This window comes from Rhinatrema bivittatum, chromosome 3 (genome assembly GCF_901001135.1).
Source record: "Rhinatrema bivittatum chromosome 3, aRhiBiv1.1, whole genome shotgun sequence".
Lineage (NCBI taxonomy): Eukaryota > Metazoa > Chordata > Amphibia > Gymnophiona > Rhinatrematidae > Rhinatrema > Rhinatrema bivittatum.
The window spans coordinates 275,694,034-275,801,492 of NC_042617.1; the positions used below are offsets into that span (position 1 = coordinate 275,694,034).

A 107,459-nucleotide genomic window follows, 5' to 3' on the forward strand; every position below is an offset into this window, starting at 1 on the left:
CAATAATTTCAATACATACATGTACATTTTTTTATATCATTATGTACCTTGTTGGCTATTGTAAAAAATAAACAATTACAAAAAAAAGAAGAGGGTGATAGTTCTTGTTAAATAGATCAGAAGGATTCTTAGATAAGTATATACCTGTTGCAACCGTCCCTTCCCGACGGCTTCACTCCGCCTACCTTTCTTTCCTGGCACCTCCTCTTGCTGTTGATGGACGCCTGGCTGCTGTGGTGTCTGCCTGCCGTCCCCTCCGGCGTCCCCGGACCGGCTTGGGCACTGCCTCCCTCCATGCTCCGTCTGTACCTTAGGGTGCACGCGCCGCGTGGCCCTCACTCTTATTTCCTACTTGGTGCGAACCTCAGGGGCGTCCCCCTGTGATGATGTCACGCTGCCCGGATATTTAAAGCCTACATTGTTTGCTAGCCTTTGAGTTAGCAAGGGGATACCTTACGGATGGGATTCGCTCTCCATACCCAGCAACTCTGTCTCCAATCTTCCATTGGACTCTTAACACTAACGGGGTACCCGCTCCTCGGAGGCCTCACTTGCTTTTCAGGTCGCTATCAGGAACCGGTACTCGCTCCTCGAGGGCCCATGTTCCCTGACTCGCTGCCTGTTCCTACCTTCTCTTCTGCCTGGAGGGATTTGCTATCTTCAACACCAGTGAGTACTACCATCTTCACCTCAGAGCTGTTTACTCGCTCCTCGAGGGCCTGCCTCCGTTCGAGCCCTGGGTCGTTCCTGGCGGGTTCCAGTGCTTTGTAGCATGTGTCGGCAAATTTTGCGAGTGATTTCGCTCCTTTTGTGATCTTTTTAAAAAATTTAGCTGCAGAGCTCGCAGCTCAGCCAGCCATTCAGCCTCGTGATGTCATTTCCTCCCATCCCATGCCCTTTTGAATTTTTGTTTACTGTTTTTGTCCTCATCTCCTCATCACTAACTATATGCCACACGTCTGGCAACTCTGGATCCTGCCTCCCCCCTTCACCAGCATTTCAAATCACCGAAGGCGCCAGACGCCAAGGGAATCCCACCCGCCTGTTGACCTGTATTGTGCCTTGGGAGGGTGGGCAAGAGTGCCTTCTCATCCCTTGCTTCAAGCAGCAGATTGCCCTGCGCTGCCCTTGGCTAACATTTGCCACAAGAGCGTCTTTTTCAAATTTTAATCAAGGAGACGTAAAGAATCAAGTCAAATTGCCCGACTCTGGCCGAGTTTCGCCACATGTGGTGGCTGCCTCAGGGGCTACAAACAAACATATAAAATGTTTAATAACATAAATAGCAAAAACATAAATAATTAAAATAATTAAAATCACATCTAAATCAAATCATCAGAAAACATAAAAACCAATACTTAAATAAATACATAAATAGATAAATTTATAATGACAATGGGACCAATGAATTCATTTCATTGGGATAATTTGAAAAAGTAACCAGACAAAGGAGACAAGATATGGTACTATATAAGTGTTTTATTCATGTCCAGGTTTGTTGACATATAAAGGATTAATTACTATTTTGGTTATGTTACTGATCTGTTATGTCATAACAGATTGTTGTATTGTATTCAATAATTTCAATACATACATGTACATTTTTTATATCATTATGTACCTTGTTGGCTATTGTAAAAAATAAACAATTACAAAAAAAAGAAGAGGGTGATAGTTCTTGTTAAATAGATCAGAAGGATTCTTAGATAAGTATATACCTGTTGCAACCGTCCCTTCCCGACGGCTTCACTCCGCCTACCTTTCTTTCCTGGCACCTCCTCTTGCTGTTGATGGACGCCTGGCTGCTGTGGTGTCTGCCTGCCGACCCCTCCGGCGTCCCCGGACCGGCTTGGGCACTGCCTCCCTCCATGCTCCGCTGGTACCTTAGGGTGCATGCGCCGCGTGGCCCTCACTCTTATTTCCTACTTGGTGCAAACCTCAGGGGCGTCCCCCTGTGATGATGTCACGCTGCCCGGATATTTAAAGCCTACATTGTTTGCTAGCCTTTGAGTTAGCAAGGGGATACCTTACGGATGGGATTCGCTCTCCGTACCCAGCAACTCTGTCTCCAATCTTCCATTGGACTCTTAACACTAACGGGGTACCCGCTCCTCGGAGGCCTCACTTGCTTTTCAGGTCGCTATCAGGAACCGGTACTCGCTCCTCGAGGGCCCATGTTCCCTGACTCGCTGCCTGCTCCTACCTTCTCTTCTGCCTGGAGGGATTTGCTATCTTCAACACCAGTGAGTACTACCATCTTCACCTCAGAGCTGTTTACTCGCTCCTCGAGGGCCTGCCTCCGTTCGAGCCCTGGGTCGTTCCTGGCTGGTTCCAGTGCTTTGTAGCATGTGTCGGCAAATTTTGCGAGTGATTTCGCTCCTTTTGTGATCTTTTTAAAAAATTTAGCTGCAGAGCTCGCCGCTCAGCCAGCCATTCAGCCTCGTGATGTCACTTCCTCCCATCCCATGCCCTTTTGAATTTTTGTTTACTGTTTTTGTCCTCATCTCCTCATCACTAACTATATGCCACACGTCTGGCAACTCTGGATCCTGCCTCCCCCCTTCACCAACATTTCAAATCACCGAAGGCGCCAGACTCCAAGGGAATCCCACCCGCCTGTTGACCTGTATTGTGCCTTGGGAGGGTGGGCAAGAGTGCCTTCTCATCCCTTGCTTCAAGCAGCAGATTGCCCTGCGCTGCCCTTGGCTAACATTTGCCACAAGAGCGTCTTTTTCAAATTTTAATCAAGGAGACGTAAAGAATCAAGTCAAATTGCCCGACTCTGGCCGAGTTTCGCCACATGTGGTCCAATGAATTTATTTCATTGGTCCCATTGTCATTATAAATTTATCTATTTATGTATTTATTTAAGTATTGGTTTTTATGTTTTCTGATGATTTGATTTAGATGTGATTTTAATTATTTTAATTATTTATGTTTTTGCTATTTATGTTATTAAACATTTTATATGTTTGTTTGTAGCCCCTGAGGCAGCCACCACATGTGGCGAAACTCGGCCAGAGTCGGGCAATTTGACTTGATTCTTTACGTCTCCTTGATTAAAATTTGAAAAAGACGCTCTTGTGGCATCCTTTCGTTTGTTGCTCACCTACGGTTTCACTGGATCGCCTACCCTGTTGTTTTTTGGGTCCTTGGCTAACATTTACCATGGTATGAACCAGAAGAACAAATTACCTTAAAATCTGCAATGGGGGTATATGTACTGGGTCTCTCTGGTAGGACAATGCAGAAAGATGTGTTCAGCCAAATGCTCCTGCACTTGAATGCACATTTTCTGTGCGCAAAACTTACTGGCAACATAGAAGGGAGTTCTGCATGTAGAAAATGTGAATTCCTAAACAGAAGTACTGCTTAGCGCCTTTCCATGGAAATCCCATGCAAATGAAAACATTAAGTAGTACTCCCTGATGCAGAAAGACTGCGTTTAGCCAGCGTATTTTTTTTTTTTTTTTTTAACGCTGGAAACTTAACTCCTGGATCAGAGCTGGAGTTAAATTTACAGCACAACTAAACAAAAAAAAAATTGAAAAAAAAGGAGGAAAAAATTCAGGAACATTCCACGTAAGTGCCAGCAGTCACCACCACTTATTCAGATACTGATTTTTCTGGCTATGTGACAGTGGGAAGCAGTTTCCGGATAGCCGGATAAGTCAGTACCATGCGCTGGAATCAAGCACACACAGGCCGATGCAATACTGATGCGCCTTAAACAGGTGCTCATGATTGAGCCCCAGCTCCCTTAATGCATGCCGATGCACCTCTCCCGGGTGCCCAATTTAATATTTAAACCGGGTGTCACGGTAAAAAGGAGGCACTAGGGGAAATTGTGCATCCCTAACGCCTCCTCGGCAGCAGGAGCCCAGGAGAGGTGGCTGTCTACTGTTTAGGAAAATGGATGCTCGTTAATTGAGCGTCCCTTTTCCTAACCTCACCTTTGGCACACTTTGTTGTATTTTATTATTATTATTATTTTTAATTTTCCTATTTCAGTTCCTCTGACTTGATATTGCAACGATATTAAGTCAGAGGAACCGAAAAAAGGATGAGCGCTATTGATTTCGCTCCGCGTCTGTTGTGCATTGTCGAGGCATTAATCCCCTTATTGCATAAGGGGATTATTTAGAGCCTCTACAGCCCTTGTCAATCTGAGCACATTGTATTGCATCGGCCCCAAAGGGATTAGGTTGTACCTACACAACCCGTTTCCAACTGCAGGTTAAACAGTGCATTCAGCTGAACGCTCTTTTTGCATGGGCCCCCAATGTTTTAACACTCAGCTACTTGCATCAGCCTCTGAAAAAATGCACCCAAGCTGAAACAAATTAACTAAATAAATATTTCTCTCGATAGAATGAAAAATACCGCAGACTTAGCAGTCAGCCCTGTGTTACCTTAGTACCTTCTATCACCAGAAGACTTACCAGATGGCTTCAGGTCGTCAGGGGCAGACGAGATGTACCTTGGAGTAAAACCAGCACTGGCTTACCTTTGGTCCTGATGCGGTGGAGCCATCTAGTAAGGAGGCCCGGCAGAAACCTACCCACTTACTATGCCCGGCCCCTTATCTCTATGGACCACTCCCTTCCTTGGCCGCAGTCACTTCCTGAATCCTGCCACACACAACATGGCCGCCTTCGCTGACTTGAGTCTTTTGAGGCCCCATGGTAACCTCCGTTCGTACGTCATCACTACGGCGACCAGCGCTTTGGTTACGTATGGCGTGGCCGGCTTGGATGGCAGGAAGCTTGGCTGCAGAAGGCTGGAGCTGTGCAACGCGGTGAGGAGCTTGTCAGGTTACTGGGTGAGGCGGCGAAGGACGAGGGTCCCGGCACGCTGGTAAAAAAAAACAAAAAAAAACTACAAAAATCCCGCTCACTGCTGAATGAGTCTCAGGGCAAAGCTCCCGAAGAGAATAATTCTTCCCTCTGCCTTTTGCTGAGCAGAGGCCCGGACTCGGCTCATGGTCCTGCAGGCGGTTAAACACTGTGCGTACTGGGACCTGTAGTTCTCACTGAGCTCTGTAAATAGGGCAGGATTACAAATCCCAAGACGCTCTCTGAACAGCGGGGCTCCCTGATTGATTGTAAACGCCATTAAGCAGGGATTGCTTCTTTTTGTGTGTGTTTTTACAGAGTTGCATATGGCGTGTAGCTCTATAGAAATATTAAGAAGTACGGTAGTAGTAGTGTTGAGACCGAGAGCCCCAAGGCAGGGCTGACCTTAAGAGCGTGCGGGGCCTGGGACAAATCAACTGCAGTGGGTCTCTGGAACGCTGGCGTGCATGTTTCCATCCCCAAGCTATCAAGAAATTAGTGTTGGGCAAGGGGCTATCATGCTGCAAGACCCAGGGCAGTCACCCCTTTTGCTCCTCATTCCTACACGGATGGCTGTGCCTCAAGTCGCTGGAATTGGGGTGAGTACGAGTCAAGTACAGAGTTAGGCAGAGGCAATTGCCTAGGGTGTCAGATTTTGAAGGTGTCAAGTGGGCTAAAGAGAAGCCTGCTCCTTTTGTCTTTGCTTCAAAGGGATGCCCCTCACCTCCATCCCACCAACAAAGATCAGGAGTTTGCCTTGATTTTTTGTATGCATATTTTGACTAGATTGTAAGCTCCAGTTACAAGAATTGTCCATTGTGTGTGCATCTGTATAGCACTGCATGCTTCTGGTATGTGCTATGCCAATGATGATGATAGTAGGTTAGTACATGTATGTCCTCAGATCAGAAAAAGGCTGACAAAATATTATTTGTGTAAATATGATTCCTAAAATTTTATTTTTTTGTCTAGGTAATTTTGTGTTCATATGAAATCTGAATGTGAAACATGAGTACACAGGTAAGTATTCTGGCTATTTTTAATCTAACTGAGTATGGCATGGTTTGGTTGGGATAGACTTGGACATGTTATGTATGGCATTTTTTTTTCTTTATTTCAGTATAGCATTCTCTTCAAACAAGAGCAAGGTAAGTCATTTTTGCAGATGCTATTCAACTAACTTACGAATCATAACTATAATTGGTGTCTCACTATAATTGAAGTTTATCATAATCCTTTGAAATACATAGTATTTTCACTGTCATGGCATATTTCAGGGGTGGCCAATTCCAGTCCTTGAGAACCACAAACAGGTCAGGTTTTCAGGATATCAAAATTTATCTCATACAAATGTATTGTGGATATATTGAAAATCAGGCTTGTTTGTGGCTCTCAAGGACCAGAGTTAGCCCACTTGGCAAGACCAAGTGAGGGACAAACCATAAATACATATATACTCATCCAAAATACAATATACGTAAATATTTCAGAGTAAAACTTAATGATGAGCCAAGAAATACATGATTAAATCCTAAATACAATAAAAACTGGATAATCCATTCTAGGATTCAAACAGCAATGGATAGATCATTCCTTTATTATATATTTTTAAAGTAAGAATGAATGGTGAGCCACAGTAAATCATATGGGATATGATGCTAAATCTGTTTGCTCTTCAACAACATTCTAAAAGTATGACCCAGGAAATAGAAACTGCAAAACTGATCTTTCCTTATCATCCACCTGACTGATTTTTTTTCCCCTATCAGCAAATGAAGACAGAATCAAAACTTCACTTTACCCTACTGTACTTAAGATATTGTGCCACCTGCAGTTCTCCACTGTTCTATTTCCAGCAGATGGTAGTGGGCAGGTCCCTTTGGAGGCTATCCTCCTGGTCAACTAAGGACGAGCAGGGGGTCAGTGGCCCTGGAAGTGCTCTTGTCCTTCCCTGGGGGGAAGCGGGTTTGAAAGCCAGTGGGGATGGTTTCCTCATTTCCTTTCCTCTCTTCTCTCTTTCTGTGCTGCCTACTGCCTGGATTCCTGTGCTGTGGATCAAGGAAGAGAATTTTTCTTTTGGGGTATTAAAGTTTAAAAAGAGAAAAAACCCCTCAGATTGTAGAAAATCTAAAACGGGCAATCAGCTTTTGAACTTCCAGTGAAGGTGGGATTGGCAGTTTTCCTGTGGTGCAGGGAATTTCGGGTGGCCCATTGCCAGCAGTGGAAGAGAGAGAATAAAAAAAAAAAAAGAGGATGGTGCATCCATTTTTACTGGAGCGGTTTACAGGCCTATGACTCAAACAGAAGAACTAGACAGAGATCTGGTTGAAGACATCTAAAAGGAGGGAAAGAAGGGAGAATTGTTGATTATTGGAGATTTTAATCTGCCGGATGTAGCCTGAAGAATCCCTTCTGTGGAATCTAACAGAAGTAGAGGGATGGTGGATGCCCTGCAAGGGGCTCTGTTCAAACAAACGAGGGAGGGAGTTATACTCGACTTAGTGCTCACTAACGGGCCGATGCAGTAAAGTGCGCTCAGCCTGAGCGCACCGTTAGCCCCCATTTGGATGCGCGTTTTTGACGCGCTATTTTTATCCCTTATACAGTAAGGGGTAATAGCATGTGGAAAACGCGCGTCCAACCCCCCCGAAACTAATAGCGCCCGCAACATTCAAATGCATGTTGGTGAGCCTATTAGACCCGCGCGATACAGAAAGTAAAATGTGCAGCCAAGCCGCACATTTTAATTTCGGCCAGCACCAGGAAAGTGTACAGAAAAGCAGAAAAAAATCCATGGCATCTGTTGTCGAACCTGCTGACAGCCACGGATTCGGAAAACGGACGCCAGTAAAATTGAGCGTTCGTTTTCCAACCCGTGGGCAGATTTTTTTTTTATCTCTGGGGCCTCCGACTTAATGTCACTATGCCGCACATTTTACTTTCAGAAATTAACGCCTGCCAAAGGCAGAAGTTAATTTCGGCCAGCACCGGGAAAGTGTACAGAAAAGCAGAAAACTGCTTTTCTGTACACCCTCCAACTTAATATCGCAGCACTGAGGAAAATGCAGCAATGGCAGTCATTTTGAGCTGTGTCAGTCTGGATAGAGATGGCCACCTCTGACCCCACCAATTCTGGTGTTAGTGCGCCAAGTCTTTTGACCTCAGTATTCCTGGATTGGATGAAGGAGGATTCTTAAGAGTATTTCTCTCCAGAGTGTGTAGTTTTAATACACAAGGCATTTTTATTTAAGAAAGACTTCAGTTCTGGTGTTTCTGAAGCTTTGGGGGCCCCTTATGGTGCTTCTACAATTTCCTCTCTCCCTAAGTAAGGTTGACTGTCACCAGATATGGACTTTCATCTGGATTCAGTGGCATTGGAAGATGATATTTTGGAACGACCTCCCAGGCGAGATCTAGATGGCTTGGAGGAAGGTGAAATCCCTGTCTGTAAAAGTGATGCTCCAAAAGTAGTCAGTCTCTCTTTAAAAAAAAAAAAAAGTTACCTGCTATGATTACCTGAGCCTTTGTGAAGCTGGATATCAAGGAAAAGAGAAAGGAGCTGGATCAGGAGGGAGAGCCTGTAATATCTTTCACAGGAGAGGAGTAATGGTCTGATGTGGGTTGGCTCCCACAGAGTGGCAGATGATGATACCGCTCTATTAGTGTAAGGAGTAACACTTAGAAGAAATAGTGAATCCCTGGGCCGATGGCAGATGACAGCGCCCTCCACCGGCTAGGCTGGAGTATTGAGACAAACACAGATAGTTCTTTATTAGACTGGAAGGAGAACCACCAGAGGTGGCAGTAGTGAGGTGATATGCCCAGCAGGGCTGAAGTCCCTCTGATACTGGAACTACAATCTCTGAGTTGCTGAGCTGTAAGGAGAGACTATAGGTAGTGAGTAGACAGGGTATTCTGGGCATAACCAGTGGCAGATGATACACTCACAATTGTAGATCTCTGTAGTGTCTTCTTTATGCAACAGAGAGTCTTCAGTATTCAGGAACAGGAGCCGCAGACGAATACTGGTTCCAATAGGCAGTCTGATATAGAACTCACAATAACTGTGTATGGGATGGCTTCTGGAATAGAAGAGAGGCTAGAAGAGATTTAGGAACGTAGGCCCTCGTGGAGCGAGAACCGGTTCCTATCTGTTAATCTGTAATAATAATCCATAAGATATAGGTATGCAATATCTTCTGAGGAAGAAGAGAGTATGAGAAAGGAATTAGGAAGATAGGCCCTCGTGGAGCGAGTACCGGTTCCTATCTGCAATGCTAACTCACGTTCCCTGTACGTATTAGACTGAAGGGAGCCTTAGAGATTAGGAACAAGGGCCCCCATGGAGCGAGTACTGGTTCCTGTCTGTAATAGGACTCACTGTATTCACGTCTGCGATTGCCTCCAGGCAATAGGAGTCTTCTGAGTCTTCGGGAACGTAGGCCCTTGAGGAGCGAGTACCGGATCTCGTCCAACAATCTGCGCCCTTGCTGGTACAATGTCTGGAACGCGCGTCATCAGGAACATGGCGGATCCGTAGCGTCAAGCCAGCCCGGGGATACCGGGACCAAGAGGGAGGGAGAAGCCGCGGCTGCATCTGTCCATCTGAGCCGAAGGGAGTCGCCACAAAGGTAGAGAGGGCGGAGGGAGGGCGAGAATAGGCACGAACGCAACAGCACTTGAGGTTGTGGCCTTAGCACTCCGTGCTACAGTGTTAGGGTATGGACATGTTTGTGCTAGGTCTAGCAGCTCCCAGTAGCCACCAGTGGCCATGGTATTTTGGAGCAGGAGGTAAAACAGCTGAAAGCTGGCGTTTCCTTTATTGCTGATGCCTTATTATTTGATTTGGACATCAATACGAAGCATGCTGTCTTTGGTTGCGGCCAGGCATTTGCTGTGGCTGCAAAATTGGGTCGTGGATGTTTGGTCTAAGGCTCAGCAGTTTTGCTATTTCAGGGAATACTCGTTTTTGATGAAGACCTAGAGAAACTAATCAAGCATCCGGGGGAGTCCAAGGCTCACAGGTTACCAGAGGCTAAACCAAAAAGTTCTCAAAAAGCTTTCCCAGTGTAACATGCCTTCAACCATGGGGTGCTGCACCACAGTTGGTATCCTGTACCTCATGATCCTGGGCTCAGTGCTGTGTTCTGCATCCTGCTGGGGCCTTCTAGCATGGCTCCTGGTGTCCTGCTCCTCTGCAGCTCTGAGTAAGGGCCTGCAGTAACTCACCAGGCTTATAGGGCCAGCGTCCAGGATTTCCTGTGATGCGGATTGATGACATCAGCACTGCTTTAACATAAAAGGAAACTCACTCCTCTGGGCTAGTGCCAGAGCAGCAGGTACTGTTTCTTTGTTCCTCTGTATTTGACTGTTCCTGATTCTGACTACCGATTGAGACCCAGGTTGGTTCCTGGCCTTGCTTCCATCTGCTGCCTGCCCTGATCCTTGCATGTATCCTGCTTCTGAATGGACTCCGCCTGCCTCAACCACGTCTCTGCCTTTTGATCTGCGTCTCTTAGCTCTGTGAGTCATTGATCTAAGGGTCCACTTTCCCAAGCCAGTCAGCATAAGTTTCAGGAGTCTGGATATTATTGTTCGGGAAAGTTTTCTACTCAGAGATAATTTACCGCAAAGGGCCAGTCCTTTCGCAGAGGTTGCAGAATTTAAAGAGATGCTGCCAACAGCCGCTCAGGAGCACTTAAAAGTTCTCCGTGAAGTCCAGAGGGTCCAATTTTTGGTCATGCAAATAGGGGGATGTTTAGTCCATGTTTTTCAAATGTAATAAAATAAAAATAATTTTAAAAGATAACAAACAGAAACAGAGAGATGTAGTTTTTCCATTATTTGCTATAAAATCTTGCATTTTACCCCACTTAAACCAATTTACAGCAAGAACTGGTCGTCCTCAATGTGTATGCCTTTTACTACGCTCTAGCAGTGCTTGTCGGAGGTGTAAAAAATGCAACCCCCCCCTTCCCCATTCTCATTATGAGTGATCCTGGGGTAATAAGATGTACACAAAAGGCCACATTTATACAATAGGTAAGTCACTGAGCAGCAGGCTTCGAGCCAAGGGAGAATGAGACTGGAGGTATATGTCCCAACGTTTGACAAAATCTTTTTTTTTTATACCATTCAATTTTGTCAACATATTTATCAAGAACACAGGTATGATGAATCAGGTTGCGAAATTGTGTTAGTGTGGGTGGGTCTGAGAGGATCCATTTTTGCAGAATACATTTCTTGGCAAGCAAGATCAACAATCTACAACACCATTGTTCATACTTACTGAAAAATGTGATGCCCCTAGTTCATCCCATAAAAAAAATTCACTGTAAACACAAAAGAAGTGGTGGTTATGGAGAGTAAGTGTTTATGTACCCGTTGCCAAAAAGAATAGATAACTGGACAAATCCAAAATTGGTGCCCAAGCATACTGTGTTCGTCCCCACATGTAGGGCAACTACTGCTGCCAAGGTTCCCGTAACTACCCGCTTGTGCAGAAGCTATATAGGATCTGTGCAGAAACCTGAACTGTAGTTCTTGAAGGGGAGTGTGTACTGCTAAGGACTGTGTACATCCAAAACAGCCCTTATAATAGGCTGAGGTCAATTTGGTGTCCAACTCTCTGTTCCAGTCAGCCACCAAGACATCCCAATTAGGAACAGGTTGATGCTTCATTAGTAACTTGTACCAGAAGGACACCCGATGGTGCATAGGATCGTCCATATCCAAAAAATACGAAAGTATTTCCCAAGCATAGTTATGGGGATCCAGCAAAGACAGGGACCTCACATAGTGACGTATTTGCAGATAAGCATAAAAATGCTGGTTTGGAAGGTCATAGTGTTCCCAAAGATTTTGAAAAGAGCATACAATATTGAATTCATCAACAGTATGGACAATTGCTCGCAGTCCTCTGTCCGCCAGATCTTAAAACACCCCACTCTGCATGCCAGGTAAAAAATCTCTGTTCCCTACTATCAGTAAAAAAATGAGTATAACGACTGGGGAATCCTAGGCGGTGACAAAACCAGCACCAGGCTGCCATAGTAGGCTTTATCAGCATGTTATGGCGAAGATGCGTGGGAAGTATCTGATGTGTGTTATATATAGTATGTATGAAAGATGGAGAAGTTTGACATAGAGCTGTTCAACTACCAAGGGTGTATATATACTTGTGCCCATGATCCAATCAGCTGCAATGTGCAGTTGGCATGCCACATTGTATGTTTTTATGTTTGCCAATCCCCATCCACCCGTTTTTCTTAAGTAGCGGAGTTTATCCAGAGCTATACGGGGCTTTTTCCATAAGAAGTGTCACACCTGGGTATAAATGCCCTGCAATTCCCGCTTTGTCCAGTATATTGGTAATAGTTGCATGGCATATAGCCAGTGAGGGAGAATCATCATTTGGTATAGGGCCATACGACCTGCAAGAGCGAGTAGCAGGTTATGCCAAAACTGAAGTTGAATATTAGTCTTCTGCCAAATTTTCTTATAATTCAGCAGCTGCACTAATGCCAGGATTCGAGGAATCAGCACACCAAGATAAATTATAGAGTCTGTAACCCGAGGTATGGGGAAATCAACTGGGATCCACTCATGAGCTTCAGGCATCGAAAGTAACGCAACCGATTTTCCCAAATTGAGTTTCAATCCCGCCACTCACTCATACCAAGTGAATTCTTACATTAACGGTTCCCAGGATTGCTGCGGGGAACTAACATGGACTAGGAGATTGTCAGCAAAAGCAACTAACTTATAAGAAGCCGGCTCTCCTGGACATGGGGGGACACCCCTAATATTCTTATTGATGTTATTTAAGAGGGTCTCTAAGGTGACAATGAACAGTAGTGGGGATAGTGGGCAGCCTTGTCGGGTTTCTCGATAGAGTTCAAATGGGGTAGAGAGGGCTCCATTGACAAGCACTGCCACTTTTGATTTGTGATAAAGGGCTTGCATCACATGATAAAAATATCCAGTGATACCCATAGGATTCAAAGTAGCAAACATATAAGACCAACTGACACTGTCAAATGCTTTTTCAGCATCAAAACGGATCAGCATAGAAGGTATATTTTGCCAATGACAGACTTCCAAGGAAGATAATATTTTTCGAACATTCATGGAGGAGTAACGATCCTTTACGAACACAACTTGATCTGTCTGAATGAGCAATGGCAATATGGTGGCTAACTGGTCTGCCGTGATCTTGGCTAACAATTTGGCATCAAAATTTAGGAGTGAAATCAGATGATATGATTCTGGCTGAGTCTGATCTTTATTGCCCTTGGGTATCACTGTGTTCCCTGTACGTACCAGGATCAGTCCAGATGGTGGGTTATGTCCCCCGTCCAGCAGATGGAGTCAGAACAGAGCTCGAGAGTGGCACCTCATATGCTAGCGCACCCTCTGCTGGAGCTCAGTATCTTTCTGACTCCAGCAGATGCGAGTTGGGGAAATCAGGATTTCCCAGGGGGACAGGTTTTCTTCTTTTCTTTGGCTCTCTTTTGAGTTCTTCCTGTCATCTTTGTTCCTCTTTGCAAGGTTGGATCAAGTTATTCTAAAAAAAAAAAAAAAGTAAATAAATTGCTGTTCACGTTGATTTTTGAGGAGGCGTTTCTTCGAGCTCTATTCTGCCTCCTCCTGCTATTCTGTACTTGCGCGTTGGGGTAAGTGGGTTTTTCCCTTTGTGTTTTGCTTGCTTTACAGCTGAGTTGGCCGGTGGCTCCGGCTCCTACGCGCGAGTGCTGACAGTCCCGCGGCCCGGCACGTTTTTTCCTCGGGCCTGGGCGCACCGGCGGGGGGTTTTCCCGCCGGTGCCTACGGACTTGTTGGGCGGGTTGTGAAGGCCACTCCGGCCCCCCCGCGGTGCGATTTCCTTTCGGCCCCCCCCGAGGCGGACTTTCGTCGCGGCATTCGATGCCGCGCTTCTCGAGGTGCGAGACCTGCGGAGAGCAGGGGTCTCGTTTCTCGAGGGAGGGGGTTTGCCCGCGCTGCCTTCCCGAGGAGGAAGGCGCCGCGCACGGCACGGGTGCGCTCCCGACCCCCCTCTCCCCGTTGCCCGGGAAGCGTGGGCCGGCCATTTCCTCGCCAAGGGCGGGAATGGCGGCCATTTTGGAGAGGGAGCTTGGCGCGGAAAACGGCCGGGAGGAGGATGCCGCGGCTCGGGGCGGCCCTCGCCTGCAGTGCAGCCCCGAGGAGGGCTTGCCGAATCGTCTGCCCCAGGAGCCCTCTACTTCTGGCGCGCCTCCCGGCATGCCATTTTTCTCCCCGGATTTTATTTTAAACTGCATAGGGCTTATTTACAAGGCCTAGCAGATCCGGGGGGCGCTATGGCTGGACCGCCCTCTCCCAAGATCCCTAAGCTAGCTTTGCCGCCCACCGGGCCTCCGGGCCCGGCTGGGGCAGTCCCAGGAACCCCTGCTCTGCCATCCCCGCCGCGCGCTGTGGGAGCGGCTTCCACCCCGGGATTCGATCCCTCTGACCCTCCGGAGGCGCACGCGGATGGACAGACGGAAGGAGACGATCCGCACGCCCTACGAATATTCCACAAGGAGGAGCTGCAGGATCTGCTGCAACAGACGCTGCAGGAGCTGGATTTGGATCCACCGCCGGATCCGCCGGCGCCAGTGGCTCCAGCGGTGGCGACGTGCTCTAAGAAAGGGGATCCAGTCCTGGCCGCGCTCAGGCCTCGGGCGAAGGCGTTTCCGGTTCATGAGTCTTTTCTGCAACTGCTTACTGGAGAATGGGACGCCCCGGAGGCGTCCCTGAGGGTCTCCCGAGCCATGGAAAAATTGTATCCGTTGCCGGAGGATTTCTTAGATCTCGTCCGGGTCCCTAAGGTGGATTCGGCGGTCTCTGCGGTGACGAAGAGGACGACGATCCCGGTCACGGGCGGTACGGCCCTACGGGACACGCAGGACCGCAAGCTGGAAACGTTCCTCAAAAGAGTGTTTGAAGTCTCGGCCTTAGGCATGCGTGCCGTCATGTGTACCTCGTTGACTCAGAGGGCGAGTCTCCTCTGGGTTCAGCAGCTCCTGACGTCCCAGCAGCTGCCTCCGGAGGAGGCCGCTCAGGCGGACAGCCTGGAATCTGCCATTGCATACGGGGCGGATGCTCTGTATGACCTCTTCCGTGTCCTGGCCCGGTCCATGGTCTCGGTGGTGGCAGCTCGTAGGCTCCTCTGGCTTCGGAATTGGTCGGCGGACGCTTCTTCGAAATCGAGCTTAGGATCCCTCCCGTTCCGGGGGAAGTTCCTCTTCGGCAATGAGCTGGATGAAATCATCAAATCATTGGGAGAAAACTCGGTGCATCGACTACCCGAAGACAGACAGCGGACTTACAGGCCGTTTGCTTCTTCCAGAACCAGAGCGAGGGCGCAGCGGCGTTTCAAGTCGTACCGACAGCCGGGACCTCGAGCCGCCCCCAACAGATCACAGCCGTGGTCGCGTTCCTTTCGCGGGCGGAGGCCCGCGAGAGACGGCTCGGGGCAGGGGAATCCCCCCGCCAAATCCACCCAATGATGCCAGGGTGGCCCACTCCTCCAGCCCGACCATCGGGGGCCGACTCACGGAATTCTTCGAGGAGTGGGCGAAGATCACCTCAGACCAGTGGGTCCTGGACGCCATCCGGCACGGTTACGCCTTGGAGTTTGTCCGCCCGCCACGGGACAAGTTCCTTTTCTCCCCGTGCGGCTCCAAGGCCAAACGAATGGCGGTTCAACAGACTCTGGACCGCCTTCAGGCCATAGAGGCAATTGTGCCCGTCCCCTTCGCCGAGGTGGGCTCGGGGCATTATTCCATCTACTTCGTAGTTCCCAAGAAGGACGGGTCGTTTCGCCCCATACTGGATTTAAAGGAGGTCAACCGGTCACTCCGGGTCAGCCGTTTTCGTATGGAGACACTGCGGTCGGTAATTGCCGCAGTGCACCGGGGGGAATTCCTGGCGTCCTTGGATCTGACGGAGGCGTATCTCCATATTCCCATACGTCCGGACCACCAGCGTTACCTTCGCTTCAAGATCCTCGGACAGCACTTTCAATTCCGGGCTCTGCCCTTCGGTTTGGCGACAGCCCCCCGGACCTTCACCAAGATTATGGTAGTGGTGGCGGCGGCCCTTCGCAAGGAGGGTATCTTAGTGCATCCCTACCTGGACGACTGGCTGGTACGGGCGAAGTCCTTCTCACTTGGTCAGGCCTCGGTTGCCAGGGTCTTGGCGGTCCTGCGCTCCCTGGGCTGGGTCGTGAACCTTCCCAAGAGCTCACTCGTGCCATCGCAACGCTTGGATTTCCTGGGCGCGACTTTCGACACTCAGCAGGGCATGGTGTTTCTGCGTTCCGACAAGGCCCTCTCGTTAAGGGAGCACATACGTCATTTCGCGGCCTTGCCGGAGCCCACCGCTTGGAATTACCTGCAGCTCCTGGGAGTGATGGGCTCCACGATCGACATGGTGCCCTGGGCCTTTGCACACCTGCGTCCCCTGCAGGCGTCCCTGCTTTCTCGTTGGAAACCGGTCTCGCAGGAGTATCAAGTGATCCTGCCTCTCCCTCAGGCGGCTCGGGACAGCCTAAAGTGGTGGTTGGTTCCGGCTCACCTGGCTCGCGGCGTTTCGCTCGAAGTCCCCACTTGGGTGGTGGTGACCACGGACGCCAGTCTAGTGGGCTGGGGCGCCGTCTGCGATCGCAGCGCCACGCAGGGGCTATGGGCGCCGGAGGAGGCTCGGTGGCCGATCAACCGACTGGAGACCAGGGCGGTACGGCTAGCGCTCCGGCACTTCCTCCCTCTGGTTCGGAACAGGGAGGTGCGGATCCTTTCCGACAATGCGACCACCGTGGCCTACATCAATCGCCAGGGCGGAACGAGAAGCGAACACGTCTCCGCCGAAACCACGCTACTGATGGCATGGGCGGAACTACATCTCGTGCGGCTCGCGGCCTCGCACATAGCCGGGGTGGACAACATCCAGGCGGATTATCTCAGTCGGCAGCGCCTGGACCCCGGCGAGTGGTCCCTATCCGACGCCGCGATGAAACTCCTAGTTCAACGCTGGGGGATGCCGCGGGTGGACCTGATGGCGACGGCGTCCAATACCAAGGCCCCGCGCTTCTTCAGTCGCAGAAGGGAGCGAGGCGCGGAGGGAGTGGATGCTCTGGCACTCCCGTGGCCAGAGGACCAATTGCTCTATGTCTTTCCTCCCTGGCCCCTTGTGGGCAAGGTCATTCGCAGGATAGAAAGTCACAGAGGCCTCGTGATTCTCGTGGCTCCAGAATGGGCCCGACGTCCCTGGTTCGCGGACCTACTCCTACTGGCGGTGGATGGACCGATCCGGCTGGGTCACCTTCCCCGGCTCCTGCACCAGGGTCCTGTATTTTTCGACCAGGCAGAACTCTTTTGTCTTGCGGCATGGCTTTTGAGCGGCGGCGTCTCCGCCGCAGAGGATACCCGGAGGCGGTGATCTCGACGATGCTTAAGGCCCGCAAGCCCTCCACGTCCGTGGCCTATGTTCGAGTGTGGAAGGTCTTCGAGGCCTGGTGTGCCGGTCGGGACGTCCGGCCCACGGAGGCGACGGTCGCACTAATCCTTCAGTTCTTGCAGGACGGACTGGACAAAGGTCTCGCTTTTAATTCTCTCCGCGTACAAGTGGCGGCTTTGAATATCTTAGTGCGGAACACGTCCTCGCTCCTGCTCCATCCGGACATCGCCCGGTTTCTGAAGGGGGTTCAACACGTCCGACCGCCGGTCAGGGACCCCTGCCCCTCGTGGAATCTTAATCTAGTACTTCGGGCACTGGCAGGTGCTCCATTCGAACCACTTCAAGGATCCACACTTAAAGACCTCACGATGAAGACAGTCTTTCTTCTAGCGATATGCTCCGCTCGGCGTATCTCGGAGCTTCAAGCGCTATCCTGCAGGGAGCCCTACCTGCGTATTTCGGATGCCGGGATTTCGCTTCGCACGGTGCCAGCTTTCCTGCCAAAGGTGGTGTCGTCCTTTCACTTGAACCAGACGGTTGAGATCTCGGCCTTTTCTCCAGAGGATTCTCGGACGCTTCGCCATCTGGATGTGAAGCGAGTGCTCCTCCACTACTTAGAGGTTACCAATGACTTCCGGGTATCCGATCATCTGTTTGTCCTCTGGTCGGGACCTAAGAAGGGTTCCGCCGCGTCGAAGACGACCATCGCCCGCTGGATTAAGGACGCCATCTCGGCGGCTTACATTGGTTCTGGACGAGACCCACCCAGGGGAGTTCGAGCCCACTCTACTCGCTCGCAAGCAGCATCCTGGGCTGAATCTCGTTCCGTGTCTCCGCAGGAGATCTGTCGGGCGGCGACTTGGAAGTCGCTGCATACCTTTGCCAGGCATTATCGGTTGCACCTGGCGCCTTCGGGATCCGGTCTCTTTGGGGATCAGGTCCTCCGAGCAGGGCTTTCAGGGGCCCACCCGGTTTAGGGAAGCTTGGGTACATCCCACCGTCTGGACTGATCCTGGTACGTACAGGGAAAAGAAAATTATTCCTTACCTGCTAATTTTCGTTCCTGTAGTACCATGGATCAGTCCAGACGCCCACCACGCTGGGATCTCAAGCTCCTGCTCGGGTTTTCGTCTGTATGGCTGTCTTGTTGGCTGCCTTTTCTTTCTTTCTTCCGCTAAGTTTCTTTCGAGGTTACAACTCCTCACAAGTTGACTGTTCCGACCTGAGTTGCAGGTCGTCTCGGTTATCGTTCTTGATGGTTTATTTACGTCAGGTTTCTTGATCCACCTTGTTCCTTACATTGCTATTTTCAGCTTTGTTATCCATGATACTGAGCTCCAGCAGAGGGTGCGCTAGCATATGAGGTGCCACTCTCGAGCTCTGTTCTGACTCCATCTGCTGGACGGGGGACATAACCCACCGTCTGGACTGATCCATGGTACTACAGGAACGAAAATTAGCAGGTAAGGAATAATTTTCTTATATGCACTATGTTCTGGTAAAGGGGAGAATCCCTATGTAGGATCAGGTCTTCAAACATATCACGCAACAGGTAGGAAATTTGATGTGCCAATATTTTATAGAATTCTACAGGATACCCATCAGGTCCAGGGGTCTTAAGTACTTCGGCTGCTTTAATTTTGTCATATATCTCCTGTGTCTTGATAGGTTGGTTCAATATGGTTACTTGAGATTCAGACAAACGACATAGGCCTGAATGGACTAAATAGTCTGTAATATGACGCTGGTCCACCGTTTCTGCTGTATATAAGTTCTGATATCGCGAATGATCTCACATTTCCCTTTATCTGAATTTACCAAGGAGCGCATTGCAGAGATATACCTATTGTTTCCCTAGCTTTTAGTCATGTTGGCTAGTAGTTTTCCATATTTGGCCTTAAAAAACATGGCAGATTTCTGCACCCTCTCATGCAGAATTAAGTTTAATTCACACTGGACTTTCGCGACCAAAGCCCTGGCAGCTGGGGTCGGGGTTTTCTCAAAGCAAGATTTAGCGTCTTTAAGGCGGGCCTCTAAGTGTCGAATTTGACATAATTGGGCTTTATTGCGAGATGCTACATAAGCTATTATATCGCCGTGCAGAACAGCCTTGGCAGTTTCCCAAAAAAGGAGGGGTTGGGTCTTGTGATTCTCATTAGTGAGTAGGTCTCCCATTTCTGAGCTAGGTAAGCACGAAATCTTGCATACCCATACAAATACCTTGGGAATCTCCACATGCAAGTTTCAGTAGACGAATTGCTGATTATGAAGTCTACTGATACTGGAGCATGATCAATTATCTCCAGGGATCCCAGCTCCGCCTGAAGCACCCATGCAAAGTCCACATTGCGAACAAATATATAATCTATTCGGGAACTTGTACCATGGGCCCACGAGATGAGAGTGTATTCTATGTCGGTTGGATGTAGTGTTCTCCAAGTGTCTAACATCCCCAGTGTTTGGCAAACCATCGATAACTCCTTGATAGTTGAGTCACCTGGTCCCGGTCTCTTTGCGGACCGGTCCTGTGTCAGGTCTAGTACACAATTAAAATTACCTCCTATAAGGAGATGTCCTTTGGCTTGGCCAGCTATTAGTGTTTGCAGCCTGGTGAAAAAAGCTTGGTGGTAGACATTGTGTGCATAAAAGTTGCAGATCATGAAGGGGCATCCTTGCAGAAGCCCAATTAGAATCAGATACCAACCTTCGTCATCTGAAATCACTTGCTCTAGCTGAAAAGGAACCTGTTTGCCTATTAAAATTGCTACTCCTGCTGTTTTGTCTGTGCCTAAGCCGAATAGACTTGACCCACACGTAGGACGGAGTTTTTGATGCTCTATTTTGTCAAGTTTTGTCTCCTGCAATAAGGCTATGTGTACATGATGTCTCTGTAAGGATTGCAAAAGCTTATACCTCTTAAAAACCGAGCCTATTCCTGGTACATTCCATGACCAAAATCGCAAAGACTTTTGTGGCATGATATTATCTCAAAATAATTTGGTTTGGGCTTCCCAGACTAAGCCCCAAACAATATGCATTTGTTTGGCCTATACTCATTCAGGATCACAAATATAACAAAATACCCTTGAAATTCCAGTTTCCCCATTTACCCCTCTTCCCCCCCCCCCCCCCCACACATTATCTCTTCCCATCTCTACACAGATTGAGACCATGGTCACCCTCCTGCTTGAAACATTCTCTCCCTCCAGAGAATAACTGAAAGCAAGAGAGAGCAAAAGAAAAAAAGAGGTGGAAAAGAACAAGAGAAGAGAAAGCAGAAAGAAAGAGAAAAAGAAAAAATAAAGAAAGACAATCCTCCAACAAACAAGTGATTATGTTTCAATAGTTTCCAAAAAGTTGGAGTCGACTACCCGACCTCAACCAAATCCAAAAGTACTTAAATGTCTCTAGAGGGGATCCTTGCGGGGTGGCTTTCATTCCAACTTAGCAGAGTGGCCATCTGGATGTAGTGAGTAGCACCATGTCGGCCTTGCTCATCAGTGTGAAGAGGGACTCACCAAAAAATTAAAGAAGCCGATCACTGGGTCCAGTGGCTCCCGCAGGAGTGGCCATGCACTAGGGTCCAAACGTTAGCCACAACACCACTCCCGTTGAGTAAACTGGAAAGGAATATCAGTGTCCCCTCTACTGTGGAGACCTTTCCACAGTAAAGGTAGTAATTCCAGGGTTGGAGCGCCGTGGTGAGGAGTAGCCTGGCAAGAAACCGTTCCCATTTCCTTCTTTCTAACAATAATGAGCCGGGCTAATGTAAGATGTAAAAAAGGATTTCTCTAAGTTAGGCACCGATCACTCCCCAGATTGTATCTCCAGGGTGGCACAAATTGCTGTGCTGCTTCGACGGACTCAAAAATGCAGTTCTCATTTTGCCATGTAATCCGAAGGCGCGCAGGAAACTGCAATACGAAGGTAATTTTGTTCTGTGTCGGCTTTGCGCAAACCAGAGTAAAGGCCTTTAGTTGCGCCGCTACCAAGGCCAAATAGTCTTGAAAGATTAAGATCGAGGAGCCTTCGTATTCCAGGGTGCGTCGTTTCCTGTGGGCTAGTAAAACATTCATTTTGTGCGTGGAGTTGAGGAATTTTGTGATAACTGGACGAGGCTTTGATGTGCTCGTTCTACTCATAGGTCTCCATGATTAGTGTGAAGTTCCAAAGCACGCGGTAGCCAAGATTCCAACAGTTTCGCTAAGTCCACTTAGCGAATTGATTCTGGGAATCCAATAAATCTTAGATTCCCTCTGCGAGACCTGTTTTCCAGGTCATCTAGTTTTTTCGCTTGCTTCTCTGATTCAGCTCGCACGTCGGTCAACTGTTGTTCAAGCTGCGTAACTTGTTCCCCCGCTGTTGTTATGCGCGTTTCAGCTTCCTGTAATCCTGTCTGTATCTGGTTCATCTGGTCAAATTTTTGGTAAAGTTTATCAAATTTAGAGTCCAAAGCTGTCACTACTGCTTCAACCAACTGTTACCTTCTTGTCTTGGGACTCCGGGGATGGCGGGGTATTGGCAGTCGTGGCCATTTTGTGATCAGTATGCCGGTATTTGTCAAGGTCGCGTCTTGCGGGTTTCGTTGCCATCCACTTTGAGTTAGGACTGGAAAGGTGAAAAAATGTTATGTTTGTTAAGACGAGGAGAGTTGTGTCCTTCTTTTGTAGGTAAGCTGGGCGCAAAAAAAGAATATGAAAATAGAGGCTCTCTGGAGGGAGGGAACATGGAGCTCAGCAGGAACACGTCCTACTCCTCCACTGTCACGAGAGGGGGGTAGTGTTACGACTATGGCTGCTGTGCAGCCTTCTTACCACCAGAGGTCCCTCACGAGCACGCAGGGGCTATATACTTTGTCAAAATAATCTCTACAAAATGCAAAGAACATTTAAGGTCCACATAGAAAATAATGAAAAAACTACATAAGAATGAAAATTGTATATCTGAATTATTTACTCACAGCGTCAGTATAGCCAATACATTCAATTCCTCAGTTAAAGCAAGTGTTTATGCAATTTAACATAGATGTTCTTAAATAATATCTACAAAAAGTAATGTTAAAACACGTCACAATGTTTACCTTGTTTAACAACAATAACAAAGGAAGAGATTGTTACCAGAACGGAGCTTACCGGAGCCTTCCTTCCATTGTCAAGGTATGCGGGAACCTAAACCGAAGCTAGCTAGGCTCGGATGGCTGGATCTTTAAATATCATGTGGAAGATACCTTCATTAAAAAGGGGATACAGTTGAATCACAGTCCAAATGAAAAGATACTCTTTGTAATTGTTTCACAGGACTGTTCCAATGTTTATTATTATTTTTATTATGTATGTATTTTTGTTCATCGCCTAGGCCTATTCTGTGTTAGGCGATCAATAAATTTTAATAAATGAAAAAAAGTCTCCCAGAAAATAAACATAATATATATTTACAGTATGAAACCAAATCTACTCATTTCCCTGAGATTGTCTCGTGAAGCTGTCATGGAACAGTCAATTTCAGAGACTCAGCAGGCTGGGCTTGGCGTAGGTCATTGAATGTCATCTGTTATCACCATTGCAAAAGCATTTCTCTTGTGAGATGGTTTATATAGAGTATCTTGTTCTTTGTCTGATTTTTTTTTTTTTTTTTTTTGTTCCTGCCAATATTCAGTTAAATCATGCTGTGTACAGGCTGGATAAACATGCGTGGAAATAGCTTGCTATGACTGCGGTTACTACCCCTAACCAATTAGCTAGATACTACACTTAGATGCACCTCCAGCACTGATATCCCTAACCATTTAGCTAGATACTTTACTTAGATGCATCTCCAGCACTACTGAAATAGATCGATGGCAGGGGTGGAAGGGAAATAGAACAAAAAAGTCACAAGAGTAACAGATAAGTATGGGGAAGAAAAAAGGTGAAAGCTTGCTGGGCAGACTGGATGGAACATTTGGTCGTCTTCTGCTGTCATTTCTATGTTTCCTTTCCCATGCATTCCAGTCCTAAGGCAGTGGGGCCCTGCTAGGTGCTAGCTCAAAAAAAAGGTCAGTGGAATGTGGGCTCCGGAGATTCAATAGCATACACAATTCAGTGATTTAGTTTTTTCCAGAGAAAACAGAGAAGAGAAGCCAAAAGGTTTAATAAACTATATATTCACTATTTATACAGCTTAGTCAGTGGTTCAATTTTTCAGGGGCCTAACTGGCCCTAGCCTTATGACACCAATATTTTTCACATTGTCTGTCCTTGTCTAATGCAGGTGTGTATTTTGCCAATGGCAATCCCTTAGAAAAGCACATGCTAGCATGATACCTCATTGGGGTATTTTGCTGCTCTGGCCACTTTGGCTAGATTAAAGACCAAACTGTTTACACTTTTTGCCCATTGCTCCATACTGTTGGCGAGTGTGGGGGGGGAAGAATTGTCTGTATACAAATGCTACATTGCTAATAATATTGTTACAACATAGGTTTTTATATATCATTTCATTTCTGCATAGCTCATGATGATGCCATCTGGTCTGTGGCCTGGAAAAGGAACGAGAGGGATGGCTCGGAGACCGTCATCACGGGTTCGTTAGACGATCTGGTCAAGGTCTGGAAATGGTGAGTCAGTAGTTCATTTGTTAATGACAATAATTACTTGCACACAAAGTCTCTCCCCATGCAATTATTATTATCATCGGATGCATGCATAGATGCTGTTCCGACAAAGCATGTCATGGAAACCTTCCTGTGTAGTCATGGTCTTGCCTAATTCTTGTGATGTCGCAGCCTGATTCCCAGCTGACTGGCGCATGCTCCTGACTCTTGTTATTCTTCCTGGAAGGACGGATGAGCGCTTAGATCTGCGCTGGACTCTAGAAGGTCATCAGCTGGGGGTGGTATGTGTAGATGTTAATCGCATGGGGAGCATTGCAGCCTCCAGCTCTCTTGATGCCCACATTCGCCTTTGGGATTTGGAAAACGGCAAGCAGATCAAATCCATCGATGCTGGCCCTGGTGAGACTTCTTTGTACCCTGCAGCCTTTCTTGCCTGTTCTCTGCATGGAATAAGCAGACCCTTTTTTTTTTGTACTGACGTCTACTCTTTGCTTTACAGTTGATGCCTGGTCACTGGCTTTTTCACCCGATTCTCAGTATTTGGCTACAGGAAGCCACGTGGGCAAAGTGAACATTTTTGGTGTTGAGACTGGGAAAAAAGAATATTCCTTGGACACTAGAGGGAAGTTTATCCTTAGCATTGCTTATGTAAGGACTTCTTCTTTTATCCAAGTACAGGATTCCACAGTGATGAACTCTTCTCCCTAGGGTTTGTAGGGAAGGCTAATTGGCAGATGTTTTATGTGTAATATTGCTTCTTCAGCAGTCAGGAGGGAAGACTGCTGATATCATGTAAAGCATTGTGCTATGTTATTGTTTTCTGTAAACCGAGGTGATGTAGACCTTTACGTACCGTGGTATATAAAAAATCTCCAATAAATAAATAAATAAATAAATAAATATAAAAGCAGATGTCATAAGTGGCATTGTATAGCATGCAGATGAGAGAGTACCAGAAATGCATTTAGGATTATAATTGTTAATGAAGTATAATTTTTAGTGCATAGATAAGGGTTTTCTGTGGGCCCTAGTTGTTTTATAGATTGAGTAATATACTTAATACTTCATGGGTAATTTATCTCTTTAAGTTATGTCATTGCAGAGCCCAGATGGAAAATATTTGGCCAGTGGTGCAATCGATGGAATTATCAATATTTTTGATATTGCAACCGGAAAACTTCTGCACACGCTGGAAGGTAGGCATAAGTGAACTGTTGATCCAGATGCAGTGAGTGAATCGGTGTTCTTTTTTGAGCTGATGTCTATAATTGGGTAGTTTTTAGATTGAGATTATGCTGATCTGATTATTCTGTTGCTAAGCATTGCAGTGACACGGTTGTGCACAGCTTGTCCATGTGTTACAGCCCTTCTGCCTTTTCTCCTCTGTGCCCCAGGACATGCAATGCCCATCAGGTCACTGACATTCTCCCCCGACTCTCAGTTGCTGGTCACTGCTTCTGATGATGGATACATCAAGATTTATGATGTGTAAGTTGTAGTTACTTTAGGCCAATTTCCCTAAATACTACTGACCTTTTCAGTAAAATCCAGGCATCTATGAAATGTGTAGGGTAAAGATACTGTGGTAGATAGTCAAAAGTCATTTGGACAGATAACTTTTCAGTTATCCAGCTATATATGGCTGCTTTTGGGAATTTCAACCACTTATCCAGTAAAAATATAGCTGGATATAAATGTGGCGTTACTGCAGTGTTCTAGGGAAGCGTTCATTTATCTGGCTAACTTAGCTAAATATTGGGTTTACCTGGCTAGGTTAGTTGGATAATTAGTTACTTACCTGGCTGTTTGGGAGGGAGGGGGGGCGGAAGGGGTAATTTGAAGATTTTTTTTTAGTGGAGGGGGAGGCCCGGGCTGGCAGCCATCCTTATTTGTAACTTTAAATGCTTGCCTTTTTTTTTTTTTTTTTTTTTAAGGTTGAGGTAGTTTGCTGGGTCAGCAAGGTGGTGGGGGGTGGAGGTGGGCATCAGACTGGGAGGCCCATGACAATATATATATTTTTTTTTAAGGTGCGCTATTTACCCGGATATCTTTGAAGATATCCAGATAAGTTGTTAGTTTATCCAGCCACATGAGGCTGGATCACTTTAGGGCCTAACAGGTCATATTCAACCGGTGGCCGGTTAGGGTTAAAGTTAGCCGGTTATATGTGGCCTCACCATTACTGTCATTATAGGACAGGAAAAAAAAGTTAACATTTTAATAGGTTTTTGGGCTGGATGTATTTATTAGCTTTTCTTTTCTTTATAAAATATGCTCTATCCACTGTTGTAGGGGAGGAAGTAACCTGTCTCAAATTTTAGAAATGAAAAATAAATCAGTGCAGAGAAGGCTGATCTGTCACTGTGTTGCCATATGTGATGATGGTCAGGGCTCAGGTTGCTGCTGAATTGGCATTACTGGGTCCAAGGACTGCTTTTTGTCCCCACCTATTAACCAGCTAGAAAAACGGTTTTGCTTTCTGACACAGGAGATCATTTCTTGGGTGGTGACTACCAGGGAACCATGCTCCTTGTTACAACAGTCATGAAATGATTAAAAAAATAATACATAAGTTTGCGGTTAACTCAAAGAATTTTTCACTAGGTATATATAGTTCATTGTGGCGGGAATACAAGTCTGTTTGTATAGCAGTGAACTGTAAATAATAATGTATTGTAAAGCCATGGCGAGAGAGATATTTGCAAAGCAGTTTTTGTGATTTGTTTCACCCTCCTTTAAACTTAATGTTGTCCTTTTTTTTTTTTTTTCTCATAGACAACATGCCAATCTAGCAGGCACATTAAGTGGCCATGCCTCCTGGGTATTAAACGTGGCTTTCTGCCCTGACAACATCCATTTTGTTTCCAGGTATTCTATTTTGTTTTGATTGTTGGAGAATTAAGGAGAAAATCTATAGCAGTTTTGACGGACTCTCAGTTGTCTGCTGCACTGTTGTGTAGCCTGATGGGAGAGACTAGTGGAACTTCCCCGGGAACACAGGGTTCCCTTCCACCCCTTTTTTTTTTTTTTTTTTTGCTCCTGTCACACTTTGTGCACATGAGGTTTGCACACTGGCACTGACCTGTAATCCAGTTCAACAGTATGAGGAGCAATGTTCCCTCTGATATTTTCTGGGTGTGCACTCTTGGGGACATAATTTCAGCTGTGAGCGGCAGGGGTAGGAAGCCACCCCCTCCAGTGTTCCGTGTAATATTTTAGGGGATGAGAGAGTGGGATGTACACTACTGTTGCACACACAACTTTGCAAGTGTGCTGGGGATGGGGACTTCGTATGTTGTTTCTTACCTTTCCAATCCCCATATGCACTTTCTACCACCTACCGACACCAGGAACCAGAGCTCTGTCTTTCTCTTCCTTTCTCCCTCATTTTCTTCATCTTTCTCATCAGCTTCCATCACCTCTCACATCTTTCAGCTCTTACCTACTTGTTCCACTCAGTTTTCCTCTCTTCTGCACTTTCATGCCTTTTCTTTGTCTCTCATTCCCTCCTCCACCAGCTTATATTCCTGTGTGTTCTCATCATCCTTCACCCCTATAATGCTTCTTTCCTTTATGTCCTGCAGACGACCAGTCCAGATCAACGGGTTTTCCCACCTACCAGCAGATGGAGGCAGAGGACCGGTTCCTTGCCTTCACACTGCCTCTCTATATAATGTGGTCTAGTCAGAGGAGGCGTTGGTAGCCCTCTGTCTCCAGCAGATAGTAGGTGGATGGTCTGGCAAAATAAAATAAGACGAGCAGGATGGGGCCTCGAAGTTTAAGTGCCCAGGAAGTGGGTAGCACTCCTCCCTAGTAGGCTGGGGCCGAGTCAGGGGATCGAGTGCAGGAATGGCCACCAGTTTCTTCTCTTCCCTGTCCCCAGGGCAAATGGGGATCGGCCTCTGTATTTCCCAGCCTGTGAAGTAGCAGTGGCAACAAAGCTGCATAAGTCTGCCGCAGATTCTTCCCATGCTTCCCCTCCCCCTTGGAGAGCAGGTATGAAGAAGGGGAGGAAGTGTGGGTGATGAGGGACTTGGTGCACACCAAGTATTGCTGGCTCCTTTTGCAGGACCTGTGACGGGGGAAAAAAGAGCAGTGCAGCCCGCAAGAGGAAAAGGAACATTTGGATCATAGCCTCGTGGTTCCCATCGCTATCCCTACCGCTGGCACAAGGGCTCCTGGGAGCATCAGGCCTACAAAGATCTTCCCCTATATGGGAGCCATTGCAGGAAGGCCAGAGGCCCCCAAGTTTGGAGGGGTTGCATAGCCCAGAGTTTTCAGTGCAATTTATCAAGAAGATGCACACGGCCTATTTATAGCTAAAGAGGCAGCAGTATCCTTGGCACCAGGGCCCTCTGGGCAGGAAGGAAAGTCCCTCCACAAAGAGAGCACACTGGGAATTGGGGAATATCTCCCTGGTGCCATTGCTCTAAGGGAAGAAGACATTCCCTTAGGAGAATCAGACTAGGAGGAAGAGCCAGAAGTGGGTGAACTGCATTCCCAGACCAAAGACTCAGCAGTTAGGCTGTTTACACAGTAGGAGATGAGTGCTTTTGGTTTTGTTTTTTTTTAACTTTTTATTTGTAGTTTTTTTAAACAGGCACCAACAACTACAGCGTACCTTAATCGATTGACACAGGTTGAATAACACTGCAGATAGATTGCATAAATGACACATATCAAAAAAACAACGGAGGGTCTCATTCAAATCGCCTCGCTCATCCTTCTGTCTATACAAACAATACTTTCTGACTTCAGGAATCAGTTACTTATTTCATTGCCATGCCAGGTCCAGTATGGGCCCCAAGTCTGTTTATATAATTCCATCTTATTCTGAAACATATGTCAGCTTTTCAAGCATGGCTATCTCAGCGAATTTCATATCTCAATGGGGCGTATTTACCTTGATGAGCCGCATGCAACAAATGCCCAGCCGGTTTCCTATTTCCCCTCATTTGCCATTTGTTTGCCCATTTTCCCAACAAATACAAAGTTACATTTACTGTTAGCTGTTGTTTACATATTCTGGAGATGCAGTTTGTAATTTCTAACCAAAACGTCTGCGTTTCAATACATTCCCACCACATATAGAGATTTGTTCCAATCATCCCACATCCCCTTCAGCATAATTGACTTACATTGTTAAATCTAGCAAAGAACACAGGTGTATGATATGTGCGATACAATCTACCTTATAAATGGGCTCTGACCGACGGCCCGCAAATGCGCAGTAGAGAGCAGCTCTACCACGCATGCGTGGGCGAGCACGTCAGTCAGAGCGGAGCGTGCCCGAAAAAAAAAAATGGCGCTGGGTCTTTAGGAGCAGGAGCGGCAGTGGCGAGGAGCGGGAGGAGCAGTAGCAGCGGCGACGATGACGAGCAGGAGCGAGAGAAGTGACGACGATGAGCAGGAGCGGCGGCAGCGACGACGACGCACGCGAAGGAGGGAGGGACAGACACCCTGCCGGTTGTGGAGGAGCTGAAAGGGGAGGGGATTGAGAGAGGGGGAGTGAGTGAGGGGAGGGGGGAGGGAGAGAGTGAGCTGAGGGGAGAGGGAGGGGGGAAGGTGAGAGGGAGGGAGAATAGAGGGGGGAGAGTGAGGTGAGGGGAGAGGGAGTGGGAAGGAAATGGACCAAAAATATTTTTTTAAATGTAGCCCGTTTTTACGGGCTTAACGGCTAGTACTTTATAAAGCAGTTCTTGACCCTTGTTACAAATAGAGATACTTCTTGCAGCTTTCCGTATGGATTTCCAATATTGTGCATCTACATTAGTATTTAGGTCAGTGTCCTGTTGCTGAATTAGTTTAGCCGCTGTTTCAGCCTCTCAAAGTTTAGATCTAATAGTAACATAAGTCAGATATGAAATGTCTCGCTCTTTTTTTGCATCATAGCACCCCTTCTAGTAGTGGTATTATTTCTAAAGTCTCTAATACTTTTTGCAGCTGAAGGAAAGACAGGTGAAGGAGGATATGACGAAAGGTAACCTGATCCTTACAGGCATGAAGAAGCCAGTGAAAGCATTTGTGCTGCATTGTGCCATTCAGAATACGATGGCAACAGCGAGGGAGACTCTAGAGCTGGCATTAAAACATTTCAGAACCATGGAAAAGTTGTATCCCCTGCAAAGAAGAGAGAAATTCTTTAGAACACTTCATGGTGATGTGTTAGCAGCATTGTCAAAGAGAACTACAATTTTTGTAGATGGGCAGGATAGTAAACTGGATAAGTCTATGAAAAGATCCTTTGACCTAGCTAGTGTAGCCTTGCAAGCAGCAATATGCGGGGGCTATGTGGCAATGGCAATGGCCTGTTGGTTACAGCAGAGACAGACAACAAAGGACTAGATGGGCCTGGACCAAGTACTCATGAATCTGGGTAGCCTTTCTGGCATTACCTTATATAACCTCATAAGGATCTCTTCTAAACAGGTGACTATGTTGGTCATCTCCAGGTGATTGCTGTGACTAAGAAACTGGTCAGCAGATTCAGCCTCCAAAGCAAAGTTGACCAGGCTACTATTTAAAGGGAACCTGTTATTTGGTGAAGATCTGTCCAAAATGGTAAAAGAGTTTGGAGAATCAAAGCTGCAGAAAATGCCGGAAGACTTGGCTCAAAACCTTGGCTAAATGATGTCAGACAGATATGGACGGGAAAATCAGGCATACAGAAGGCCAAGTCTTCCGGGAGGTCGCAGCACTTTCGAGACAGTAGGCAGGGTAAGTTCAGAGGAGCATCTTCAGGGAAAAGGACCTTCTGACAATTATGGAAGTCGCTCCTCGATCCCACTGGTGGGCTGTCGCCTGCAAAAGTTCTGTGAGGAGTGGATCCATATCATAAGAGGTGGTTCACCAAGGATACATATTAGAGCTGAAGGCTCCAATACATGAAAGTTATGTCAGATCGCCTTTCAGGGGCTCAAAGAAACGAGTTCTGGAAGATGGTATATAAGTTATTTCAGTTGAGTGCAATGTGCCTGTACTGAAGCAAGAGCAAGGAAGAGGAAGATACTTGATATATTTTATTGTACCAAACAAGGAAGGGATGTTTCGACCAGTACTAGACCTAAAAGGCATAAACAAGTATCTGAATATACCCCATTTTTGGATGGAGTCACTGACGATGGTTATTACATATCCTTGTTGGACCTCACAGAAGCATACCTGCATATAGTGATCAGGCAAAGCTATCAGCAGTTTGTGATATAAGGTTGCCATTTTCAGTTCAAGGTGCTACTGCTAGAGCTAGCAACAGCACAGAGAACCTTTACAAAGGTGATGGTGGTAATAGCGGCGTTCCTCTGCAAGGAGGGAATTTGCGTTCACCCATACTTGGATGATTGGCTGATAAGAGCCAGCTTGTTCCAGGATGGAGTGCAAGCAACTCAGAGGGTAGTTGGGTATTACAGGACCTTTGCTGGCTAGTGTACCAAGCCAGAAGCCACATGCAGCCATCACAAAAATTGATGCACCTTGGGACTCAATTCGATACAAGAATAGGCAAAGTGTTTCTACCACAGCAGAAGATTTATAAGCTGCAGCAGCAGATCATAGCAATCCTGAAGAACCAAAACAATACAGCCTGGGCATATTTACACCTTCTGGGCTCAATGGAAGCAACTATAGAGGTAGTCCCCTGGGGAGGGCTAATATGAGATTCCTACAAGAGAGTCTCCTGTCTAGATGGTCACCGCAGGAGGGAAACTTCAAGCGGCTCCTGTTTTCAGCAAAGGCAAGAGGCAGCCTGGACTGGTGGCAGTCCAGTAGCAACCTGGAGAAAGAGGTAGACCTAGATACTCCCCAGTGGATAACAGTAGCCACAGATGCCAGCAGAAAAGGATGGGGAGCGCATTGAGAAGCATATTTAGCGTAAGGTATATGGTCAGTAAATACCCTGGAAACAAGGGCAATCTGGCTGGCATTGGTGGAATTTCAGGGAATACTCCAAGGGAAAGCAGTAAGGATGTTTCAGACATTGCCAGAGCAATGGCATAGGTGAATAAGCAAGGAGAGATACAAGGTGCAAACAGGCCCAAAAAGATGCCCAGTTGAGGATGCAATGGGCAGATAAGCAGCTACAAGCATCTCCGCAACTCATATAGTAGAAACAGACAATGTTCAAGCAGATTTCTTAAGTCACCAAGAGCTGGACCCAGGGGAATGAGAGCTGGCGGAATTTGCCTTCGATCAGATGGGGATGACCCATTTGGGACTTGATGACAACCCACAAAAATACAAAGGTGGAGCAGTTTTTCAGCAGGTCAAGAAGCAGCCTTGCCAAGGAAATGGATTCATTGACACAGAGCTGGCCATAAGGGGTACTATTGTACATATTTCCGTCACGGACGATGGTGGCCAGGGTACTCAGAAAGATCGCGAGTCATCCAGGAATGGTAGTGATGGTGGCCCTGGACTGGCCGAGACGTCCTTGGTATGCAGATCATGTTAGGTGCAGCACAGAGGAACCAATAAAATTCAGCTTAGTTGTAGGTCTGCTTCATCAGGACTCAGTGTACATGGAGGACCCAAGTCCCTTATCACTTATGGCCTGGCTATTAAGAGACAGAGATTGTGGAAGAAAGGGTACTCAAGACAATTAATCTTAACCTTATTAGAAGCATAGAAAGCTTCCACCTCTTGTGCATATACAAGAATTTGGAAATGCTTTGAGAACAGGTGGAATTGCCAGTAATCTTGCAGTTCCTGCAGGTAGTGCTGGAGAAAAGCTTAGCGGTGAATTATTTAAAAGTGCAAGGAGCAGCAATTGCCTGCTTCAGAAGCCAAGTTAAGGGGGGTCCCTGTAGGCACACACAAGGACATAAGTAGGTTTTTAAAGGGAGCAAATTGAGTATGCTCTCCTAGGAGAAACCAGGTGCCATCATGGGATGAAAACCTGGTGCTGAGAGCACTGACACAGCCGTCCTTTGAGCCAGTCAAACAGGCATCAGTGAAAGATCTCACACTTGAAACGGTATTTCTGGTAGCAATCTGTTCAGCTAGAAGAATCTCAGAGCTACAAGCTCTGCAGCGACTCATATTTTATTGTTCTCCAGAGAAAAGGTCACAATCAGACCGGTTCCCTCATTCTTATACCAAGGTGATATCACAATTCCATATTAATGAGACAGTAGTGCTGCCAGGATTTAAGGAAGAAGCGGGAGTGAACAGGAAGACACCCACGAAAGGACTTGATGTAAGAAAGATCCTTCTTTGCTTCAGGAGGCCACTAATTACTTCATAAAGTTGGATAGGTTGTTTGAGCTGTATGCAGGGCCATGTAAAGGGAAGGCAGCATCAAAGACTTCTATTGCAAGATGGATTAAGGAAGCAATAGCTTTAGCTTAAATGCTTAAGGGGAAGAAAGTGCCAGAGGGGCTCAAAGCACACTCCTCCAGGGCCCAACCGGCAAAATGGGCAGAATCCGGGGCAGTTTCACCACTAGATATCTGAAAGCAGCTACTTGGTCCTGGCTGCATTCCTTCACTAAACACTATAGGTTAAACTTGCCAGGAACAGAAGGATGTGGCATTTGCCAATGGAGTGATGAAAGCAGCCCTGGGACACTCCTGCCCGGGAAGAGTGCTGCTCAAGTACATCCCTGTTGGTCTGGACTGGTCTGCAGGACGTGAAGGAAGGTGAAATTGATTCTTACCTGCTAAATTCCTTTCCTTTAGTCCTGACAGACCAGTCCAGAACCCACTCTAATAGGAATTTTCTTTTCTTTGCTTTATTTTATGTAATTGTAAAGTATGGGAAAGTATCAGAGTTTAGGGAGTATGAAAGATACTGTAGAAACCCAAGGAAGGGGAAGAGTGACATTGATGCTCAAATTCTTTTTGTTTTTTCTTAATACATTTCTTTTTGCCAGACCTTAAACACAATGAAAAGAAAGTGTTTAATTGTAACTATGGGGGAAAGAAAGGAAAACTTGATTCTTACCCGCTAATTTTTGTTCCTGGAATACCTCAGATCAGTCCAGACAAGTTAGTTTTGCATCTCTACCAGCAGATGGAGGCAGAGAATAAAAACTTTTCAGGCACTGCTACTTAACCGAGAGTGCCACCTGCAGTCCTTCAGTATTTTTCTGACTCCAGCAGATGGCAGAGGTGCAAACCTGCAGGCCAGAGATTAAAAAAAAAAAAAGAAAGGAAAATATAAGAAATTCAAGAAGTTAGTAAAGTCTTGTGCTCCCCGTGGTGTTAGGTTCCTTTGTGGGCCATCCCTCGAGTTGAGCAGAGCAAGCAGTGGGGATGGTAATCCCTGTTCTGGCTCGGCCCTCAATTTCCAGAGGGAGTGAAAGCCATGGTTCCTGGTTCCCTCTGAGGCCTTCTCACCCTCCTCCGACAGCCAGGAGCAGGAAAGTATATCTTTCTTTTTCTTGGGGCTGCTTGATTGCTGTTTCTTTAAAAAAAAAAAACAAAAACAAAGGAGCTTAGGAAAGCAGGGCTGTTTGCTCGACTGTATCTTGGCAGTGTAACCATTGCTGGCTGTGTCTCAGTGTTGAGACCATTGCCTAGGGTGAGAGGGGAAGCGCACAACTTGCCTTCAGCACCAGGGGCCCGGGCAGCATCGACAGCAGCGCTGCAGCTCTTGAGGGGGGGGGGGGGGTAGTTTTGCTACAGGCCTCAGAAGAAGCATGGCGCCTCCCAAGAGCATGGGAAAATGTTGGGCCTGTGGGGTGAGAAAATCGTGCCTCGATGGAGCTCTTTGTGCGCCAGCTGTGCCTCCAAAAGTGCAGGGACCTCCACAGAGATCTCGGGCAGTGGCCCCAGCACACATTCTTCAGGCCCTATTCTGCAGACCTGGGGGGCGGGGGGGTCAGAGGAGAGATGGTGGTTATGTTGTTTCCACATGGCAGGAGGCATGCTGTTGCTAGGGAATTTAGGGACTCCCCTCCCCCACTCTCTCCGTAAAAGATGGAGAAATGGGCAGGGGAGCCAGAGGCCACAGTGGAAAATAGCTCCAGTGGGTATGAGGAATTTTCCACGGATTTTGAACTGCTGCTTCATAAGGCCTATCTGGCAAAAAGGGAGGCAGCAAGTAAGCATCCGGTCACCCAGAAGTCCCAGCACTTGTCTGAGAAGCCTAGGGCAGGTGTGTAGCCTAGATCCAGGGGGGATTCTTCGGCTCCTAGGTCTGGGTCGTCCGTCGGGGGAAGATGGAGAGACCTCTGAGGACTTTGAGGATGAAGATCTCCAGGAGGGCCCGCAAGATGATCTGGGAGTTGATCCTGTGAGTGCTCCAGCGGATAGTGAACCTGATGTGGTGGAGGTTCCTGTTGCGGAAGGAGATGACCCAAGGGTTGTGAGATTATTCCGTATGGAGGAACTGTGGCCCCTCATTCCCCACGTGTTGGAGGACCCTAGGGATCAAGTTTACACAGGAGGATTCTGATAATGAGTAGGTGCACCCAGTGTTAGACAGCCTGTGTGGCCCACCATAGGTTTTTCCTTTGCCAAAGAAAATGAAGTTAGTGGACCCAGGAGTGGGAGTCTCCTGAGGCAGGGCTGAAAGTGGCCAGGGCTATGGCTAAGTTGTATCCCCAGCCGGAAGAGACCCTGGTGCTGTCTGGATGTGGCGGTGTCTGCAATAACCAAGACAACGACCTTTCCCGTGGCAGGGTTGGCAGCACTGAAGGATGTCCTGGATTGGAAGCTGGAAATCCTGCTGAAGAGATTGAGGTATCGGCATTGAGCCTTCAAGCCGCAGTTCTGTGCTAGTCTGATGCAGAGAGCTTGTTTGTTCTGGGTCCAGGAGGCACAGGAGCAGACATCAGTGGCTCCTGCTGAAGCCAACCATGCAGCTCAGTTGGAGGCAGGGGTGGCACAATAGGGCGGTGGATGTGAAGTGTAAAGCGCAGCTGTGTAATCCCCCCTTTAAAGGGAAGCTGTTGTTTGGAGAAGATCTGGAACAGCTGATGAAACATTTGGGAGGAATCGAAAGGGAACAAGTTGCCCGAGGATAAGAAGACCATCAAGAAGAGCTTTCCACCACGTTTCACTTTCAAGAGATGAGGATGTTTTGCTCCAATAGGAATTGTTCCGTCTCGATGCAGAAACAAGGTTCTGGAAGGCAGCAGTCCTTTCAGGGGTCATGTAGGCCTTCCAGAGATACCAGCCAGGGGGCCGCAGGACGTAAAACCTCCCAATAAAGGAGGACCAGTCCACTCTTCCCTGGAAGCCGTTGGAGGAGTGCCGAGTTTTCATATGGGGACACTGCGCATGGTTGTAGCAGCAGTCCACAAAGGAGAGCTCCTTGCGCCCCTGGACTTGTCGAAGGTGTATCTTTATATTCTGATTTGGATGGACCATCAGAAGTTTCTTCTTTTCATAGTGCTGGGTCAGCATTTTCTGTTTTGGGCCCTTCCTTTCAGACTGGCGACAGTGCCACGAACCTTCATCAAGATGATGGTGGTGGTGGCTGTGGCCCTACGCAAGGAAGGAGTTCTGGTTCATCGTTCCTGGACAATTGACTCATTCAAGTAAAGTCGGAGGAGGAGAGCGAGAGGTAGCTTCGGTGGGTGATGAACACCATGCAATTACTAGGTTGGGTCATAAATATGTCAAAGAGCTATCTGGTTCTGACCCAATTCTTGGAGTATCTGGGGGCTCTATTTGATACAAGGAAGGGCAGGGCATTCTTGTCGGAAGACAGAGTGAGGAGGTTACAGGCACAGGTGACATGCCTACTTCGTCTTATGTTGCCAACGGCTTGGGATTACTTTCAAGTGCTCGGTTCCATGGCATCTACGTTAGATTTGATTCCATGGGTGTTTGTGCACATGAATCTCTACAGCGCACTCTGTTGTCCAGGTGGGACCTGTTGTCGGGTAAATATCTTCTGCTGTTGCCCCTGGTTGCAAGAATCCAGGTCTAGTCTCTATTGGTGGCAGTCTCAGCGCAATCTGATGAAGGGAATGGACCTGAAACCCCGGGCCTGGGTGGTGGTCACCATGGATGCAGGTTTGCGTGTTTTTGGACAATGCGACAATGGTGGCGTACATCAACCATCAAGGCGGGATGAATAGTTGTATGGTAGCTCTGGAGGCACGGCATTTGTTCGTGTGGGCAGTGCACCATTTCGAGGGCATAGTGGCCTTGCATGTTGCAGGGGCAGGAAACTAACAGGCAGACTTGCTCAGCAGGCAGCAACTGGACCCAGGGGAAGGGGAGTTGTCCCACAAGGCTTGGAACCACATTTGTGCCTGGTGGGGTGTTCCCCAGCTGGGCCTCATGGCGACACGGTTCATTGCAAAGACAGAGAGGTTTCTCAATCCCAGAAGAGAGGTCAATTCGGTGGGCCTGGTTGCTGTAGTGTGCCCTTGGCCATTGCATGGGTCCTGTTGTATGTGTTTCCTTCTTGGCCTCTGGTCGGTCAAATTCTGAGGCGTATAGAGGCATATCCCAGTTCATGATGTTGGTAGCACCCGAGTGACCGCGGTGTCCATGGTTTGCAGATCTGGTGTAGCTGGCGGTGGTTGGATCCCTTCGGCTGTCTCGTCTACCAAAGTTGCTGCCTCGGGGGCCCATATTTTCAGATCAAGAGGATCACTTTTGTTTCGCGGCTTGGTTTTTGAGAGAAGGCGGCTGCGCCTGGAAGGTTATTCAGAGCAGATTATCTCCACGTTTCTCCAGGCTTGTCAACCTGTCATTTTGGCATATATTCAGGTCTGGAGGGCGTTTGAGTCTTCGTGATTTCAGAGACAGGTGCATCACCTGTTAGTGGAGGTTCCTCTCATCTTGGAATCTGTGCAACAGGGCTTGTCTAAGGGTCTCGCCTATAGTTCCATTCGCATTCAGGTGTCAGCTTTGGGCTCTTTTAGGGGCAAAGGGCGAGGTAGGTTTTTGGCCTTGCATCCGGATGTGGTTCGTTTCTTAAAAGAGATTAAGCATTTGCGACTTACAGTCCGTAGGTTATGCCCAGTTTGGAGCCTTAATTTGGTCCTGCAGTTTTGTGTGGGGCTACCAAATGATGGTATATAAAACTCATCAAATAAATAAATAAATTTGAGCCTTTGAGGAGAGCGACTCTGAAGGCAGTGTTCCTGGTGGCCTTCTGTTCGGCCAGACAGGTTTCGGAGATACAGGCTCTGTCTGTCTTGCAAGAATCCCTTTCTGTGGATTTCCCATGACTGGGTTTCCTTGCGGACGGTCCCCTCTTTTTGGTCTAATCAATCAATCAGTAGACCTTCTGGCTTTTCTGGAGTGGTCTAAGGATTCCCCTAGGGGCAGGGATCTGTATCTTTTGGATGTGAGGAGAACTCTGTTGCATTATCTGGAGCTGTCAAATAGTTCCGGTGCTCTGATAATCTTTTTGTCTTGTATGGGGGCAAGAAGAAAGGAGAGAAGGCCTCAAAGGTTAGCATTTCCCATTGGTTGAAAGCGGCTGTTTGCACGGCCTATGTTTGTAAGGGCCGTCAACTTCCAGCGGGGCTGAAGGCACACTCCACAAGATCGCTAGCCACTTCCTGGGCAGAATGTCAATTGCTGTCGCCTCAGGAGATTTATAACGCTGCGGTGTGGTTCTCGTTGCATTCTTTCGCCAGACATTACGGCATGGATGTGAGGGAGCAGGAAGAAGCGTTCTTTGATGAGTGTTCTGCATGTAGGTCTTTTGGGTTCCCGCCCAGTCTAGGGGTGCTTTGGTACATCCTACTTGTCTGGACTGATACGGGTATGTTCAGGAAAGGAAAATTTGTTCTTATCTGCTAATTTCGTTCCTGTAATACCACAGATCAGTCTGAGACCCATCCCGTCGCTGCCGAAAGACTGTTTTTTGCCAACTGGTGGTTCAAGTTGGTTTGCCTTTCAGGGTAATTGGGCAGTTGTTGATCATGGCTTGGGTTTTTCAGGTTTAGTTTTTGAGAATGTTTTGGGCTTCAGTTTTTGGGGTTTTACAACGCTATGGTTTTCCATGTTGGCCCGAGAAAGGGGTTTGGGGGGTTACACCTTGGCTTGGGTACAGGTCAGTACTGAGGGGACTGCAGGTGGCACTCTGTTATGTAGCAGTGCCTCAAAGTTTTGTTTCTCTGACTCTCTCTGCTGGTAGGGAGGCAAACCCCACTTGCCTGGACTGATATGTGGTATTACAGGAATGAAAATTATCAGGTAAGAACCAATTTTCCTATTCTAGCGATGTATATAATATTAAAATAAGCCTCCAGTGCAAATACTGTGAATAATAAAAAAGATGCATTCATACTCCCTCAGAACCCCCTACTAAAACAGCATAGGTGCATAGAGAACACTAGATTGTAATCAATCATGACACACCAAAAAACATTTATCGAAAACTTTGAGCAAATTAGTGTTAAAAAATGCAAACCAAAAAGTACTTTTCAACTTTCAAAAACAATTTTACTGTATATGCGTAATCATTCGTTCCACTTGATCATATATATCACAAATGTTATTCATGAATGTCAAGACGTTTCCTCCATAGGTACACCAGCATGTTACTTCCTCCCACACAGTGTGCCAGGAGCTGTATACACTAAATGCTTATGTTTTAAATAATTGAAAACTTTTTGAAAGCATTTTAAAGATTTTTCACTATATTATAGCGGCTTGCACAAAAACCTTATTGGGTGTAAGCAGGTACTGCCATTTTCAGTGAGTGCTTTGTGATCGATTTGATGTCCCTATAAAAAAGTGTTGATGTTAGTTATGGTTTGCGTTTGTAGGGTTGTCATGAAATATATTTTGAGATCATCATTCTATTGTTGCAACATAAGCCTTATGATCTTTTTTTTTTTGCTTCGAATTTATTGTGCTGGGTTACACGGTTGAGTCATGCAGTCATCTTCCTTCTTTTCCACAGTTCATCGGATAAAAGTGTAAAAGTTTGGGATGCCGCTTCTAGGACCTGCGTTCACACCTTCTTTGATCATCAAGATCAGGTAGATGAGAAAATGATAGGTGCCACTGCACAGATCTTGCTTTATACCACAGCCAAAGCCTGCTAGGTGGGATATTGTCATGGCAGAAGTCACTCCTGCATGCCTCTTAGCCAGAATCATCAGTGGCTGGATGTAATATAGTTTCCTCAGATATTTTATATGCTCATCCAAGACCCTTTTCAGAGACTTTGTATATTGCATGCTTGGTTTAATTCTAGATGATTCAGTCCAACCTTGAATTAAATAGGCTTGGTTCTTTGTTAAAAATGCAAAAAAACCAGAGACTGAATACTTTCTGTTAAGTCTTTTCAAGCCCCTTCAGGAAGAATTCACATGTTTTTCTTCAATGTTTCTAGCTATTTAACTTTTCATGCAGTTATACTATTTTCATTCCTCAGTGACCTGACCAAACCAGTGGTTTACTCTAAGCAGCTTCTATTCTTTTCTAAATGTTTGAGCAGCAGGGCACTTTCTTAGCGTCCAGTCAGATGAATCCAGAACAAGTGGGCCATGAACCTCTACCAGCAGATGGAGACTGAGCAAACTGACATCATAGTACATATACCCCTGTAGTGACGACAGCCTGCCAGTATTCTCTATCTCCAGCAGATGATGGACATGCATCTCCCTACTGGGGATTGCTTCATTTTAAAGAAAAGGAGAATTAAGGAAATTTGCTCCGCTCTCCTGCGGTGATACCAAGTTGGTCCCTCCCACAGTTGAGAATTTCTGAGGTGGTTTTTGTGGTCCCTCTGAGAAATGCCTTGGTCTGCTAGCTGGTTTTCAGCCAGCATGGACTTAGCTGCTTGAGCAGCTGAAAGGCAGCAGGTGCAGAAAGCCGAGCACGGCAGTGACGGCACATGCCCTCTTCCCCCCTACAGCCGGAGACAGTCTGTGTACTCAGCCAGGTAAGGCTGAGCGCTGGTAAATTTAAAAATAAATAAATTATACAGAGACTTAGAAGGAGGTTTTTGATGTGTAGGGCTTTCTCCTTCCTCCAGTCCCTGTGCTTGGCGCATCATTCTGACAGTCATCCCACTCTGGTGGGAGATGGAGGGACATGGGCAGGCTGGTGGCTTGAGCAGCCTCCTTAGGCTAGGCCCTGCTCCGAGGCTTTTCACTGCTCGCTGCGTGGTAGTCCGCAACAGCATTTTGCGCGCTTTCTAAGGCTGCCCTCCTATAAGATTGTCGGTCTGGCGCACAACCTGCGCTTCCAGGTTGTGCGCCCAGTTTTTGGATGCACAGTCTGGCCTTTTTATCAGTGCGTCCACGTTAAGCGATGCCACAGTGGCCGCATGCTTACCTTTGCACACAAATGGTACTGTACGCTTAAGTTTTTTGTGACATGGACGAAGAAGAGGATCCAGATTCTTTGGAAGATGGGAAAACTCCCCCTGGATTAGAACCGTACTGTACCATGTTACAGTTTTTCCATAGAGACGACTTGCCAGCCCTGATTTCCCAGACCTTGAAGAGGTTTGGGAGTTCCTGGGGCGGTCTCTATGTTGGAACCAAAGTAGAATCCCATTCTGATTTCCCTACAGAAAGTCTTTGCTACTTTTCAATACTGGAAGCCAGCCAGGAGTTGATTGACCTGGAATGGGATGCCCCAGAAGCAAGTTTTAAAGGTGGCCGAGCGTTAGAAGCTCTATACCCACTGGATCTGGCAGTGAGAGAACGTTTGTGTTTACCTAAAGTGGATGTGCTGGTCTGTGCCGTCTCCAAGCGAACAACTATCCGAGTGGAGGGATGAGCGGCCTAAAAGGATGGAGTCCATCCTTAAACAGGCCTTTGACACAATAGCAGTGACCTTACAGATTGCTTCTTGTTGTGCCTACTCCTCTTTTGGGAGGTGGATGACTCAGGTGCAAATTCCAGAGCAGTTATGGAACCCGCAGCCACTCTTTTAGCTGATGCGGTCTCGGACCTAGTTTGTACCTCGGCCAGAGGAGTGGCCTCAGTGGTGGCAGCCAGAAGACAGTTATGGCTGTGGAATTGGTCAGCAAATGCAACCTCCAAAGCAAATCTCACAAAGATGCTCTTTAAAGGATCACTCCTCTTCAGAAGCGAATTGGAAAAGATGGCCAATAAATGGGGTGAATCTCCAGTACCCCGGCCACCAGAAGATAAGAGAAAGCAGTTACAGTGCCCTCTCACACATAAGATGTCAATACAGGGGCTCCCAATGCTTTCGCCCCTACAGAAACTCAACATTTCAGAGGTCTCTGTCCTTTAGGAGGTCTCAATCCTTTTGGAGTCAGGCTCAGGTTCATCCCGAACCCCCCAGTGAAGTTTTGCCGACCCATCCTCTGAACGAGGAGATAGGGGGTTGACTGTCCCTCTTTTACCAGTGGTGGCTCAAGATCACTTCGGACAAATGGGTACTGGAGGTCATACGAGAAGGATATGCGCTGGAATTTCGCAGCACTCCTCGGGACATATTCATATCATCTCCTTGCAACTCCCAGCACAAGAAGCAGGCAGTGGAGACTATCCTGTTAAGGTTCCTCAGGATGAGGGCTATAATCCCAGTACCTGCGACCCAAGAAAATATGGAGCGTTATTCCATCTATTTCATCATATTCAAGAAGGAAGGTTCCTTTCGCCCCATCCTGGACCTCGAGTGTCAACCGAACTCTACGAGTGATTCATTTCTGCATGGAAACCCTATGCTCCGTGATAATGGCTGTTCGATCAGGAGAGTTTTTAACCTATCTGAGGCCTACCTACAATCTGGCAAGAACATCAACGTTCCCTATGCTTTTGTTAGCGCTGTGGACACTTGAGCCAGGACGATAGCTGGAACCACCACCGAGGGACGGCCCCCAGTGGTCCTCGTCGCCGGGAGGCGGTACAGGATTGGGAGACCCAGCTGAGGCTTCACCTATACCAACCCACGTTCCCCTCAGGTTGAGCCCTTGGGTACCGGGGCCAGCAAACTGTGAAAACAGGCTATATCATCTCTGAGCCTGTTGTTGTGGACCGCTCCCAGCGCACGGTGAGCCCTCTCCAGCTTGATAGTTGTCGCATCCACTGATAGAGATTCAGAGCGCAGGATCTGAGCACAGATGCTAGCCACAATGTGTTTGCAGTTGATAAATTCGGGGGATTCAGATGACCCCTGACACCTAAGATTAGCTCTTCTAGACCTGTTTTCCAGGTCTTCAATTCTGTTCATGGGGTCAGTATTAGCCTACAACAATTTATTCTGGGCCACTTTACAGCTATTGAGTTCAGAAGCTTGATCCTCCAGGCGGTTTTCTGTGTCCTCCACCCTGTTTCCCAGGGCTGCTACATCCCTTTATCTCGGCCATAACACTGTGTATCTCCCATTTTAGGTACTCCATGTCACCACGGAGCTCCCCAAACCAGCTGATGAAATTGCTCACTTCCACAGCCGCGTGTGCGTTCTGCATCTCACCATCCGAGCGGCAACGAATGTGAATTTTTGCAGGTCAATTTTTTTGCGTTGGGCTGCCATTACAGAACTATGGGCAGCCTTCTACAGTGGTTATGCACGCAGATCTGCACCAGGATGGGCCGATGGGGAGAGACTATTTGTGGTTGGTTCAGGAGCTCCGGAATCAGGCAGCCATCGCTGACCGTGATGTCTCTTCCTCCCTATTTACCTTCTTAATATACATCTTCAAATCTTGGCAAAGTGTTAGCAGACAGACTGAATAAGGGTATTGCTACACTGATTCATCAAGGTCAGGCTGGTTTCATTCCTAATAGGATGGCAGCGGACACCATAAGAAAGATAATAGATCTAGTCTGGTGCATGCAAAGAGAACACCAGCCTTCCTTTTGTCAGTTGATGTGGAAAAGGCCTTTAACATGGTCCACTGGGCCTTCTTGTTTACTACTTTTGGAGAGAATGAAATTTGGCCTTTCTTTTTGTAAACTGGATTCGAAAATTATATGAAAAAATTCAGCTTTACGTAAAGGTGAATAGGGAATACACAGACCTTTTCAAAGTAGCAAGGGGTTCTCACTAAAGCTGTCCGCTTTCCCCTTTACTCTTTACACTATTTTTGGAACCTCTTGCAATACAAATAAAAAATGATTGCATACAGGGAGTCAAAGTGGGTGGGGATACTTATAAACTTTCATTATTTGCAGATGATATCCTGTTTACTTTAACAAATCCTGAAAATTCTCTCTCAGAGACAGTTAAAGAATTATATAGATTTATCAGGGTTTTGGGATTCAAATTGAGCCTCAATACATCTGAAGTATTGAATATTTTAGTCCCAGCCAATCATATCCCCAATTTGAAGAGAAAATTCTCCTTTAAGTGGGCAAGGAGGAACATAAAATATTTGGGAATTCGTATAGGGGCAAAGTTAAGTGATTTAATCATAATTATATCCCTTTGATAAAAAATATTATGAGTGACTTGGAAAAATGGGACAGAATTAGCCTGTCATGGTTGGGATGTTGAGCTGCGATAAAGATGAATATTCTACCTAGGATGCTTTCTGTTCCAATCTCAATATCTAATTCTATGTTTAAACTTTGGCAGAAGAAACTATTTGGCTTTATAAGGAAAAAAGAGACCACCTAGATAGTCCCGAAAAGTAAAGTTTTTATCAAAATTGAAAGGAGGCTTGGGAACACCAAACATTATCTGGTACGATGTTGCTTCCCAGCTGAGAGCACTAATAGATTAGCATAGAAAGAGAGACAGTAAACTTTGGGTTAAGTTGGAACAAACACTAGTGGGCAATATGCCTTTATAGATAATGGTTTGGCAAACAAAGAGGAATTGGAACCGCTAAACATATTTCCACCAATTACGGTACTCTTCTCCTTTGCATCTTTGGTCTTTCTAGCCATCTGAATTGGTGGGACGTAGATATTTGTTTTTATTGTTCTGCTTTATACCGCAACACTGATTTCTCTCCAGGCCTTGAGTGGAAACGTTACCAGTATTGTTATGAAAGCGGTTTATGTTTGATGGAGCATTTATGGGATGGGAAGGGGATGAAAAAGTTTGAGAGTTGGGGAGATCAACTAAAACAGAAGGCTATGTGCTATTTTCTTTATTCTCAAATTAGATATTTCTTACTGTCAAGGCAGATTTGGGATGACTTGCTGAAGGGCAAGACTCTACTTGAAGGGTAAGGTAATTTGGTGGATTAATTAAGGTAAATCATCAGAAAGATATATAACTTTCTGAATAGAGATTTGCCTAAGGCTCCATCTCATATCCTTGTTTGAGAAAGGGATATTGGAATTGAAATAACTGAAAATGAATGGGATCTTTCCTTCTTACATACTAGATTACACATTCCATTTCCAAATGCTTATGATAAATGCCGGGAAGACAGGTCTATAATATGTGGTGATCATGTCCTTTTATGGTATTTTGGGGCAAGATATATTCCTTTTTAAAAGGCGTAATGGGTTTAGATTTGATAACTTCTCCCAAACTACAACTAATTATGGCAGCTAAAGTTGGAAAGATTTCTCAATATCAAAATCACAGAACATATAGAAAGACATGGTTTAATGGAACAAAGTCAGCATGGCTTTACCCAGGGCAAGTCTTGCCTCACAAATCTGCTTCACTTTTTTGAAGGAGTTAATAAACATGTGGATAAAGGTGAACCGGTAGATGTAGTATATTTGGATTTTCAGAAGGCGTTTGACAAAGTTCCTTATGAGAGGCTTCTAGGAAAAGTAAAAAGTCATGGGTTAGGTGGTGATGTCCTTTCATGGATTACAAACTGGCTAAAAGACAGGAAACAGAGAGTAGGATTAAATGGACAATTTTCTCAGTGGAAGGGAGTGGGCAGTGGAGTGCCTCAGGGATCTGTATTGGGTCCCGTACGTTTCAATATATTTATAAATGATCTGGAAAGAAATACGACGAGTGAGGTAATCAAGTTTGCAGATGATACAAAATTGTTCAGAGTAGTTAAATCACAAGCAGATTGTGATAAATTGCAGGAAGACCTTCTGAGACTGGAAAATTGGGCATCCAAATGGCAGATGAAATTTAATGTGGATAAGTGCAAGGTGATGCATATAGGGAAAAATAACCCATGCTATAGTTACACAATGTTAGGTTCCATATTAGGAGCTACCACCCAAGAAAGAGATCTAGGCGTCATAGTGGATAACACATTGAAATCATCGGTTCAGTGTGCTGCGGCAGTCAAAAAAGCAAATAGAATGTTGGGAATTATTAGAAAGGGAATGGTGAATAAAACGGAAAATGTCATAATGCCTCTGATTCGCTCCATGGTGAGACTGCACCTTGAATACTGTGTAGAATTCTGGTCGCAGCATTTCAAAAAAATATAGTTGTGATGGAGAAGGTACAGAGAAGGGTGACCAAAATAAGGGGAATGGAACAGCTCCCCTATGAGGAAAGACTAAAGAGGTTAGGACTTTTCAGCTTGGAGAAGAGATGGCTGAGGGGGGATATGATAGAGGTGTTTAAAATCATAAGAGGTCTAGAACGAGTTAATGTGAATCAGTTATTTACTCTTTTGGATAATAGAAAGACTAGGGGGCATTCCTTGAAATTAGCATGTGGCACATTTAAAACTAATCGGAGAAAGTTCTTTTTCACTCAACGCACAATTAGACTCTGAAATTTGTTGCCAGAGGATGTGGTTAGTGTAGCTGTGTTTAAAAAAGGATTGGATAAGTTCTTGGAGGAGAAGTCCATTACATGCTATTAATTAAGTTGACTTAGAGAATAGCCACTGCTATTATTAGCAACAGTAGCATGGGATAGACTTAGTTTTTGGGTACTTGCCAGGTTCATATGGCCTGGATTGACCACTGTTGGAAACAGGATGCTGGGCTTGATGGACCCTTGGTCTGACCCAGTATTTCATGTTCTTATGTTTTTAATGGAAGAATCCAGATGGCCCCTTGATGTCAGCAACCCACAGGGTATATAGATAGAATTTACAGATTGAACCTGATTACTGCTTTCAAGAATCATAAAATTTCCAAATTTGAGAAAGTATGGTCACAATTTATACAATGGAAAAAGGATCAGCCTTAGATACAGGACTAGGATGTAATAATGATAGAAACATAGAGAGAAATCATTACTTTCAATAGCAGTAATGATTAAACTTTTGTATCCTGGAGTTTCTGAACACTTTGTTGTTTTATACATAGCTACGCTTTTTCAGTTGATACCTGTATTTTTTCCCCTTCTTTATATTATTAGTGTGGGTGAGTTGGGAAGGGTTGGGATTGGAGATTGATAATTCTGTGTTGAACAGTATTCATATATAACTTAATTTGTGGTGGTTATTGTGTCTTCTGTGTTTAACACAAAATGTAAATGATTAAAAAAAATAGAATGCCCTCCTGAAGATGATAGTTTGGTAATAAAAAATTTGAATTTATTAATTTATATTCTGCTCTTTCACAAGTAGATATAGTGTTCAAGGTGGATTTCAAATATTGCAATAACATGCATAAAATCAGTGAGACATAAAACCAACATACATACAGACATGATCAATAGCTCAGTGCGCTTAAAACATCAAGCTTAATAATTACTGCTAAAGGATATAATTTTCCCATAGTAGAAGCTGGCATTCTAACATGAAAACAAGCTGGGGTGGCATCTCCTCTGACACAGGTTTTTTCTCCAGTATGATGATCTTCTGTAACTAGGGCTAAAATCTTTTTCTGCTAGTCTGAATTCAAGCTGGATAGAGCTGTCTTTGTGGATACAATATAATTGTTGTATTTCTCTCCACAGGTCTGGGGTGTTCAGTACAATGGAAATGGTTCCAAGATTGTTTCTGTTGGAGATGACCAGGAAATCCATGTCTATGATTGCCCGATATAAAACTCAGCCCATAATTGTCAGCCTATTCAAGAGGAGCAAGCTGTCTAAGTCACATGCTGTTCTACCTTTTTAATGTGATATCTTTGGAGTCTTCATGCAACAGAAGTGAATGTACATTCTAATGGCAGATGTACAGATTCTACATTTGAACTGGATTTCCTTCAAAAGAATAATTTTCATTTTTGTATGCATTTTTTTTTATTTTGTATTTGGTGTAGAGGAAACATTTTAATTTGTGACTAAAGCAATACTCTTTGAAATCTGTCTGGTTTTTTTCTAAATTGCTTTGTAAAATGTGGGTTTCTGTGGGGCCTGGTCAGCATCAAATCTAGTTTGTCAAAGTTGTGGCCTCTGATGCAAAGCCTCTGTGCCATTGGTAGTTAGCTAGTGCATGGAATTGCAGTCCAGTTTGCAAGAGCAAAATTTAAGGATCTTCTAAAGCTGTGGATTGAAATGAAATATCTGAAGGAAGGGACCTAGTGAATCATGAAAACTCATATGTAATATTTTTTTAAATTGAAATGTGTTTATGGGATGACACGATATAAACACATAGAAAAACAGAACATGTACTTAAATGCATCCAGTTTCTTCTCAAGTGTATGTATGTGTATATGTATATATACATATACACATACACATATATATATATATATATATATATATATATATATATATATATATATATATATATAACCCCCCCCACACACACACAAAGCATGACGAGTTCATCATTTACTTACATAGAAGAAAGCTAGAACAACTACAATACAGCGTCTGATAAGATAAGCAGCATACCTAAAGTGCAGGAGGTTAGAAACCAAAACAATTATACAATAAGCACAAATATAAGAAAAAACTTTAAAAAATGAATGAAGGAATAACACCTCCCAAGGGAACATCAAGCCCCAAACTACTGCTCAATCAAGGGTTCTAAGCCATGTTATAAAAGGGCCCCAAGTTGCCTTGAAGATTGGCAATCTGTTATGCTGTAGAGCAGTGAGATGAGCTAATCAATAATATCCATGTAAGCGGTGGGTCACCAGTAAGACAGAAGGAACCTCTGCCCGTTTCCAAAAAGTGAAAAACTCACAATGGGCCACTATGAACACCTGTTGGGAAAACATTGTAAATGCTTATTCAAATTGACCTTTGGAAGGTTAAGCAAAACATGACGGGGATCAACAAGAACCTTCACCTCTACGAGCTGTGAGAGCCACTCTGTAATTTGCTTCCAAAAAGAAACTCTCTTCTCACATTGCTACCATATATGAAAAAAAGTGCCAATGCCACCACAGTTTCTCCAACAAGTATTTGACACATTGGGGAATAAACGATGTAATCGAACTAGCATCAAATACCATCGATATAGTAATTTATAGCAATTCTCTTGTAGGTTAGCTGATATAGAGCATTTGCCAGGATACAAGAAGACAGAAGTCCAGTCCTCCCTATTCAAAGGATGCCCCAAATCTGCGTCCCAATCACGTAATTGTTTAAAGGCTTCAGTTAATCTGCCATTAAGAAGGTTATAGATTTTGGAAATCATGCCACGTAAGGTATCTGCTTGTTGACAATAGGTTTCGAATGAAGATCTGGTCTGGCGTAGGGTATCTGCTCACAGCAAAGAATCTATAAAATGTTTAAGTTGTGCATAAGCTAGGAAATCCACATCCCCCTAGGCTGTATTTATCTGTTAAAGCAGCAGCAGTCAAAAAATCCCTCTGATTAAAAAAATGTTCAATGCAAAAGATACCCAAAGCCAGCCACAGAGCAAATACCTTAGAACACAATCCTGCTGGAAAGGTGGTATTGTGAAAAAGATGAGTAAGATGGAAATAAAAGCCTTTACCAACCAATACTGATCTCCATGGAGACCAAACTCTTATGGTCACTTGTAATGTAAATGGGAAACATGATACTGTAGCAACCCAAAATCCTCTTGGAGAGGCACCTACTAAAGCTTGTTCTAACAGAGCCCATTGCTTTACAGATTTCTTCCTATGTCTATTAATCAGTGCCCTAAATTGGGGGGTGCCAAATACCAAATTAAATTGGGAACTCTAAGACCTCCTCACAACTTGGGTTGAAAAAGAATTAGTAGTGTAAGGGAGATCCAAGATGGCGCTCTAGAGAGAGGGTCTGTGTGCGTCTCTCTCCTTTCTTACCTGGAAATGTTTGTCTATGCCGCACTCTGGGCAAAAACGGAGAGCCCGTGAGAGGCTGAATCTGGATGCCTCCTCACTGGACACTATACGTGGGCCGATGGACGTACACATCCTCCGAGGAATTGGAACACTGAGAGAGGAGTCGCTGAAGGACAGCCGATGGGACGCATCAACATCCGGCATTCTCCTTGACGCAACAACATCTTTGTCCCCGGCGGAGAGAACAGCTCCTGAGAACCCCTGCCGCATGTCTGATGACTAACCTGACCCACCTGAAGCAGCTTTCGGGTCACGCCAGGGAGGGGGCTCTGTGAGGAGTGAAGGAAGCTCCGAACAGCTTGGAGCAACCAGTAGCTACAGGGTTAGATGGAGGAGAAACTCGACGAGGAAAAATTCATGCTGGGAAACGGATTGCTTCCTGGCAGAATGGAACAGATATGGATGAAGGCTCGTTGCAGGAGTTTGAGACGGACCTGGTCCTGATGGTAAGACCAGAGATTTTCTCATTGGAATTCATATGGTTGGCGATTGAGACTCTAAATAAGAACGTTTCTTTACAAATAAGACCTATAGTAAAAAAACTGAGTCAGTTGGAGCCACAAATATTAAAACTGAAAGAAGAATTTGTAGAAAATAAGAAGCAAGTGGACACATTAAAAACAGAAATAGGGGAGGTGAAAAAGCAACATCTTGGAATGGTAAAAGACAACTTATATTTCTTAAGGAAAGTAGAAAATACGGAAAATCAAATGAGAAGCATGAACTTGAGGCTAATTAATTTTCCTAAAAATTACTGTTTCTCCTGTAGAAATGTGGACTAAGTATGCAATGGAAAATTTGAAATTGCAACAAGCCACGCTACCTCCTCTATCAAAGATCTATTATCTCCCTATGAGAAAAAATATACCAGTTGAAGGTCGAGAAATGCAAATGTTGTCCCCATTGAACTTATCTGAGATTCGTGAACATCGGCGGAAGAAGAGGCCCAACCAGCAACTTTGATAATTTCTTTCCTGCTGGACTCTGATAGGGATTGGATACTATTTTCGTAATAAAACTAAGTTATTTATGGGTATGAGAGTTCAAGTATTCCCTGATTTTGCCAAAGAAACTCAGCTAAGGAGAAAACAATTCTTAGAGTTAAAATCAGGAGTAGTACAGTTGGGTGCGCATTTTTTTCTCAGATTTCCCTGCAAGTGCCTTGTTAAATTTAAAGAGTTAATTTATACTTTCTTTCAACCGTTCCAGCTGGAAAAGTTTATAAATGATAGTGACTGTGAGATCAGAGAGTAGCCTGATTCCAGAGCATGAGTAACCTCATAAAGGATATACTGTTCAGTTAAATTTTACAATTCTTTTCTAGAGCTTTCTGTAACCTAGTAGTTATTGTTACCTATTTCCTTTGTTTAGTCGTCTCAAAGGGTGAATCTCCTGCACTGTATTGAGGGCTATGGGATGTAATGATGGTATTTATAAGTTTCCTATGAAGTGTAATAGGGATTATTATGTTTTACTATGATACCATTATGCTGTTTTTCTCTTCAATAGTATACATTGTATCATTGAAAAACATCTTAATAAAGAGATAATTAAAAAAAAAAAAAAGAAAAATAATTAGCAGAGCTACCCTCTGTGGACATTTTCTCCAAATAAAATAAAAAAATCATTTTTTTTTTTTAATGCCAAGAACGTAATATTGCAGTTGAGAGAAAAATGGGAAGAGAAGAAAATAAGAGCTTATGCATGAGGAGCAAGATCAGAGCTCTTTCCCCCTCGATTGCTTTAGTTAGTGTTTGCCTCTGCCTCGAACAATGCCTCATACTAAACGTAAGGTAAAACTCCATGAGAACTTACCTGTTCCTGTTAATATGGAATCAAATCAACAGAAGATTGAGAGTTTCTTTTCCTCCGTGCTGATATTGCTGGGAGCGAGGGCCGCTGCGGGAGTTGGCATGGAGCAAACGCCACCCCCGCTGGCTGAGGAGATCTTCCTCAGCCCTGGTGTGCCAGCAACACCGTCCCCTCCCTATGGGCTGATCCCTGGGAGTTCTTTGCCAGCTCCGGCCTCCCTGTTTGGAGCTAGGGGAGTGCCAGTCTTGCAGGGAGAGGAAGTGAAGACCACAGGGGCTGTTTCTGACGCTGCAGCAGCTGTTGGGGGAAATTACCACTGAAGTTTCAACTTTTCTTTTTCCTGGGGAGCTTCCCTTGGCTACTCCGATGACTGATTTGATTGAGGACCCTAACATCCTACTGAGTAAGGGTGGTGCAACTCCGATAATACCAGGAACTTTATTAACCTTGAGAAAACCGGCAGTTATAACACTTGATACAGGATGGAATGTCTATGTATCGACAAACTGTAATTGCTTCTTTGACATAAGTCTCATATGTGCAAAAGCCCAGGGAACCAACTCGAGGGTGGAAGCCATGGATCCCAGAACCTGCAAAAAATCCCAAGCTCTGGGCATCCACAATGCCAGTAGATGGTGGATCTGTGACTGCAATTTGTTCGCTCTCTTGTCCATCAAGAACATGCTCGTATTGAACCGGGCTCGGGTTGAGATGGCTCTTGGCGAAATTCACCACCAGCCCAGTGACTGAAGGAGTTGAATGACCTTCCTGACCGCTGAGTGACAACTGGCCTCCGACTCTGCCCTGATGAGCCAATCATCAAGATAAGGATGTACCAGAACACCCTCGCGCTGCAAGGCCGCCACCACTACTATCATGATCTTGGTGAAGGTTTACGGCGTCGTGACTAGGCCGAAAGAGAAGGGCCTGAAACTGGAAATGTTGACCTAGAATCATGAACCTCAGATAACATTAGTGATCCTGACAAATGGGGATATGAAGATATACCTCCGTTAGATCCAAGGAAGCTAGGAACTCCCAACTGCGAATTGCCGCAATCACCGACCTTAGGGTTTCCATGCAAAATCTTGGGACTTTCAGCGCTGCATTTACTCTTTTTAGGTCCAGAATAGGCTGAAAAGTGCCCCCCTTTTTGGGAACCATGAAATAAACGGAGTACTGCCCGGTGCCCCATTCTTCCAGGAGAACTGGCACCACGGCTTCTAAACCCCGCAACCTGTCCAAGGTCTCCTGAACTGCGCGTCACTTTGCCAACGAACTGCATGGGGAGACCAAAAAGAAGTCGCAGACAGGACGAGCAAATTCTAAAGTGTAACTGTCTCTTATGATCGAGAGGACCCACTGATCCTGAGTGAGACTGGCCCACTCCTCGTAGAAAAGTGCTAGATGCTCCCCTAAGAAGGGAACGACGGAGTGGGCCAGCCTCGCCTCATTGGGAGGATTTTGTCCACAGGGCCTCACTTCTGGTGGGGGGTTCTAAAGGGCCTCCGAGCTCCTCAAAATGTCTGCTCCCAGGACTGACCACAGCCCGCAAACTGCCTCTGTGGGGCTGTTGCCCCCCTCACATGTCTAGGCCTTCCGCCTTCTCGGAAATGGGCCTGTTATGGCCATGGGCCGTGGACGGCCGCAGCAGGCTCAACTCACTGAGTACCTCAGTCTTGGACTGTACCTAACCTCATTCATACTCTCTGCTCCCAGCCGTCTACTCTCTCCAGGACCAGCCACACAGAGGTGCTCCTAAGACCAGCCGGTCCTGGCACCCAAGGGCTCAACCTGTGGGGAACGAGGGCCGGTTCTGGTGAAGTTCCTGTTGCTTCTGTTCCCGGCCAGCCTCGCCTCCCGACGGTGGGGACCTGTGGGGCCCAAACCCTCAGGTAGCGTCAACACCACCTTGGGCCAAGGGTCCATAATTCCTAACAGGGCCTGAGACTGAAAGACTGTCTGGACTTAGGCTTATCCTTTGGCAACTTGTGGACCTTTGTTATGATCGTCGGCCACAGCCACCCATGGCAGGCTCAACTCACGTCATGTCATTCCTGGTTCTCTACCCCCGGTACTCTCATGGCAGTGGCCAGCTGCCACCACTGCGTTTCTTCTTGGTCCCTGCACTCCACGTGGTGGCTGGGATGCCGCCAACCAGCGTTCTGATCCTAGACCTCTAGGCATGCGTGTGCCATCTGTCTGCCCTTTAAAGGGCCAATGGCGGGAACTCCAGGCTCGTCCCAGGCTGATGACATCACTGGCCCGGAGTACTTAAGCTTCACCTCCAGCCACCACTAACCAACCTGGCAACGAGTTCCTTGGTTCCTTCTAGGTGCCCCTTCCTGTTCCACGGACCACTTGTTTGGATCTCTGCGCTTCTTCCGGGTTCCTGCCTCTGTGCTTCCCGCTCAGCGCTACTTCATCTGAACTTTCTCTCAGCACTTCCCGCTCCTCGGGGCCAGGCTCAGTGCCACTTCACCTGGACACTCTCTCTGTGCTTCCCGCTCCGCAGGTCCTGGCTTAGCACTACTTCACCTGGACTTTGTCTCAATGCTTCCCGCTCCTTGGGGCCAGGCTCAGCACCACTCCACCCAGACTCTCTCTCAGCACTTCCCGCTCCGCGGTTCCTGGCTCAGCGCTACTTCATCTGGATTCTCTCAGCGCTTCCTGCTCATCGGGGCCAGGCTCAGTGCCACTTCACCCGGACACTCCCTCAATGCCTCCCGCTCTGCTGGCCCTGGCTCAGCGCTACTTCACCTGGACTCTCTCTAGCGCTTCCCGCTCCTTGGGGCCAGGCTCAGCGCCATCTGACTTGTGAGTCCCTTCCGCAGTGCCCTCTGCTCCTTGGGGACCCCATGGCACTTCTCCTTGTGGATTACTACAATGCCTGTTCTCTTCAAGATTGGGCTCAGCGCAGTACTCCATCTGACTGTGTCTTGGCGCCCCACTCCTCGGGGCACCCCCCCTTCGCTGCTACTTTCCAGACATCAGCTTCAGCGGGTTTCCCGCTCTAGTCCTTGCTCAGCATACTACAGTTCATGTCTCTGCACCTGCACCTCCTCATCCCGAGGCCACTCTCAACGTGGTCCTGCTCTACTCCCTTCAGAGTCGCAGTGGCCTTGCACTCCCTGAGACTCTTTCTTCTCCTCCTCCCTCCAAGAGTGCTTCTGTCTCAAACTGTGTCTATCCTTTTCAACACTGTCTGCACCCACTCGCCTACCCTCTCCGGGACCAGCCACACAGAGGTGCTCCTAAGTCCTGCTGGCCCCGGCACCCAAATGTTCAACCTGCAGGGAACGAGGGTCGGTACAAGCGAAGTTCCAGCTTGCCTCTGTTCCCAGCCAGCCTCACCTCCTGACGGTGGGGACCTGTGGGGCCCAACCCTTCAGGTAGCAACAACCCCACCTCGGGCCAAGGATCCACAATTCCTAACATCTTGTTGTCCCTTGTTTTATCAACTGCTCGAGGTCCTCTCCAAACAAAAGAAGGCCTTTAAATGGCAGGGAACCCAACTGAGATTTGGATGAAACATCTGCCAACCAGTGCCGCAACCACAACAATCTCCTGGCCAACACCACAGAAGCCGAGACGAGGCCTGCACTAAATCATACAATGCGTCAGCTACGTACGCCACTAAGGTCTCCAAGCGCTCCCCAAGACCAGCGTCCACGCTGGGGTTAGCTTGGTCCCCTTGCAGCTGTTGTACCCAACGCAAGCATGCTCATTGCATGAAGCTGGAGCAAATAGTCGCCTGAAGGCTCAAAGCAGAAACCTCAAAGATCTGCTTACAGTCTTGGACATCCTTTAAAGCTGCGGCCCCCGCCATTGGAATAGTCGTCTTCTTGGTGACAGCCGATACCGCAGCATCCACCTTCGGCATAGCAACGAGCTCCAATGTCTGCTTGAGTAAGTGCTTCGACATAGCTTGGCCAACTGAAAGCCCATGGCCGGAGAATTCCACTCTTGGTCCACCATCCTCTGCACAGACCTATGGTAGGGAAAAGACGAGGGAGGACTACAAGTCCCATCCAGAAACGGGTCTGCTCCATCTAGGTCCAAATCTGACTGAGGGAGCTTCAAACTGAGCTCCTCGAGGACCAGCATAATCAAGGGGGTCAATTCCTCCCAACGAAACAAACGAAGAATCTTGGGATCGTCCCCGTGGCATAACAGCCACATCGTCCCCCGGATCTGGATTGACAGCATCCGAGTCCGCACCATCCGGGTCGTCTGTCCCATGATTAGGGGCCAGAACCCCCTCCAAGGGGAGCCCTGTATCCCCAGGAGTCTCCGAGGAGCCTCCGTAACCTCCCATCTCTCCGTCTGAGTGTGGTGGCCCCAGTAAACACTGAACCCAGGGGGCTAAAGTACCTTGCGAACAAACAGAGCCAGACCTAGCTGCCTGAACGGCTGGGGAGGGAGGAGGAGGGGCCATTCCCACCTGCTGAAGTTCTGATCCTTCCTGCTATGCCAAAAAAGCGGGGTGGAACAGTAAAATAAATTCAGGGGAGAAACTGCAGGCTGCAGACCCCATAGCCCAGGCCCCCCCGACCAAGCTAAATCCACCGGCAGCACCTCATCCAGACTCCCTTGCCCCCCACAGGGCCCGGGTGCACTGGGGAAATTTGTGTGGGGAGGGGGAGTCCTTCAGCCCCCCCCCCCCCGGAAACGCTGTCAAGTCTGCCGGGAAGCCTAAAATGGCCACTGTTCCCATGCTGGCCGAGGTAGAAGGGCCAAGACAGGAAACACCGTCCCCAGCAGCAACAATATGGGTGGCGGAAGGAGGCCCGACGCGCCAGCGTTTCATGGGTGGAGGGGAAAAAGAAGGCCCTTCACCACCTGATACACACGCCGAGCAGAGAAAGAGACGGCTGAGGCAGGCAGGAATGCCACACGCATGGCAGGCCCAACCGCGAACCATAGCACGCGGCTAACCCCAGAGCACTAGACCATCCCCTGAAAAATGCTGCCCCGATAGTGAAAACACTGCCCATAGACCCCAGGAGAGACTTACCACCTCACTGCAGCTGCTTCCTGCTCAAGGTAGACCTGAGAAACTCTTTTTTTTTTTTTTTTTTTTTTTTTTTTTATAAACTTTACCAAAAATAACAGGGCCTCTGCTCTCCTAAGGCCGAGGGGAGCTGTCCAGCTTCAGCGCAGCCTGAAGGCAAGGAGAGATGGCCCTAAAAGCAAAAAGCAGCTGTCCCAAGCTGAAAAGCCACCTAGGCAGCCTCATGAAGGGAGGGATCTGGACCATCAAATTTGCACCTCACTGATGGGAGCCGGAGCGAGCATACAAAAAGGTCACCGACCTCCAGCTCGTTTACCTCAACCAAACAGGGAAGGGCTCCCCCAGGGAACCTAAACTCTGGGAGAAATGCTCCTAAGGAAAAGGAAAAAGACTAAAAAATCACCAGAAACTGCAGGTGAATACAGAAGCCACCATCTGCTGGAAACAGAGAAATATTGAGAAACTGCAGGTGCCACCAGTCCTTATCAAGCAGTGTCAGTTAAACTTTCTCTGTCTCCATCTGCTGGCACGGATACATATTATTAATATGATTTTACTATTACAATTGATGTTTTATACTTCTTGATTTATTAGTTATTTTATGAGAAATTGTGATGTTTCTGTTTTTCCATTATTGCACTGCATGTGTAGAGTTGCATTTCCAGTTCATTTCTTGTCATCTGTTTTTACTTATACTATGATCTCTTTATTCTGTTTTTGGCAAGTGTCTGACTCTGCATGTGTGACTGAGGTGAGGTAGCTGGCATGCTAGCATGTAGCTTTTGTGTAAAAATGTATTGCAGCTTGATTTGTTCTTTTCCATAATAGGAAGTGTATTGGTGTTTTAGGGTCTGGTGTAATATTTGTAGTGTTGCCTTTTTATGAGTAAGGTTGTTACTGTTTGAGTGCTGGCAGTTCATCCTGTTTTTGTCTGGGAAGTTTACCAATTTGTGATCATTTAATTTATACATGGCTTTCTGAGGGCCAGGCACACACAAATGCATGATACAATAGGCCTGATACCATGAGATTAAGGTGGATGATCTGAAATTCCCTCCCCTTCCAGTACTCAAGTGTCGTGGTCTGTGAGAAAAGTTGGTAACCCAACGCTAACTGAAACTAAACCAAAATAAAAGAAACTAAATTTTCCCAACAACGTTCTCGAAAATGCAAGCTTGACAACTGTTCACAGCTAGGAAAAGAATAGTACTCGACTCGGCGCCGTCGGCTGACGTCACCCCAGTTGTGTGGCTGTATTGTCCAACTCGTCCACGGAAAATTACGATTCCCCGCCCCTGATGCTCTGAGCTCCGCCTCCCCTAACATCCCACGTGGAAGGGAACGCCACGCTGACGGGGTCCTGAGTAGCTGGGGGGAGGGGGGGGTCCTTTTACCCGCAAGCGGTCGACCGAAACCGCCTAGTCTGTACTGAGCACCGTTGGGAAAAAAGTGAAGGGGGTTAGTGGCGAGTCGGCGATGGTCAACTTTAAGCGAATGGTACACACGTGCACGCAAATCTGGCAGCGGCGAAAAGAGGCGGCTAAAGGTTTGGGAGAGGAATCAGGCGTGTGGGCAGACAGCCCCGCAGCTCAGAGGGCTTTAGAAGGAGGTCTTCGGGAGAGCATCTGTGTGGGGGACAGGAGTTGGGACGTGATCTGCAGGTAAGTGTGGTGATACAGAGTTGTTGGTACTGGATTCCAGGCACCTACCTGAAGATAGATACTGTAAGGAAAATAAATGCGTCGCCTCTTGTCTAGAGCTGATCTGTGCAATGAGACCACGCGTTTTAAAGTCCAGAAAGTTGCACTTTCTTCCTCTGGCTCTGTACTTCGGTGAGACTTTCGAATCAATAGTTGATGCAGTGTACTGATTTTTAGGAGGGATGAAGGATGGGCGCTGTTCCTCGTACTCTGGATGCTGCTGCTGCTCTTGGGATGTGGCATGTTGCTCACTCCTCTCTGCCCTGCTGCTCTTGCTTTGGGTGGTGATTGCCATGCTCTGGTACTTTGGTACAGCGTGGCTCTCAGGCTATGTGCGGTGGTTATGGTATTGTATGTCTTTTTTTATAGGTTCAGGCAGCAGTGTGTTTCAGCGCTAAAGATGAATGTGTGGGGCTACAATTTTGTCTGTCTGACTGCTCTCCTGGTGTTGCCGCGCCACCGTGTCTTTGCCAGGAGGAGTCAGGATCTGCGCTGTGGAGGTAAAAAGTATAAAATTACTTCAGATTATTTTCGTTTGTTGCTCATCCGTTAGGACATATTTCTGGCACTTTTCAACATATCCTACGTGTTTCCTCTTTGGAACTTAATTCTCTGTAACTTGGATTAGAGAGACACGTGCAAATACATTATACATGTTCCCTATAGATTTGTATGAAATGGGAGAAGCTCTTTAGTGAAGTTGGGCCATTATTTCTTCCTGATCTTTGGTATGAGCATCCCATACGTTTTGTTTGGACTCTTCATTCTCCTTTCCCTCAAAAACCAGTATTTAAATTAATGTGGTTTTATAACTTTCTGGGACTTTTAGGCTTCCCCAGTGCCTTTTATCTTTAGAGTACCTTTTTTTTTTTTTAATTTGTTCTGAAGTTCCAGTTCTGTTTTAAGCATTGGACATTAGCACTACTTTTCTGCTTTGTAGTTTAACAACTTCACTGTTCTCAGGAAGCAACCACTTTTCTGCAGTAGTGACAGGCACTTGAACCAGAGTTACAAATACTGCACAAAGCTGATTCTTCAGTATTTCTGCTTCAGTCAAGGCTCCGACACACACTTCTGCAGCCTCTGGGACAAGTACAGACAGGGATGTGATCACCAAGACTTTTTCTCAATTCAGTCCATTCATGTCTGTCTTTGACCAGACTTCTCCACCTCCATTTTCAATGTCTGTATTTCTCTGGTGAGAGAGTGTTTACAGATGGAAGAGCTTAGATGCATAGCCCTTAACCATGGAATATATAACAAAAGGTCCTCAGCTGCTGTCATACAAAGCAGAACTGAACTGTTTGGTGCCTTCTGCCCTGTTTTGCAATCATCTTACTTTTTCTTTTTATTCGTTTAGCTTGTAGGGCATTAGTGGATGAGTTGGAGTGGGAGATCTCCCAGGTGGACCCAAAGAAGACCATTCAGCTGGGATCTTTTCGGATAAACCCTGATGGCAGCCAGTCGGTTATAGAGGTAGCGTGACCCTGTCTGGCCCGTGGTAGGTAATAGTGGAGTCTGCAGTATCCAGTCAGACCCGGGGTCTCAGATCTTCACTGTGGCATTTATAGATTGAGGATGAGCACTATTCAGTGGAACACTTAGGACTTGGGGTGTGTCATTGGGGCAGGCTATGCTATTGGGAGTAGTTCAGGTTATGAATATTTAATGATTAATATGATGAGTGATTCTCTGCATGAATGGATACTTTTTTATGCCCTATCTAACCACCCCTCTGCTGGATTCTGTGGCAGATTCCTTACTCTCGCTCTGAGACACATCTGACGGAACTGCTTGAGCGTGTTTGTGAGAATATGCGGGAGTATGGGGAGAAGGTGGACTCATCTACACACCGGAAATCCTATGTTCGTGTTTTGTCCAGGGACGGCACCAAGATGGACCTGTCAGACACCAAAATTCATGGTGACATGATATCTGATCTGAAGTTCGAGGTGAGTGATCCTTATCAGCTTTGCCCTGCAACATGGTAGAGTGATTGTTTCTGATCTACTGCTCTCTTCCAGGCCTGAGCTGCTGGTGACAGTGACCCTGGCATCAGCGTTGAATGTTTTTGTGTCATGGGTGCTAGTGCTATGTTTTCTGCCTCTCTCCAGTGTGAGCATATTGCCGAGGAGTATGAAGATGAGTTGATTGAGTTCTTCTCACATGATGTGGAAAATGTGAAAGACCGGCTGTGCAGTAAACGTACTGGTGAGTGGAACTTGTGAGATTCTCTCCTTCCCTCTTGACAGTTGCAGCACAATTTTTCTGATTTGAAAAAAAATAATTTTTTTTGCTATAATTTAGAAGCAAAAGCCAAGGCTGAATCTTAACACTAAAGAGAGACACTTTGTAGTTGATTTTATGCCAGTCGAAGACCACACACAGAGTAGGAGTGGAAGGTGCCAGGCTGCCGTGAGGAGATGAGACTGAATTTCATTTGTACTGTGTGAGTTAAATCGTAGCAGTTGGTTAATTGCTTTAAGCACAGTGGCTGTTGGGAGGTGTGTGACATTGCAGAGACTGGATACTGTTTTCCTTGTTACGATGGCACTGGGCAGACCCTGTTCAGGAATTTACTTTGTAGTTTTGTAGCTCTCCAGCTCCCCTTCTGAAATCTGCAACAGCTTCAAAAAGAGCCTCTGGAAGAGTTGCAGTGCTTCAGACCCTAAACATGATTGTGGATCAATAAAAAGTGGCGCAGGGCCTATTTTATGGGTATGCCTATCTCTGTGCAGTATTTTTGTTTTCACTAGCTGTAGGATTTGCATTTTTCCTGTACATACCCAGATCAGATGCACAAGGAGAGGGCAGAGTAAATAGCGCACACACATAGGTGAATAGCAACAAAGTAATGTGTGGCAAAACGTTATGCTGAGCAATAACAGGTAACAAAAAGATTTTTTTATTTTTACATATGCACACATCAATTGTGCACAGTATGAAAATATCTAGTAATACAGTATTATATAAACAAAGGACCCCGACACAGTCGTGTTTAGCATTAGGGCTGCGTCAGGGGGACCAGAATATTCGCAATTTTGAATTGGATGGTTAAGATGCCTGATTATTTCTTAAGAATAGGTCAGAACAAGTACATATGAAGAAAAGATAAATTTATGGGACCATGGACGCAGCCGTGATGCCAAATAGATAGATCACCTTAGTGAACGCGAAATCCGGAGGGACTTTCACAGTTTAAGTCATTGTATGTAGATAGGATGCTGGAGACCTCGCAAAGTCAAAAGTTATTCCCTGTACGTTCCCGGATCAGTCCAGACCCTGGGTTTTGCCTCCCCTCCAGCAGATGGAGACAGAGAAAGCTTTGACTTACTCTGACCTTGGGGTGCCACCTGCAGTCCATCAGTATTTCTCTGTCTCCAGCAGATGGTGGAGGTGCAAAATCGTGCAGTCGTTGGTAGTTTTATTTTTGTCAGATTAGTCGGGGATTGTTTTCAGTGAGGTTTAATTTGAGATTTATAGGTAAAGACTGGTCCTTTAAGAAATATTAAAAAAAAAAAAAAAGTAGGTAAAGCAAGTCTAATTTTCTAGCAGATGCCTCCCAGGGGGTAGTGAGGTCCTAAAGGGACTATCCCCCCTGGTGCTGAGGCTGCTGGAGTTGGGGAGGTGTTAAACCCAGCAACCACTCCTGGCTAGGGTGATACCGGGGAACCCATCTCAGTCACCCTATTTGGAGAAGGTCCCAGGTACCGCAGACAGAGTTTAAAACCTGTTAGCATCGATTGCAGTTTCCTGCGAAGGCAGTGCTCGGCAGCGCCGTTGTGTTTTTGTGTCTCCGCAAAAAAGGTGGGGGGGGGGGAAACGTATTGATTTTTTTTATATTTCGTGCCAGTTGGGGGGGTGTGTTTTGTTTGTTTTTTTTTGTTCAGATGCCACGTGCGCGGGGCTATCAAGAGAGAGTCTCTGCTCTGTGTGCTTTCCGGGGGGGGGGGGGGGGCACATCAATTTTAGCTGCAAAAGAAGTGATTCAGCCGGCTCGCACTGCTCCTAAGTCTTGGCGCGGCACCTCTCCTCCTCCGGACCCTTTTCGATGCAGTGCGGGAACGGAGGCTATCTTGGCTACCATGCGCGCGGCAATGCAGCAGGCCATGCAGGGAGCGTCTGATCCTCCTCCCTTGTCACTGCAGCAGGCAGTCCCCGCGGAGGTCAGACCACGGGTTGGGGCAGCAGGCTCAGGTGAGGAGGGCCTCGAGGAGGCCTCAGACTCCTCTTCCTCTTTTTCAGGGGATTTTATTAGGTTCCTACACAAAGCCTACAAGTCGCAGAAAGGGTGTAAGAAGCGCCAGGGGAATAGTTCTGCACAGGCCCCGAGGGCCTGGCTCTCCAAACGATCGAAACCATGCGACATTGGCTCCGAACTTGTACCTAAGCGTCCTCTGCGATCTGGGCTGTCCCACTTGCCAGAATCCACTTCAGATGATTCTGACCAGAACCAACCGGATCCCTGGGACAAATCCTTGCCGGATGCAGATCTTGGGGGAGGTCCTGGTCAGGGAGCTGGTTCTGCTCCTCACATAGTGGACGGGGATGATCCCAAAGTGGTCCATCTGTTTTGGAGGGATGAACTTAGTCCTCTGATTCTGGCGATCCTAACCGAGTTAGGCCTGGAGGCTCCGCAGAAGAACACCGGGATGGGAGATATAGATCCGGTGTTTGTTGGCCTTAGGGGGCCATCGGTGTCCTTTCCCTTCCATCTTTCAGTCACTGACCTCTTGTACCGTGAGTGCGACACTCCTGAATTGGGCCTGAAGGTAGGCAAAGCAATGGACAAGCTGTATCTGTTACCGGAGGAAGCTTTGGAAGTTTTAAAGCTCCCAAATGTCGATGCCACCGTATCTGTGGTCATTAAGAGGACAACTATTCCAGTGATGGGAGCCACAGCACTTAAGGATCTGCAGGATCGTAAATTGGAAGTGCAGCTCAAGTGAATTTTTGAGGTGTCCACCCTAGGGGTGTGGGCGGCCATGTGCAGCAGCTTTGCCTTGCGGGCAGGACTGCGTTGGATTTAGTCCTTGCAGAACAATTCTTCATTTTCGGACGAAGAGGTGGTGCAAGCTGGGCGCTTAGAGGCTACGGTGGCTACAGCACAGATGCTTTATATGTCCTTCTGAGGACTTCGGCTCGATCCATGGTGTCAGCGGTGTCGGCTCGCAGACTCCTTTGGTTAAGAAATTGGTCTGCAGATGTATCCTCCAAGGCTCAATTGGGGGCTTTGCCCTTTAAGGGTAAATTGCTGTTTGGGAAGGACTTGGAAGATATGATACAGTCCTTAGGAGACAATAAGGTTAATCAACTGCCAGAGGATCGCCCGAGGGCTCGGAGCTCCTTTTCCTACGCCCGTTTTAGGTCTGGCCGGAGGTTCCGGTCCTCTTGTCCTTCAGGTCCTCTGGCGAGGCAGTCGTCGAGCAGGCAGCAGTCTTGGTCTCATTCCTTTTGTGGCCACCGTTTCGGAAGACCAGGAAACCCCCAAGTGGCGGGGGGGGGGGGGGGCTAAATCTACCCAGTGAAATAGGGCAGTCCATTCTCTGGTTCCAGTTGTAGGAGGCGGGCTGTCTCTGTTTTACGGGTAATGGGCCAGATGGACGTCAGATCAGTGGGTTCTCAAGGTGATGAGGTTACGCTTTAGATTTTGTTTGGCTTCGAGACCGGTTTCTGGTCTCGCTGTGTTCCTACCGGGAAAATGTTAGGCAGTAAGGGTTACCTTGCAGCGTCTGAACGATCTCTGAGCTATCGTTCCGGTCCCTTGGGCAGAACAACGGAGAGGTCGGTACGCAATTTACTTTGTAGTGCCCAAAAAGGAGGGAACATTTCGACCCATTCTCGACCTCAAAAGAGTCAACCAGTCTAAGGATTTCCAGGTTCTACATGGAGACCCTCCAGTCGGTCATCGCCTCCATGCACAAGGGGGAGTTTCTTGCGTCTCTCGACTTGACCGAGGCCTACCTTCATATCTGCATCCGTTCCGATCATCAGAGGTTTCTGAGATTTTGCATTCTGGGACAGCATTTTCAATTCCGAGCTCTCCCGTTCGGGCTGGCAATGGCTTCCGGAACATTTACATTTACCAAGGTCGTCCAGATACGGGTGGACCAACAGACCTTCCCTTCACGAAGGGAAGGTCTGTTGGTCCACCCGTATCTGGACGACCGGTTGATTCAGGCAAAGTTGGAGTCACTCTGCCGCTCAACGGTCCGCAGAGTCATCGACCTCTTGCAGTCCCTAGGTTGGGTCATAAACAAAGACAAGAGCCACCTCAAACTTCAGGGGAGGTTGTTTCTTCCGGAACATTGTCTTCTCAAGCTGCAAGTGCAAATCCGATTTATTATCCATTCCTATACCTCGAGTACAGGATTATTTGCGAGTCTTCGGATCGATGACATCCACTCTGGAGTTGGTTCCCTGGGTCTTTGCGCATATAAGACCATTACAGTCCCCATTGCTTTCCCGCTGGAGCCCGGTTTCCAAACAATACATCCTTCCCCCTCCCCCTCACGGAGGAGGCTCTGTCCAGCCTGGATTGGTGATTGCTGCGGACAATCTGCGGCGTGGGGTGCCGCTGGAGGATCCGGAGTGGACGGTGGTCACCATGGATGCCAGCCTTTCGGGCTGGGGAGCAGTGTGTCAGCAGACATCGGTCCAGGTCCAATGGTCCAGAGAAGAGGCGCAGTGGTCGATCAATCGGTTGGAGGTCAGAGCGGTGCGGTTGTCGTTGCAGACCCTTCAGCCCCTCCTTCAGGGAAAGTCGGTCCAGGTTCTCCGACAATGCGACCACGGTGGCATACATCAGCCGCCAGGGAGGAACTCGGAGTCAACCGGTGGCGCGGGAAGCGCAACAGCTGATCAGCTGGGCAGAACAACATCTGCTCAGTATCGCAGCTTCTCACATCGCCGGGGTCGACAATGTTCAAGCTGACTTCCTCAGTCGTCATCATCTCGACCTGGGGGAGTGGGAACTGTGCGAAGAAGCCTTTCAGCGGATATGCGACAGGTGGTCCAGACCGGCGATGGATCTCATGGCAACATTTCAGAATTCCAAGGCCCCTTATTTCTTCAGCCGTCTCGGAGAGCAGAAGGAGTAGATGCTCTGGTGGTTCCCTGGCCACAAGACATTCTTCTATACGTGTTTCCACCCTGGCCGCTGATTGGCAAGGTTCTGAGACGGATAGAGGCGTAATGGGCAGAGATCGTTCTGGTGGCACAGGAGTGGCCATGTCTTCCGTGGTTCGCAGATCTGGTCAGTCTCTTGGTGGACGGTCCCCTACGATTTCGAGATCTACCGTACCTTCTGTGTCAGGGCCCCGTTTGGAAGAGGTCGAACGCTTTTGTCTAGTGACATTGCTTTTGAGAGGTGTCGGTTAAAGAGCAAGGCTTATTCCGACGCAGTGGTGGCTACTCTACTATGCTCTCGTAAACCTTCCACCTCTTTGGCATATGTGAGAGTGTGGAGAGTTTTTGAGTCTTGGTGTGCGGATCACCAATTAGATCCGGTGCATGCTTTGATATCTGACATTGTCTTTTTTACAAGCCGGCTTGGCGAAAGGTTTGTCCTGTAGTTCCTTACGGGTGCAAGTGGCAGCCCTTGGTTGTTTTCGAGGTAAGGTACTTGGAATACCGTTGGCGGTGCATCCGGATGTGGCGCGTTTTCTCCGGAGCGCAAAGCATCTGCGTCCTCCGTTTCGGAATCCTTGTCCTGCGTGGAGTTTGAATTTGATGCTCAGGGCTCTGTGCATTGCGCCTTTTGAACTCTTCAGACATGCGACTTTGAAAGATCTTATGTTGAAGGTGTTATTTCTCGTGGCCATTTCTTCGGCTCGTAGAATTTCGGAGCTACAGGCTTTATCCTGCAGAGAACCTTTTTTTAGGATTTCCGACGCAGGAGTTTCCTTGCGAATTGTGTCTTCCTTTTTGCCCAAAGTCGTTTCCTCCTTTCATCTGAATCAGTCAGTGGAGCTTCCGACATTTCTGGATTTGGATCGTTCGGATCCCTCCTCCAAGGATCTCAGGAAATTGGATGTGCGACACGTGCTGTTGCAGTATCTTGATGTTACCAACAGTTTTCGGATGTCGGATCATTTGTTTGTACTGTGGAGTGGTCCTCGCAAAGGTAATAAGGTCTCCCGGGCTACGATTGCTCGCTGGTTGAAGGAGACCATCAAGTCAGCCTATCTTCTAGCTCGTCGGGAGCTTCCGGCAGGTTTGAGGGCTCATTCCACTCTGTCGCAAGCTACGTCATGGGCTGTCAACAGGTTTCTCCACAGGAGATTTGTAGAGCGGCAACTTGGATGTCATTAGACACTTTCGCTCGTCATTACCATTTCGATGTCCAGGCTTCGAGCTCGGCGGCCTTTGGAGAGGGTGTTCTCCGAGCGGGACTCTCTGGGTCCCACCCCGAGAAAGACAGCTGTGGTACATCCTAGGGTCTGGACTGATCCGGGTACGTACAGGGAAAGGAAAATTTGGTTCTTACTTGCTAATTTTCGTTCCTGTAGTACCACGGATCAGTCCAGAGGCTGCCCATTTTCTGTCTATAGCTAATTTTTTTTTTTTTTTTTTTTTAGGAGAGTCTGCTCGATCACTGTTTTGGTGTGTAAGCTGCAATTAAAATGCTGTTTAGGTTCAATGTTTGATTCCTCGGGATTCTGCTTCCACTTAGGGTTTGTGAGTAGGAAGTATGGTATGAAGTTTAGTTAGCCAGTTATGTTCTTTGTTGGACTTCAGCTTTGATATTGTTCAATACTGACGGACTGCAGTTGGCACCCCAAGGTATAGGGCAGAGTCAGTCAAAGATTTCTCTGTCTCCAATCTGCTGGAGGGGAGGCAAAGCCCAGGGTCTGGACTGATCCGTGGTACTACAGGAAAGAAAATTAGCAGGTAAGAACCAATTTTCCTTTATCCTGTGACATCGTGCTTGAAGAGTCTGCTGTACCTGCTTCTAGTGCATCTACAACTTAAGACCTCCCGTTCCGTTTCACACTTCAACAGAGCTCGGCTGCTTTATTTAATAATAACTTTTGACTTCGTGATTTTTCCAGCATCCTATCTACATGCAATGACTTGAACTGTGAAAGTCCCTCCGGATTTCGACTTCACTAAGGTGATCTACCTATTTGGATTCACGGCTGCGTCCGTGGCCCCATAAATTTATCTTTTCTTCATATTACTTGTTCTGCGCTGCACACTATTCTTAAGAAATAATCAGGCATCTTGACCGTCCAATACAAAATTGCGAATATTCTTGTCCCCATGACGCAGCCCTGATGCGAAACATGGCTGTGTTGAGGTCCTTTGTCTATATAATACTGTATACCAGAGATTTTCATACTGTGCACAATTGATCTGTGCATATGTAAAAATAAAAAAATCTTTTTGGTAACTGTTATTGCTCAGCATAACTTTTTGCCACACATTACTTTGCATACCCAATCAGTCCAGACAAGTGGGTTATGCATCCCTACCAGCAAGCAGATGGCAGAGATCAAAACCTTGAGGCACTGCTACTTAAACGAGTGTGCCATCTGCAGTCCCTCAGTATTTCTCTGTCTTCAGCAGATGGTAGGGGTGTTAACCTGCAGTCTGACCAAATTCAATTTGAGAGTCAGATTGGGTTTTTCTGAAGTTCCGAAGACTCCCTGAGGTGTTAGGCTCCTTCGTGGACCATCCCTCAAGTGGAGCAGGGTGACCAGGGGGTTGGAAACCCCTGGCTGGTGTTCACTCTCAACCGGCCAGAGGCCCTGATAGCCAGGGGACTGGATTCCTCAGGACCACTGATGCACCTTCCTGTCAGGGAAGTACCCTGTTCTCCTTAATTAAGCTGTTTAAAAAAAAGAAAGAAAAGAGAGGTGGGAGCTGTCTGTACGTCAGGAGGGGAAAGTTGGGGGGTGTTTTTCTCCCTTCTCCCTTGCTCCAGGGGTCCCCCGGGCAGTGAGGGAGGTCGTAGCTTGGCTCTACGAGACCGCAGGTGCAGTCTCTTTTCACATTCCCTGTCATTCGGGGCTTCGGGCCAACACTGCTGCACGCATTTTGCTGGTGGGACCCATTGATTTTGGTTTGAGGTACCCACGCACCACTCCAATCGTCCCAATAGGGGGAAGCAAGCTTCTAAGGCTACGATTGCTCGCTGGTTGAAGGAGGCAATTTCTTCAGCCTACATTTGCAAGGGCCGACCAGTTCCTGAAGGCCTTAAAGCTCATTCTTTACGTTCTCAAGCGACTTCTTGGGCGGAGTCTCAATCGGTGTTGCCGCAAGAAATATGAAGGGCGGCTACATGGAAATCTCTTCATACTTTTGCTCGTCACTACCGACTCTATGTTCAGGCTCTAGCCTTTGGTTCCTTTGGTCAGCAGGTGCTTCGAGTGGGACTGTCTGGGTCCCACCCTCTATAGGGAAGCTTTGGGACATCCCATGGTCTGGACTGATCCGGGTATGTACAGGGAAAGGAAAATTAGTTCTTACCTGATAATTTTCGTTCCTGTAGTACCACGGATCAGTCCAGACACCCGCCCGTTCTTATTCTGTCTGCTCGAATTTTGTTCTTGTTAATATTGCTTTTTTGTTTTTTTCCTTCTTACAGGTTTTTTTCTCTATTTTTGTCTCCTGCATCATCTTTCTGGCATTTACTGTTAGGCACCGGAAGCATCTTTACGATGATCAGGGGTAATTATACAAGAGCATTTAGTCACACAGTTCATTCAGTTGTTATTTTGTAAATTATATTTGCTGTTTATCCTGCTACTTGCTTGATCTTATACCTTTTCTGCTTTGACAATAGTTATACTGAGGGTTCCTGGGTGGGTTCTGTCCTTATATGGGCTAGCCTCAGAAGTCTGGTCTGTCTCCAACTGCTGGAACGGGGGCTTTACCCATGGTCTGGACTGATCCGTGGTATTACAGGAACGAAAATTATCAGGTAAGGACTAATTTTCCTTTCCCTGTACATACCCGGATCAGTCCAGACCATGGGATGTCCCAAAGCTTCCCTATAGAGGGTGGGACCCAGACAGTCCCACTCGAAGCACCTGTTGACCAAAGGAACCTATCCCTGCACGTACCCGGATCAATCCAGACTCCTGGGTTTTGCCCCCCCCTCTAGCAGATGGAGACAGAGAAGCTTACCAAACAAAGCTCCGCCTTATATAGGATGGTGCCACCTACAGTCCGGCAGTATTTCTCTGTCTCTAGCAGATGGTGGAGGTGCAAAACCTACAGTCTGGTTACTTAGTGTAGATAATTGTTTTTGTTTGTGGGGATTTGTTAATCTTACAGGTTGAGATTACGCAGTTTTAAAAAGCATATTTTAGTCTAAGCCCACACGGTTTCAGAAGGAGTGTGGTGGCCTCCCAGGGGGTTGCCAGGTCCTGAGGGGACCATCCCACCCCCTGGTTTCAGAGGCGCTGCAGTTAAGGGCTGAGAGCTCTGTTGCTGGGTGTTTGCAGCACTGGGGTGATACTGGGGAGCACGGCGCACTCACCCCAGACGGTCCAGGAACCGTGACAGAACGGGCAAGTAAAGCTTGAAAAAAAAGTTTGTTTTTCCTTGTCTCTCCGATTCTGCTGCTCCACACGGTCGAAGTGCAGCTTTAATCGCCGTTCGGGCTGCCGGGATCGTTGCAGCATTCGCAAGTGATTTGAGGCAGGATTTTTACGTTTGTCTCCTGCTGATACTGCCGCGCAGGCGGCTTGACGCACGCACCTCTGCAGAGAGGAGTTGTGCTCCATCTGTTTCCCGGGGAGAGGGTGAGCTTCCACGGCCCCCGAGAGGGTAGATAAGAACATAAGAAAATGCCATACTGGGTCAGACCAAGGGTCCATCAAGCCCAGCATCCTGTTTCCAACAGTGGCCAATCCAGGCCATAAGAACCTGGCAAGTACCCAAAAACTAAGTCCATTCCATGTAACCATTGCTAATGGCAGTGGCTATTCTTTAAGTGAACTTAATAGCAGGTAATGGACTTCTCCTCCAAGAACTTATCCAATCCTTTTTTAAACACAGCTATACTAACTGCACGAACCACATTCTCTGGCAACAAATTCCAGAGTTTAATTGTGCGTTGAGTAAAAAAGAACTTTCTCCGATTAGTTTTAAATGTGCCCCATGCTAACTTCATGGAGTGTCCCCTAGTCTTTCTACTATCCGAAAGAGTAAATAACCGATTCACATCTACCCGTTCTAGACCTCTCATGATTTTAAACACCTCTATCATATCCCCCCTCAGTCGTCTCTTCTCCAAGCTGAAAAGTCCTAACCTCTTTAGTCTTTCCTCATAGGGGAGTTGTTCCATTCCCCTTATCATTTTGGTAGCCCTTCTCTGTACCTTCTCCATCGCAATTATATCTTTTTTTTGATGCGGCGACCAGAATTGTACACAGTATTCAAGGTGCGGTCTCACCATGGAGCGATACAGAGGCATTATGACATTTTCCATTTTATTCATCATTCCTTTTCTAATAATTCCCAACATTCTGTTTGCTTTTTTGACTGCCGCAGCACACTGCACCGACGATTTCAATGTGTTATCCACTATGACACCTAGATCTCTTTCTTGGGTTGTAGCACCTAATATGGAGCTAGACTGCTGGGTTATGCCTCCCTTCCAGCAGATGGAGTCAGAGAAAAGCTGAAAAGCACTCCCAGATAACCCAGTGTGCCACCTGCGATCCTTCAGTATTTCTCTGACTCCAGCAGATGAAGGATGGTATAACCTGCAGTCCTGATCCTTTGCAAAATTCTTTATTTGATTGATTAATAAGTGAAGGGGGGTATCCTAAGCTTAGTACCTTTGACTAGATCAACTTGTAGTAAGTAGTTAAAAAAAAAAAAAAAAAGAAAAGGGAAAGACTGAAAGACTGAGATCACTTTGTAATAGCAGGCAAGGCTGGGCTCCTGCCCTTGGCCTTAATACCCGGAGAATATTGACACAGCCCGGTGAGTTGGGGGGGATTTACCAGTGGGCCGGTCCCTCCCCCCCCCCCCCCCCCTCCCCCATACAGTGCCAGAGACGTCTTAATTCCTCTGGTGGGAGCTACAAATTGTATATTTAGCCCAGGGACGAACATTCCCCTGGTTGAGTAGCTCTGGAAAAAACATACATACATGACAAAGGATAAGCCTTTTAAACAGAGCGAGCCTGCTGAAATCTCCCGGGCCTCCGGAAGGGGTGAATTGCTTCACTCAGCTGATTTTCTACTTACGGGTTAGATTGCCATGCCGCGAGGATCGCGATGTGCAGCGTGTGGACAGCCGGCAGCGCGGCTCTCTCGCGAAGGCCTCTGCTCCCCGGGGGCGAGGGGCCTTCGCAGCTGCCGATTGCAGGGAAAAGATCAGCATTGCCACGATCATGCGGCTTAGGCCGCAGTCAGTTCACAAAAAGAAGCCTACCCCGTCCCCGACAAGCGCGGGGAGGGGATTTTCTGCCGATTTCTCCGCCTTCATTAAGCCCCCAGAGGCCTCGCAATATGGGACATGGTTCTTCTCCTCCTCCTGCCATGCCTCCTGGGGGGGCCGCTTAAAGAGACAGCATCCATTTTCTTCTCAGTTTATTTTACTGCTTCACAAAGCTTATATAGAGGCTGAGGCAGACTTGGATGGACAATATTCTCCTCCTGCTAAGATCCCCAGGCCTGCGGAGGATAAAGGGGCTCCTAGGACCCGGCCTTCCTGACCTGCTCCTGACGCTGAGCTACCGGCGCCTTCCACTCCTCCCTGGTGGATACGGGTGATGTTGACAATGCCACTCCGGTGAAGGGGGATGATCCGCAGGTGCTCCGGTTATTTCGTAAGGAGGAGCTAGACCCTTTGATTCCTCATGTGCTAAAAGAACTAGATATTCAGGCTCCTCAGCAGGTGACTGATCCTTCTTCAGGGGATCCTGTTTTGTCGGGCCTGCGGGTCCCTCCTAGAACTTTTCCTTTCCACCTGATGCTTTTACAGCTTATGACCCGGGAATGGGTGCTCCTGAAGCCACTCTAAGGGTTAGTAGGGCCATGGAAAAACTTTACCTGCTGCCGGACGAGTTCTTGGATCTTCTCAAGATCCCTAAGGTGGATGCGGCCATGTCTGCCATCGCCAAGCGCACCACAGTTCCGGTAACGGGAGGAGCAGAACAGGTCGACCGCATTGAAACAGCGGTTGCTTATACAGCGAACACTTTGTACGATCTTCTTCGTACTTCTGCGTGCACGATGTCCTCGGCAGTTTCGGCAAGGAGGCTTCTTTGGCTCTGCAATTGGTTGGCTGATGTCTTTTCTAAGTCTCAGCTGGGCGCCTTCCCGTTTAGAGGAAAGCTATTATTTGGAGATGATCTGGAGCAACTGGTTAAGTCCTTAGGGGACAATAAGGTTTACAAGCTCCCAGAGGACAAGCCCAGGCCGTCTTGCCCTTTTGGTGTGACCAAGGGTCATTTTTGGGGTCAGCACCGTTTTCGTACAGGTAGGGGCTCATCTTTTGCCCCTCAGCAGTCTCAGGCTTGGGCTCATTCCTTTCATGGTAGTTGGCCTCAGCGTGATGGATCCTCCCAAGGATTTTCCTCCAATAAGGCTTCCCAATGAAGGTGTGCCGGCCCATTCCTCAGTTCCCGAGATCAGGGGTCGTCTCTCCCTGTTTCGTGAGGAATGGGTCAAGATTACTTCGGACCAGTGATTTCTAGATATCATAGAACACGGTTACGCTTTGGATTTTGCTCACCCGCTTCGGGATCTGTTCCTGGTGTCTCCTTGCAGGTCTCAGCCAAAGCAACAGGTCATATTTCAAGCCCTGTCTCGGCTCAAGGCTCTGGGAGCGGTTGTCCCGGTGCCACCGAACGAATGTCGGACCGGCAGGTAGTCCATTTATTTCGTAGTCCCCAAGAAGGAGGGTTCCTTCTGGCAGATATTGGACTTAAAAAAAGGTCAATAGAGCACTACGGGTCCCTCATTTTCGAATGGAGACGTTGAGGTCTATCATTGCGGCCTTCCACAAAGGCAAATTTTTGGCTTCTTTGGAGCTGATGGAGGCTTACCTTCACATAGGAATCCGAGAGCATCATCGAAGGTTTCTGCGGTTCATGATCTTGGGCGAGCATTACCAGTTTCGTGCGTTTGGTTTAGCGACAACTCCCCGTGTCTTCACCAAGGTGATGGTGGTAGTGGCAGCATGTCTGCGGCGGTAGGGGATCTTAGTTCATCCCTATCTGGACGACTGGCTCATTCGGGCGAAATTGGAAGAGCTCTGCAAGGTGGGGGTGCAGTCGGTTTTGCATCGCCTCCATTCGCTCGGATGGGTTGTCAATTTCTCCAAGAGCCAATTGGTACCGTCCCAGGTGTTGGAATTTCTGGGAGCACGGTTCAATACGTTTGTGGGCAACTGCCTCGGAAGAGGATGGGCAAACTAATGTCTCAGGTTCGACGTCTTTTGGCCCTTCCATTGCCCAAGGTATGGGACTGTTTGCAAGTTTTTGGTTCTATGATGTCTACTCTGGAGTTGGTTCTCTGGGCGTTTGCTCATATGAGGCCTTTGCAGAGGGAGTTGCTTTCCCGTTGGGACCCCAAGTCCGAGGAGTTCCACTTGCCCCTTCTGGATCCAGCCAGGACTAGTCTAGAATGGTGGTTGATCCCCAATCACTAACAGCAGGGAATTGATCTAGAGAATCCACAGTGGTTGATCGTGACAATGGATGCCAGCCTTTCTGGTTGGGGGGCAGTCTGACGGTCACGATCAGCGCAGGAGTCCAAGTGGTCTATAAATTGGTTGGAATCAAGGGCGGTTCGTCTAGTGTTGCGCCGTTTTCTCTCGCTAATCCAGCATCATTCGGTAAGGATCCTATGCAACAACCGTGGCTTACATAAATCGTCAAGGGGGACCAAAGAGTTGGCCGGTGGCCGCAGAGGCGGACAAGTTGATGGTCAGGGCGGAATGCAATCTGTTCCGGTTGGTGTCACACATAGCCAGAGTGGACTACATCCAGGCAGATTTTCTCAGTCGACAAAGGCTAGATCCCGGTGAATGGGAACTGTCCGAGGAGGTGATGCAGCTCTTGACTCACTGGTGGGGAGCCCCCTGGTTGGATTTGATGGCGACTCAGCTGAGCGTGAAAGTGGTTCGTTTCGTCAGTCGCAGAAGGGAGCATGGGTCAGAAGGGGTGGATGCCCTGGTCCTTCCGTGGCCTCACGACGAGCTCCTCTATGTGTTTCCTCCTTGGCCGTTGGTGGGGAAGGTCTTAAGGCAAATAGAGTCCAATCGGGGGCCGGTTACTCTTGTAGCTCCAGAGTGGCCGTGGAGGCCGTGGTACGCAGACCTGATCAACTTGGCGGTAGATGGTCCCTTGCGTCCTGGTCACCTACTGAATTTACTCCGACAGGGTCCAGTATTTTTCGATCAGGTGGCTCGCTTTTGTCTAGCGGCTTGGCTTATGAGAAGAGACAGTTGAAAAAGAAGGGCTATCCAGATATGGTGATTACCACTCTACTACGCGCACGAAAGACCTCTACTTCTCTCACCTACATTCAGGTGTGGAAGGTTTTTGATTCCTGGTGCAGTGGGTTGAAGATGACCCTGTGCCAGGCCAGTATTGTGCACATTCTCACGTTCTTGCAGGAAGGCTTAAAGAAAGGACTGGCACATAGCTCGCTCTGGGTTCAGGTAGCGGCATGAGGCTGTTTAAGAGGTAAGGTTGATGGTACATCCATTGCAGGACATCCTGATGTGGTGGGTTTTTTTTTAAGGGAGCCAAACATTTACACCCGCCGGTGCATGCAGTGTGTCCTTCGTGGAGTTTAAATTTGGTTTTTTGTGGGCTCTGCAGTCCTCCCTTTGAGTCTATCAAGCGGGCTACGTTGAAAGATTTAACACTCAAGGTGGTGTTCCTTATGGCTATCTGTTCAGCCAGACGAATATCGGAGATTCAAGTGTTGTCCTGCAGAGAACTGTTCTTGCGAATCTCAGACTCTGGGGTTTTGCTTCAGACGGTGCCGCCTTTTCTGCCGAAGGTTGTATTGGTGTTTCACGTAAATCAGTCAGTTGTGTTTCCAGCTTTTCCAGATTTGGATAGGAATTCTCCTCAGGCTCAGGATTTGAGGAGACTGGAAGCCCACAGGATACTTCTGCGGTACTTGGAAGTGACTAATGCTTTTCGATTGTCAGATCATCTTTTTGTCTTATGGAGCGGTACTAAGAAAGGATGTAAGGCTTCAAAGACTAGTATTGCCCGATGGTTGAAGGACACTGTTGCTTCGCTTTCATATGTCACTGCGGCAAGTGCCAGATGGTCTTAAGGCTCATTCGATCAGATCTCAAGTGGCATCTTGGGCAGAGAGCCAATGTGTTTTGCCACAAGAGATGTGCAGGGCAGCTACTTGGAAATCTTTACACACTTTTGTTAAGCATTTGGATGTCCTGGCTCCGGATGTTGAGTCTTTTGGCAGCAGTGCGCTTCGAGCAGGACTCTCTGGGTCCCACCCCATTTAGGGCAGCTTGGGTACATCCCATGGGTCTGGACTGATCCTGGTACATACAGGGAAAAGAAAATTGGTTCTTACCTGCTAAATTTCATTCCTGTAGTACCAAAGATCAGTCCAGTCGCCCGCCCAGGGGTATAGTGTTAAGGAGAGTCCGCTCGGTTGGTTTTGTTTTGTTTTTTTCTCTGCAGTTTTTAGATGAATCTGAAGATTTTTAAGCAAGCTTATCCATGGAAGCATTTCAGTCCATACTCTTGTCCTATACATAGTTTTCACAGGTTATTGTTCAGCTAAATTCTCTTGATCTAGTCATTGGTTATTTAAATTTACTTCATTCTGCTTTGATATTGATTATACTGAAGGGTCGCAGGTGGCACACCAGGTTATATGGGGGGTGCTTTTCAGCTTTTCTCTCACTCCATCTGCTGGAAGGGAGGCTTAACCCAGCGGTCTGGACTGATCCTTGGTACTACAGGAACAAAAATTAGCAGGTAAGAACCAATTTTCCTTTGAGCCACATGCGGGGCTTGTGCTGCTGTGGGCATGGTGCCAAAACCACATGTAGCGGCCTGCAGGGCCTGTGGGACCTGGTTTGCTCAGCTGAGCAGTAAATCCTTGTGTGCCGGCTGCCAGGCTGGAGGTGAAGGGACCTCGGGGGAGGGGTTCCCTGGAGAAGAGGGCCCTCCGTTTGGTGGGGGCCTTTACTAAGGCCCCGGGGGGATCTCAGAGAGCGACTGTACCCGCTGGAGATCATGTACAGGACTCAGCACACAGCAGGGACTCGCAAGATACTGTGTACAATTCTGGTCGCCGCATCTCAAAAAAGATATAATTGCGATGGAGAAGGTACAAAGAAGGGCTACCAAAATGATAAGGGGAATGGAACAACTCCCCTATGAGGAAAGACTAAAGAGGTTAGGACTTTTCAGCTTGGAGAAGATACGGCTGAGGGGGGATAGGATAGAGGTGTTTAAAATCATGAGAGTTCTAGAATGGGTAGATGTGAATCGGTTATTTACTCTTTCGGATAATAGAAAGACTAGGGGGCACTCCATGAAGTTAGCATGTGGCACATTTAAAACTAATCGGAGAAAGTTCTTTTTTACTCAACGCACAATTAAACTCTGGAATTTGTTACCAGAGGAGGTGGTTAGTGCAGTTAGTATAGCTGTGTTTAAAAACGGATTGGATAAGTTCTTCGAGGAGAAGTCCATTACCTGCTATTAATTAAGTTGACTTAGAAAATAGCCACTGCTATTACTAGCAACAGTAACATGGAATAGACTTAGTTTTTGGGTACTTGCCAGGTTCTTATGGCCTGGATTGGCCACTGTTGGAAACAGGATGCTGGGCTTGATGGACCCTTGGTCTGACCCAGTATGGCATGTTCTTATGTTCGCCTATGGTTCAGGATGACCACATAGGAGGGTCAAGATTCAGGGGCCAGCCTTTCTGATCAAGCGGCTGAGGCCCCAGAAGATTTTCCTCCAGAGTTTGTTCTATTCCTCCATAAGACCTTCCTGGCAAGGAAGGGAGCGGGCTTCAAGCGTCTGAAGAGGTTACCTGTGCGTGTGTCTAAGATCCCTAAGGTGATTCCTTCAGGGGGATACAGGGACCTGTTGCAATGACTGGGTTTTGGTCGAGCATGTCTGGAGCCTGACTCCCAGAGATGGGGATGACTCTGGTGTTCCGGAGGATCCCCTCAATTTACAGGACCCAGACCCATATGCGGACGTGGATGCAACCCCAAATGTGGATCCAGAGGCAGGTAAGGATGATTTGGGCCCGGATGAGTTGCTGGTGGTGGAGTATGATGATGACCCTTATGTAGTCCACTTGTTTAAAAAGGAGGAGTTACGTCCCCTCATTCCACAGGTTTTACAGGATTTGGGGTAAAGGTGACTTAGGAGGAGTCAGATAATGAGGGCGTGAACCTGGTCTGCTTGGGCCCCCTAGTGCTTTTCCTTTGCCGAAAAAGATTCGTAAGTTAGTGAACCGGGAGTGGGACTCCCCGGAAGCGGGTCTGAAGTTTAGAAATGCCATCTCTAATCTTTATCCCCTGATAGAGGAGACCTTGGAGCTTCTGCGAGTACAGACGGTGGACGCGGTGGTTTCAGCAGTCACAAAGAAAACAACCATCCCAGTGGCGGAGGCTGCACCTTTGAGGAATGTGCAGGACCTTAAGTCGGAGATTCATTTGAAGCGGTTGTTTGAGGTGTCTGCTTTGAGTCTCTGGGCCGCGATTTGTGGTAGCATGATGCAGAGAGAGTGTCTATGCTGGATGCAGAAGTTACGAGAGCCAGCTTCCTCCAGGGATGGGGATTCTCTGCAGTCATTGTGTTTGGAGGCTGGTGTGGCCTATGTCGTGGATGCGCTTTACAACATGATCTCGGCAGTAGCGGTTTTCAGGCTTTTGTGGCTGCAAAATTGGTCCGCGGACATGTGGTCCATGGCCCAGATGTGGTAATCTCCCCTTTAAGGGAAAACTCCTGTTTGGGGAAGATTTGGATCAGCTGATGAAGACTTTGGGAGAGTCCAAGGGAAGTAATTTACCAGAGGACCAAAAGTCCGGCAAGAAGGTTTTTCCGCCTCTGTCTTGGGATTCGCATATGTTTCATTTTGGCAAGTCCACCTCTGGGGCGGGGGCTAAGCAGTCAGCAGGACGTCGGTAGTCCTTTCAATGAACCCGCAGACCCGCCAGGGACAGTGCCTGTCAAGGGGCTGGTGATGGAAAATCATTGCAATGAAGCCAGCTTCATTCTTCCATAGGAGTTTTAGGGTGCAGATTATCCAACTTTTACGAGGAGTGGGCCAGGGTTATCTCGGACCGCTGGGTATTAGAAGTGGTTTGTGATGGTTACACACTACAGTTTTTTTTCTCATCCTGTCAGGGAAGCCTTTCTGGAATCTCACGTTGTCTCCCGGAAAAAGTGAGAGGTTGCGCTGGGGACTTTGCAAATTCTGTTGCACCTAAACAGGATTGAGAAAGGTATTCCTTTTACTTTGTAGTGCCAAAGAAGGAAGGCATGTATCTGCCCTTCCTCGACTTTCTGAAAGTAAACGGAGCTCTAAGAATGCCGCGTTTTCAAATGGAAATGTTAAGGACCGTAATGGTGGCGGTCCACAGAGGAGAGTTCTTGGCGTTGTTGGACTTGTCAGAGGCATATCTCCATATTCCCATTTGGCAGGAACATCAAAGGTTCTGCGTTTCAAGGCGTTGGGCCAACATTTTCAATTTTGGGCTGGCCACGGCGCCTTGGTTCTTAACCAAGTTGATGGTAGTGGTTACAGCCCTTTGCAGAAAAGAAGTGTTGGTTCACCCGTATTTGGACGACTGGATGATTCGAGCAAAGATGGAGGAAGAGTGTCACAAGTTGATCCAGAGAGTTATGGTCACCTTGCGGTCACTAGGTTGGGTGATAAAGGTGGCAAAGAGTCACTTGGTACCTTCTCATTCACTGGAGTATCTGGAGGTGCTTTATTATACCCAACGGGTATAATAAAGATGCAGGTGGCTTGGCTGTTTTGACTTTCAGTGCCAGCAGTCTGGGACTATTTGCAGGTCCTGGGGTCCTTGGCCTTCACGTTGGATATGGTTCTGTGGGCATTCACACACAAGAGACCGTTGCAAAGCGCACGTTTATCCAGGTGGAATCCCATGTCAGAGGAGTATCATCTGCCCTTACCTCTCCTACAAGTGTCCAGATCCAGTCTGTCGTGGTGGCTATCGTGTCCCAACCTGGAGAAGGGTGTGGATTTGGAGACTCCGGACTGGGTGGAGTGACCATGGACTCCAGTCTTCAAGATTGGGGTGCGACGTGCCTGAGGCATTTGGTCCAGGGCCTGTAGTCGGCAGAGGAGAGGACCTGTTCCATCAATCACCTGGAAATGAGGGCAATTCGATGGGCGTTGTTGTTGTTTCTCCCCTGGATCAAAGGCAGGATGGTCTGGGTTTTTTCGGGCAATGCAACAACAGTGGCATACATCAACCGCCAAGGGGGAGACGACCCGTGTGGTGGCACTGGAAGCTTGACAGTTGTTTGCCTGGACGGAGCTCCATCTGGAGGGGATAGCGGCATCTTATGTCGCAAGTGTGAATAATGTGCAAGTGGATTTCCTCAGCAGACACCAGTTGGACCAGGGGGAATGGGAATTGTCCCCGGAAGATTAGGATCACATCTGTGCCACATAGGCGAACCTCAATTGGATTTGATGGTGATGCAGGCCAACACAAACACAACAAGGTTTTTCAGTCGCAACAGAGAGGCCGACGCAGTAGGTCTTGGATGCTTTGGTGGAATACTGGGATCCTACTGTATGGCCCCCTCATCGGACAAATTCTTCGGCGCATAGAGTCTCATCCACGATCAGTGGTGCTGGTGATGCCAAGAGTGGCCTCATTGCCCTTGGTTCACGGAAAAGGGTAAACAGTGGAGTGCCTCAGGGATCTGTACTTGGACCGGTGCTTTTCAATATATATATAAATGATCTGGAAAGGAATACGACGAGTGAGGTTATCAAATTTGCGGATGATACAAAATTATTCAGAGTAGTTAAATCACAAGCAGACTGTGATACATTACAGGAGGACCTTGCAAGACTGGAAGATTGGGCATCCAAATGGCAGATGAAATTTAATGTGGACAAGTGCAAGGTGTTACATATAGGGAAAAATAACCCTTGCTGTAGTTACACGATGTTAGGTTCCATATTAGGAGCTACCACCCAGGAAAAAGATTTAGGCATCATAGTGGATAATACTTTAAAATCGTCAGTTCAGTGTGCTGCAGCAGTCAAAAAAGCAAACAGAATATTAGGAATTATTAGGAAGGGAATGATTAATAGAATGGAAAATGTCATAATGCCTCTAGATCGCTCCTTGGTGAGACCGCACCTTGAATACTGTGTACAATTCTGGTCACCGCATCTCAGTAAAGATATAGTTACGATGGAGAAGGTACAGAGAAGGGCAACCAAAATGATGAAGGGGATGGAACAGCTCCCCTATGAGGAAAGGCTGAAGGGGTTAGGGCTGTTCAGCTTGGAGAAGAGATGGCTGAGGGGGAATATGATAGAGGTCTTTAAGATCATGAGAGGTCTTGAACGAGTAGATGTGAATCAGTTATTTACACTTTCGAATAATAGAAGGACTAGGGGGCATTCCATGAAGTTAGCAAGTAGCACATTTAAGACTAATCGGAAAAAATTCTTTTCCACTTAATGCACAATATAGCTCTGGAATTTGTTGCGAGAGGATGTGGTTAGTGCAGTTAGTGTAGCTGGGTTCAAAAAAGGTTTGGATAAGTTCTTGGAGGAGAAGTCCGTTAACGGCTATTAATTAGGTTTACTTAGGGAATAGCCACTGCTATTAATTGCATCAGTAGCATGGGATCGTCTTAGTGTTTGGGTAATTGCCAGGTCCTTGTGGCCTGGTTTGGCCTCTTTTGAAAACAGGATGCTGGGCTTGATGGACCCTTGGTCTGACCCAGCATGGTAATTTCTTATGTTCCTACGACAGGGACCCATATTTTTGGATCGGGAGAGTCACTTTTGTCTCGTGATTTGGCTTTTGAGAGTCGGCACTTGTGTCTGAAGGGCTATTCGGAGCAGGTGATTTCTACCCTTCTCCAGGTGCAGAGACCCTCTACTTCGGTAGCATATGCCAGAGTCTGGAGGGTTTGCAGCGCCTTTCGGTGGCTGTGCCTCAAATTTTATCCTTTTTGCAAGACGGCTTGTCTAAGGGATTGGCTTATAATTCTCTACACGTACAGGTGTCCGCTCTGGGTTCCCTTAGGGACGAGGTGCATGGGAGGTGGTTAGCCTCCCATCCTGATGTGGTTCTGTTTCTGAAAGGAGTGAAGCATTTGCATCTGCTATTGTGGAAATTGTGACCCAATTGGAGCCTCAGTTTGGTTCTTCTGGTTCTTTGTGGGCTGCCCTTTGAGCCCTTGCCCTTCCGTCCTGGGCGGAATGCCAGCACATTTCGCCTTAAGAGATTTGTAGAGCGGCTACGTGGAAATCTTTACACAAGTTTGCGAGACATTACCAGCTGGATGTCCAAGCTCTGGTTTCGGGGGGATTTGGAGAAGGAGTGCTCCGAGTGGGCCTCTCCGGGTCCCACCCTAGGTAAGTTAGCTCTGGTACATCCCAGGAGTCTGGACTGATCCGGGTACATACAGGGAAAGGAAAATTAGGTCTCACCTGATAATTTTCATTCCTGTAGTACCATGGATCAGTCCAGAGTCCCACCCCTTCTCAGCATCAAGGTAATGGAGAGTCTCTCTCTCTCTCTCTCCCTCTCTCCGTTGGAGGAGGCGCAGTCTGGAGAAGGTGTGTTGTGAGCTAGCCTTTCGTGTTCCCACCCAGTTTAGGTAAACTTTGGTCCAGTCCACGGGGCTGAACTGATCTGGGTTATGACCAGGAAAGGAAAATTTGGTTCTTACCTGCTAATTTTCATTCCTGGAATACCACAGATCAGTCCAGAATCCCATCTTTTCTGGAAAGTCCATTCTCTGATCTGTTTTAAGTAGTGGAGAGTTGTTTCTCGGGGGTGGTTTTCTAGTATTTCAATTCCAGTTATTGATGGTGGAGGGGATCCAGTTCAGGGTCTTACCTTTCTTCTGCTCATTATCAGGGTGTTTTAATTAGTGAAGTTTTCTTTTTGGCTTGGGTATAGGTCAATACTGAGGGACTGCAGGTGGCACTCTAGGTTATGTAGCAGTATCTGAAAAGGTTTTATTCTCTGCCTCCATCTGTTGGTAAGGATGTAAAACCCACTGGTCTGGTCTGATCTGCGGTATTCCAGGAACGAAAATTAGCAGTTAAGAACCAGTATTCCTTTACTACCCCTAACAGAAGGCTGGGAGTAACCTGCAGTTATTATCCTTAATGGAAAGCATGGGGATAACTTGTACAGAGTGGCAGTTACAACCCATAACAGAAAATACGGGGATAACCCGCACAGAGTGGTAGTTGCTACCATGAGCATCTTGCTGGGCAGACTGAATAGACTATTTGTTCTTTATCTGCCATCATTACTATGTTACAAGTAGTCAAGCTTCTATGGGTAGAAGTTGGGATATATTCTTGTAGTGTAGAAAGGAATAATTGGGCAGACTAGATGGACCAATTCGTCTTTTTTTGCTGTCTGCTGTTACTAATCCAGATACTGTATCAACTAGCACACTGTTATCTACACGCTTATTTACATCCTCAAAGAATTCTAATCAGTTAGTAAGTCTTGACTTCACATTGCAAAATCCATGCTGGCTTTTCCCATGAAATCATTTATCGATATGCCCATTAATTCTGTTCTTGCTAATCGTTTCCACCATTTTGTCTGGCATGGACGTTAGGCTCACTGGTCTATGGTTTCCACTATCGCCCTGGAGCCCTTTTCAAAATTGTTCTTACATTTCTGCCATTCTTCAGATACTAAAGTGGCAGATTTGAATAAGTTACAGATTACCAGTAACAGCTCTGCAGGCTTATATTAGAGTTCATTCTGAACTCTGGGTTGAATACCATCAGGTCCTGCTGATTTTCTATTATTTAGTTAATTTTACTCTAGCACCTCTTCCAGATTCGCACGGAATGGGGGACTGCCTTGGCCAACAGCACAGGGATGCACTCACTTTACTTTCTGTGTTAGAAATTTGTTATGTTTCTGCAGCCTATGCATTCAATTTGGGTTTTTTTTTCTTTACAGATCTCTGTGACTACACTCTCCATAAATCTCATGATGAACTGTGATGGAGGATGAGACATCCATTAAGATTATTCTTTCATCCTTTCCAGCACTCCTTGGGTCATCAGTCAGGATGCTACGGCAGGGCCCAGACTCTTGGCATTCAGTTTGAGAAGAAATGTTTTTTATATGCATATTTTTTACAAGAAAAAAAGACAGTTGCATTTAATTTCAGAACTTTTACTGTGTTTGGATTTATAATGTTGTACCTTTCCAGGAGCTGCATATGGGGAGAGCTTCGGTGACAAAACCTAAGCTTCCTTTCTTCCTCTCTTATTATGGTGTTACACTGGCATCAGCCTCTCTCTGTGAGACTATTCTTGAGAGTAAAGAAATAGGATTATTATAGTGAAGGGTCTCCTAATGAGGAGCCCCAATATAGGGTGCCTTAAATTATATTTCTGAGCCACAAGTTAAACATTTTTAGTAAGCTAGCAGGTACAACAAACTCTATCTCATGTATACATACATACACGCACACACATCCCTCTTATTTTTGGCGTTTTTGTAATTTTGAAAGTTCCATGGTACGAGTTTAAGTTCAAGAGTCACTGTGCTGTTCATCAGTTTGCACCTGTACCACCATGATGCAGCTAAAGTATGAGCTTACCATAAACAGCTAACACATAAGCTTATGCAAAGAGATTATTAGAAATAGCAGTGGCAGTCCTCTTTGGTGAACTCTAATTACAGAAGAATTCTTATGATAGCAAAAAAACAATCTTTACATGCAATCCCCTCCTAAAATGCTAAATTAGAGGGCAATTTTGAAACTCCCTGTGGAACTTACAGTCCCTTGGATACAACTGCAGGCTCATTTTCAAAGGGAAACTCCTCACAGAGTCTTCTCTTTGAAAACTCAGTAGATGCGAACAACACGGAACTAAAATTACACATCGGAAAGTCTTTATGGTGATTGGAAAATGCAATTTTTATGCATACTTTCACTCCTGGCCTCCCTCCCTTTTGTTTGTGCTGGTAAAGTAGTAGGATTGTTATAGTGAAGAATGTGCATGCTTTTAACAGTACTGTTTGTCTGTGTAAAATGTTTTGATTATTGCCCCCTTTGTTAATATATCTATTTAATTCTGGCTGTTACTGCAGGAAACAGCTTTAAAAGGAGTATATTTCTCAAGATCTTTGTTTCTTTGAAGTCTATTGCAGCTCAAAGTAATGACCTGCTTGGAATCCCCTTTAACATAAATATCTTTGGTAAAAACAGGGTAAAGTAATTTAATTACCAAAGACCTAAACAAGTCATTTGGATAAGGGTAGTATACAAGTTTGTCCTGCTATGGAAACCCCTCTTAAAAGAGTTTATGATTTCACTAAAGGACCAGTGATCTCATTGCAAGATTGCCCCTTCCCTCCAGTCTGCACCTGCCTATTACAGAGACTCATACTGAGCCTCTACAGTTTGCTCTCCAGCCCCATAGCACTGTGTTTAGCCTTTATTTATTTTTTGTATTTATAATTCTTTATATACCGAATTTTTCATGCGAACATATCAAACCAGTTTACAGTAGGTAACAAAATATTCATTTAATATTTGAATTTCCAAAAAGAAAAGGAAGTAAATACATGGTTTCATAATATAATTAAATAGACTAAAATACTAACTAATTAGTATATTAAACTAATTGTTAATAAAGTTTACATTATTAGAGAGGCAGGAATAGTGAGTGCAGAGATAATAAATTTAAAAGTATACATTACCTTGATATATGTCCAGTATTCTTAAAACATTAATTTAATAGTTCTTGGAAGGCTTGTTTGAAAAGCCAGGTTTTGATGCCCTTTTTAAATAATTTGATGTCAGGTTCTAATCGTAGTTCCTTTGGTATAGAGTTCCATAGTTGGAGCCCAGCAATAGAAATGGCTCTATCTCTGACACCATTTAGATGAGCAATTTTGGGGGACGGAATGGGTAACATTCCTGTACCTGTTGATCTAGTATTTCTGGAGGGAATATGGAAATGAAGGGAGGATGTTAGCCATTCAATTTTATCATTGTATTGCGTTTTATGAATTAGGGTAAGAGTTTTATGTGGGCCCTGTATTTAATAGGCAACCAGTGAAGGTCCTTTAATATTGGGGTTATATGATCTGATCGTCTGGATCCTGTCAGAAGTCTAGCTGCTGAGTTCTGCAGGAGTTGCAATGGTCTTGTTGTCTTTATTGGGAGACCTAAGAATAAAGAACTGCAGTAGTCCAGTTTAGACAAAACCAGTGCCTGTAAAACTGTTCTGAAATCTTTAGGGAATAGAAGGGGTTTTAATCTTTTAAGGATCTGTAATTTAAAGTAACCGTCATTAATGATTTTTGTAGCCCAGTTTTTCAGCGTGAATTTGCAGTCTAAAAGGACCCCTAGATCTCGTACTTCCAGGGAGATGGGGTAATTTTTGGCAGCTTCTTGGATTTCAAGTTCTTTTGCTTTGCTTATTTTAGGTGAAATGTATAGTATTTCTGGGGGGTTTTTTGGGGTTTTTTTTGTTATTAAGGGAGAGATTCATTTGGGCTAGTACTTTTTCAATGGCAGATTGATAAATATCCCAGAGTTTAAGAGTTAGGTCTATGGATTTTTCGATTGGAATTGGAAGGGTTGAGGAGGATCCTTGCGGTACTCCATATTGAAGTTTAATAGGTTCAGATTCTTTATAAAGAAATTTTACTTTGAAGGATCTATTATTTAAGTACGAGTCAAACCATTTCAGTGCGGATTCTTTGATGCCTATTTCGCTACGTCTGTCAAGGAGGATCTTATGGTTAACTGTATCAAATGCTGCCGAGATGTCCAGCGTGATCAGGAAGTAGGTTTGGCTGTTATCAGCTCCTCTTAGGATAATATCATGCAATGAGGTTAATAGGGTCTCGGTACTAAAATATTTCCTAAATCCATGTTGTGCTGGGTATAGGGTACTATGCTTTTCCAGATAATCTGTTAGTTGATTGTTAATTATTTTTTCAAGTATTTTTGATAAGCAAGGAAAGTTAGAAATGGGTTTCAAGTTTGATAAATCAAATGAATTGGATTGTGGTTTCTTAGTGATTGGTTTGACTATTGCGGCTTTTAGAATTAGTGGGACATTTGCTTCAGTGATTGATATGTTAATTATATCAGCAATGGGTTTGGAAACTATATTGGTGACTGATTTTAATAGTTTTATTGAGATATGATCAATTGGGTGAGCAGCTGGGTTCATTTTTTGATTCTCTTTTCAGTTTGAAGTGATGAGATTGTTTCAAACGCAGTTAAGTGGTCATTAGGCTTACTAGGTAGTACAATTTGGTTTGAGTTTAGTGATGGGATGTTTTTTAGTACGTTAAAGGTTTTTTCTTCAAAGAAGTGTGCAGTCGTGTTACAATTAAAGGAATTGTTTGAAGTGGGAGTTTCAATGGGATCGGTTAGATCTTTTACATACGTAAATAGTGTTCTATTACATGTTTTGTAAGCTGCTGTTGGCAGAAATGTAACTCGTTATGGAAATGATGTAAGGTGCTCTTGGAGTATATTTGATCAGAGTACTCAATGTAGTCTTATTTAATTCACAGTGGGGCCGATGCAATACAGTACACTCAGCCGAGCGCACTGTATAACCCGCTGTTGGATGTGGCTTGTATAGGTGCTAACTAATCCCCTTCAGCAATAAGGGGATTAGTGCCTCTATAACGCACGTACAATGCGAAGTGAATCCAATAGCGCTCATCACATGCAAATGCATGTGAATGAGGCTATTAGTTATTCACTCCCAATGCAATTAATGCCTGCCTGGAGCAGGAGTTAATAGCTGAGTGCTCCTAAACCTAGTACAGAAAAGCAGGAAAAACTGCTTTTCTGTACTAGTTTTAGGAGTGATATTGCGATATTAAGTAGGAAGAAAAATTAAACTAACAAAAAAAAACCCCCAAAAAACCCCGCTGGTAGTTGACTGCAGGAAGCGGACGCTCAATTGACACGCATCTGTTTCCTGAACCCCTGGCTGTGCGGCGTTTCGGAAAACTGACGCCGATGAACTCGGCATCGGTTTCCTAACCAGCAGCTGGCCGATGCTCTCGAGCTCCCGTTATCAAGAAAGCGCTAGGGGCACGCAAGCGACCCTAGCACCTCTGGATAACGCGACCACTAATTTAAATATTGTAGGGCGCCTGGGGGCATGTTAGGAAAGCGGTTGCTGACTGCTCAGCGCCTGCTTTCTGCGCATAAATATTGCATCAGCCCCGGGGTTAGAAATGAGTCTGCCCTTGACGTTGCCTCCGTGCCTTATTTCCCATCTTGCGAGGGAGGTCAGGAGGCAGAGAAACAAACTGTTTAGCCAGTAAGGAATCCTGAGACATTTTAATGCTGAAAGACTCTACTCTCTACCCTTTCTTCCCCTGCTATTGCACCCCACTTGGCAACAGAGGGCCAGCAGAAGGTGATGTGGGGCTTGCGAGCCAGGAGTGACCAGTATAACAGGTAAATCTAGTGAAGTATGAGCTATGGACAGGTGCAACACTACTTGTTGAAGGAAAGAGCCACTGCACTTGGGTATAGCCAGCAGATGGACCCTGGATCTTCCCCTCCTGTAATCAGTTGTGTGAGCATGTAGAATGTTGTGAACTCCATCACTGCATATAATCTATGAAAAACAGCCACTTTCCTAGCATATAGCCAGATGGACTCAGGACCAATGGGTATAGTGCTCTTCTGTAGCAGATGGGAGACGGAGTCAGATTCAAAGCTGACCTCACTCTAGATATACCCCTGCAGTAGCCTCAGCTCTCCAGTATCTCTCTGTCTCCTAGCAGATGCGGACACTATCCCACACACTAGAATAGTGTTAAGAATTACAGTAAAGAAGAAAGAAAGAAAATTTAGCTTAAAGAAGATCGTGCCCCGCTCTCCTGCGGTGAAACCTAAGGGTCCCTCCCCCAGTTGAGAATTCCTGAGGTGATTTCCGAGATCCCTCAGAGGTGTGCCTTGGTCCCGTAGCCGGTTCCCAGCGTGGACTTAGCCCCAGAGTGGCTGAAAGGCAGCGGGTGCACAACTGAGCGTGGCAGTGAAGATAAAGTCCTCTCCCCCAACAGCTGGAGGCCGTCCCAGCACTCAGTCGGTAAGCGCCGAGACCAGGTAAGCAGAAAACTTTAAATTCAGGTCTCTGAGGCTCGGATTGCCGTACCGATTCGATTTCCTTTCTGGCGAGGTAAAAGGGAGCACCGATCAGGTTGAGCAGCCCTGGTTGGGCTAGGTCTTGATCCGGTACAGAGGTCCACATGAAGACCCTCAGGGGCACCATCTTACGCGGGGGGGGACACATCTGCGCTATCTTCCCTTCTCGACTGGCGGTTCGCGCGGGGCAGGCCGGGCGGCCGATGTGCCTAACTTGTGCGCATCCAGTACAGACACGCGCAACTGGGTCTCGCGTTCAACCAAGCACACACCGAGCGCACCCCATGCGAATATCTACACGCACAGCCACGTTTACAATTACACAAGCCACAAGCAATGGCACCGGCATCCAAGAAGGCCAGAAATAATTCTCTGTGCACAGCCTACCACATAAGAGCCGCGCAGCCTGAACGGGAGTCCTGCCTGTGCCAGCATTGCGAGGAAGCCCAGGGGGAACCAAAGCCTGGTCCCTCACTGTCTGGGGATGGGTCCGGAACTACTACAGACGATAATTCCCCGGATCTATGCATCTCTGAGATGGCCTCTCCACAAGAGGGCACCTCAGGGGCTCCTACACCGATTCCTCCTGGGGTTAACATGGACCCAGCAGAAGAGCACTTATACCCATTGGTCCTGAATCCATCTGTCTTCACTAAGGAAAACAAAATTATCAGGTAAGTAATTTCTCCACTGTAACAGTTGCTATCTTATCAGCTGTACAGAATCACTTCAATGTGTGTGTGTGTAAAAGAACGTGACATTGCTGATAGTACAGCTGGAATTAGAGCATTGGCTATTGCCCTGCTCTAGGCCAAAAGTAATGCAAGTTAGAGAGAGGTAATGAGTTAACGTTCCTTTCTTTTTTTTTTACCCTTGAGCAAATCTCTTCTAAACTGTTTGCCTGTGAGTGTTGGTGAGGGATATTTATATTTCAAGCCAGCATGAATTATTATATTATCAAAAATCTTTCTGTATGTTAATCTTTTTGGTACTTTGGGGCCGATGCAATAATGTTCGCGGGGGGGCATGCAATATGTAAATTAGAGGGTTGCGCTAGGAAGGAGGCGCTAGGGTTGCTTGTGCGAACTTAGCGCCTCCTTGCTAACACGACCCACCGTGGCTGCTGGTTATGAAGACTGACACCGGTAAACTCTCTGCTTCGATAAACTTGGCATCCGTTTTCATTACTGGCAGACAGGCAGGTTATGAAAACAGACACCGTGTTTACTGGCGTCGGTCTTCATAAATCGTCGGTCTGCAGAGTTTTTTTGGGTTTTTTTTTACTTTAAAAAAGAAGTACAGAAAAGCAGTTCTGCTTTTCTGTACTTCTTTTACCTGCGCTCAGAGACGCACATTTATCTTTTTGCATGTAGAGTGCGCTCGGCTGAGCACACTGTATTGCATCGACCCCTTTCTGTGACGTATTTTGTTTTAAAAAGTCAGGGATTTTGCCTTTTTCCATTATTACCCATTACTTGATCCATGGGAAAAGAATTGGGGGATAGAATTGTATGGATTGTTTTTTTTCTCTGAAGATAAGCAGGATGGCAGTCCTCGCACATGGGTGACATCTGCTGGAGCCTGGCACAGAAAATTTATATCAAAGTTTATAGAATTTTGCCTCACTGGACATGCTCATGCATGCCATTATATTACATATCCATGAAGGGTCCCATTAGTCTCTCTCGCTTTTTCTGCAGAGCCCTTCAGGTGTGGTATGTTGCCTCGCATCTCCTGTTCTTGCCTTTTTTTTTTTTTTAAGAAAAATTTATTTATGGAGTGTTTTGTTTTGTTTTTTTAATAATATTTTTTTTAGTTTTTGTCTTCCCATTCACAGAATCATTCATTATGGTATCCCACAGGCTTTTTCCTTGGGTTTTTTCCCCCCCCCCCCCCTAGATGAGGTTCCAGCCATTGACCACCACTGCCATTGAGTTTGATTTTTGCATCCCTTTTATTTCAGTCCGATATGTGAAGTGGGTTCAGTGATGCCCCTGAGGCAAAAGAATCATAAATTCACATGATAGATGTTTTCTTTGCTTGGGAGCATTGCATGATGTCCATGGGTGCCATAAGTGTATAGCCATGACTCAAAAAAAAAATGCTGGTTCCATTTGAAACTTAGGGTTAGACTCTTCGGATGCCGGAGAACTGATCCATCAACATCAAAGGATCTTAGAGCTGCACTGTTGGTTCCCTTGATACTATCAGCTTTTAGGGCACCTGGAGATAGGCTGTTGTCTGACGCTCCCTGCTTGAAGAAGGCATTGGGTTCTGCCTCTTTGACTCCAACATCAAGGAGATCTCATGCTGAGCATCTGGGGAAGCCAAAGAAGCATTGGCATCAGGTTCCAGCCAATGCCACTGCTGATCTCTGGCTCCCTGTGAGAAAGCTTACCCCCAGACATCAAAGTTCCTTGGGGTCCAAGCCAAAACAGCCTTCTGCATCTGTCAAAGACTTACCTCTTGAGGACAGAGCCCTAAAAGAGCCCTCAACAACAGACAAGAAGGTCGGACACTCAGTATTCATGGGGATACGGCAATGACTGCAAATGCCTCTGTGAAGAGGAGAGGTGTGCATGAGTCTCCCCTCTGAAACCTTCCTCCATCAGAAAGAAGGAAGTTCACCAGAGAACTTCTCCTCCACAGGTTTTGTAAGGAACATGGTGGAAGCCATTCCATTTACTTTACAGACAGAAGAGGAGTCTAGAACCAAGATGCTGGACATCCTCTAATGCGTGGAGCTCCCTAAGGAGATCCTTTAAAGTGTACAGATGATGTGGAAAAAAAATCCTCACCGTGGTTTTCATCAAATAGGAAGGTGAATGCAGAAAATCCCCCTCCAATAGGCTCCCGGATTTGACAAAATGGCAGCTTCCACACCAGTCTATGGTAGTCGAATCTGCGCTTAAAAAGACCAAGTATTCTAGGACCTGCTCCTTGGTGGCCCCGTGGAGGGATTCTAGAGCCATGGATACTATTGGGAGCAAAGGGTTTTGTTTTGTTTTTTTTTTTAAAGGGTGCTATACTTCCCATATAACATCCTACCAGCTCTTTATAGTCTAATACATGCGGGATCTTCTGAAACGGATGCAGGGGGTGGCTGAGCAGCTTCCTCAAAAGCAACAAGACGCCCTGAGGTCATTACTGGACAAAGGGTTGGAGTGCAGAAAACACACAATCTGTGAAATGTCATTTGAGAGACTCTAGGTATAGGGGCACACAGGCTCGTCTGGCTGTGAGCTTTGAATCTCTGTTAGGAAGTAGAGGAAAGACTTGCTGATGGGCTATGCATAGGAGAGAATCTCTTTGGAAATAGGGTCAAGGATGTTGTCGTGCAGATCAGAGATTACCGTGCAATGCTCCAGCAATTCTGCACAGGTACTTTGGATCCAGCTTTCTTTTAGGAGGTTTTGATGATATTGCAGAGATTTCAGAATCCAGATACCTATGCCAGAGGACCTTCTAACTGGGAGGAGGCTGTACTTTTTTGTAAACTGGTGGCCCAGTATAACCTCAGAGATGTTCACTCAGTATCATAAAAAGAGGGTACAGATTAACGCTATTGGCTTCCCCACCAAATCTCCCTCCCTCCCCCACCCACATCCCAGTTGGGGTAAGTTTCTGCATCAGGAACTGCTTCTAATGGAGCTCTCCTCCCTCTTAAAGGCCAGAGTGGTCAAGCTTGTTGCACCAGGGGAAAGAGGGTGGGGAATCTACTCCAAGTATTTCCTGATACTGTGTACAATTCTGGTCGCCGCATCTCAAAAAAGATATAATTGCAATGGAGAAGGTACAGAGAAGGGCGACCAAAATGATAAGGGGAATGGAACAGCTCCCCTATGAGGAAAGACTAAAGAGGTTAGGACTTTTCAGCTTGGAGAAGAGATGGCTGAGGGGGGATATGATAGAGGTGTTTAAAATCATGAGAGGTCTAGAACGGGTAGATGTGAATCAGTTATTTACTCTTTCGGATAGTAGAAAGACTAGGGGGCACTCCATGAAGTTAGCATGGGGCACATTTAAAACTAATCGGAGAAAGTTCTTTTTCACTCAACACACAATTAAACTCTGGAATTTGTTGCCAGAGGATGTGGTTAGTGCAGTTAGTGTAGCTGTGTTTAAAAAAGGATTGGATAAGTTCTTGGACGAGAAGTCCATTACCTGCTATTAAGTTGACTTAGATAATAACCACCGCTATTACTAGCAACGGTAAAATGGAATAGACTTAGTTTTTGGGGCAATTGCCAGGTTCTTGTGGCCTGGATTGGCCACTGTTGGAAACAGGATGCTGGGCTCGATGGATCTTTGGTCTGACCCAGCATGGCAATTTTTTATGTTCTTCTGAATGCAGTGAATGCACTGGTGCACTTTCTTAATAAGTGGGCCACCATTCCAGTGGAGGAGGGGCAGCTCTAAAGGATGCTCAGGATAGCAGAATTGAGACTATCCTTAAGCAAGTTTTTGAGGCTATGGTAATGAATTTGCAAATTGCTTCTTGTTGTTCCCTGGTGACTCGAGCTAGTTTGCCTCTCTCTCAGGAATCTGAGGGAGTGAGGCTGGATAGCAAAGTGGTAATGGAACTGGGAGCTGCCTTTTTAGCTGATGTGGGTGTGACCTTGTTTGCACTGCTGCCAAAGGGGTTGCTTCTGTGATAGTGTCTAGGCCTCAGCTGTGGCTGCAAAATTGGTTTGTGGACACCATTTCTAAGTCCATTCTCACACAATTACCCTTTAAGGGTGAGTTGGAAAAGATGGGGGAAGTGAGTTGGAAGTGATGGGGGAAGCCCAAGTCTCCTCGTTTTGCCGGAAAAGAAAAAGCCGGCTTTGTATCTTTTTCGGGCAAGTGGCTGCTCTCAAGACTATAGGCGTTTTCATCCTTATTAGGGAGGTGTCTACTCAGAGACCTCGTCCCTTCAGTAGGTCTCAGTCCTTTCACCCCAGAAAGCCTTGGAAGGATGCGGACTCCGGGAGCGGAGCCTCTGTGTCTTCACAATGAAGGTGTGTGGATTCACCTGCTGGTGCAAGAGATAGGTGGGTGTCTTATCTCACTTTTTTCAGAGGTGGGTCCAGATCATGTCAGACCAATGGGTCCTGGAGGTGATAAGGAGCAGCTATACTCTAGAATCCCTTCACATTCCGCCAGATGCCTTTATGATCTCTCCATGCAACTCCCTACAGAAGAGGGTGGGATAGCAGTAGAGACTACCTTAAGGAGGCTATTGGACTTTGAAGGCCATAATTCCTGTTCCTGAATCGCAAGAAAATATGGGTTGTTATTCCATCTATTTTGTTGTCCACAAGAAAGATGAGTCCTTTCGGCACATCCTGGATCTCAAAGGAGTTAATCGGCATTTGCAGGTGATTCTTTTCTGAATGGAGACTCAGTGTGCCATAATAATGTCAGTACAATCAGGAATATCTCACGCCTCTGGATATGACGGAAGCATATCTACAAATTCCCATTCACTGCGAATATCAGCGGTTCCTGTGGCTTGCCATTCTGGGGTGTCATTATCAATTTCAAGCTCTGCCCATCGGGCTGGCCACTGTGCCCAGGATCTTCTCCAAGATCATGGTGATGATAGCGGCATCCTTGCGCAAGCAGGGCATCTTGGGTCACTTGTATTTGGACGACTGAATGATCAGGCCAAGAGAGTCATCTGGCTTCTTGCAAGGATCTAGGCTGGATAGTGAACTTGGCCAAGAGCAACTTAGAGCCATCTCATACGCTGGAGTATTTGAGTTTGTTTCAGTTTGAAGCAGGGCAGAGTCTTTCTGCCAGAGTCACATTCACAAGTTGATTGTTCAAGTTTAAATCCTGAGAAGGACTATTTGCCCAACAGTGTAGTCTTATCTACAGGTCCTGGGTTTGATGGCAGCCTCATTGGAGGTTGTCCCCTGGGCAAAGGCACATATGCAGTCTCTTCAACGCATGTTGCTTTCCCGGTGGAGTCTGCAGTCACAGGACTACATGGTGAGGCTTCACTTACCATTGGAGAAGAGCATCCAATTGCAGTAGTGGTTCCAGGTGGATTGTCTCAGGAAGAGAGTTTCCTTGGAGACATTGATTTGGTTAGTGCTCACAACAGATGCAAGCTCTCTGGGTTGGGGGGGGGGGCTCACTGTCAGGAGTTGCTGGTGCAAGGTCACTGGAATGCCGAGGAACAGCATTGGAGCATGTATCGATTGGAAGCATAGGTAGTTCAACTGGTGTGCTTAAGGTTCACTGAGCATCTAGAGGTTCGGGCGGTCAGGATAATGTTGGACAATGCGACGACAGGTGACCTACATCAATCATTAGGACAGAATCAGAAGCCGATAGGTGTCAGAGAAGATTGATGTGCTAATAATATGGGCAGAGCAACATCTTCTAGATATATCCGCCTCCCACATTGCTGAAAAGCACAACATAAGGGCCAGCTTTCTCAGCAGGAAGAGCTTGGATCCAGGAGAATGAGAGATAGCGGGCAAAGCCTTTCAGCTCATAGTGGAACTCTGGGGTTGCCCATATCTAGATTTGCTGGCGACTTCCAGCAACACAAAGGTTCTGCAGTTCTTCAGTCGCAGAAGGGATCTGAAAGCACTGGATATTGATGCTCTCATTCAGGTGTGGCCTCAGGGCAGGATGTTATATGCCTTCTTGCCCTGACCACTGATTGGCAGGATCATTCAGAAAATTGCAAGTCAGACTGAAACATACATTTGTTGGCTCCGGATTGGCCCCAGAGGCCATGGCATACTGATGTGCTGGTGGGAAGCCCTCTCAGACTGTTGCTGTGGATATGGGTGGATTTGGTCTTACAGTTTGGCCCTTGAGGGAGCTTGGTTGTTGAAGCATGGTTATTCTGATGCAGTGACTTCCAGTTTGCTCCGGGCCAGAAAATTTTCTATTTCTCTGGCTTATGTTAAAGTTTGGAGAGTTTTCAAGTCCTGGTGTGAGGAGTGAGGTTTTCAGCCTCTTAAAGTGAAAATTCCTTTATTTTGGAACTTTTACAGGACAGATTTTGTAAAGGCTTGACCCTTAACACCTTGAAGGTTCAAGTAGCAGCTTTTGTTTGTTATAGGGGGCAAGTCAATGGTGGGCCTTTAATTTCCCATCCAGATGTGCCCCGATTCTTGAAGGGAGTTAAGCATCTGTGTTCTCCTTTGCGGCTACCAGTGCCAATGTGGGACCTTAATGTGGTCTTGAATTTCTTGGCGGGTCCTACTTTTCGGCTGCTGCTTGGCCTGTCCTTGCAGCTGCTTATCTTGAAGACAGTTTTTCTTGTGGTAATCTGTTCCGCACATCAGGTTTCTGAACTGCAGGATCTTTCTTGCCGAGCCCTTTCTGCGTCTGACTCTGGGGGCAGTACGGTTTCGGATAGTTTCCTTTTTGCCGAACGTGGTTTCAGAATTTAATGTGAATCAGTCTATTTCCCTGCCCACTTTGGACAGGGATCGAGATGAGTGTGAGTATCGTCTTTTGCATACCTTGAATGTCAGGCGGCATCTGTTGCAGTACTTGGAGGTTACTAAATCTGTCTGAAAGTCTGATTGACTGAGCTCCATGGTGGAGGTAAACAGGGTGAATTGGAAACACAGGCAACTATAGCCCAATGGGATAAGGAAGTCATCACGGCCGCCTATGTGGATGCCAAGATTCCTTTGCCAAAGCAGGTTGCACTGCATTCCACAAGGGCTCAGGAGGTATCGTGGGCAGAGATTTGATTATTGTCTCCTGTCGAGATTTGCCATGCAGTGATGTGGTCACCCTTACATAACTTTTCCAAGCATTACCACTTGGATGTTCAGGCTCAGGAGGATGCTGCCTTTGCACAGTGTTGACTGGACTGCAGGCAGCCTCCCAACCTGTTTGAAAGTAGCTTTGTACATTCCACTTATGTGGATTGGCCTACCTAAGTGCAGAGGAAGGAGAAATTACTACTTACCTGATAATTTATTTTCCTCTAAGGAAGGCAGGCCAATCCACAACCCACCCTCAGCTGCTGATTTTTCCTTTGGTTTGCCCTCTAGGTGCAGATGATGCAGAGTGCTGTTCCTGCTATTCATTGGAGGACTGGTAAGTGTCTTAACTAGCCCCTCAGTTTAGGTAATATTCATTCTTTTGTCTGTTAGTTGGAAGCATGAGTGGTTGATTGTTGATACTCATGTTCAAGTATAGTCAGTTTGGCTTTTCCAGAGAATACTGGCGGGCTGATGTCTGGGCAGGGCTATATGTCTGTGATGTCAGATTTTACTCCATCTGCTGGTAGAGGTGCATAACCCACTTGTGTGGATTGGCCTGCCTTCCTTAGAGAAAAGAAAATTATCAGGTAAGTAGTAATTTCTCTTTTGCTGTGTGGTGTGAGAAAAAGGCTCTAGATCCTTTCTCTTGCTCCATACAAAAATTGCTTGATTACCTTCTCCATTTGGTTGAGTATGGTCTCAAGACTAACTCAGTAAAGACCCACTTTAATGAAGTTGGTGTCTACCATCACCATGTAGACATATAATCTTTAATTGTATGGTTTGTGTGGAGTCTGTTTCAGTTGAAGGACGAGGGGCACTCCATGAAGTTAGCATGTGGCACATTTAAAACTAATTGGAGAAAGTTCTTTTTCACTCAACGTACCATTAAACTGGAATTTGTTGCCAGGGGATGTGGTTAGTGCAGTTAGTGTAGCTGGGTTTAAAAAAGGATTGGATAAGTTCTTGGAGAAGTCCATTACCTGTTGTTAATTAAGTTGACTTAGAAAATAGCCTCTGCTATTACTAGCAACAGTAACATGAGATAGACTTAGTTTTCGGTTACTTGCCATATTCTTATGGCCTAGATTGGCCACTGTTTGAGACAGGATGCTGGGTTTGATGGACCCTTGGTCTGACCCAGTATGGCATGTTCTTATGTAGCCTGCAGTCAAACCTCCTGTTGTGTCTTGGGACCTCAACATGGTTCAGTCCCAGCTGATGAAAGCTCCCTTTGAGCCGCTGCACTCCTGTGACCTCAAATATCTCACCTGGAAGGTTGAGGTGATGGTCACGTCAGCATACAGGGTCAATGAGCTTCAGGCTCTCAAAATGAGGGAGTACCTCAAGGAGCCGTTAACTGAATTTAGGGGAAGTAGGAAGGACAGTGGCCAAAACTAAAAGGAAATATAAGGGCAACTAATCTTTTTGTTAAGAAAGTAAATAAAGGGAAGAGGAAAAAGAGGTTGCAATGGTTTTCTAAAGACTTAGCTGACAAGGTAAGGAATAAAAGATAGCATTCATAAACTATAAGAGATGGCAGAAAGAAGAAGACAGGCAACAATATCTAGAAAATTCAAATCGAAGAAAAAAGGAAAATTGGTTCTTACCTGCTAGTTTTCGTTCCTGTAGAGTCCCGCCCATTTCAGAGTTGGGGAAACGGAGAGTCCTCTCATTCAGTAGTTATTTTTTGTGCTGCACATTTGTTCTGAAATTCACAACAGGTTCTGTTCCAATGAGGGCAGGGTTTTTGGCAGTGCAGGTTTTCTCTCCCCTCTGCTCGTGAGGGGATAAAGTTTTTAATAGTTTGTGCAGGTCAATTCTTAACACTTGGGTATAGTGTAATACTGACAGACTGTAGGTGGTACCTCGAGGTATAGGGCAGTGTCAGTCAGAAACTTCTCTGCCTCCATATGCTGGAGAGGAGGCAAAACCCAGGAGTCTGGACTGATCCGTGGTGCCACAGAAACAAAAATTAGCAGGTAAGAACCAATTTTCCTTTCCCTGTTTGTACCCGGATCAGTCCAGATGCCTGGAATGTACCAAAGCTTCCCTACATGGAGTGGGATCTTGAGAGTCCCGCTCAAAGCACACCTTGTTCAAACCTCTCAGAATTCAGGGCCTGGACATCCAACCGCTAATGCCTGACAAAGGTGTACAAAGACTTGCAATTAGCCACTCTACATATCTCTTGCAGCGAAACATGCTGATACTCAGCCCACGACGCCACTTGTGACGGGATAGAATGCGCCCAAAGATTGACCAGAACCAGGCGACCCTGAACAATGTACGCAGAGCCAATAGCCTCTTTCAGCCAGCGTGCAATAGTGGCCCTAGAGACCCTTTACCCCCTTCTGGGGCCACTGCACAACACGAAAAGGTGGTCTGACAAGCGGAAGCTGTTCAAAACCTCCAAGTAACACAAGAGAACCTGCTGCACGTCCAATTTTTGCAAATCCTTTTAGGATCAGAGCAGTCTAAGTTGAGAAAGGAAGGGAGTTCCACCGCCTGATTTAAATGAAAAGAGGATAACCACCTTAGGAAGAAAGGAGGGAACTGTCTTCAAAGAGACTCCAGTATTCGTTATTCTTAAGAAGGGCTCCCTAGAAGACAAGTCTTGAAACTCCGACACCCACCGTGCTGAAGAAATAGCCACGAGAAAAACAACCTTCAAGGTAAAATCCTTAATGTCGCCTGCTTTAATGGCTCAAAAGGCGAAGTACACAGGGCTCTGAGTACCAAATTCAGGCTCCAAGAAGGATAATGATTCTGGACCGGAGGACACAAATTCTTTGCCCCCCCCCCCCCCCCCCCCCCCCCCCCCCCCCTCAGAAAACATACCACGTCCAGATGCACAGCAAGGCTACTCCTTGTACCTTACCACGGAAACAACCCAGAGCCTCCACCTGGACCCTCAGAGAGCTACAAGACAAACCTTTAGCCAGGCCAGCTTGTATGAAACAAAAATTATCAATGCCACTTACACAGTGTTATGTAGTCAAAAATAATCAAAAGGGAACCAGATGGTTCACTCACTGAACGATATGAAGTTTCACAGTGAGTGAACCGTCTGGTTCCCTTTTGATTATTTTCAGCTTGTATGAAAGCCAAAACATCCCCCGCTGAGGCCCGGATAGGCTCCACCTTGTGCTCCACACACCAAGATTCGAAAACTCCCCATACCCTGACATAGGCCAGGGAGGTAGAAGTGTTTCTAGACTGCAAGAGAGTAGCAACCACCGCATCCGAATAACTTGCTCTTCAGCAGCTGCCTCTCAAAAGCCATGTCACTATACAAAAGCGATCTGCCCCTTCCAAACAAACGGGTGTTATGACCACTGGCCGCGGCAGGCCCAACTCGCCGCATGTCTGACCTGGCCCTCCACCTCCAGTGCTCTCGCAGCGGTGGCCAGTCTCCACCACCACGTTTTTCCCGGTTCTCTGCGCTCCACGTGATGGCCGGGACGCCGCTGACCAGTACTCCTATATTGGACCTCTCTAGGCGTGTGCACGCTACCTGCTCTGCTTTTAAAGGGACCATGTGGGAACCCTGGGTTTGTCCCCGCCTGATGACATCATTGACCCGGGATATTTAAGCCTCATCTGAAGCCTTCACTAACTGACTTGGCAATGAGTTCCATGGTTCCTATTGGTGCCATACTTTCTCCACAGACCGATTGTTCCTGTCATCGGACCTTTGCGCTTCTCCTTCCAGGTTCCTCTCTCAGCGCTTCCTGCTCTGCAGGCCCTGGCTCAAAACAACCTAATGACTCTGCGCTTCCCACTCCTCAGGGCCAGGCTCTGCACAACCTTACCTGGATTCTCTCTCTCTGCACCTCCCACTCTGTGGGCCCCAGTTCAACGCAACCTAATAGGAATCTCTCTCTCAGCGCTTCCCACTCTGTGGGTCCTGGCTCAGTGCAACCTAACCTGGACTCTCTCCCAGCGCTTCGTGCTCCTTGGGGCCAGGTTCAGAGCCAGTCTACTTGTGAGTTCCAACGGCAGTGTCCGCTGCTCCTGGGAATCCCCATGGTACTTCTCCTTGAGGACTTTCACTACAGTGCATTCTCTCTCCGGGAGCTGGTTCAGCGCAGTACACTTTCAGACTGGGCCTCAGAGCCCTGCTCCTCGGGGTAGCCCTCTACGCTGCTAATCCAGAAGATCTTGCAGAATCCTAGGCAGTACCCCTGTGCTGCTACTCTCCACGTTCCCCACTCTAGCCCTTTTCCTGCGCATTACAGTTCGTGTCTCCACAGCTGCACCTTCTCTCCTTGAGGCCACTCCCACGTGGTCCTGCTCTACTCCCTTCAGAGCTGCAGTGGCCTTGCAGGCCCTGAGACTTTCTCCTCCTCCCTCTGAGAGTGCTCCGGTCTCGAACTGTGCCTAACCTCTCTGACATTCTCTGCACTCACTCGCCTGCCCTCTCCAGGACCAGCCACACGGGCGCTCCTAGGTCCTACCGGCCCCAGCACCCAAGGGTTCAACCTGCGGGGAACGAGGGTCGGCACAGGTGAAGTTCCAGCTTGCCTCTGTTCCCAGCCAGTCTCTCCTCCTGATGGTGGGGACCTGTGGGGCCCAACCCTTCTGGTAGCAATAACCCCACCTCAGGCCAAGGGTCCACAATTCCTAACAATGGGCCACTGGCGCAAGAGATTCGGTAACAGATGAAACCTCAGAGGGCCATCCACCAATAGGTTGACCAGATATGTAAACCATGGTCGCCGTGGCCATTCCAGAGCTACCAGCACCACTGTGCCCAGATGAGCTTCTACGTGACGTAACACTTTGCCGATCAACAGTCAAAGCGGAAACACGTCCAACAGGACATCCACTGGCCAGGGGAGAACTAAGGCATCTACTCCCTCTGCTCCTGGTTCCCAGCATAGACTGAAGAACCGTGGGGCCTTGGCATTGCGGAACATCGCCAGCAAGTCCAGCCTCTGCCTGGTCCACTTGTCACATATGAGGCGAAAAGCGTCGTCTGAGAGCTCCCACTCCCCAGGATCCAGTTGGTGTCTGCTGACGAAATCCACTTGAACATTGTCTATGCTGGCAATATGAGAGGCTGCTATCCTGTCGAGGTGCAGCTCCACCCAGCTGATCAACTCCCGGGTTTCCTGTGCCACTGGCTGACTCTTGGTTACTCCCTGGTGATTTATGTAGGCTACCACTGTAGCATTGTCCAACGGGATTCTGATCGATCTCTCCTGCACCAATGGAAAAAGAGCTGCAAAGCCAATCAAACAGTTCTGGTTTCTAACCTGTTGACTGGCCATGAGGACTCACTGATTGACCATTGGCCCTGCACCACTCTCCCCTGACAAACCCTCCCCAACCGGAGAGGCTGGCATCGGTGGTGACCACTGTCCAAAAGGGGTTTTCCAAATCCACAGCCCAGCGCAAGATGTCTGGGAAGAGCCAACAAGTGAGGCTGTATCACGCAGATTCCGTAAAAGGAAGTGGAAGCTGAAATTGGAAACCGGAACCCACCAGGAGAGTCTCATATGAGCAAAAGCCCTCGGGACTAGCTCCAGAGTGGAAGCCATAGAACAGAGGACCTGCAAGTAATCCCAGACCCTGGGAAGATGCCTGACTAGCAACGCCTGCACTTGAGCCTGCAGCTTGGCGATCCGCTCTTCGCTGAGGAAAACCTTGCCTAACCGTGTGTCCAGCTGGCCTCAGCACGCAAGGGCTCAACCTGAGGGGAATGAGGGCTGCTATTGGTGAAGTTCCTGTTGGGCCTCTGCTCCAGCCAGCTCCACCTACCGACAGCAAGAACCTGCAGGGTCCACACTTGCAACACCATGGAGAGAAAAGTCAAAATAAACCTCACTTTCTTGATCAAATAGCTACAGAATGGCACCATTTTGTGTGTTTTCGCTGCCATCCTTGCTGAGTAATCATTAAAGATCAAAACACGAGAGCCATCATGGGCTTAGTCTTTTATCTCAAGATAGGAAGTTAAAATCTTTGGCTTGTACGCAAAATCCCAGCACCTTAATCATCATAGGGCGAGGTTTATCGGACAAATCTTCCCCGGGCATCAACCCGGTGCACCCTTTCAAATCGGATTGCTGGGGAAGCACCATACAGATTAAGTTCTTTCAATAGCCACGTGTAAAGTAAGTCCATCAGTTTAGATTCATGTATATTTTCCTTTATACCCAAAATCTTTAAATTATTTCAGCAGCTTCTGTTTTCCAAATCATTTTTTTATTTATTTATTTATTTTATTTGTACTGCTTGGACCACACGTTCAAGGCCCCGCTATTTGTCTTTCTAAATTTTGCACTTTAACTTCTGCATCATGCATTTCCATTTCTGTATCGGTAAAGCGTTTGGTGAAATTCGCCAACTTGGCGTCTATGGCTCTAGCTGAGGTGTGCAATTTGTCCAGCTTACCCTCCACAGCAGCTAGGACCCAGGCCGAAACTTCACCGATAATTGCTGCGGCATCCAGACCACCCTGCTCTGAAATTACAGCCGCCATTTCTTGTTCCGTCACCTCCGATTTGGTCTTCTCTCCTTTTTTTGTCGTTCTAGTGGACATACTAAGCCATAATACAGCTCTGCAAAGATCTTTCTCTGTATTTTAAGACTTCCAATTGACTGCAGCTGAAAAAATTCAGCTTTTGACGACTCAAAGAGGCAGGCGGGCACCTGGATGCGCTGTAGAACATGTCTGCTCAGCTCACTGCATCACCGGAAGTCTCTGAAGTATGTCTAATTTAATTCTAGGCACTCTGTCCTGGCAAAAACAAATATCTGAAAATTCCCCATCCAATCGGGCAAATTCAGGCCATGAGAAGGTGAAAGGAATGTGTTGGAAAAGATTTAAATTCATGGCCCACGAAAAAGGAAGCTCCTGCAAGTCTGCCAGGTCCCACTCCAGTTGCTGAAGAACTGAAAGATGGTTAGCTTTAAACAAGCCCTGTGTTTTAGGGGTAATGAATGCCTTGATACCTCAATCTAGTTGTGGTAAAGCAAAAGTCTCTAAAGAATCTGGCTGCTGAGGTCTCACCAACATCATTACTTGTGACTTTGTGTGGTTTATTGTGTATCCAAATACCTCACTGTTTTGCTTCAACACTGTTAAGTGGGGGTGCAGGATTCCTTTAATTTCATCCACCTATAAGAAGATACTGTACATCTTCTTATTACATGAACAAGTTGCATTGGAGGTAGCTGAACATAAAAATAAATAAACAAATAAATGTTAAACCGTGACTGTTGTGGGAATTGCAACTCAAGTGAGCAGTACTTCTAGGATAAAATAAGGAGGGGGGATAAGAGGGTACCGCTGCTTGCTGCCATACTTAATATCAAAGGGTGATAAAAGGGTACCATGGATTGGCAACTGAGTCCACGGCTTGGCATGTAATGCAATTAATGCCCTTGGAAAGTTAGTAATTTAGTACTGAGAATAAGAAGCCCCAGACTACCTGGTGAAATGCCTTTATCTGCAGCAAGGGAAACAATAAAGCTGGGAGGTTGCAGCAAATTTAGTAATGCAAACAAATTCAACAAAGTCTGTTTCCTTTCCCCTCTATTTCATGGCCCTTCGCAATTTAGCCCAGACATTACAGCGATTGTAATGGGTCCTAAATCCAGCCTCTGGGTGCTGCTACTGTGCAGTGAACAAGACTTTTCTCTCTGTGTCCCCTTCCCCTCCCCCCTGTCTGCAGTATGCCTAGCCCTGGCTTGCTGGGATAGTGGAATACCTGAGCCAGGAATTGAACCCAGCTCTTTCCTCTGGCAGTGTCACCATGTCAGCCAGGAATTGAATGTACTTCTGACCTGTTTCCTGTGATTGAGTACCTAATTTAGGACTGGAGGGAAAGGGTAAGCCTATTTTATAAATATCTAAGCCCCTAGAGCAGGGCTTCCCAAAGCTGGCCTGGGGACCTCAAAGCCAATCAGGCTTTCGGGATATCCACAATGAATATGTATGAGACAAATCTGCATACCATGGAGCCGTGTATGCAAAATGTATCTAATGCATATTCATTGTGGATATACTGAAAACCTAACTGGGGGTGGGGGTTCCCAGGACGGTTCTGGGAAGCCCTGCCCTAGAGTCTGTTCTTTCATTTCAACCAGCTGCTGAAACAGAGGTGGGTAATGGTGTCCCATTGTCACAGCACGTTCTTGTGCCATGGAAGCTGTGAGACTGTCACCTGTGTTGGAAGAGCGGAGTGATCACCTGGCATTGGCTGGGAGCAGTGAAGGGACGTTAGTCTGCACCTTATTGGTTAGTGATTAAAAGGAAAGATGCCAGACTACACCGTACGAGGCATTTCAGCCCACTGGATTGTTTGTCTTTGGGAAAAATGGAAACTTGTCAAGGTTAAGAGGTTGATTAGCATGCAGCAAATCTACTGCAGATGCATGTTATAAAATCTGGGGTCAGCGCGCGCAAGGGGGTGCACACTTGTGCGCCGAGCCCTAGGGGAGCCCCGATGTCTTTCCGTGTTCCCTCCTCCCTCCGCCTCCCAGCCCTATCTAACCCACCCCCCCCCCCCCCCCCCCCCTTTGTTTGCGAAGTTAGATTGCATGCACCGGCCAAGTGCCGGCGCACAAACCCCGGCACAACCGCTGTGCCGGAGGCCTCTGTCCTGCCCCCGCCCACTCCCTGCCTATATTTTCAAGCCCCGGGACATACGCGCGTCGCCGAGCCTATGCACGCAGGGACAGGTTTTCGGGGTTACATGTGTAACCCTTTGAAAATCTACCCCTAGGTGTGTGTAGATTAAAAAGCATCCTTACTTATTATAGGGTTCCTTACCCTAAGGCTCAGGGCCTTACTTTTATAAATTAACAGGAACTGAACAAAATGCTTCTTCCTTCTCAAAAGCAAACACATATCCACATAGACCAGCTTTTACACTAGGAGGATCAACCCACCACAGCTGTAGCAGACATAGTGCATTCTTCTTTCCTCTAAATGCATGACCCTTCTACAAGACCACACCTTGGTAGGGATCCCACTGGGGTCCTACATTATAGTGTAATTTCACTCTTGAATTTTGATTTGAAACTTTTGGCAAACGTTCTTGCCAAAAGAATGCTTTATTTTACCAAACATACCGCTAGATTCATCAAAACACTTTGTCTATTGCATGAATAATGCGCATGATAAAAGGGGTGAATCTATTACAATTGATGGCCTGCCGCTTTGCACAGCTAAATAACACACGCAGCAGTGTGTCATCGCGCAGCACGTTTTTTTTCACCAGTATGTAAGCTGACTTTCTGCACCTCCTTCTTTGAGGGTGGGTCGGGCATTGGAGTGAGAGGAGAGGTGGTTAGTGTTGGTAGTGGAGTTTTGGAGTTGTTCTTTGCAATTGCTAAGTGAGTTGTTTTGTGTTCTGTAGTCATCTGTTTCCCTTTCCCTTTTGTTTTTTGTGATATTTGTTGGAGTGAAAGTTAGTAGGTCCAGTTTGTCTTTTTGTGTGGAGTTGGTGAAGAGGAGTGTGAGAAAGAGGAGGAGTGTGTGTGTGCGCTGAGAGGATGGATAGTGACAGGCCTGGCAAAAGAGGAGAGAAGAGGTGTGAGGATAGTGGGAGGAGGGGGCAGAAGGAGAGGGAGGATGAGGGCAGGAGTGCCAAGGGAAGGAGTAGGAGTAGGGACGGGGGAAAAATAGAGGCAGGATGGAAGGGAGAGGAGGGTGCGGGGGGGGGGGGGTGTAAGGCAGGAAAGAGTGGTGGGAAGAGTAAGGCATCATAAGGATAGACAGGGCAGAAGGGAAGGGAAGTTGGTAGGCCAGGGTGAGGAAGAGGAGAGAGTGAGGGAAGGTAGGATACCTCTCTGGCAGGCCGATTCAGTAAAGTCTGCGGTAGGTGCTAATTTCTGAAAGTAAAATGTGCGGCTTGGCTGCACATTTTACTTTCTGAATCATGCACGAATACCTAATCGGGCCATTAACATGCATTTGCATATTGAGGGCGCTATTAGGTTCGGCGGGTTGGACACGCGTTTTCCGCCCCTTACTGAATAAGGGGTAAGGGAAAACGTGCGTCCAAGGGCAGGTTAACGGTGCGCTCCGTCGGAGCGCACTGTACTGTATCGGCCTGTGGGAGAGGAAGTGATACCCCCTTTGGGCAGCCTGGCAGCACCATAGCACCATCAGAGGGCCATAAAGTTTAGTGTGGCTGAGAATGAGCTTCTCATTGCGGGTGGCCTGCAGCATTACACCATGTTGTTTTGGAACTGGACAGAAAAGACCTCTAAGGCCACCAAGGACCAAATATGGTGAAACATTACCCAGGCCATTAGCCTGGGTAATGTTAGCAGGTCCCCCATCAGTAGTGGGATGTGAAAGTCCAGCCGAAGGCGAAGAAAGCATCAAGATCCAAGTAATGTATCACAATCCGCTTATGAGTTAACTACTCTAAATAATTTTGCATTGTCTGCAAATTTGATAACCTCACTCATCGTATTCCTTTCCAATCATTTATATATATATTGAAAAGCACCCATCCAAGTACAGATCCCTGAGGCACTCCACTGTTTACCCTTTTCCACTGAGAACTAGGGGGACTAGGAAGTCTTATCTTTTACCTAGGCGAACTGGGCATGGATTGGGGAAACTGGTAATTGCGTTGGCGTGCATATCTAATAAAATCCCCCCGCTTATGTGGTAGAATCGGCATTTGCGTGCACATGTGCGCATCAATATAAAATTACGCGCACATATACAGCCGCTTTTATATCATACACACATATATGCATGTATATTATAAAATGGCCGCGTCCATTAGGGCGAGCTGGCATACTCACGTACATGTATGCCTGCGTGGCTGTTTGAAAGTTACCATCTTAGTCTTTCTCATTTCCTTAGTGTCCTCTTTAAAGTGGGTAATGCAAGAACTGACAGCATTTGGAAAATTTCTGGTTTCAAAGTAAATTTGGGCAAATTGGAAGCTTGTTCTGCCTACTGCTGTTTGCTGCTACTCCCTGCCTTTGACGTTGAGGTTGCTAAAACCCAAGTGCATTTTTTTCATAAATATTGCTGAAAAGATAAAAA

At 46.8% G+C, this 107,459-nt stretch overlaps 2 protein-coding genes across 6 annotated transcripts; both read left to right on the plus strand.

Moving 5' to 3' along the window:
• Nucleotides 1–4,686: 4,686 nt before the first annotated feature.
• Nucleotides 4,687–47,894, plus strand: WDR61 (WD repeat domain 61). Of its 4 annotated transcripts, none has more exons than XM_029594697.1 (11): nucleotides 4,687–4,798; nucleotides 5,808–5,855; nucleotides 5,956–5,983; nucleotides 23,802–23,907; nucleotides 24,131–24,303; nucleotides 24,404–24,552; nucleotides 25,007–25,100; nucleotides 25,299–25,392; nucleotides 26,680–26,772; nucleotides 39,721–39,799; nucleotides 47,541–47,894. In XM_029594697.1, exons 2-11 carry the CDS (start codon nucleotides 5,844–5,846, stop codon nucleotides 47,628–47,630), a joined length of 918 nt encoding a protein of 305 aa, XP_029450557.1. In that variant the 5' UTR covers nucleotides 4,687–4,798; nucleotides 5,808–5,843; the 3' UTR covers nucleotides 47,631–47,894. The 4 variants fall into 4 exon arrangements, with proteins under 4 accessions (XP_029450557.1, XP_029450560.1, XP_029450558.1 ...); XM_029594698.1 differs by having other exon boundaries at nucleotides 4,743–4,857; XM_029594699.1 differs by lacking the exon at nucleotides 4,687–4,798 and adding an exon at nucleotides 5,285–5,434.
• Nucleotides 47,895–58,027: 10,133 nt separating this feature from the next.
• Nucleotides 58,028–84,694, plus strand: CNPY2 (canopy FGF signaling regulator 2). Of its 2 annotated transcripts, none has more exons than XM_029594701.1 (6): nucleotides 58,028–58,324; nucleotides 58,733–58,863; nucleotides 59,724–59,839; nucleotides 60,118–60,315; nucleotides 60,478–60,574; nucleotides 83,519–84,694. In XM_029594701.1, the coding sequence occupies exons 1-6, from the start codon at nucleotides 58,140–58,142 to the stop codon at nucleotides 83,560–83,562; spliced, it is 771 nt and encodes a 256-aa protein (XP_029450561.1). In that variant the 5' UTR covers nucleotides 58,028–58,139; the 3' UTR covers nucleotides 83,563–84,694. The 2 variants fall into 2 exon arrangements, with proteins under 2 accessions (XP_029450561.1, XP_029450563.1); XM_029594703.1 differs by lacking the exon at nucleotides 58,028–58,324 and adding an exon at nucleotides 58,345–58,495.
• The last annotated feature ends 22,765 nt before the right edge of the window (nucleotides 84,695–107,459 follow it).

Coding starts and splice junctions, on each gene's coding strand:
- WDR61 (XM_029594697.1), top strand. Junction 24,553..25,006: donor TTATCCTTAGCATTGCTTAT/GTAAGGACTTCT, acceptor ATGTCATTGCAG/AGCCCAGATGGAAAATATTT. Junction 39,800..47,540: donor TCTTTGATCATCAAGATCAG/GTAGATGAGAAA, acceptor TTCTCTCCACAG/GTCTGGGGTGTTCAGTACAA.
- CNPY2 (XM_029594701.1), top strand. CDS start 58,140: ATGGTCAACTTTAAGCGAATGGTACACACGTGCACGCAAATCTGGCAG. Junction 58,325..58,732: donor AGTTGGGACGTGATCTGCAG/GTAAGTGTGGTG, acceptor CTTTTTTTATAG/GTTCAGGCAGCAGTGTGTTT. Junction 60,575..83,518: donor GCTGTGCAGTAAACGTACTG/GTGAGTGGAACT, acceptor TTTTCTTTACAG/ATCTCTGTGACTACACTCTC.